Raw genomic sequence first — 144,179 nt, 5'->3', positions numbered from 1 at the left:
GCTTTTGTGTGTGTGCGCCCTCGCATCCTCCTCCTAACGACCACTTGCCCCTCGTCGCACGCTGTCGCCAGATGCCCCCCCACGGTGCGCCCCCGCACCCTCCTCCTGTTCTGGGAAGCCACTCCCTCCCGTGGACGCTTCTCCGCTCCCTCCTTTCTTCGGGCGGCCAGTTCGGCTCCTGCCTCGGTCGACGCTGGTCGCACCCTCATCGGCTTTAAATAAACGAAGTCTTAAAGTACCGTGTGCGTCTTTCGCTGCATTCAACACAGCGACCGGCCACGACAGTAATTAAATTATTTGTGTGTGGGAACCAGCATATTATGCTGTATTCTAAAATTGGTCGCACGAGGGATGTATAAGCAAGCAATTTTGTGTCGGGTGAGGCGAAATTGATGGAGCGCCTTAATGAGCAAAGCGCGGAAAAGGCTTTGGATGTTACGTATGCTATATGCTTGTCCCATTTTAAGTCTGAAGAAATGATTATGCCAAGGTACTTATATTTATCGACAAATGTTACTATGTTATCTCCAATTTTATACGGGAAAGTGAGTGTTCTTTTTTTCCTTGACACGGTCATCCCAACTGTTTTTTCTAGATTAAGTGTCATCTGCCATTCCTGGCACCACTTTGATATTACTTCGAGATCGGCGTTTAATGTGATCTGGTCTTCTTTACTGTTAATGTTTTTATATATTATGCAATCATCCGCAAACATGCGAACAGTCGCGTCAATACCACTTGTTATGTCATTTATATATATTAGGAATAGAATCGGCGCTAATACCGTGCCTTGCGGGACCCCTGAAGTAACTTTTACGCACTCGGATGAACATCCTTCAAACTGAACAAACTGTTTGCGGTCAGAAAGATATGCTGTTATCCAGTCAGTAGTCGTATTAGTACCGAGAACGTTTTCGATTTTGTAGATGAGTTTGGGATGGGACACGCGGTCAAAAGCCTTTGAAAAGTCGAGGAAAAGCATATCGATTTGTCCGCGCATGTCAATTGTCGATGCCAAGTCATGGTTTCCAATAGCTGCGTTGTTGTGGACAGACCCTTTCTGAAGCCATGCTGGTTATTGTTCAGTAATTCATTCTGTTCACAATAGGTTACAATGTGTTTAAGTATAATATGCTCTAGGATTTTGCTTACTGTACAGGTAAGGGAAATTGGGCGGTAGTTTGCAGGGTTATTAACGTCTCCAGTTTTATGAATTGGAATTACTTTTGCAACTTTCCATTCACTGGGTACATCGCCAGTATCCAAGGATTTATTGTAGAGAAGGAGAAGATATTTGGACATCCACTCTGCGTACCTTTTCAGGAACTGGTTGGGGATATTGTCGGGGCCACTAGATTTCTTTCCATCAATGTTTAACAGTAAAGACAATATGCCTGGTTCAGTTATCAACAATTCGCCTAAATGGCTGGTGCCATTTTTCCGGCTTGAAAATTGAGGCCTTATGCTATTATCCACCGTAAAAACGGATTTAAAGTAATGAGAGAACCTGTTCGCTTTTTGTAACGATTCTATTTCAGGTGTGTCACTCTGTCTGGGCTTGCGTGGGTTTAAGTAGCGCCAGAACTTACTAGGAGCTGATCGTAGGATAGTAGGATACAACTTAAATAAAAAGCAGCTCATAACGACGGGCCACGGTCCGCGACATCCTATATTATTAGTATAGCACTAGTACAGTCATATTACAAGAAAAGCTGGCGCGCGCGCGCGTGCGTGTGTGTATGTGTGTGCGTGTATGTGCGTTCGTGCGTTCGTGTGTGTGTGCGCGCGCGCGTGTGTGTGTGTGCGTGTACGTGTGTGTGCGTGTGTGTGTGTTTTTTATTTATTTTATTTATTCAATACTGCCGGCCTCCATTTGGTGGCCAAGGCAGGAGCGGTACAAGGATACATAGTACATCGCGACAAAACAAAGCAAGTAAAAATGCGAATAAAGAAGCAAGATCTAACACACAGGGTTTTATAGAAAGACAAAGAGCAAGATTAAATGCACTCGGTTACCTAAAAATACAAAAGAAAGCAAACAAAAGAGCATGAATGAATACACTGCGCTTAAAATGACGATATGACAGCAGATAAAAAAGACTTCTGAACTGTCAAACGGACCACGTCACACGGAAGCCCGTTCCATTCCAATATCGTTCTTGGAAAAAAAAAAAAAACTGATACGCTTTCGTTCGGCACCGTGGCACCATGATTGTCAAATTGTGTTTATTGCGCGTTGGTCGTGAAGTGTTGTATGCCATGTAGGTCTCAAAATGAATGTTTGTTAAGTTATTAACAATCCCTTGCAACATTTTTAGACGGTGCAACTTGCGGCGAGATTGAAGTGTCTGCAGTTCAGATTGCCTCAATAGATTAGTAACCGAAACGTGCCTTCCATATGCGTTGTAGATAAATCTAAGCGCCTTCCTTTGAACGCCTTCAATGCGCTGTACATCTACTTGAGTGTGCGGATCCCAAACCACATCTGCGCATTCCACTAATGGCCGTACGAGTGCAGTGTAAGCTGCTAATTTAGTTTTAGATGTGCAGTGCCTTAGACGATTTCTTAACAGCCAAAGCCTGTTGGACGCCTTTGAAACTATATGCCAGATGTGCGAACTCCAACTCAAGTTACTATTGAATACAGCCCCCAAGTATTTGTATTCGTTTACGGGAGAGACAGCTGCACCGTTAATTGTGTATGTGTAATTAAGAGCACACTTTTTACGCGTAAATGTCATTTTTGTGCGTGTGTGTGTCTGTACTCGCAGATGGTACAGAAAATCCCAGCGATGGCAAGAAAAACTTGACAGTACTATCTTTCGTCTATATACCGGGTGTCCCAGCTAAATGTAGCCAAACTTTAAAAAAAGGCGAAGTGTCCGAGTCCAGTGAAACCAACTGAGGGTTGTTCATAGTCGCGTGGCCCAGTCTTGAATATTTTTTCGCTCTTCAAAGTTAATTAATTAGGTAAGTTTAATTAGCTAACTTGGTAATTATTGACTTCAAGAACAAAGTGTCAAAGAAAAAGTTTTATATCGCCTGAAAAACCGCTAGTAGTGCTGTTTCCGTCAAGTTACGATTTACGTAGCTTCATTTATTGGCCTTAAAAGAAAGTTGTCACGTGACCAGCTGCTCGCTCACTTCTCTGCCCCAATGTGCACCCAAAGTCTCATCGAGGAGAGGACTTCAGAAAAAACGGATTTTATTCTTTAAGGAGCGTCTTGGGACGTTGAAGTGGCACAGTTGTCATGTGGAAGCCTTTTCTTATTGTGCGGGTTGTGGTTAAAGGCCGGTAAAAAAACTACTTTACGTAAATATTAATTTATTTTATTTTATTATTTTATTCAAAATACCCCAAAGGCCCTCGTTTGAGGATATTACAGGGGGGGGGGGAGTCAGTACAAAACATTGTTATAAGGTTGAAAATATTGCACTAAAATAAAAAAGGAATCACGAAATATTAATCATAAATAGGCATTCACAGAAAGGGTCACAACAATGCACATAACAGCAAAATTTGAGAATAAGTAACAGCACCGCTAGAAAAAGAAAAAAAAAATAAAAAAGACGACAGTGGAAAAAGTGCGCTGAAGTACAAAAACAAAAAATATAAAATAAAAAGAAGACAAGGCGGAAGAAAGAACACTGAAAAAAAATACCTTTTTAGTTGTTGAAACATGAGTGCATAAGATGTTGGAATTTATTTAGATCAGATTCTGTGGCAATTTCTGATGGCAAAGCATTCCATTCGGTTATTGTGCCTGGTAAAAAAGAATAGGCATAATGGAATGACTGGCAGTTAATGCGTTTTACTTTGTAAGGATGATCGCGACGTGGGAAGATAACAGCCGGTGGCTGAAAGAATTCATCATGAAGGGAAGGATGGTGATAAAGCTTGTGGAAGAGTGATAGACGGGAAATTTTTCGGCGCAGTGCTAATTTATCTAACTCGGCTTTAGTCTTCAATGAGGTGACGCTGGTGTAACATGAATAATCAGAAAAGATGAATCGCGCAGCACGGTTTTGCATGGCTTCGATGTTACTGATGATATAATTCTGATGAGGATCCCAAATGGCAGACGCGTATTCGAGTTTCGGACGGATTAATGTGGTGTACGCTAGTTTTTTTACATGTGTCGCGGCCTCTTTTAAATTATGTTTGAGAAGTCCGAGAGTACGGTTAGCGGAGGCAAGAGTGAGATTAATATGATGATTCCATGATAAGTCGGATTGAAGGTTTATGCCAAGATACTTGTAACTTGTAGTGAATTCTACACTATTGTTATCAACAAAGTAGGTGGTAGGAATACGTGGCTTGTTGGTGAAAGACATGAGCTTAGTTTTGGAAAGATTTAACGGCATTAATCAATTAGAACACCATGTGCTTATCGCTTCAAGATCAGACTGCAGTGGCTGGCTGTCAGTGTTACAGGTTATACATCGATAAAGCACACAATCGTCAGCAAATAGTCTGATTCTGGACGTCACACAATTGGGTAAGTCATTAATATAGATGAGGAAAAGTAAAGGTCCTAGTACACTGCCTTGTGGAACTCCAGACGTAACATCAGCGTAACATGAGTTAGAGTTGTTAACTGATGTGAACTGGATTCTAGATGAGAGAAAATCTGCTATCCATGCAATAACATTAAGGTGAATGTTCAGTTGGGAAAGTTTAAGCAACAACCTTTGGTGTGGAACGCGATCAAATGCTTTAGAAAAATCTAAAAATATTGCGTCAACTTGAAAACCAGCATCAATCAGTGCATGAATATCGTTAATAAAACCGGCAAGTTGGGTGTCGCATGAGTAGCCCTTGCGAAAACCGTGCTGATGATCGAAGATAATGTTATGATCTTCAAGGTAGTTGATAACCTGACTATGTATAATATGCTCGAGTAATTTACAAACTGTACTTGTTAAGGAGATGGGACCATAGTTAAGCGGAGAAGCACGATCACCTGATTTGAAAATGGGTATTACTCTTAGCTATGCGCCAGTCGTTAGGAATGGTGCCAGTTGATAGCGACTGGGAAAATAATGCGGTTAACATGGAACAAATGCTATGTGATGTATTCCTTAAAATTTTGTTATTGAAGCCCATATGATCAGCGCTAGAAGATGTTTTGAGATTGTTTAGTAGAGATAAAACACCAGGCTCACTGATGACTATCTCGTTCATAGTTAGTCCCACTAATGCGCTTAATGTAGGCAAGGAAGTAATGTCTTCATCTGTGAACACAGTTACAAACGCATCGTTAAGAAGTTGAGCGCACTCTGAATCAGGGATGGGAACACCAACAGAATCTGTAAGAGTGATGTCAGGTCGAATTACTGGGTTTACCACACGCCAAAAACGGCGAATATTATTTTTCAGCATGGAAGACAAGTCATGAGAAAAAAAGTTGCGCCGAGTAGATTTTAATAGTGCCTTATAATCCTTTTCACATGCTTTGTATTTGTCATGTGAACTCACAAGACCATTCATTTTTGCCTGTCTGTATAGTTTTTTCTTTTTGTTGTTCAGCCGCCGAAGACGGTTGGTAAACCAAGGAGAACTGCTATCACAGGTAATGGTTAACATGGGAATGAACTGGTCGATGAGATCATTGAGGGCAGTTTTAAAAAGGATCCAGTTCTGCTCTATAGAGCGAGAGCAGAAATCATGCAAAAATTTATCAGAAAACTTTAATAATTCTGCATTAATTGCATCAAAATTGCCTTTGCCGTAACATCTTATTTTCTTTTTAGTAGTTATCTTTTTACTAGCGCGAAATTTAATGTACCCAGTGATAACATCGTGGTCAGAGATGCGTTCCTCATGAGTTATGCCTGAAAATATATCAGGTTTGTTTGTAAGAACTAGGTCAAGTACATTGGAAGAGGCTTTAGTTGATCGTGTTGGTTGGTTAATGAGTTATGTTAATGAAAAATCAAGGCAAGTGCTGAGAAAAGAATGTGCTTCAGCATCTGCGTCCACTACGGAAAGCGTTGACCAATTAATTCTTGGAAAATTAAAATCTCCAAATATAATAACAGCGGAATTGGGAAAACGCGCACACATTTCACTGAGCACCCGATGATATTCATCTGAAAACGCACCAGACATGTCGGGCGGACGGTAGAAAACGCCGATGATGACACGAAATGCACCATCATTCAGAGAAACCCAAACACATTCAAGGAAAGAATCGATAACGATAGGTGTGGCAATGAATTCTTCCTTTATCGCGATGAGAACACCGCCCCCCCCCCCCCCCCCCCCACTTCGCAATTGTCTATCACAGCGAAAAAATTTGAAATTGCATGCACTGGTAAAGATGTTGACATCATGAATAGTGTCTTTCAGCCACGTCTCAGTGCCACTAAAGAAGCTTGACATGAATCGATGAAAGATGATAGTGCAATACCGTTAGCTACAACACTTCTAATGTTGGTGTACAAAAACAGCCATTCGTTATCATTACCACAATGTAATTTGGCAGGTGAGGGAGTCGATGAACTCAGGTTTACGGAAACGGAGGGAGGACGTCATTCGCCATCCTCGCGCCCTAATACAAGAATGGCTCGACTTTCGTTGGCGTTCCACATGTAAAGATCATCGTTAACGAAGAGCTTGTTGAAAACGAGTCGCACTTTATCCCCATCTTTCTTAATAGATTTTGAAAACTGGAGAAGCTTCCGTCGCTTTTCGCGAACGGCTTCGGAGTAATCGCGCGAGATGCTTAAATTCGTGTTTTTTAACTTATAGCCGCGGCTCATGACAGTGTCAACTTCCCTTTCATTAAAAAATTTGGCTATGATAGGCCGTTTTTTCTCGCAAGAAAAGCGGCCCACGCGATGCGCTCTGGAAACAGATTCAACAGAAAGCCCAAGTTTTTCTTTACAAAAGTCATTTACGAGACGTTCAGACTCCTCCCAAGTTTCCGACTTCTCTGGATCATCTATACCGTAAAAGAGAACATTGGATCGCCTAGAGCAATTTTCAAGGTCGTCAATTTTTTCCTGTACAATTGCGAGACCCTTGTCACTGTTCACCACGAACTCAGCAGATGGTGCGGTTGCAAATTTCTGCTCTAAATCGTGAACTCGCTTTGTAAGTTTTTCTACGTCAATTTTCAAGTCTGCGTGAATCTGAAGCACTTTGTTGACAGAGTCTTGAAGGACTGCATTGTTAGCTTCAAGGCGTAAGATGGAACCAGCCACAAGGTCCAGCTTTTCCTCTTGAGCCTTAGTCATGGGTCCCGGGTTTAGCTCGACATCGCCTCCCAAGACTAGCAGACACCATAAATAGGATACACAAGCGCGGAAACTTTTCAAAACATGAGGTGGCCACGACACCGCTGAAAGACAGACGTCATCGTCACGGTAAGAATAAGCGTCACAGTAACCAACCTGTAGAAACATCAGTGGTGAGCGTGGGATCGCAGTGGCGGTGCCGTGGCCCAGAGGGGCGTCGAAAGGCGCGCACTTTTGTACCGCCCGATCAGCAGATGTCTCAGTAAGCTGTTTCTCAAAGCGATCTACAGCTTCTCCATTGGCACTTTGTTCCTCATGTGAATAATTAAAAAAGTTAGTTATAAGCTTAACTAATTAGTCAACCTTGAAGAGCGAGAAAAATACTGCAGACTAGGTCACGCGACACTAAACAACCCTCATTTGGTTTCAGACGGCTAGGGCATCCCGTGTTTTTTAAAAGCTTGGTTACATTTAGCTGGGGCACCTGGTATACTCGCCACTGGCCGACCTCCTTGAGCATCCAATTTTCTCAATATTCGTACCAAAACTGTGGCACCTTAATCGCGCTGGCGTTGGTGGTGGTGTTGAAAAGCTTTGTAATGCTCAGAAGGAGAGTTTTGGGGTCAGAATACCCCGCTACATGGTCGGTATCCTTAGTCCGGCACACCGCACGACGAGGCCCCGTCTCGCGCCCGCTTTACTAGAGCCCTTTGGGACTCCGGTGTGGAGCAGTTGAGGAGGGCAGTGTCCCATGCCTCTCGGGTGGGGGTGGGGTGGGGGAAGGGGGAAGGTGAGGATTCTGAGTACATGCCCACACCATGTGAAAGATATCGCATATCTCACCACAGTGCGGGCAGCGCCCATCTGGGTTCGGATCGAAGTGTTTTGCTATGGCAGGAGAGAGAAGAGTACCTGTCTGCAGGCGCCTTAAAGTTCGCTCCTCCGTCTCACTCAGCCCCTTTGCAGGGGCCGGGAAAAGGCGGTGGTTGTCGCTATAATGCGTTATTTTTTCCCTGAATCGTAGCAGCGGCTGGTTAGTCTCCGAGCCAGAAGAGCTGGGATGAGGAGCCCGGGGAGTAAGCGCTCGGGCAGTCCCCGGGTCGGGTAGGCCCTGGTGGCCAGGAGCCCCAGAATATGTTTGTCTGAGTTGGATCGGTGGCAGCCCGTCATAGAATTTGGGAGGAAAGAGGCGATATTTCTCCTGCAAGATAGTGCTCAAGCCCGGCGAGAGTCTGTGATAACCATTCTGGATTTTGGATCTGCGGCAGCGAGAGCTATTGCGACCTTCTCCCCTCGCGTTGAACTTGGGGCCCAAAAAGATAGCCCATCGACATTCATTCCCCGGTGGACTACGGCAGCCATGTAGAATCCCGCGAGCGTGTCTACTAACGCTAAACAGCCATTGGATTGGAAAACTTTAATTGTATCGCCTTGATTAGCAAGTGTATTAGTTGATCTTGCTAGGTGGGCGTCCGTGGAGACTGACGGCTACCTATTCGGCTCTTGTCACGGCCTGTACTTGTGTTTCCTGGGCGGAGCTGAGCAACAAGGTCTTTTACGAGCCCGGGTGTGCGACCCTCTGAAGCGCGTTTGGTGGGCGATCTATCGGACAGTCCCAGAAGATGCGGTCTATGCTGGCTTCGCCGCCGCATTTGCTATACACGTGGCTTAGAACAGCGGGGTTAGGGTGAGTTTTAGCTTGGAGTTCTCTCCACAGTACCTCCTTTTATTTGATTAGGTTTTTATGTGGAGGTAGGAAGATTGGCTTTTCTGAGTGATCTCGAAATAGGTATTAAGGCCGTCTCTTGTCATTCCGACGTCCGAATTGACATTCATAGCTCGGCCGATAGATACTCGAGCTTTAACGTGGGCTGCCTCATTCCCCGGGATTCACGATTGTAGGTGATTGTTTGTTATAGGTGGGGCCGTTATGAGTGGGCTCGACTGTATTACTGTTGCTGGCAAACAATGTCAACATGATCACAAAAATTCTAGAAATTTATTTTTACTTTAAAAAATGCATGAATGGGGTTGTCGTTGGGCTCCCTTCCAGAAGGGGCAGAGGAGGAGGGAGGAAGGTAGTGACGGCCCTAGCTGTGCGACTAGTTTCCTTTTCAGTAATCCCACTGTTTCAAATCATCCATGAAGGATGCATATGGTACCACCTCCTGTCTGTCAGTCCTCCTGCCCGTCCGCTTGTCCGTCAGCCTGTCCGTCCGCCTGTACATCCGCCTGTCCGTCCGCCTGTCCGTCCGCCTGTCCGTCCGCCTGTCCGTCCGCCTGTCCGTCCGCCTGTCCGTCCGCTTAACGCTTGACCGTCCGCTTGTCCGTCCGCTTGTCCGTCCGCTTGTCCGTCCTCTTGTCCGTCCGCTTGTCCGTCCGCTTGTCCGTCCGCTTATCCGTTCGTCCGTCTCTGTGTCTGCAATAGACAGACGGAAAGAACGACACCTAATCTGGAAATTTAAGTTTATAGAAGCTCAAGCATTGTGGTCGCATTGCGTGCGTTTAGCTTGCATCACCGCAGACACAATTGCCTGTACGGAGTTAATTACAAGAGAAGGTCGATCAGGAGGTTCTGCGGAGCGCTAGGATGTCAACTCGATGTCCAGTGAAGCGAACAGCCGCTCGCCTTTTTTTCGGGTCATCGGTAGCTGCTGCGTAAGCAGAGCGGCTCCATCGATCCCGCGCAGCCCTATCCGGAATGCCGTGATAGCTCTTTGTTTTTAGGCTTATTTCTACCTCAGCTGCGGTGCTCGGTGAGGAGATTACAAGTATGAGAGATCATCGTGCAATGCTTTCTCGGTGCATTGAAAAGAGCATGTCAACGAAGTGACAGATAAACGAAAAAAGAAGAAAGCAGCACCAGGGAGATAGAGAGGAAGGAGGAAATTTTGATTAAAAAAACTTCTTTTCAGAGGTATATGCTGCTGAGCTCAGCTTTTTCTGCGATAATGTTCCCTTTCAGCCAGAGAATCGCTGGAACGAGACTATAACCGCACAACTTAATCCTACTGACCGCTGCCTTCGGCGGTGCTTTCGTTATGTGCTGTTTCATCAGCGATTAAGTCGAATAGCGTATCACTTTCATCGTTTAATTTTTAGCGGGTAAATTTTCCAAAATATTTCTTTTCGAGAGTTCAGGACAATGCTCCGATCGACACAGGACGCCGCTGAGCTGAATTCAGCTGCTTGAGAAACTTGCCATATCGTATTTCAGTGGGTCTTGGGACGCTCTGGGCAGCAGGAAAATGACCGTAGTAATGCACCAGACGCTTTAAGACCAGACGCTAGCTTCCTTCTTTCCGATTTTATGCGTAGTGCTGCAGTGAGCCAGTGGGTTTAATCAGGCATTCGCCGCAGCCGTCTTAAAAAGTGGGATCCGACCATCCCGCTTACCTTTCCACGTGGTATCCAACGTAGCCAAGCAATCCTCCTGCGTGTACACTGAAATTAGGCGTCGCTATAGTGTGGAGGCACTTACATGCGTTATCTCCATACTGCGCTTGTTGACACGACGCTGAACATGCGGACCATAGAATTAGGATACGCCCAGTGTATGCGCGGGTATAAGAGCGGCGCTGGCCGCTTCCTTGGCGTGTTCCCAGAGCTGCTTTTGCAGAGTCTTGTGCTGCCTTTGTCAAAAGTTTAGAGCACAGGGGGTTTGCTTCTGAGCACTTTTGTGGCGCTCCTGTATAATGGAAGTCCTACCCATCGGAGGGAGCAGGACCAAAAATCTTCTTACCTCCAGGAGATTTGGGACGCGGAGGACGCATTACGAGCAAAGCAATGTGGCCCAGAATCAGACTCCCTGGGCTCCAAACTTTTGACAAAGGGTGTACTTGCCGCTTGGTCGGAGACGTTGGAAAGCTCTCCAGGCATTGCGGGCGCGGCCCTTTGTTTCTTGGGCAACGCGGTTGTCGACTCGCCTTTGTGACCAGGCGCACTCCCCATGTGTTTGCATATATTCTCATCTATCTTCTGTCCACATCGTCACCCATCACAACCATCTTTTTATCATCTTCCTATCTCCAAATAAACAGTAGAAGGCCAGATGATCATCGCTCAGGGTTAACTTAGGGCACCAGAACTCTTCTTAAACAAGGTCCGAGTAAAGACCGTCCTGTCCGAGGACATCTCTCGAGATGGGACTGATGTGAGAGAGTAGTGGAAAAAAATTCAGGGGGCACTATGGCTCTCTAAAATGCTGCAAGGCGAAAGCGTTTCCTGGCGCACTGTTTGTTTTTTTTTTACTTTTTTCGTATTTTAGTCTGATTTTTTATTTTATTCTTGTATCTTCTCCTATTTTATTTATTTTATTTTATTTATGAAACCCGTGCATCCACTAGATACGCCTTTATTCATGCTCAAACCCTGAGCCTTCGTGGCGGAGTGGTAGCGTCTCCACTTCAAAATGTCAAAGGCCCTGGTTCGATTCCCAGCCTCGACACAGTTTCTTCTTTTAAGTAGTGACGCCGAAACGCGGACACATTTGCTAACATTCCTTGGTCACGACAGTATGAGGCATTAAAGGCTTCCACCTTAATACGCCAAAAGACCAAGCCATACCGGCACGTCCAACTGTGAGGTGCTCCAGGGGCAAGCAAGGCTGACCAGACATCGTCCACAAAGTCTGGTAATGTCAGGGACGGATTTATGGGTCGCTCTTGGAGGGGATCCTATTTGAAGCGTGTGTTTCTTGGACTTTTTTCGTCCAAAAAATGGGGTTCAGTACGAATTAACTATGCACAATTTCTCGATCCCCCTTCATGAATTGGACCATTCGTAATTCCGAGTTCACTAAAGACAGGAACAGGCAGAAACCTCCGCAAGCCCACATCTACGATGACTGCATTTACAAGCAAGAACCCCTCTGTGACCATCATTAGCCTCTGGCACAATGCGTTGAAGGACAAGATGCACCTGCTGACGTGGACGCTACGTGCAAGGAATGCCGCAGTCCTTAATACCCTTCCACAAACAGTACACAAACACCCTTCTCGGAAACAAACATGTTTATTCGCTCTAAATAAAGCCCCCCCTCTCTCTCTCTCGTTACTTTCCTCGGGAACTTAGTGACGCTTGCATTTTCGAAATACCGTCGCCTGATGCCGCTTAACTGGTTCGTCTAGAAATAGGGGGGGGGGGGGGGGGGAGAGAAACGTTTAATGCATAGTATGGTTGGGCGAGCCTTCATTCGAGGAGCCCATTTGGCTTTTGCCGCCGCTCTTGCCCGGTTCACCAGCAGGATGGTCTTCTGAATGTGAGCTGGACAGTGCCGCCTCCCAGTCCTCAGCTGTTGGGTTATTGATTCTTGGTATAACTGGCTTTTCTGGCATTCCCATACCATATAGAAACCCGGGACTGTCGATTTCTCCGTTCAGGAGTACAATGCACCTCATGGAAGGCAATACGTTGCTGGTTGTCCAGTCGGCGCACTGGCCTTTTAAGGCGGAAGCCTTTAATGCCTCATCGTTGTAAGCAGCAGTTGTCGACAGAAATGTCACGGTTTTCAGTTGGTACCAAAGAGCTAGCAGAAAGTTATCTAAACACGGATGATGGTACCACACAACCAGACTACCGGGGGACTCCTAATCCAAATTTAGACGCAGACATCACAGACGCAGAGGTCTGGTACGCAATTGGAAAACTGCGGACAACATCTGCGGCAGGACCAGACAAAGTAACAAATAAGACTTTCAGGAACTTAGACGCAACGTCGGTCGCGGCGGTTACAGACCTTATGAACAAATACTGGCATGCAGGCAACATACCACAAGAGTGGAAACACGCGAAAATCACTTTTATTCCTAAAGCGGGTAAGAAACTCAGCACTGAGAATCTACGCCCAATTTCATTAACATCATGCCTAGGTAAACTCATGGAGCATGTCATCCTCAACAGGCTCCAAAACTATGCGGAGGACATGAACCTCCTACCTGAAACAATGATAGGATTCAGGGCCCAACTATCTACCCAGGACATACTCTTGCAGCTTAACAAGGAAATAATTGAAGCTGACGAGGGAACCGAAACGAAAGCAATATTGGGTTTAGACCTTATTAAAGCTTTCGACAACGTCACCCAGAAAGCCATTCTGACAAACTTGTCAGAAATCAACCCCGGAGAAAGGACGTACAACTACATCCGATCCTTCCTCACTAACAGAACAGCAGTGATAACGGTCGGAACAATAGAGTCTGCCCCAATCACACTAGGAAGTAAAGGAACGACACAGGGCTCCGTCCTGTACCCTTTCCTTTTTAACCTCTCCCTCATCAAAATTCCCCCCAAACTGGCACAAATACCAGACCTACATCACACGTTCTATGCAGATGACATCACCCTTTGGGTAACCAAAGGATGCGAAGGCTACATAGAAGACACATTCCAAGCAGCAGTGGACATCATTGAGGCATGCGCATGGGAATCCGGCCTCACTTGTTCTGTGCAAAAATCTCAACTCTTCGTGATCCGTCGTAAACAAAGAGTTAGGCGTACCACGACTTCCCCACCGCACATAAACGTCTATGTTAATGGACGATCTGTCAAAGAGGTACAAACCATGAGAATACTGGGGTTGTATTTACAAACAAATGGGAAGAATACTGACACACTCACCAAGCTAAAACGCATGGTAGAAGCGACGGCGCGATTAATCCGCCGCATAGCTAATCGCAGACAAGGGGTGAGGGAAAGAGATTTATGCCGACTAGTGCAGGCCTTTGCGCTAAGCAGGATACTCTATGCCACCCCTTATCTCAAATTTGCGAAAGCATAAATGAACAAATTGGATAGCATGATACGGCAGGCCTATAAGGCTGCGTTAGGACTCCCACTAAATGCCTCAACCGAAAGGCTTGTGAGGTTAGGAATACACAACACCTACAATGAACTGAAAGAAGCCCATTTAATGGCTCAAACAGCGAGATTAGCCAATTCCAGAACTGGCAAGAGTATTCTTACCAGGCTGGGAATTAACTTTCAACCTACGAATAAAGATGCTAAAGTAGACTTACCCCGCGACTATAGGACGGCCCTACTAATAAAACCACTCCCCAAAAACATGCACCCCTTACACCATGAGGGTAGAAGACGAGCACGAGCCAAAGCCTTACATAACAAATACAGACAGTGCGCTGGAACACTTTATGTAGATGCGCCAGAATACAAACATACCAATGCCTTTGCAATTGTGGCTGTGAACGAGAATGGTGACCAAATCGTCTCGGCAACAATCAAAACGAAATCCTCTGAAACGGCAGAAGAGGCAGCTATAGCCCTCGCCCTAACGCATACCCAAGAGAGCATCATCCTCAGCGATTCCAAAATGGGTATCAATAATTTCGCAAAAGGGCAAATTACAAACACCTCCCTTAGAATCCTTAACGCAACCAAATTCTCACCAAATTATTGCGAATTGATATGGGTCCCAGCCCATTCGGGGAATCCGGGGAACGAGGCAGCCCACAATAAAGCCCGAGGTTTCGTCGACCGGGCAGTGGATGAGTCTGGCTCCCTGAATTTCACGAAGGACTCCATGATCACATATCATGATCTCACCAATCATTTTAAACTAGAGAGGAGAAGTTTCCCCCCTCCAGACAAAAGCCTGATTAAAGAACAAGAGGTTTTTATTTATTTATTTATTTTATTTATTTACAGAAGACTGCTGGCTTTATTGCAAAGCCTTAAGCAGGAGTGGGTGTAAAATACACTTTGACAAAAAGAAAAACCTCCTTGAGGCACACGCAACTCAGCACACAATACCGAAAAGAATGAACGACGAAAAGAAACAACATTACACAATATTAGACGAATCTCGCGTCAAAATGAGCACTGGGGGAAAGAAAAAAAAAGGAAATGTTGAATGCTGCAAAATTGTTACAAATTCCTAAGCGACGCCGTAAACGACTCCACAGTAGAAGCCTCTACAATATTCGCTTTGAGGACATTCCATTCCCGCACAGTACGGGGGAAGAAAGAATTCTTGTATGTTTCAGTGTGGCATGAGTATTCCTTCACTTTTAAAGAATGGTAGGATCGTGTCGAACGACCCGGGACGAGCTCAATGTACTTGCTGCTGTTAATTCCTAATTTGTTGTGAACAATCATGAACATATATTTAAGCCTCTCGCGGTATCTCCTGAGCTGCAAAGACTCCAAATTTGCTTTCTCAAGTAGCATGGTAGGGGACGTCTGCCAGCTGTATGACTTACAAATAAATCGCACTGACTTTCTTTGAATACTTTCGAGTGTTTTAATGTTTTCTTTTGTATAAGGGTCCCACACAACAGAGGCGTATTCTAAAACAGGTCGGATAAAAGTTTTGTAAGCTAGTAACCTAATTTCCGGCGTGGAGTACCGGAGAGATCTTCTTAAAAAGCCAAGTTTTTTCATAGCTTTATTTTTAATATTAGAAATGTGTTTGTTCCACCGTAGGTCAGAGCTAATCGTTAATCCCAAGTACTTGTAGCTGTCCACGGTAGACAGGGGATGGTTATTAATAGTATAGGCAAAACTTAATGGCTGCTTCTTCCGCGTGATAGACATTGAAACTGTTTTTTTAGTATTAATACTCATCTGCCACGTTGAGCACCAATCATGAATTTTAGCCAAGGCGTCATTAAGAAAAAGCTGGTCAGCAGGAGTTCGTATTTCATGATATAATACACAATCGTCGGCAAACAGCTTGATTTTGACAGGAATTTCTTTAACAATGTCATTTATAAAAATTAAAAAGAACAATGGCCCAAGTACTGAGCCTTGTGGGATACCGGAGCTTACTAAAGCTGGGCTCGAACATGCATTGCCGATTGATATGGACTGAGATCGAGACGATAGATATGCCTGTACCCACGCCAACAGTAGATCGTTTTTCAAGATAGTCTTTAGCTTTAGCAAGAACTTTCTGTGTGAGACGCGGTCAAATGCTTTTTCAAAATCTAAAAAAATGACATCAATTTGACACCGGTTATCAATGGCTGCGGCAAAATCCTGAATCGTCTCCAGAAGTTCAGGTTACGTGGCGTCGTCTACAGACGAGATCGATACGCACCCCATCACTCCTCGCGCACATTTATCCAGATCTTTACAACCCAAATTGTAAACACTGTGGCCAACGAGCCACCTACGATCACATCCTGTGGGACTGTGAAATAGAGCCACCTCCGGGTGATCTAGTTACTGCTCCTTCTCTCGAGCGGTGGGAGACCGTGCTGGCTAGCTCTGACCCCAGGACGCAAGTTTTGGCGGTGGAGTGGGCTGACAAAGTCGTCGAGGGCTGCGTACTCTCCACCACTTAACGCGACCTCTTACCAAGCTCTTTCCGGTGAATAAAATGTTTTACAATCAATAGTAACCATGCAACCACTTAAAGGGATCGTATAGTGATGCTCCAAGCAAAATAAATTTTTAAATAAAGAAATAAACAAAACCGAGCAGCAAATTGGTCACGTTGGGGAATCGGACCAGGGCCTCCGGATTGCGAGACGAGCACACTAACCACTCCGCCATGCCAGCTCTTCTTTTTTTTTTTTTTGCAAGCTCCATGGTTTGGAATGAACAAAGGCGTGTCTAGTGAATACGGTGTCTTCGTTCACTCCCGTCTTCCTCTCTCTCTCTGAGAGAGAAATAAAAAAAAAACAAAAATGAAAAAGAAACAAAAAGTGAAGAAATAAAAAAATAAGAAAAATAGAAAGATAAAAACATAAAAACATTTTAAAACAAAAAAAAATAAAGAAATCAGTGCAAACCAGTGCGCAAGGAAAGGCTTTCGCCTTGCAGCACTTTAGAGAGCCAAAGTTGTCCCTGAGTTGCTTTTTTTTGTTGTTCATTTCGATATTGAGGATGCGTTTTTTTTTTTTAACGCAAAATGCGCTTTCTAACAACTTCAAGCATTAATTCATCTCGGGCAGTAGTGAAGACTGCATTTTCTCTCCTAGATCCAGACCGGGAACTAAGAAGTAGAAGGAAGAGACGAGGACGAAGATGACGCGTACTGAGATCGTGCCGAGCTCCACGCGGGGTCATAACCGTCGCAGACAAAGAGGTCGAGCCATGGCCGTCTCTGCTCCTACGACGCCCGTCGCACTTCGGCCACTTCACCAGAGTTGCGTCCGACAGCGCAAGCAGGAAGAAAAGGGCTGGGGAACGGGGCCACACGACGACGACAGCTTCAAGGTGCGCCATCTTTTTGATTCCCTACGATTGCTACTACAGGACGAGACGACTGTGCCGGCAGCTGGCAAAATAGCCCGTACGGAAATCTGCCGGCAGTTTTTCCATATTGGTTGATTCCGGTTACATCACGGCACACAACCAATGAAACGACAGTGCTGGCATTATCTTCTTCCAGCTGTTTTGGTGGCAGAATACCCTGCACAGAAAACTTCCGGCAGCCGGCAAACAAACCTAACCACAAGAATCTCAGAATGCTGCCTAAAAGCGACACACTCCATGGGGAAACAACCGGTGGGTGCGTTGTCATGGACATCACTCGGAGGGCGGCTACTATGCAAGGAGGAGGATGTGTAGAGAGCGTAGGAATCAGTAACAGGAGTGTGGTTATCACGGGAGCCACCCGTCTAGTGGTTACCGTGAAAGGACGCGGGATAGTATGACGAGTCCAGTGGAATGTAGCACGGTCCGTATTGTAAAGCTGCTGCTAAACGCGCCAAATTAATTTGTCCTGTTTTCGTCTTCCGTTTATAAAAAACAAAAGAACAACTCCTCCTCTAGTAGGAGGGGGAAGGGGGGGGGGGGCTGTGCACGTCACGTGACTATAGCTGAAGTAAGTAGTTGAGAAGTCTAAGTATATACAGGGTGTTTCACCTAAGACTTTCTGCAATATTTAAAAATAAGCTATTTGAATTAGATGCGCGCTTTTTCTGCCATAGCATTGTCAGTGGTGTAGTACATCATAATGCAGCTAAAATGCTCTAACTAGCAGGCTTTTTAACCAATATTTAATAGTTAACTTTTAAACTATTACCGTTGGGCTCCTTAATTATTGAGAGGCATGCAGCCCACCGTAAGTAATGTCCATATCCGTTTTTAGAATTTCGAGAACGCGATTATCCTCGGCTCTGTGGCCCAACAAATTTTAACTATTTCGACGAGTTATTTTTTATTTATTTATTTATAGATACTGCGATCTTGTACAGATCATAGCAGGGTGGGACAAAACAAAATACAAGCATATAAACACACACAAATTCACAACATTTACAGGCACTTTTCAAACAGAAGTAAAGAATTTTGATTAACAGTCTCGCTATTAAGTTTGTTCCAATCAGTAATTGTCCTCGGAAAAAAAGAATATTTAAAGCAGTTATTTCGCGCGTTCAAAGGGGTGATTGTTAGTGCATGCCTTTGTCTCGTGTTGTAACCTGAGGAGTAAGAAAAATAATTAGAGGTATCAACTTTATAATGTCCTTTTATAAGCTGGAAAAAAAACTTTAATCGACAAACACGATTGCGCTCAACGACGGGGGGTAACCCACTTCGCCTCACGAGCTCACTTACAGATGCAAGGCCATATGAGTTAAAAACAAATCTAGCTACTTTATGCTGTATTCGCTCTAATTTCTGAATGTTTGTTAACGTGAAAGGGTCCCAAATTATTACGGCATATTCTAGTAACGGACGGATGAGGGAATTGTACGCCAATAGACGAACACTAGATGGGGATGACTTTAGGGAGCGCCTCAAGAAAAATAGTTTCCGCATTGAGTTTGCTACTACAGCGTCTATGTGTTTTGACCACGAAAGGTTGTTAGTAATCCATAGGCCCAAATATTTATACTCTGTCACTTCTAATAATGATATGCTGTTAGTACCGTACACAAAATGAAGAGGCATTTTCTTGTTTGTAATTTTCATGAAGACGGTTTTTTCAAAATTAATGCACATCTGCCATTTGTTGCACCACGCAACCACCTTCGCTAGGTCATTATTTAGACGCACCTGGTCGTCAACTGAAGACACCATTTGATACAGGACACAGTCATCCGCGTACAGCCTCACGCGAACTGAAAGATCTGCCACAATGTCATTAATAAACAACAGAAATAAGAGTGGTTCCAAAACAGATCCCTGGGGGACGCCAGACATAACCCGGACACTGCTAGAAGAAATATTGTTCAGAGTGACGAACTGACATCTGTTCGAGAGATAAGCTTTAATCCATGCAAGTATCCTGTCATTTTTAATGTAATAACTTAATTTATGAATTAGTTTGTTATGTGACACCTTATCCTTTACGGAAATCCATGAATATTGCGTCTGTTTGTTTTGCCTGGTTAATCGACTGAGCAAAGTCATGCACAGTTTCAACTAACTGTGTACTTGTGGAAAACCCACGCCTGAAGCCATGCTGAAAATCGGTAAGTACTTTGTGCTGTTCCAAGAAACCTAATATATGTTTATGAATTATATGTTCTAAAATTTTACATGATGTGGAAGTTAGAGATATGGGTCGGTAATTCTCGATGTGTGCTTTTTTTCCGGTTTTGTGCAGAGGTTTAATCGCGGCTGTCCTCCAGTCATCCGGTAAAGATCCGTCATGTAAAGATCTGTTGAATATTACTGTCAAGTACTTTGCGCACCACTCCGCATAGCGCTTCAAAAAAGTGTTTGGTATGTTATCGGGACCTGCTGATTTTTTGACATCAAGGTTCAAAAGCAAAAGCAGTTAGGTTCACTGGAGAGGTTGCTTTGCCTGCAAGCTTCTCAAACCGCATGTATTTTGGCGCGATGTAGGCGAAATTTGTTGGGCCACAGCGCCGAGGATAATCGCGTTCTCGAAATGCTAAAAACGGATATGGACATTACTTACGGTGGGCTGCATGCCTCTCAATAATTAAGGAGCCCAACGGTAATAGTTTAAAAGTTAACTATTAAATATTTGTTAACAAGCCTGCTAGTTAGCACGTCTTAGTTAAATTATGATGTACTACACCACTGACAATGCTATGCCAGAAAAAGCGCGCATCTAATTCAAATAGCTTATTTTTAAAAATTGCGGAAAGTCTTAGGTGAAACACCCTGTATAGTTGTGAGTTCGGTTCTGTCTTGTCTTCTCTTCTTTTTTTTTCTGTGAACGTCTATTTAGCGCAAAGCTTTTCAAAAAAGTGAGCCGCCGCGGTGGCTCAGCGGTTATGGTGCTCGGCTGCTGACCCGAAAGACGCCGGTTCGATCCTGGCCGTGGCGGCTGGAATTTCTTTGGAGGAGAAATTCTAGAGGCCCGTGTACTGTGCGATGTCAGTGCACGTTAAAGAACCCCAGGTGGTCGAAATTTCCGGAGCCCTCCACTGCGGTGTCTCTCATAGCCTTAGTCGCTTTGGGACGTTAAACCCCATAAACCAAACCAAACCAAACCAAACCAAACCAAACCAAAAAAGTGACTACAGTGAGTCAGTAAGACGACACTGCCGGCATTCTGTTTTTCGGCCGATTCGACACTGCTCACATTCTATTTCTCGGGCGATACTGCCGGCTGCCGACAACGTAGCCACTCCCTTGTTACTATAAGTCCAGGTAGCCTGGATGTTCAGTCATGTTTTTGGTTATGATTTGGTTTCAGGTGCTCAGGTTTACAGCGCAGCAATATTATTCCCACGGGCGCCCCACCTCGGCCGCTAGTGCAGTGTGCCGCGCGCGCGATTAGTCCGAGACAGGACGCTACGTGCGCGCGGCTGTGTACGTATACAGTTTACTGCCTTTTTTGTAAGAAATTGTGCGCAGTGGCCGCTCGCGCGCACTTTTTTTCGGACAATGCTTGGACATTGACGCGCGAACGGCGCGAACTTGATTACTTTTGTATTTTGTAAATAGTGTACAAGGCTCTCCCCTGTCCTTTCTTGCTGTCGCTCCCCTCTATACTTCTCCTCACTATCCTCTCCCTTTCCCTTTCGTTTCCGCCGGCTGCAGCTCGGGTGCTTAAGATATTAGATAGCAATTGCCGCGGCCGGCAACACCCTTTTGCTTAACCTTTTTATTTTTTAAAAATAAACCACTACCACCACCACCACGCCTGATTTCCCCCCGAGGTCATTCAATATAGCTACCAGGCGTGGAAGAGCTATTTCAGGCGGGCATTTATACCAGCTTCATCTGTAAGGTTTGCGCAGGCTTCGAAAAACAAAATGGACTTCCCAAACCCAACAATGGTTGTCCCCGCTCTAAAGGAACACACTCGAATGGAGACAGACTAAGTCGCTTACCCTTCCAGAGCTGTTGATCTTCCAACTTGCAACACTCCCCACAACATACAGCAATGTATATATTCTGAGTCTAAACCAAAAGTGGCAGATGCCCTACGGTGCCATTATGGTAGCGCCTTTTGATAGTCTGCCGTTGCTCTGTGGACGAAATACACGACGTGCTAGCCCGGCAACAACGGATTTCGAATCTGTACCATGCAGGTCGCTATTACATGACGCTGCCACATGCAGACGGCATTTATGCAGCGCTTTTAAATAGCAGCTAGTACTTAGAAGCGCACAAATATTTTCTTAAAATAGGCTTCAAGGCTTGTTGGAGAGTTGTTAATTTTATGTCTTTTTGCAAGCATTCCTGGCAATATTATGACGGTGCCGCACAGGAACAGTGCAGCATCCTGTCAAAGCTTTAATGGTACCCGCTCAACAGGTTCTTTGTATCCCAATCCGGCGCTCTTATGGGCCTAAAACAGGGAAACTAGTTGATTGTCACGCCACCTACTTTATTAGGTCAGCTGTTAGTCGTCGCTGCTTAAAACAGGGCTATGGTGGTGGAATACGGCTTGCAGAGCACCACCTTTAGCTGATATCACAGCTCACAGATGGCGCCTCTGTTTGCGAACTTCCATAAACAAGCCTCAGGTTATGCACGGATTTCGACATTACTGGCACACCTCTGACTTAGCCTCACCAACCACCCCGCCTTCTCCTCCCTCTTTGCACCGCCCTTCACAAATTAGAAGGCGGTCGAAGAACCAAACACTTTCTTGAGTGTCTCGAAGTATAGTGGACGACAGAGGCCGATAAACCTCAACACCCCCACACTTGCACATAGATATAGGGCGCAGTTATCGCTAGTTATCTTGTGGTGGTTTGAAGGTTGTCACATGACGTTGTTATCTTGTTCTAGTTCCTGCGAGGTCGTACATGTAGTCCTACACTAAATCCTACCCCTGTTCAACGCTTCTCCCAGATTCGCAAACAATTTAGTGAAAAGCTCTGTTCATGGCTTTCGAAACGCAAGCCTTCTTTTATAGCGTCTTTGTCCGCCTCCATTGATACAGCCGTAACATGGAGCACCTCAGGCTGCGCGCATGCGCGCAATGCGCCGCAGATTTCTTTGCGCTGTACACAGTTCCAAGCCGTCCAGGGCCTCAGGTCGGCTGCCATTTCAGCCCAGAGAATGAGTCAGCCGTGCGGACGGTCCCATTCCCGAATGTTCTCGTTGTAAACGAGAGTTGTCGGTTTTGTCTGTTACCAGCAACGAGGAGCCGGATGTATAGGGAAAGGTTCACGTCACTTCCGGCGCGTCGCTGATTGGGTCAGCGGTTCAAGACTCGTGGCAGCAAGGCCGGAAAATCGAGCAGCCTGCGACACTTCCTGCGACTGCGCGGCTTTAGTACCGTAACGGTTTCGCAACCTCCGCAATCCGCAAGTGCGAACGCACCTTAAAACTGCGACTTTTCCGCATGACGTGTCTGTTGCAGATGCCGTACGGAAGACACACAGCAGCAAGAGCGTTGACACGCCAGCTGAGGAAGAGGCACGACGCCGAATCACTGTGCTTCGACGCCGAAGACAACCTGGTGTTCAAGGCACCCTGCAGCTTCACAGTGAACACTGTGAGTGGAATTTTTTTTATTTTCTAGGTTTAACTGCGAGCGACGTGTACAGAATTAGGGGGGGGGGGGGGGGGCACACACTTACGTGCTTTGGAGACGAAAGCATTGTTTTTGATTTGTTTTTTTCCTTCCTTCCTACTGACACATCTACTCGAGCATGCAGTCGTAAGGCAACGCACACACTTAGGTTCACCTTTGAAATCAACGTGGAATTGTGGCCTATTGGTTGCTTGCCTGGCTCGCAATCTGATGGTTCAATTCCTTGCATCTTGGGAAGAATTTTTTTTTTTTGGTGATGACGTCATTGGGGGTTTTCTGTAGTACGGGTTTCGTTGCTAAAGGACCATGAGGCTTTGGCTTTAAAAAGATTAGCACTGGTGACCGATCACCGCGGAGCGACGGATGGCAACACGCGGAGCCACGTAGTTCACGTAACACGCCTCAAAGAAAATCCCAGCCTGTTCTCACTTCACAGTCTGGGGGGTAGTTCAGCACGCCGCTATCGCCAGCAAAGAATACTCATGCTTTATTATTTTTTCTGCAGTTTCGATCATCGTTCGCCTCTGGTAGTGTAGTCGTATTTTCCACCCGCCACTGCACAGTCAGCGTCTACGTACCGCAAAGCATGGAAGGAAAAAAGCTTAACAGAGTGAAGTTCCGCAGATGAACTTGAACTTAATTATAGCATGTTTGAGCCGCTGCGTCCATGGTCACGTGATCGAATCCCTGTGATCATTCACCGCACCGCAGGACTGGCAAGAACACTCGCCTGCTGCGCAATATTGCTGCCCGTTAAGAAAACCAAGGTTGTGTCCTCCTTTCTCACGTTGTTTCCATTGTCACCTTCAAAACTCTTTTTGAACGCACCAGTTGTGTAAACCAGCGCTGCATGTCATTAGATCACGCGCCGATCGATGAACAGTAAAACGCACCATGTTTACGCACCGCCAAAAACGTAGAGCCAATCTTGCCTAGAAAAATATTCTCCATTCCCCGCGTTTCTGCTTAAGCCTCTATCCTGCTATTTTGTTGCGAAAGCAACACTACGCGAGTCGCCGAGCCATTTCGCGGAGCTGGCGAAAGGCCATACTGCGCATGCGCGAGGTGCAGTGACGTCACACGGCGCACAGCTGGCGCGCCACCGCCGTTGCTGCGGTGCCGCCGCCGCGCTCGCCAGTTGCGCATGCGCAGTAGCGGCGCATAGCTAGCGTGCCGGGGCCGCCGTCGCTGCCGCGCGCTCTCCATCGCCTCTCTCTCTCTCCAAGTTGCTTTCGCAATCCTCCAGGTTTAACCAGTGCTAAACCACTGCCAATTTCTTTTAGCCGTTTCGATGCCATACACTGCATACAGAAGGGCAGGTGGAAATGGGAACATGTATTGGTACTGGAGAAGAATATCCGGGAAGCCTGGAAAATCAGACGCTTAAACAGACATTAATAGATTTGCGCAGGAAAAATGTAGGAAGCGCTGGAACTCTGGGCAGCATCGCTAAGATCACGCACTGATGGGAACGACGCGCAGACTCCAGAGCGCGGTAGACATGACGAAAGGAGAGGGAACGGCTTGAAAGTGCCGCGGAGCGATTTTTTTAATACCCCTAATTACTTCAACTGTACACTCGCGGACAGAATAACGCGGAACACGCTCAGTGGTCAAACTCTTCAGGCGCTTTACATAGCGAATATTACTGGGTGTTTGTTTGATACTCACACTGACAAAAATACCACTTGTGCGCTTCTACATGATGGCGGTAAACCCTTCTATCTTAATTCATCATCATCATCATCAGACTGACTACGCCCACTGCAGGGCAAAGGCCTCTCCCATGTCTCTCCAATTAACCCTGTCCTTTGTCAGTTGCACCCACCGTATCCCCCGCAAACTTGTTAATCTCATCCGCCCACCTAACTTTTTGCCGTCCCCTGCTACGCTTGCCTTCTCTTGGAATCCACTCCGTTACCCTTAAGGACCAGCGGTTATCTTGCCTTCGCATTACATGCCCTGCCCAAGCCGACTTCTTCCTCTTCATTTCGACTAGGATGTCACTAACCCGCGTTTGTTCCCTCACCCACTCCGCCCTCTTCCGATCTCTTAACGTTACACCTATCATTTTTCTTTCCATAGCTCACTGTGTTGTCCTTAGGCTGAACCCTCTTTGTTAGCCTCCACGTTTCTGCCCCATAGATGAGTACCATCATGAATAGCACCATCATGGTGAGTAAGATAATAAACAGCAGTTTATCAATATCCCTCAAGAGAAAAGTATACAGCAGTTGTATCTCACCGGTACTTCCCACTGTTCTACGCTAATGCTGTACTCGTGGTAGCCGACAGCTCGCCTACGGAGACTCCTGCCTGCGCTGCCAGGGGGCGAATGTTGCCTGTACATGTACGCGTGCGCAGTTGCGCAATGAGACAGGGCGTAAAAGGAAGCGCGCCTTTTTGTCTGCGTGTTTGCGTCCACGTCCAATCTGTGTTGCGTAATGACCTCACGCGCACCGGACAGCCTCTAGGTCGCTTCTGTGATGTTACGAAATCTGGTGTAGCTCGTCATTTGTGAATTTGCGGAGTGGGTTCACAAGCTGGGCGCTTGCAAAGCGCCTGTGTACTCTTACACGAAACCGGACAGCATCGGCGTTATTCTGCGAGTAAAGACATCCTATCTGAGACGCTTTTTCGCACGCTTATACTTCTATTTCTAGTCATTTTGCATGCATTTTACTGCGATAGTATTTGTTTCGTTTTATTTTCTGCCATGATCTGGCGTTACTATATATGTATTCGTAAAAAAAAAAAAAAACTGCAAAGGTCCAGTAGAAATTTACACATGGCTGCACTTGGGACCGTCGAGTTTGAAGGAACCTAAATCATGGAATAAAAAGAAACTGCTAGCAGATTTAGCTACTTGCATTCTTTTCTTTCAGGTTTCTCCAAGTGCATCAAATATTTCTTCTATCTGGCGATATGCAGGAAAGACCGTTATTACTTTCTACACGGGTCTCTGCCGAAATGACACTTAACTGCAGACACGGGTGTAACACTGCGTGAGAGAAGGAAGTGTGATCTACACACATCAAATATCGCATAAAATGTGACAGTCCTAGAGACAATGTTATTTCATACTGGCCTGCCATTACACTAATCATACTGCTCCCCTTTACTTTCGCTTATATTGTTAGCATAGCCTAGGTCAAGCACTAATTAACGAGGACAAATAACCTGCCAATAGTGTGTACGAGAGGTCGTGGGCAACTGCTTCTGCTAGGTGGTAATTCGACAAATGCCGAAGCATGTCCCGTGTTCTCCCATCTTGAGCCGACTAATCGTCAACGCGATAAGAGGGAGGCTGTATACTCCATGCGGCGGGAGCCAGAGCAACGGAAAACTACGTTGCAACGCCATCTACAGGCGGCATCTGGAATCGAGACAGCCAATGCGTGACCTTTATTATCAGCAGGCATGTCGCTTGGCTCGTTTCAATGTTTCGTGCTGTAGCTCACCAAAATTCCGCAGTTTTCGTAGCTCCGGCTCCCGCCGCGTGGAGTGTACCAGTATTTGTCCCCCATAGTACGTGCCCTGAATCAGCATGAAGCCGATATAGACCGGGCTCGTTGTAGTCTCACATTGCAGGTTACGTAACGGGCAATATTTTTTACTCTCACACTTACAGCTCCACACCCCGGCGAATAAGCGGCACCGAGAGATGATGTTTCCAGCCCCCACCCTCGCTAGCACCTACTTAACATATTAGTGCATTTATCACCTGGACCGCACAAACATAGATTTTCTCAAAATCTCCTGGAGAGGAAAAAGCGGAGTCACCTTCTGTGAAAATTTCTTCGCGCGTACTTCAACCACCGTGGGAATGACGGGAAGTGGACACTTCGTGAAATGAACGGCGGCGCAACAAGAAGAACACAACAAGAGAGGGGACACCACATGCGCGCACTACTACCAACTGTTTATTGCATGGAAAGGTGGCATATGGAAAGGTCCATGCAATAAACAGTTGGTAGTGTGCGCATGTGGTGTCCCCTCTCTTGTTGTGTTCTTCTTGTTGCGCCGCCGTTCATTTCATCATGCACCAACTCGCCCCTCAGGCCATTCTTCTGGACACTTCGTCTTTGGTGTAGCCTGCGTTGAGCCGAAAACATGGATTCTGGTGTGGTGTCGTGGCTGCGTAACGGTGCTTTCAACTCTGCGCATAGTACAATACTTCAACAGTGCGTTCTCTTCTTTTTAATTATATTTAACGCAAGCAGACTTTCGGTATTGGGTCCATATGCAAATAGCAAAAGGTCCCTGTAGAAGGTTTGCCTCGGGTAATAATGTCTCCGTTACGACTGAATCCACGATTTCTGCCGTACATTAGGGACTTTTAAAATAGCGGGGAGGTGGAGGGGCATCGATTAGGGTAATAGCGGAATAAAGGGGCGCCAGTGCGCAGGCGCATCAAATTAACTGCCCTCTGGTAATTGTCCCGCGCATGCCCTTTTCATTGTGCTCTGCTATTCCTCTATGCCCCTAATCTATTCTAAATGTCTCTATTACCTGAGCCAAATGCGAAGTGCGGACTTCCCGGCATTCCTGCGAACACATGTGAGATGAATGACCGCAACGCCTTTTCCCTCTGTACGCATATTTTGAGAAATATGGGCGTGGCCAAACGTGGGACGTTGCCTGGACCTGAGCTCTTTGATCACACGAGTTGGGAAAATCTTCTATTCACAGTGTCTGTCATAGCTCAAGCTCAGCTGGCGGATGCATCTTCTCCGGGCAACATGTTAACATGAGAGTTTTCGGTTACGACATACTAGGACGCCAACTCAGCCGCTATTTGCCCCAGCAAATAGCAAAGTCCCCCATATTGTCGCGCAACAATAGCTGTACAGCTGCGATTTTCAAAAACCCTGAGAATACGAGGTGGTCTTGTCGCGCAAAAATGGATTTACAGCTGCGATTTTTAAAAAAATACGAAAATTCCAGGTGGTCCTCATTGAAGCAGTGGGAGAGATTTGTTCCTCAGAGGTGGCGTTGCTCTCGGCGCAGGTGAACTCGAGTCCGAGGTTCTTCAAGTACATGGTGGAGACCGGGCAGCCCACGATTGAAGGCTGCAGCGGTTCACCGTACCGAAGAAACTCGCTCACGCCGCTGAAGCAACGACTTTTCCCCACGGAAGAGGACGAGCTGCTTGACGGCCTCGCCTGGCGACAAGTAAAGGTAACAATACCTTGATAGGGCACACTTGAGGGATGGGAAGAAAAAAGCATTGCCACGCATCTTATGAGGTTATCATAGAAGAAGACGCCGAAGCTTTGATCACACGGTTTCTCGTGTCTTCTAATCAACTTTTCTAATCCTTCATCTGGCATTTTCTTGTTTACGTGAAACCGAGCACTCCCTCACTCTTTCTTTCCAGTGGCCGCCATCATGAACTTAATTATCGGTCGTCAGACCAACCAAGAACCCAATTCACCACGCGCCCGTTCTGGAATTTCACGCCTGCTCGGTACTTTAGGTTAGGCATGTTGACTTGACACGTGTGGGGTACTGGCTTAATTCGAAGCTTAGTAGCGTGGTAATTAGTGGAATGAAAAAGAGACGCGCAAATTTTGGAGATACTAATTAGAGTGGCATATGCGTAAATTGCGGTGCGGAAAAGTTCGAAGACAAGATTGTGCAAAATTTGTTGCAATAATTGTGGTAAATGTGTGAATGTGAACAAAGAACATTGACTGTGTGCGAAAAGAAACGGCTTAAAGGAGCCGTTAAAGGTATCGTGTCATACCCTTGAGAGCGGAGTTTAAGTGTCCCCCTAATATTTTTCAGACCAGAAAACTTTTAGTATTTGGACACCTTTGTTCGGAAACAAGCGGTAAAAATGTCCAGGCAAAATTGTAAGGTTGTCCAGGCATCCTTCGTGTAAAATATAATTGGAAGACAATTTTTTTTCGTTAATATGAGATGTGTTCGATATGCTTTGCCTTCTGAGCTTCGACTTCATCGTTAAGCGATGGAATTAAAGATGCCTTTACCAAGTCGAAATTCGGAACATCCTTATTCAGTGGAACACATCAAATTTGGGTATAATGTCCGCCTTCAGCGGCGATCGATATATGCGCCTCGTGTGAGCTAGTCTCCTCATCCCATCGCGGAAAGGTCAGTCACGGCTCACATCAAGCACGTGGAAAAAATTCCCGCGCACGGTCCTGACCTATGGTAGAACAGTGCGCGTTAGTAGTTACATGTCCTCACCGCTGCCCGTACTTTCATTTACCATCTCCGACCCTCCCCGGCATGCTCAAATCCGCCTTTTTCACAAGAGGTGGCGCCATATGGGGAGACCTTGGCAATAAGGGCTCCCCAGGGCACGGCCGCCTCGATCACGCACGCGCGGCGGGGCTTGCTGGGCCGTCCCTATCAGCGCGCACACAATTGCAAATGTGTAATGGTAGAACCACTTCGATTCAGACAAAACATTATTTTGATAATCAGGGACTTTGACCTCATGGATCCTGTATTTCCAAGAACATATCGCAATGCTGCGTGCCATGCTACAAATCCAGCAAAAAAAAAAAGAAAGCTTGGCTTAAGCTTCCGCGAATTCCCAGCTGATGAAACTCTCCGGCACGCATGGCTGAAAGTTATATCGAGGAAAGATTGTACTCCGAATGAAAAGTCAGCCAGGAGTGTCGTCTGCTCTTTGCACTCCTTGGGCAGTGACTACTGTTCTGAATTCGCAGAGATCCGGCGTCTGAAGTGGACTGCTGTACCCAGTATTTTCCCTGGATACCCGAGCTATATGCAGCCGAAAATAGCAAAAAAAAAACGGCGAAAGTTGGAGCGGGAGCAACCACCTCGGGCAGTTCCTTAAACAAATGATGATTGCAGTCCAATGAACTGCATTAGTGAGAAAAATTGGAAAGCAACCGAGGGCCATGAAGAAAGCAGCCATCTGTTCCTGCCTGCTGTAAACAGCCAAACACTGAATTGTGTTGTTCAGGCTAAGCCTCAAGACTTTCAGAATAATCGCCCAGCTACATCAATAGTTGAATGTGCTACTCTAACAAGTGATGATATTGTTACGTGACGGCAAGCCGATGAAGACAGGACTACATGTTCTTGTTGTTGTGACTGAGAGAAGGACGAAGAGGAAATTGCACGGGCCTGCTACTGGCTCGAGCCAAGCCACCACCACTGCCACGTGCAGATAGAGGAGAGTTAAAAGATGAGAGGAAAGAGAAAAGGGAAAGAAAAGACGCGCGTCGCAGCAACAACTGCTCAAAAAGAAGCGGCCGAAGCCACGCTCGCCGAAGCGAGAACAGATACTGACCGATGGCGATGAAATGATTTAATGGCGGTGGGTTGGGTGGTTGGTTGGCTTCAAATAGAGTGACACATACCCACTACGGGGGAGTGGCCAAGACACAGGCGGTGAACTGCTAGAAATTTTAGCAGTTTAAGAGGAAAGGGAGTAGTGTCGTCTGCTCTTTGAACTCCTTGGGCAATGACTACCGTTCTGAATCTGCAAAGATCCGGCGTCTGAAGTGGACTGCTGATATTATTGTTTTCCGGGGAGCTCTCCGCTTCGGACAATATGCGGCCGCAGCGTCTGGGGCTTAGTAATAAAAAAATTACCGCGCGCTCGATCCAGGTGGCCTTGCCTAGGGGCTGCCATTTTGTTCACTAGACTCTCATGAGCATCTCGCGCTTGCAAGGTGGAAGCGTCGGCGGAACCGGTTTCCGACAGTCCAGAGAGGAGGCGTTTTTACAAATCCCTCGCCCGATTACAATCTATGCGGGAGACGCAGGCGCGAACTCGACCCACGAGGAGCTAGCTGCGCCTGCCATATGGTAAGCGTGTGTGTGCCCAGGGTTGCCGTTGGGAATTTTTCAAAAAGAGCCGGAACTGAAGCTAAAAGTAGCCAAAAGTAGCCACGCCACCTGATCTTGGCGCCAAATTTGTAGCCAAGTAGAAAAGAACCATTATTATAAGCCACTTTTATTAATGAACAATAAATAATATCATTTTGAATCAACACAAAAACACAGAGTAAATAAAGAGTACGGAATTTTGGGCCTCTTGCTCGGCCTTTTTCCATTCTTCTCGAAACGTGCGCTTTGCTCTTGCGTCTTATCCCATGGTAGACGCCGGTGTCGGCAAGCCGAAGGCACAAAAACAGGAGCTTTGTCGCCTTGCGGTACACAAGTGCTATTTCACTGGTACCGTGCTGCTCGTTCCTCTCAAGGTGTCATGCCGTTCACACGGCTGCACCTAAACGCATGGTTTCGGATGCATGATCCTAACGGAGAAAGTACTCTAGATGAGCGTTATTTTCTCCAGATGCCGCGCAACGTCCTTGGAAATAATTGTTCTTCTTTGTTCTTGCTTACTATTGTATATGCAATTGCAAAAAAAAAATGACTAGTAAATGCGCCAAAATAGAAGTTCAAAGTAGCCAGAAAGTAGCCAAGGAGCCAACGTGAAATTTTCACCGCCAGACGGGGTCGAAAAGTAGCCAATTTGGCGCAAAGTAGCCACCAACGGCAACCCTGTGTGTGCCTATCCTCCTAGGTGTGGGCTTGACAGCTGCCGCCATCTGCCGCACGCTCCTGTCTCTAGCATTAACTGCGCATGCGTAGGAGGAGCTGGCGGTCTCATTTTCAACCAGTGGAGGAGAGACGCGCATGCGCTGAGCGGCCCTGTGTAAAGGGCGGATTTCCCCTAACTCTATGGTAGTCTGGAATATTCCATGTCCTTACGCCTCATTGTCATAAAGCCCCCCCCCCCCCTCCCATTACTCATTCCCCTTTTCCACAACGTGGGAGGCCCGGCTAACCACGGACAAGCTGACGGACCAGATGGCGTCGGTGACCCTGCCGCAGGATGTAGTCAACGTTTGATGCTGTGTCATGACTAAATTGTTTCTCTCTGTTGTGTCCCCTTATTGCTTTTGTGTGTGTGCGCCCCCGCATCCTCCTCCTAACGACCACTCGCATCCTCCTCCTAACGACCACTTGCCCCTCGTCGCACGCTGTCGCCAGATGCCCCCCCACGGTGCGCCCCCGCACCCTCCTCGTGTTCTGGGAAGCCACTCCCTCCCGTGGAGGCTTCTCCGCTCCCTCCTTTCTTCGGGCGGCCAGTTCGGCTCCTGCCTCGGTCGACGCTGGTCGCACCCTCATCGGCTTTAAATAAACGAAGTCTTAAAGTACCGTGTGCGTCTTTCGCTGCATTCAACACAGCGACCGGACACGACAGTGGCGACGAGGATGGGATCTCTCTCGCTGCCGGCTTTTGTACCTTGCTTGTATTTTAAGAACGATATTTGGCGCTTGAAGCACTGGCGGCCAGCCCCAGCAGAAGAACGCCTGAACAAAGATGAAACTGACGAAGCTCGGGCTTGCTCCCAAAAACGCTGGCGCACGGAGCAGCAACATTTAAGTATTGATTTTGGTCATCCCCGCTGGTTGTCTGATTCTTCTTTTTAGACTATTAATATCAGTATGAAGGGAAGGGAAGGGGGGGAGGGGGAGGGCTTAGCGTCCAGAAGCTCTGTGAGCGATGGCGTAGGTAAGAGCTCCGTATTTATTTCCCCGGGGTTCTTCAACGTGTGCTGATATCGCACAGCCCATGGCCGCCTTTTGCCTTTCGCCTTCATCGAAATTCAACAGTCCCACTCACCGCGGAGGGATTCTGCGACCTGTAAGGACATCAGCCGAAGGCTTATTCACTATCCACCATGGCGAAGTTATCCTGTTTGTGTGCACGGGCTTGTGCGAATGTGTCAGTTGTGCTTAGCTACAAGTAACTAGTAATCCATTCAGCTATCCTTTCATCATCATCATCATCAACCTGACTACGCCCACTGCAGTGCAAATGCCTCTCCCATGTCTCTCTTGTCCCGTGCCAGCTTCGGCCGTCTCATCCCCGCAAACTTCTTAATCTCATCCGCCAACCTAACTTTCTGCCGCCCCCTGCTACGCTTGCCTTCGCTTTGAATCCAGTCCGTTACTAACCCTGAAGGTCACTAGTTATCTTGCATTCGCATTATATTCAAGCTCATTTCTTTTTGATTTGGACCAAGATATAATTAACTCGCGTTTGTTCCCTGACCCATTCTTCTCTCTTCCTTTCTCTCAACGTTGCACCTACCATTCTTCTTTATACATGTATACCTCGTTTCATTGTCGTTAGCTTAACTTTCCTTTCTATATTTTTCTATTCCTTCTTGCTACCCTTCTACCTCTCCCTCGCGTCCTACTTCTGCCAGCCGTAGATCAGGTGCTCGAATGACATAGCGGCATTTTCTGCGGCTGGCGAACATCCTTTATCTTTGTTATTATTAAGTGCTTCATAAAATGAGAACACTGCCGCAACTACCCGTATAGAAAAACGTCCGGCACAGCTGATGACGGCCCCAGCAGCGGAGCAGTGCTCGGGCGACCTTCTTTGTCGGCGGCAAACCGCGTCCCTTTGCGGAGGTCCTTTCGGATCCCTCTTGGGAAACAGCCAAAAATTTGATGGCGCGTGGTGTATACGCACGGCCCGTAAAGTGAAAGTGAGCCAGAGCAGCCGCTACGATGGCACCAGTGCCCAAAGCGCATTGCCGCTGGAGGAGACTACATCGAAACGCGGCGTGGGGGCTTCAGACAGCAAAAGACGTCATTCCAAGTTTTAATTTAAATACACAATCTTCTAGTTCAGTGATTTTCGGGGATGTGTTTTTCACTGTGTTTTGTTTCCAGTATCTTGCAATGCCTTTTTTCCCTTCCTGTTCTCTTAATACACTCTAAACAGGAATACGCCTGTGTGGGAGTGAAATGGAATAAGCTCTTCTTTAACACCCTTTTATAAAATAACACCTTTTTATAAAAAGATGTGCGCTAGAGGATAGTTAATACTTCCATTTCACTCCTTTCTGTTAACAGTGTAGGTTGTATGAAGCGACGCCTATCATGGTCCTATTTGGGGTGCTATCTGCAAATAAATAAATTAAAAAAAGTTTCAGCCTAACAGGCCTAACATCTTGAGCACACGCCGTATATGAAGTACATTCATCAGTTCCTGTTAACTTGAGGAGCGTTTTTAATGCATTTCTCAAAAAACAGTGCGTCTCAGTTTCTTTTATATAATTAACATCACGTTAAAGGATTGTTTATCGGTTTATTAGGGTTTAACGTCCCAAAGCGACTCAGGCTGTGAGGGACGCCGTGGTGAACGGCTCCGGAAATTTTTACCACCTAGGGTTCTTTAACGTGCACTGACATCGCTCAGTGCACGGGCCGCTAGAATTTCGCCTCCATCGGAATTAAGCCGCCGCGGCCGGGATCGAACCCGCGCCTTTCGGGTCAGCAGCCGAGTGCCGTAACCACTGAGCCACCGCGGCGGGTTTCACGTTAAAGGAGCCTTTGCAGTTGAATACTCTGTGCGAAATATGAACACCTTGTGTAACTGTGAGGTCATTGAAGCAAACTCGAATTACTACAGTGCGCGTAGAGAATTTCACAGCAGAATTTCAGAGCAGATCAACGCTAGGTTTAGTCTATAGACTGTCTATAGATAAAAGTCTACTAAAAGTGTATGGCCATAAATCTACAGATTGTTTATAGACTGTCTATGACGTTTGTATTGCCTATGGACTATTCTCTAGGATTTGTCTGTAAACAGGATTTGCCTATAGACTTTATAGACGAAAGTCTATGACACTCTATAGACTGTCTAAAACTTTTTTGTAATGGTAGTCTCTCCTAATGGCCTGCTTCTACAAAGGGCGCGCATCGACAGATACGAGCGCACAAAGATCACACCCGGAAGAAAGGCGAGAGTGATGCAAAGCTAGGCGGTCTTGCAAATAAAAGCAAAAACATAGCAAAGCAAATCGCCAGCTGTGCCTTCGCGTTCTGTTTTCGCAAAGAGCGCCCATACAGCTGCGTGGTGGCGTGAGCGAAGTATATCGGGAGATGTCGCGCCGCTGTTAGCGCAGTTTTTTCTTTCTGTTTGTTTGTTGTGTACTATGTGGTTTTGTCTCAACGGTACACATGCCGCCGGAGTGTTGTATTTCTTACGCCGAGCGAGTGGCTCTCTATACGAACTGGAGAGAGGACCCGCACAGCTCATTTTTTTTTTCCTTGTCTGTTTAAAGATAAAAGTGTCTCGCAGGGTGGCGGGAATTGTATAGAAGCGCGCGACACTGATTTCCGGGCTGAAAACGGCGACAGCTTGTTATCCGCCGCGGCGGCCTTAAGGCGCTCGTCTACCGAGCCGGAGTACCCGGGTTCGAACCCGACCGCGGCGGCCGCGTTTCGATGGAGGCGAAACGCAAGAGGCGCCCGTGTGCTGTGCGATGCCAGTTCACGTTTAAAGATCCCCAGGTGGTCGAAATTATTCCGGACACCTCCACTACGGCACCTCTTTCCCTTTTAAAACGAAAGCCTTTAATGCCTCATCGTTGTCGACAGAAGGACGAGGTGTCACGCTTTTTCTAGACAGACCAGAAAAAAAATATTTCTGCACGATGGGATTCGAGCCACCATCCTTCCGTTCCGCAGCCGAGCGGGCTAATGGCTACGTTACTTCCTGCCAACGCGTATGTAGTTCTCCTTGTCCAAAACTCCCTTGTTCCAAATAGTTTTCATCATCATCATCCTTGTGTAGGGCGCTGGAGAGTGTTTGCAGAAAGGCGTCAAATCAGACGGATGCCTCCCAAACGCCCTCCAGTGTATCCAGCATTTAAGATTCACGAACAATTGTGTACTTAATTAACATATTAGTCACACATCAGTGACAGAAGCAGCAACACCGCGCTTAAGGCTTTCGCCTCACCGCATTTTAGGTCAACAAAGTGCCCCCATAAATTTTCTTCTTTCACTCCTACCTTCCTTCCTTCCCTTAAGGCCCGGTTCAGGTGTCCACCGAGATATGTGAGACAGATACTGCTTCATTTCTGTCCCTCAAAAACCAATTTTACCAATTTGTAGTACGCCTGTATAAAGGCGAGAGAACAAAGTATAAATAGACGTAGATGTGCACTTAACCACAAGTACCACGGTAGGAGCGATATACACCTTCGGCGTCGACTATAATAGGCACCGAGGTACTGAAAATGAAAGTGAACCAGTGAATAAACACATCGCTGAACTCAAAAGCGCTGAATTTTTGTCCAGTTTGTTGTCGTGGGCACAAGAGAACACAGAGAAATAAGAGCGCAACCTTCAACTGGTGTGTGCTTGAACTGCCAATGCACTCGAACGAGTAAATAGACAAGGAGACAAACAAGAAGCCTAGATTATAAACAAGCAAACAAACATGTAGAAAAACACGGAAACAAGGGAACCAGCACATAGACAAACGTGCAAGCAAAAAGAAAACAAACCAGAAGTTACACGAGCAGAAAAACAAACATCGTTCACAGATGTGCTGGAGCATAGAAATGCGTTGATAAACAATGTATTTTTTTCACTTCGCGGGAAGCGGAAAGCGGGGTTATTTGGAAGAGATGTTGCAGCCGAGGAGAGAATATTGCTTATCTTTAGTCGGATAAAAGTCAAAAAGAAAGTTGCTCTTTACTTTCAAAGGAATTCCCTCCAGCGTGGTGTAGGGCGATTGCCATGCCCCTACCATTCTGACAATGCAGGGAGCGGCGATCAATGCAGGGAAAGAATGATCCCTGACAATGCAGGGAAGGGACTATCTCCCTTCATCTGCCACTCCCTGCATTGTGATGCTAGCATGGTCATGATAATTGGCCGACGCCATTGGCTGGAAGGGGGTCCTTTGACGGGGAAAAGCAGAGTTTCTTACTATTACCTAGAGGGAAAGATGGCGGCGCTGCACTTCAGCCACCATGGACGCCCAAAGCATCATGGGGCGGTGAGCTACTTGTTGCGGCACAGTAGTACTTTTTTGGGAACACGGAGTGGCTTTACTAAGATGTTTCATTCCGAAAACACTGTTTGTGTGTGCGCAGACGACTTTCGCGCGAGCGCAGTGTGCAAAAGCCATAGTAGTGAAAACGCGACGACACACGACGCCAATAAAAGGTTTCACTTTTCCGAAATGCCATTAAAAACCTCTTATAGGGTTTAAGCAACAAAATTTTTTTTTAAAACATATTTACTTTTAAAAGTGCGCCTGTTAGTTACGAAATATTAGTTTTTATAGTGTTCATTACTAGGCCAATAGGAGAGCTAGCCATCCCTTATTTTGGGCAAACTTTGCACTTAAATGCTTTTCTGCTCGTTTGTTGCAATCATTAGACAAGATTTTGAATGTTGGGACGTTTGTAGTTATCAAACAGCTTTATTTTTTTATTATTTTTTGGCCAAAAAGTTGCAGTTCCGCAACAAGTAGCTCACCGCCCCATGATGCTTTGAGCGCCCATGGTGGCTGAAGTGGTCTCCAGGGGTCGCCATGCAAACTCCCGTAGACGGGCTGCCAGCTTTCCCTCTAGGTAATAGTAAGAAACTCTATGGGGCAAAGAGCTTTTTTCTTGCCTTGTATCCGACTGCAGAGAAGTGGCACTGACGGTACGCTGCCACAAGGGAGACGAATCACGGAGGCCTGTCTTTCCATCGTTCTCATACTCGAAAGTAATGTAGCGGACCAACGCTTGTGCGATGCACAGCTAAGGTGGGCATCTCTAACGAAACTGAGAGGCGCCACATGGTCTCAGAGGCTATCGTTTACGCATCGCCAACTTCAGACGATATGAGAGGTGCCACAGCTGAACAGCTTTTCTTCGACCACTTCAGTTGCGCAACAAGTGCACTTATTCAAATTATTTTTTTTATTTTTTCGAACAGAATACAGCTGGGAAGAACAGAAAACTACTTTTTTTAAAAGTGGAGGCGTTATAAGGGCTCCTATGTCCAGGTCCTTGCCTCGTACGATGTTTGGTGCAGTCGGAATGCTTGTTTCATATGTTTGACTAAAATGCGCAAATCTCCTGAAGTTCTTAGCAGAGCCTGCTACAATGGCCTGCACAGAGGCAGAAATTTCTCTTGGATTTCGGCAGTTAGATTTAATGATTTTCGACAACCCCGTAAAACTTTCATGGAGGAGGGCAGCTTATTGCATAATTTATATGTTCGGAGTCGGCTCTGCGAAGAAACATACCCTGCGTGGCCCTTAATTATATGGTGTGCTGTGTAAAGTTCTCGATTGTGCTTGTCCGAGTATAACGACTCATTTAGTTCGAAACCACTAATCCACTAATCCTCAACCAGGAATCTTGTGGCGTCCCTGACCTTAGGGCGCAGAAATAAAATAAATATTGCCGCGACTGGGATTCGAACCCGCAGCGGTGCGAACAGATCAGATCAGCTTAATTAACCTCGATCAGAGCTTGCCGCCGCGGTGGCTCAGTGGTTATGGTGCTCGGCTGCTGACCCGAAATACGCGGGTTTCGATCCCGGCCGCGGCGACTGAATTTCGATGAAGGCGAAATTCTAGAGACCCGTGTACTGTGCGATGTCAGTGCACGTTAAAGAACCCCAGGTGGTCGAAATTTCCGGAGCCCTCCACTACGGCGTCCCTCATAGCCTTAGTTGCTTTGGGACGTTAAGCCTCAATAAACCAAGCATCTTTGGACATAGATGCTCTTGCGCCACAAAAATTCACTATCATCATCATCCTTTCGGTGGTGGATCTGTGTGGGAATACACCCGTGACAGCTGAGATGCTGTGCAATTCGCCGCGCAGGTCAGCGCGCATGTGTTATCGCATACCTTAACGTGAGTGGCGCTTCTTTAGATAAGGACCACCCGTTCCTTCGGTGTGATTATGTGTTTGTAATCGCGCCGTTTTCTCAGTCGCCCGAAGTGCAAAAGCAAACTGTTCATAATCGCATGTTCGTATGCTCTATCGGTGTTTATGTATACATACGTCAGAGTGGACGGTGGAAAGCAATAACGGTGCACAATACAGGGTGTTGTGTTCACGAAGGATGGCCACGCCGGGAAAATCGCGCATTTGAGCAAGGCAAGCTTAAGAAGGAATAAAACTGATATTCGGTATCCGACATCAGGACAGAAGGGGCGCTAACGCAACTTACCTACAGATGGCTTTCTCACGACGGTATACAGGCACCATCGAATCGCAGACGGTTTTTACAGAGCAAACCAGACCGGGTTGAGATTAGCGCATTAGATTACCGCGCAGGCTTTTGCAGTATAGTTGTATAGTGGACCAATATGGCGCCTTCTATGACGTATCAGTGCAAACCATCTATACCGTCTTAACTTCTGTCGATTCTATAATATATGTAGTGAGCTTTACGCTTCTAGCATCAGTTTAGATGCTAAAATTTAAGTGTCGTGGTACGTGTCAGCGTTTTTTTTTATATATTGCTATAGGTGCGTATATATATCGCCGCAGGAATTCAGAAAGGCTTCATGTGAATACTTCCCTCGATCTAAACTACGCGCTCTGATTTTCTCGTGCTCGCATATAAGCAAACAGCGCTCTTCTAGCTACATTGTTCGCCATCTGCCTGAAGATCCCGAGGCAAGTCGAAAACTGAGCGTCAGACCTGATGTTAATCACTTGGTTTCCGTTATTAGACGTCACGGTGAACCTCAAGCAGAAGAGGTCGCTTGCTGCCGCGGTATCGGTCGTATATACACCCTCGTGGTAACTGTAGCCCGTGACGCCACGTAAGGTCCCCACCCGAGGAAAACCATACGGAAGTTGTGTTCTCTGCGTAGTATGTTTCGTAAACGCAGAGTTACAAAAGCAAGCCCTACTTAACTGCAGATTTGTACCGAGCCCATATGGTGCGCGGGTTAGGTGCGATTGAATGTTCTATCTAGGTCGTATATTTCCCAGCTGTGACCACGAGCTTAACCAACTTTCTGCAATAGACCACGCGCGGACAGTTCTACGTAAAATTAACCCGTTTTTCGGATCCTCGTTAAATACAGGCCGAACAACGTTCTGTGCTTCTGCAGCCAAGGCTAGGCAGGAAAGGGAAGGAGACATGCCTTTGTCCCCAACAGCAGCTATCAACCCATTCCCCATGGCACACAGCAAAGGCTAACTTCTTTCCTTTCCTGCCTAGCCTTGGCTGCAGAAGCACAGAAAGTTAACCGGGAGCATATATGTGCACTTTTTGTTCTTTATTTTTGGTATAGAGGCGGCGGTTTTGTCAGAACGAACAACGGCTCGCTTACGAAAGTGAATTTGGAGGCAGAGTCCTAGCTCATAATGGAGTTTGGAAAGGGACGACCTGCGGTTCTACATTGCTTAGGCTTTGTAGGGAGAAGGGGGACTGAAAGGCATTGCAGCACCTTAGAATATATGGCCGTCCTCTCATACCGCGTCACATTGCCCGCGTTTGGCAATGTAAAGTTGCGAACTGCAAACTTTTTCGAGGCCAGGTCGTAAATCTGTTACGTAACGCAGCGTCCAGGTCTTTAATGAGTACTCGTTAGATTTCCATAAACACCGGAGCAGCACTTATTTTGCGTTATACAGGAAGTTAAATTGATCGAACAAAAGTTTATGTGGACAGCGAAAATTGGTAATATAGACGTCGGTGCACCAGGTTTTTGTCTCTTTCTTGTTTTCTGAAGCCGAAGCATTCGCCGCGTAATTGAAAATCGGGAGCAGCGCGAACTATCAAGTTACGCAACCCAAGGCAGCAGTACATGTGCACGGGCGAGCCTGAAACCCGCTATATCGCGACTGGGTTCGGCACAGATGGCGGACTCGCGTAGTCGCGCGTCGTCTGCCTCGATCGATGGCTGCTGTCCCGAAGCAAATACAAAAAAGAAATTTCGTCACGCCGGCGCTAGGATTAAACCGGCGAGGGCTCGCTGGAAACGTGTACGGGCAAAACTCGCGTAGGCCTGGAGAACTTGGCATCGTGCGCCGGTTCTAGTCGGCGCTCTAAACGCCGGCCACATCGGCCACAGAGCCCGCCAGTCAGATTGAAAGCCGCGATTGGTCCGATGCGAGGTGTCACGTGACCTGTGACGTTTACTCGTCGCGCCGCGGCGCCCCCTAGCGCGGCGGCGTCTGCTCGCGGGAGGAGGAGCGCACGGGAGGAGCAGAGTAGCAGACGAGTGGTTTGTTATGGCGACGTGCAGATGGCTGCCAGCGTTGCCGTGCCGCAGAACTTCGCGAACGACGCCGACGACGAGGACGTCGGCACGCAGGACGCGGCGGGTTGCCGAGGGACGCTGAGGAGCGTGGCTTACATTTTCTACCCGGTGCTTGTGGTGTTCTGGCTTCTGCGATGGCTGTGCAGCCAGGTGCTGGTGGTGTTCGCGTTCGTTTTGCGCGGCAGCCGCAGCGGCGTCCAACGCGAGAGCCATCTGACGGCGGCGGGCGACACCGAGGTCATGGCGGCCGCCAGTGGGGAGCCCGACGCCAATCTGCTCATTCGACAGAAGCAACACCACAAAAAGGCCTTCGACTTCATCTCCAAGGCGCTCAAATACGACGAGGAGAATGATGGTGAGTCCGGGGATCCCTTCGTTTCAGTTACGAGTGACCGTGCGTGGATTACGAAGCTCTCTAACTGCCATACGCTCGCCGACGTCTGCATCGGGGTTTAGGGCTAAATCCGCGCTCGGCAAAACACACGTTCATAGAAAAGCGTTCTATCAGCTGTCCGACCCCTCGCCTGCCTCTTCTCGCCCTTTCCGTTGCGTTTTTCAACCCGTGCGGCCTCACCTTTCCTGGTTGAACGAATTCACGTCATCGCGTTGCGTTCGAAACCGCGTCAAGGGAGTACGAAAACGTTAACTGTGACGGCATGCATAGTACTGCTCCGTTGTCCTGCTAGATGATGCTCACCGAACGAGAGCTTGGGACAGGCGTTGACAAGCCGTGTCAGGAGTTCAAAGTTCCCCGTTACAACGTCCTCTCTTTCCAACTTTTCGGAACGCCTTGCCACTCCTGTCTGCTCGGCAAAGCGTAACGCTTGTCTGCGGAGCTGCGAAAAGGAAAACTGTTTGCGCGAGCAACACAAAAAAGCGTCACGAGGGCGGTGCGTCCGTCCTTTACTGTCGGGAGGTCCTTTTTTTCTTTTTTGCGTGCACGCCTGTAGTGAATGCACCCGCGTCCTCGGCAGGGAAGTTTCCTGCCGCACCTATTCTTTCTCTCGCACTTTCCAGTTGTCTTTTTCACGTTTTTCGTGCCTCCCGTGTAGTTTTCTATCAATTTTTATCTTTTCGAGAAGGACGCGCCGTCTGATGGACGCAGCCAGGTAGCGTTTTCATCTTGGGGTGCGGACCAGCTGGAGGGGTTTTCTTCTGTTGTGCTTCGCAAGCGTGTGTGTTTGGGGCGAGCGCGTGAGCCATTTCGAAATCACTTTTTGGCTCGCTTCGGGCGTGTTCGGGCCTGCACTCTTTTTGTTCTCAGTGTATACACCCGTTCGCAAACGGTCTCAGCCGGTTTTTTGTTTCTTTGCACCTCAATTTAGACCGGCCGTTGTTCTTTCTCTTCTTTAAGCGCGTTCAAATATAGTTTAGAGGCGCCTGCTGTTTGCTCTTCTGTGTAAACGTTTTTTTCAACACCTGCCTCGGGCACGTGAACACGCGCTCGGTAATCTTTCTTCGAAGCCAAACGCACGCGGAGGGTCCGAAGAGGATGCTTAACGCGAACCCGGTGGCAACGTCCTTTGGAACATTGATTTATTGAGAACCCCGGCGGCTGTAGCAGACGAATTTTTTCTGTTGTGTCGCGACTTGTGGCGCCATCTATCGGCGGCCCCGTAAGCAGACGCCCGAGTTGCTGAAAGCTGTGCTTGTTATTGGTTTGTTGCGTTGTGCGTGTTCGTCGCTCGCGTAACCTTCGGTTCGGTTTGGTGAGTTTGCACGGCGCGCGTCTTCGAAGCCCCGCAGGTCGTGATTGTTGCTGTTGGTGTCTTTCTCGGTCGACTCGCTCGGTTTGAACGCGGCGAACCGCGTTGGACCTAGCTGCATGACCACGAAGTTTCCGCTGCTTCGGGCCGTGCGTTGTCTGGGCTAGGGGGGTGGTGGTTGGGAGCCAGGGTGGGCGTTTGTCGAGGAAAGGCTAGTACACACACGCACGCTTCACGCCTGGATTTTGCGCTATCGTGACCGCTGCGTCGGCCACGACCGCTCGGCGTTTTTTTCAGGGTCGTCTCGAGGAAGCTTCGAGCGGGACCGTTATGATCGCCTGCAGTCCCTCTCGGTTTCGGGACCGTTAGCGCTCCGTCGGCGATTGTGTTGCCCATTATACGCACACGTCTGGGTTTTCGAAGTGCTTTGTTTGTTGTGTATTCCGGTTGTAGCGAGCGATGGTGCTTGTTATAAGACTACAATCGCTTTGGGTTTCGTTGCAGACGATCTTGATGCGTGCTCAATCGAAACCTCGTGTAGGTCACAGGTCGTGCCTATAGCAGCGCAGAAACCGTGGTAGCCCCCGAGATATAATCTCGGCTTAGAGATTACTTTGCACTGATTAGAGCTAGATCGCCGCTGACCGCGATAAGGGATCTTTTTTGGAAGCTCCAGGGGTCCAGCGCCAATTACGGCTGTTTGCAACTTTAGGAACCGGAGGTCCGTGCCACATTTCAACGCGGCCAGTTGTGCGGTGATTATAACGATCGTCTAAGCGGAGAGGTTGTGACCTGCCCCGCGCACCGCTATACCCAAGAATGGGCGGCCCAGATTCGCGCCGCGGCGGTTTGTTCGGTGTTTGTATGTGTGTGTGTGTGTGTGTGTGTGTGTGTGTGTGACCTAACCGCTGCAGCCTAGTTTTGCCTGGTTTAAGCGTCGTTCGATCAATCACTCGCCGCTCCGCTCCGTTGCATGCAACTTTTGTTTTTCGGACTTTCGGAACCCCGCCGTTCCGAGAGAGCCGTTCGATGAGTATCGATAGATGGGCGCTCCAATTCTCATCGTGTGGAGCGGGTCTAGACATAATGGTCCGTCCGCCCATAATTAAGTGCACTGGAGTTAGACTCTCACCTGCCCCTTGGAAACCCTTCTGGGTATTATATTCGCCCGTATTGTAAGAACCTGATAGTGGATCCGGCTTGAACTTAGATTTGAGCTTGTACTGAGACTAACAATCGCCTACAGAGCTGATACATGTGCCGTGCAAGTCCGCCGCGCTATAGAGCATTCAGATGGTCCTCAAGAGTCCCTTCTGACGACGAATTGAATTTGGCACATATAGATAGGTTACGGCACTAACGACAGAGAACACAAGTCACCGAAAACTGAGATTTTCTAAGCTTGGACAGGCAACGATACTTTAATGCAGGTGTTTCTGTCACCGCCGACTCGTTTTGCAACCTGGTCGAGCCGGTTCCGGTGCAGATCTCTGAGGCTAGGCCACAACGCGATCCGCTTCGGAATGGGGATCACGGAGTCCTTTTCGGCGCACCGTCTTGATTTGGTCGGCGGGAAAGCGTTGCAGTAATTTCCGAAGCTTTCTCGCCCCAATCCTGCTGTCTTCCTCGATGCTTTTACGCTCCAGCTGATCCACGTGCTTGTTAAACAATGTTCATGCATGTCGGAACGACGGTGGAGGCGAAAAGCTTCGGAAATCGCGGCGAGATTTTCCCGCCGCCCAATTCAAACTACCATATTACTTCATAAAGTCAACGATAAAATTTCAATAAGGAAAGGGTGTCAGGCAGGGAGACACGATCTCGCCAGTGCTATTCGCCGCCTCTTTACTGTAGATATTTTGAGGTCTCAACTGGAAACAGTTGGGGGTAAGAGTTAATGGAGAATACCTAAGTAATCTGCGATTCGCTGGTGGCATTGCCTTGCTAAGGCACTCACGACATGAGCAGCAAAGCATGATCAATGAGTTAGACAGGCAGAGCAGAACAGTAAGTCTTAAAATTAGTATGAAGAAAAAGAGTAATGTTCAGCAGTCTCGTAAGAGAACAGCAGTTCAAAATTGATAGCGAGGTGCTGGAAGTAGTAAGAGAATATGTCTACTTAGGGCAGGTAGTGACCGCAGATCCGGATCATGAGAGGGAAATAACTAGAAGAATAAGAATGGGGTGGAGCGCATATGGCAGCTTCTCTCAGATCATGAGTTCACCAATATCAGTCAAGATAAAAGTATACAACAGCTCTGTTTTGCCGGTACTCACCTATGGGGCAGAAACGTGGAGGCTAAGAAAGAGGGTTCAGCTTAAGTTAAGGACAACGCAGCGAACTATGCAAAGAAAAATGACAGGTGTAACGTTGAGAGACCTCAAGCGGGCGGATTGGGTGAGGGGACGAACACGGGTGAATGACATCCTAGTCGAAATCAAGGGGAAGAAATGGGCTTGGGCAAGGCATGTAATGCGAACGGAAGATAACCACCGCTGGTCCTCAAGGGTAATGGAGTGGATTCCAAGAGAAGGCGGCGGAAAGTTAGGTGGGCGGATGAGCTTAAGAATGTGGGAATACAGTGTCCGCAACTGGCGAAGGACTGGACTAATTGGAGAGACATGGGAGAGACCTTTGCCCTGCAGTGGGCGCAGTCAGGCTGATGATGAATTCAAAGTGGCACGCAGAGAAAAGGACCCAGTGTTCACCATTTTGAAGCAGATTGCGCCATAGCCTTGCCTCCGTGATCTGCGCAGCCATTCTACTGCCGGCTAAACCAAAAACTTGCGCACGCAGTCTAATGCACACTTGCCTGTTATGTTACACATCATTTTCTTTCTTTACACCCCTCCAGTGCCGCCGCGATGGCTCATTGGTTATGCCGCTCGGCTGCTAACCCGAAAGACATGCGTTCGATCCAGGCCGCGGCGGTCCAATTTCGATGGGTGCGACGTCAGTGCATGTTCCAGAACCCTATGGGGTCGAAATTATCCGGGGCCCTCCACTACTGCTTCCCTCATAGCCCGAGTCGCTTCGGGACGTTAAACCAAACTTTATATCCTCTTCCCAGCCTCCCAGCCTCTTTTCGGGCCTCCGTGTCAGCGGACACCCGCTGACGACCTTTAAAGCGGGCCCTATATGTGCGATGTTGTGCGTTGTTCATTCTACAAACTATTAATTTCTGAAACTACGTCTTATTATTTCGTGTGGTCCTTTAGATGTGGAATAGTGCATTCGATGTGGTCGTTAGTACTTCTGGCGCTCCCAGTCCGTGACGTCATTGTGGGAACCCTAGGTGGTCGAGCTTCGGGTGTTGTAGTAGAGCCACTGAGCTTAATTATTACGAGGCTTGTAGCCCAGCGTAAGTAATATCCGTAGTCGTTTCTAGAATTTCGAAAACTCTGTTGCCCTCGGCGCTGTGGTCCTGTTAATTTTGTCCATTTCGACGAGTTACGTGTACTGGAGAGGTTTTAATAGGGGAGTAATTACTCATTGACACCCGCACGGGCGCAGCCATACGGCTACAAGGGAAAGCTATACAGCTTTCTCAGAAACTTCGCAGTTAAAGAAAAATTCTTCCTGGTCCGGGGTTCGAACCCGGCACCACTGCTTCACCGGAGCAGTCGCTCTACTAACTGAGCTAACCGGGACGGCAAGCTTATGGTAGGGCAAGAGCGAATTGATCAATAACTCGAAGTGGGAACTGTGTTGGTCAAATGTTTAGGGGAATCCCCCAAGGTGGAGTTGATTTGTAATAAGGGAGTAATTACTCATTGCTTACTCATTGCTTACTCATTGCTTACTCATTACTCATTGCATTGAGAGGTTGCTTTGCCTACAACCTTCTCGAAAGCGCATGTATTTTGGTGCGATGATGCAGCCAAAATTTGTCGGCCACAGCACCCAGGGTAACCGCGTTCTCTATAATTGCGGAGCCTAACAGTTAACTATTCATTATTGGTTAAACGCACTGCTCGTTGTTAGCACGTCATAGCTGTGTTGTTAGGTGCTACACCGCTGACATTGCTATGCCGAAAAAAGCGCTGTTGTAACTCAAAAAGCCTATTAAAAAAAAATTATGCAAAGTTTTAGGCGAGACACCCTGTATGTAAATTTATCGTTTTCCATCGAAAATCGTCGTCGTCAGCCTTTGCGCAAACGCTGAATGAGAACACCGAGCTGTAACGGCCACGAGACGGCCTGACCTCGCTTTACGAAACAGCAGCGAGAAGAAAAAAACCTCTACTAATATTATCCAACGGCGGTAGAACTTGTGCCACCTTATTAGAGCTTATTAGCGCACACGTGGTGGAATGGTCTCAGTATATGTAAGGGAGTAACGTCTATTGCATTGGCGAATTTCCCGCGTCTATGCCGTCGTTCTCGACGTACAATTTTACTCCGCAGTAACCATCCTATGTCGCCCTTTGCGCCCACCTGGATATTGAATATTGTAGAGGATATATATGCCAGACATCGTAGGAGCGCTGAGGTGTGACGCTGTTAACGATTTTCCTAATGAGTTAAGGTTAATGAGTTCAATTGATGCCAAAATTTGGAAAAAAAAAATGCCCCATTCATATGGCTTCGACCTGTACTTTCGTGATCGAAATTCGCTCTGTAAGGAACGTAGTAGCGAAACAAACCGTTCATGCGCCTGCAGGTTTCGATGTAGGTGAGCTTTTTTTTTTTTTGTGAGACTGTGTCAGCTGTTATCTAGTCTGAGTGCCTTGCTTTAAGCTTCAGGTATTAAGTCGCGCCGACTCATGGCTTTATGATTGGTTGGTACCACCGAAAACTGGCGGGCATTGTGTTTTTTGCGTATAGCCCCGCGCGGGCTTTTTGAATTTCGCGCGGACTCGCTGACTGTGGACATGTACAGTCTTTGTCAAAAGTAACCAGGCTGCATGGTTTGCTTCTAGCTCGTACAGTGGAGCCCTTACAACATCCCTGAAGCTGCAATGGTCGTTAAAGGTAAGGACTGGGGGTCTGCTTACCTTTCAACACCTTTCGATCCTTAGGAAAGCCACCAGGGCTCCACTATACAAGCTAGAAGCAAACCATGCAGCCTTGTTACTTTTGACAAAGACTGTACTACGACGGTCCGGGCGAGGCGCCAGCGACGACTGTTCCGCTTCTGGAGCATTTCTCTGCGCAAGGTCGATGCGATGGACGGATGGAATGCGCGTAATTTTGGGCTTTTCATTGTTTATGCTTTCTGGGACGTCTCCTGGTCGGCGCAATTTGGCTCCGCCCGTGGCGGCATCCGCGAATATAACGAATTTCTGGCGGCGAACGCGCCAGCGATTCTCTTGTACCCTTTCTGGAATTCAGCCAAGGATGGCGAACGTCGTGCTGTGCTCGGGAATCGATATCCCCCCCTCCCCTCTAGAGACACACACTTTTCCTTTCTGTGTTTGAGGACAACGAAGGAATGAGAATAAACAGAACTGAATTCTGCCGTATAATAACGTTCTTTCGCAAAGTGTCTGGGGCGTTCTATAGTGGCGGTGAAATCGCTCCGTTATTCGCGCCTCGAGGGCTCCTGTCGCTGTGTTGGGTATAAGTGGCCCGGCGACGGCTATTGTCTTCACTGGGTCGCTTATATGCGGCTTTTCAGCCGCTTTGTGAGGGGAAGGCGCGACGAATATGTGGAGATAAGACGCGATTACCGGATTTACGGGCGACAGTTGTAACGGTGCTGGCGGTGGTGTGGGTGTCAATCTCTGAGGCGTGAGACATAGGAAAATGGCAGCAAGAGATCCTCATCGCAGATGCAGAGTGGTCGGAAAAGTCGCACAGAAAGTAATAATTCAATAATTCGTAATATACACGGTAGTACGATGCGGTTTTCACATAAAGATGTGTATTTTTTTCTTTCATAACTTCACCGTGCTTGTCTATACTCTCGAATTACTGAATTCCGACTACTTCTGTTACTTTTGGATCACCCATGGATTTTGGGTAGGGATTTCGAGCTGGTCGTAGAGGAAAGACAACACGTTATGACGTTCTATGGGCAGTGTGAGTTGGCATCCGGTCTATGTTGATGTAAACAGGATGCGGTGATGGGGAATTGGTATGTTTTTTTTTTGAACAGTTTATTCCCAAAACCCTGAGAATAAGGAGCAGACGAAAAAGCTAAGTTTTTTGCTTGAGGGGGTCTGTGGCTTTATACGGATTCGAAACAAAAACAAGGTGGAAACAGAGGCAGTTCACGCAAAGCACTGAGTAACACACTTTCTGGAATAAAAACAAAAAATCGCGCTCTACGGCGGCAAAGGAAGGCTCAGGGAGAAAAATTGGTAGATGAACTGTGAAGAAACTAATCTGCTCTGTTTGCGAAATGTAACTTGAAAGCACTTGGGGGAAGACCGCATGGATCAGTTGGAGTGGTGTTGCAGTTATTTAAAAGATCAGATAGCAGGTATTTCAGGGTTTGTTTCCCGTATTTCGTGCGGGTGCGTGGAAGCGCCCATGCGCCGGTTGATCTGGTCAATACAAGTCTTGGCTTTAGTTTGGCACGGTACAAAAGAAACTTGTAGATTGCAGATGGAGAAAACCGAATGCAGTAGAGTAAACGATACTCAAAGAACACACTGGCACAGGTAAGCTTGTATACTCTGCAAAAAAAAAAAAATAAAAAAAATTGCTGTATGAGCAGTATAATTGACTCCCGCAATAAGTCTGACCGCTTTCTTTTGCAGCATTAACGGTCTGTTGAGGTTTGTTTCTGATGTAGTGCTCCACATGTAGTGAGAATAGGAAATATGCGGCTGAAATAATGAATGATACATTATCAATTCTCAACGCGGAGTGAAATTGTATCCACGTATTTCATACAGGGTGTTTCACCTAAGACTTTCTGCAATATTTAAAAATAACCTATTTGAATTAGATGCGCGCTTTTTCTGGCATAGTATTGTCAGTGGTGTAGTACATCATAATGCAGGTAAGACGTGCTAACTAGCAGGCTTGTTAACCAATATTTAATAGTTAACTTTTAAACTATTACCGTTGGGCTCCTTAATTATTGAGAGGCATGTAGCCCACCGTAAGTAATGTCCATATGCGTTTTTAGAATTTCGAGAACGCGATTATCCTCGGCGCTGTGGCCCAACAAATTTTGGCTATTTCGACGAGTTAGGTTCACTGGAGAGGTTGCTTTGCCTGCAAGCTTCTCAAACCGCATGTATTTTGGCGCGATGCAGGCGAAATTTGTTGGGCCACAGCGCCGAGGAGAATCGCGTTCTCGAAATTCTAAAAACCGATATGGACATTACTTACGGTGGGCTACATGCCTCTCAATAACTAAGGAGCCCAACGGTAATAGTTTAAAAGTTAACTATTAAATAGTGGTTAACAAGCCTGCTAGTTAGCACGTCTTAGCTGCATTATGATGTACTACACCACTGACAGTGCTATGCCAGAAAAAGCGCGCATCTAATTCAAATAGCTTATTTTTAAAAATTGCAGAAAGTCTTAGGTGAAACACCCTGTATACCTGCTGCATAGTGTTAACGCATGTAAGGCACACACGCGTTCGTCTATTCTTTTCAGCGTGTCCCCTCGTCGTGTTGGCGTTTTGCTGTTGATAACAACGGTGTTAATAGACATCTTTAGCATACCGGAGACGTATTTGCGGAGACTAGTCCCGCTCCCTTGTCTTTGCGCATGCGCAGGAGTCGTCCGGTAAACCGGTATATACGTCACCGCTAGTACATCTCCGGTAAGCTAAGAACGTCTAAATAACGGCTACGTTAATGCGTGGCACTGTAGCTGCCCTTCTGCGGTCATTGATCCCCTCCCCCCTGCCGAGGGTTGGCCGAGTCCATTTAGGCTGCTGTTCGATTACATTCGTCGAACCGCACGGCGAAGAAATTGACGCACGCGCAATATGGTATACGCATTTCCGCTAGGTTTTGAGCCTTTCCATTTTTTTAAGCATTTGCATGTTAATTACAAGCGCGGAATTCTGTGCATGCCAGCGCACCAATTCGGCGAACACACTGTCGTGGAGCAGTGAACAAACAAAACAAAGCACTCATCTGGTTGTAAGGCGATCATCGTTCAGTTTTGTGTTTTTTTTTTTGTATTCCCGCAACATATATTTGTGGCATTCGTTACCTGGATTTGTGCTCTCCAGCACACTAATTCCGCACTCGCCCCACTGGTGCACTGCATATACCGGGTGTTTCAGCGAACACTTTCAAAAATTCTCATAAGTAGAATTTTCTTGATAAAGATATGGCTTTTGCAGCATAGTATTACCAATGTTGGCGGACACCAGAAAACCGGTGAATCGTATTAGGTAGTAAACTGCATGGTTCACTAATTTTTAATAATTAACGTTTTTAACTATTACAGTTAGGCGCCTAGTTGCAATTAGATATTTGTAGCCGGTCGTTAGTAATAGGCATATCAGTTTTTAGAATTTCGAAAGTGCGATTATCCTCGGCGCTGTGGCTCGACAAAATTTGGCTTTTTCGACTAGTTACGTGCACTAAAGGGGATACTTTGCCTGCATGCTTTCGATAGCGCGTGTATTTTTCGCCCGATGCAGCCAAACTTTGTCGAGCCACAGCGGTGAGGGTAATTGCGTTTTCGAAATTCTAAAAACTGATATGGCTATTACTAACGACCGGCTACAAATATCTAATTGCAACTAGAAAAAGTTCATTATTAAAAATTAGTGAACCAGTTTACTACCTAATACGATTCACCGGTTTTCTGGTGTCCGCCAACATTGGTAATACTATGCTGCAAAAGCCATATCTTTACCAAGAAAATTCTACTTATGAGAATTTTTGAAAGTGTTCGCTGAAACACCCGGTAGTTGTCAGTGCACGTGGCCTTGGAAAAATGAGGGCGCCAGTCTTTTCTAACCCACCCAACAGGCCGCAGCACTCGCGTCGTCGGACCTTTGGCAGTTTCCCTAATGGCGTAGTCCAATCTTTGATCCATAGCAGTCTTGCGTCCTCCCCTAACTCAAACTTCGGCGGGCGATTTGGATTCAGATTCTGGATTCCAGTCGCGCTGGATCGGCCCCGCGCAGCCAGGTGCACGTCTTGTGTTCCATTCGGCGATCCCTATTTTCTGACACCGCGACGAATTTTGGGCGCTCTTAGCGCCTGCACCGGCGAAAATTTCAATGCACTGCGCTGTTAGTGCGGGCTTTCATTTCTATTCATTTACACAATAATGCAGGCCCTAGCAGGAGGAGCGATGCTATGCAACACAACTGCAAAGAACGCTGCAAGAAATTTGAAACACAAAGCCGATAAGTTTGATGGCGTCAGTCTTCTATTCCTTCAATGCAGTCAATGTCACGCAGTGTTCTCAAAGGTGAAGCATTCCATTCTATTTCGGTGCGAGGGAAGGAGTATTTAAATAGGTTTGTTCTGGCGGTTATTGGAGTTAGCGAATGAGAGTGGCGATGTGTTGTTGGCCTAACAATGTTGCAAGCAAGGAGGAGAAGCTCATTTCACACCCGGGCACGTCGTTATGTGTACACTGGCTCGATCGTTTTACGCATCCTGCGCTTAATTCGCTTACATCGGGCGCCAGGGCTTTCCGCCGCAGAGGGGTCCCCATATAAAAGCTGCAGGTCTGTTAACACAGAGCCAGCTCCGTTGCACAGCTGCGCTGTCGTCGTCGTGGCACAGAAACGTGCAGCTGCATTGCACTCGTTCGCAGTGGGGTCCAGAGTTATACCCGTGCGCAAGGGTTATAATTGGAAGTGTCACTCCGTTTCTGTACGGGTCGCTTTTCCCCCTAATGGAATGAGTGACCCGCTTTGCCCGGGTATCGTTTCGGGCGAGGGTGTATGCACGCAGTGCTCTTCGGGCGCCAGACGTGCTGGGGCATAACAAAAACAAACAAAAGGAAAGGGGCTACGCCTGATACGCCTCGTTGCTTCGTGCGCTGTGCACGTTTGTTAAAACGCCGTCGCTTGCTGTAAGTACGCGTATGTGTGCTCACGGTATATGGGCAGGTTTGACGAAGGGTTCACTGGCCCCGTTTGTACGTGCTCTTTAATTTTGAGTTATAATTGAGTTTACGAGGGGGGGAATGTTTATATTAGTTTTTTTTTTTTATGGTGCTTTAGTTTTAGGCTAGCGCGCGGTTGTTTCCCAGGCATTTGATGTACCGACTCGCGCGCGCTGGGAAATTGTCTCGTTAGAGGGGCGGTCACATTTATAGTGCCCGCCGTGAGCGAAAGCGAAATCTGTGTAGGGTTTGGATTTGTTTGCATTGTTTCCGGCTGTCGCTACGTCCACCGCTTATAATTGTTGTACCCTTTAAGCCTGCTGTACACGTTTCACTGGCCTACTATACATGGGACTGTTAAATTGTTACGTCCGTTTGACTCAAGTGTAACCGGCCGTGCCGCGTAGGCCTGTTATGGGTTTTTATTAACTTGTTATAATCGCCGCTCCGTCTGCCGGGAGAAATTTAGGTGGGCGGATGAGATTACGAAGTTTGTCGGGATACGGTGGGCGCAGCTGGCGAAGGACAGGGTTAACTGGAGAGACATGGGAGAGGGTTTTGCCCTGCAGCTGGCATAGTCGGGCTGATCATCATTATGGTTATGATAATTATGATATTCTTGTTACACGGTGTCGCACCAACAGTTTGTGTTCAGCGCCCTCTGTTTCAGTCGAAATGCAAGGTGTGCCGCTGCTTCGCGTCGAACGCGATCGCCGCGTAGAGCTTCCCTTGACTGGCACCAAACTCTTCTGGCGCCACCGTCGCCACTCGTTGGTTTGCACATGCGCAGTCGACCCGCAGGTTCTGCCTGAAAACCTCTTGAAAGCGAATTGTGTCAGGTGAAGTAATCGCAGTGTCTTAAAATCGCTGTCGTCGGATGGTTCAGAATTTTGGTATGGGCTTCTTGAATGATAAAGCTGAAAGAATCGCGACCAGAAATTTCCAGCGTGTGTCTTTCATATCTGGTTTCATCTGTATTTCGCAGTGTTCTTTCGTCTTTTAATGGTGTAGTATCATTGGATGGGGCAGATTTGTATTTTTGCGCGTATTTTGTTTGATAACATTGAAGCCCATACGGGTACACAAATTTTTATCGCTAACTTGGTAGTATAGAGAGCCCAGTCCTATACAACTGCCTTCGCGTGAGCCTATAGCCTCTGTTTTTTCTTTGCGGTTGCCATCACGGCCGGCTGTGCCAAAGTATCGCAAAACACATGTGTAACCCCTTCGTAGCCTACGTAACTTGTCTGGTGTCAGTAAGATGGCATACCGGACATTCGTTTCTCTTCGAATTCGCCTCATCCGCGTTATCGCCGCGTCACAGCTATTTAATGACCTGGTGAAATACGTTCAAAAGACGCCATCCTCTTTAACTGCACCCAACTGACCGCTGTGCAGACGCTAGAAAAATTTCCTGGGGCCCGATTGCATTAAGGCATTCCGAATTACCTTGTCTATGGCATCGTTTCCGTCGCACATCGTGAAATCTTTTCTGATCGCTTGCATGCGAATTGTTTCGTAATTCTAGTAATTTTAATTCCATTTTTCTGCTTACTCCTGCATACTACTGTACTTCCTACTCTTTTGTTACGTAACCCATCGTGCTTAGTTCAGCGCGCGGGAGCCGGCTGGGTATTTTAAATACCCTGCCAGGCCCGTCCGGCCCTGATTTCAGTCGCGCACTTCGCTAGAACTGTGTAGGCTCTGAAGTTGCAGTACGCCGCCTTTGAGACCCTGCTCTTACCATGTACAGAGGGCAAAGTACATGTCTAGAACGACCGAACTGTGTGTTCTGCAGCTCCCAAAGCCGCTGCGACCAGGAAGGTAAACAAATTACGATTACCTCCTGTGAGTTTAACAGCACATGCTTACGTCCAGACCATTTTTAACCATATGTTGTCACTAGATATCGCGTGTTCAACCCTAAACACAGCCAGAACGCGTTCTAGGCAACCATTTTGCCCTCTGTACACCGTGCGCGCAGTCAGGAAAAGCGGAACCGCTGTCCGTACGTCGTCCCAGTGGACAACAAACAGCTGTCGTGCCCTTCTCTGGCATCGCGAGCCGGCCCATCAGGTTACAAACAGTTCACGTGCCTGGCCACAGATGACGCGACAGTTCCTGTAAGGTTGAAAATGTTGACCCTTCAGGCGGCCATTTTTTTTAAACGTTCGTACTTGGATATGCTGTCAAGCGCTGCGATTGAACCACCAGGCGACTATTTTTCTTGATTGATTGATGATTGTATGTGCGACGTCTTCACCACTGGCAACTCTGCTTTCGAGCGTTCGTTTGACAGCGGGACAGCTGGCGAGCGAAATCGTCCCTTGTTTGCGTTGTGTGTCCGCTTAGCGCGAGCGCTCCATCCGTCCCGCGGCACTGCCCACTCGTCATCGTCTTCTATGTACGTAGCAAAAATCTGTGCTTTCGCACTGATTCGAATGTAGTCACCATTCCATGGAGTTTTTTGTCTGCTTGTTGTTGACAGCTAACGAGGCGCTACGGCCGCTGTTTTTATACCCTTCGCATGAGCATCGGCTGCGTAAGCGTAAGCATGAATGTTCAGTGCGTTGCCATCGAGTAAACTGTACTCCATCGAACAGGTTCCTGACATATCTGCTACAGAAGACCGTAGCCGGCGATAACTTTCCGTTATTTTTTGTCGCAGAAGTATAGGTCTCACAAGTGGAACCATTCAATTTTTTTTTGTACGTCGCGAAATGTTTTGCAGAACGCAAAATGGTGGTAACATCGGAGCGGAGAAATTGAAGTCAGCTTAGGTCGATATGTTTCCACTTGCTAATGATAGAACGGCCACTTTCGTTGAAAACGAAGCTTTCGTGGTTGGAATATCGCCACAATATGGCTATTTCCTTAGGAATAAAGGCTGCATTGGACGTCAGGCGAGTTTTTTTTTTTTGGTTTGTTGAATAGAACAGGTGAGCCTGAATATTGAAGTAATTTCCATGTCTTTGTTGACAGTGCGCTTCTGTCGCTTAACGAAGGGAACAACTGAAGTGCGAAAATAAAAAGAAAAAAACGCAGTAGTACGGGAGTAATTACTCATTAGGAAAGGAAAGCTGTACAGCTTTCCTTTGTACAGCTTGCCGTCCCGGTTAGCTCAGTTGGTAGAGGGACTGCTCCGGTCAAGCGGTGGTCCCGGGTTCGAACCACGGACCAGGACGAATTTTTCTGCGAAGATTCTGCGAAAGCTGTTTAGCTTTCCTTTATAGCCGTATGGCTGCGTTCAAATGGACGTCAATGAGTAATTACTCCCTTATTACAAATGTACCCCACCGTGGGGGGATTCCCCTAAACGTATGACCAAAATAAAGCAGTATTACATACACGCGTCTTCCTCGTAGTAAGCATCAGTTGCTGGCAGTCAAAGGAACTCGAAAAGCCCAGCTGTCGCGTTTCGTTCAGAACAAAAAGGTGGTCGGTGGCCTTTTAAATGACCCCGTAAGACTGCCGTCGTCTAATAAATCTCGGCTGGAGAACGCAAGATCGTGTTGCACTCTGTCGTAGGCGGCAGTGAAACCGGAACTAGACCGGAACGCGAGTAATTTCCGCCCTCGCTGTTTACGCCACGAAGGATGCACCGCCTTCGCGACGCGCCTTCTTCCCGTGACGTCATCGCGTGGACACACCTCGGAGTAGGTGGTGACGTCACAGTGGAGCAGCGTTTCGTGGTATACTCCCGACTTTGGCGGCGGAGCAAAACTTGCTTGCAGATTGAAGCGGGCAGGTGACGCGATCGTGAGAGCTGTAGCAAAGCCACTGGAGCTAAGAAAGAGCCGACGATAGCTGCATGTTTGTTTCAGGTGTACATTGTGTCTGCAGCACCGCGGTGCAGCGAAAGCAGTGTTGTTGGTGCTGACCCGAAAGACGTGGGTTCGATCCCTGCCGCGGCGGTTGAATTTCTTTGGAGGAGAAATTCCAGAGGCCCGTGTACTGTGCGATGTCAGTGCACGTTAAAGAACCCCAGGTGGTCGAAATTTCCGGAGCCCTCCACTACGGCGTCCCTCATAGCCTTAGTCGCTTTGGGACGTTAAACCCGGTAAGCCAAACCAGCAGCGTTGTTGGTGTTGGAGTCGGGTTCTCCGCACCCTGTGTTCCGACCTAGCGTGGCGCTCAGGGCGCTTGATTATATCTGTGGGAACTGCACTGTATTGAATTCATTATAATCGGTGCATTAGCGGAAGTTGTTTTGAAGGCTATATGTAGGTGAAGTGTGTGCGGAAAGTTCGCTATTGAGACGACCGCATGGCCGTGTCAATAGTTTGGGCGAGCATTCCATGGTTCACCGGCAGCGAAACCCGATGTCCAGGAAAAGTGGTGTCCCAAAACCCACGTGACCAGGCGAAGAATAATTTTTTTTTTCTGACGGTGCGGCGGCAATAGAACCAAGCACCTTCAGACTGCAAAGCGAGCACACCACAAAACTGCGGTGCTTAATTCTTGGCGAACAAAGGTATACCTAATGCATGCCTTGCCTTGCGGCGAATGAGTAGGTGTGTCGTTGGAAAGGAAGTAATCTTTTAAGGCGGAAGCCTCGTTGTAAGCAGAAGTTCTCGATATACATGTCACGCTTTTCAATTGGTCGAAACGGTCGTGACGTCACAGTGCGCGAATTTCAAAAGGGGCCTATTGCACTTTGGCTACTAACCGTGCAACCAATTAAAGGGATCGTATAGTGATGCTCCAAGTAAGTGGGACTGAGTTTAGTTAATTGCCTAATTGAACAAGTAGCCTAATTAACCTTTCTAATCAGGCCAGATAAATAAATAAATCCGAGAAGGAAATTGGCCGAGCTTGGGAATCGAACCAGGGTCTCCGAAGTGCGAGACGGGCACGCTAACCACTCGGCCATGCCAGCTCGATGGTTTCAAATAACATAGGCGCGTCTAGTGAATACGGTGTCTTCGTTCACTCCCATATTCCTTCTCACTACTTCTGGCTCTCACACTGACACGATCCAAGCGCTACAAACGCACACACAACAAGCCACTAGGCTCATCAAACGTGTGGCACACAGAAAATCGGGCCTACGGGAACCAAACACGCTTCGACTAACACAGGCTTGCATCACCAGTAGAATAACATATGCACTGCCGTATCTGCCCCTCTTAGCGAAAGATAGAGAACGCCTAGACGGCCTCATTCGGAGCAGTACGCGCCCAGCTTTACGCCTTCCCCCATGCACTTCCACAGAGCGCCTTCTTCGACTAGGAATACATAACACTTTCGAGGAACTCTGTGAGGCCACCAAAACGGCACAACTAGCCAGACTCACACGCACCCCTGCAGGACGAGCTCTGCTGCAGTCTCTTCGCATATCGCCTGTCGGCGTTATACCCGGCACTGACACCATCCCCACTCCCATAAGAGCTGCAGTTCAGATACCCCCCCCCTCCCTAAACACATGCACCCGGAGCGCTATCAAAAGCGCAGAGAGGCCCGGGCCTTAGCACTACAGAGAGCTTACGGAGAGGATCCCAATGTAGCATATACTGATGCCTCGCTCTACGCATCAGGCGCACAGGCAGCTATAGTGGCTGGCTGTTCGCAGTGACGGCCGCCCCATCACGGCAGGAACCATTCTTACCTCAACCATAACCACGGCAGAGGAAGCGGCTATCGCTCAAGCCATCTCCTCTTCAGCCGCTACCAAAATTATATCCGATTCGCAAACAGCAATCCTAAATTATAGCACTGGTCGTATCTCTCGGCAAGCCAGCAGCATACTCCGACGCTGGAATCCCTCCAGAACCGTAACGCTCATCTGGGCGCCAGCACATGCCGGACTACCCGGAAACGAGGAGGCGCATGCCCTCGCCCGAGATCTTACCCTCCGGGCGGGTGAGCACACCGCCTCCTCCGTCGAAGGCGGGTGCCTGTTAAATTTCAGTGACATCCTACAACACTATCGTTCCAACAGACAGATATACGCACCTCCTCACCCTTCGCTATCAACCACGCAATCAACTTTCTGGCGCAGGCTTCAAACTCGCACACTCCCATACCCGATAGTCATGCACGGACGCTTCCCTGACCTATTCTCCTCCTCCTGTCGACTATGTGGCAAACCAGGCGACTTTCTGCATGTTCTGCTCACCTGTTCCACTTACCCGCACCCCCCTCCCCCAGAGGTGGCACTCACTCACTGGGAACAGCTGATGTCCAGTTCAGCACTCCAAGACCAACGACTCGCCATCACCAGTGCCTCTAACAGGCTGTGGCCCTCCAGGGTCTGGCACACCATTTGTAAGGGAGGAACCCACTGTGTGGGCCACTCCCGCAGGCCATGAGGGGGGCTCTGCCCCCCACCTGTAATTTGTCATGGCCAATAAAGTTTACACCACCACCACCTCCCTTCCCGTTGCGGCGAGGTTCAGGTGTCCACCGAGGTATGCGAGACAGATACATTTCCTGTCCTCAAAAACCAATTTACCGACGAGCGAGGCAAAGGAACCGAATAGGCTATGGCGTTCGGTGGACTCCCTGGCAGCGTTGCAAGACGCTGTCGCGTTCCACACTCAGAGGCGAAGCTTAACATATAATCGCACATCAGTGACACAGGCAGCAACACCGCTCTAAAGGCTTTCGCCTCACCGCACTTTAGGTGAACAAAGCGCCCCCCTGAATTTTTAAGGAACCTCGGAACAGAGCTCGCTATGAGACAGTACTTTCACATTCAAAGCACGTATACAGTCTTAAATGCCCTCCGCAAATGTTTTACACTGGGGATCAAGCGCACTTCAATGGTCTTTTTTCTTACGTTACTGCACCCTTTGCTGGGTCAGTTCCTTCCGTGTTTTTTTTTTTTTTACACTCGCGTCTGCGTTACCGCGTTTGGCGGCAGGTGGCGTTGATAGGCGCAGTGTGAATGCACCTGCGGTGAATGTTAGAAAAAAAAAAAAAAACTCCTGGGGGTTGGCTGGCTTAAACGCAGGGCAGTGATTTGTATATACTCCACATCACTGAGCAAGCGCTGGTGTCTGACTACTTCTGTTCCGTCCCTTTTGTTGCGCTGTTAATTTAATGTCATGTACTACCCTTGTATCTGTATTAAAATTTGTATTCAAAAAGAGAACTTGTATTAAAAGAACGAGTTTCTGGGTAAAACCTGCAAGTTTGGTGGACTTGTTCGAGAAATGTAGAGAGAAATAAACGAGCGTGGTGGAAGCCGCCACCACCCCGTTTCTAAGGGCGCACTCTTAAATGGACATCTGCGACAAAGGTAGAAGTTTACGACAAAGGTAGAAGTTTGCGACAAAGGTATAAGTTTGCGTTGGCATGCCCGTCAGTGGCTACTCTACATCGCCATTCGCTTAAAAACTGTCGCAACCCTTTATTTTCGGTAAAGCCTTCGCGAGTTTCAATCGACTGGAGGGTTGTTTTTTAAATCCAACTTTCCCGCCTCTGAATGCGTCTTTTGGTGCCGGAGCAACGTCGGCATACGCAGAAAGGATCAACGAATCGATTTTTTTTGTTGCTCAAAACAATAATTGGACGGACCTGTCCTCAATCCGTCTGTATACGCATATACTACACTGTTCTGCGTGACGCGGCATGGACGTTGGTTCCGATCGGGCGAGGAACATTTCCTGGCCGAAACGTCCGACGTCCGTTTCCCTGTCGGGTGCCCTTTCGAGTCTGGGCCGAGTCGGCGCGGCCCTCGGAAGTTTGTTTCCCCGCAGGGTAACGCCCGACTTCCTCGCCAAGTTATATACCCTGGCGTAGCGCGTCCACTTCTGGACGAACGCGAAAGGGGAAAAATGACCGGGAAACGGTGACTATACAACTGGGCGCGCTGCCCCGACATAACAAAGCAAAAAAAGGTTTATGTTGAATGTATGAAAAAGGTGTGGTTTAAAATTGGCCGCTGCCCGCCGCCTCCGCTTTCGAATCTTTCCTGACGCGCGATTCCCTTTTCTGCAGCAACGGCGCGACGCGTTCATCTGCCCCTACATCCGCGTTGCCCCCCCCCCCCCCCCCCCCCCCCCCCCCCCCCCCCTGTGTGTTAGCCTACGTAGCCGCACCATTGTATTCCCGAACGACACCGTGTCTGGGATCCCCTCGCTTCGGATTTGTTTCTATCCGCGCGTTCGAAGAACAAAAGCGTACACAAACGAACACGATCCACTTATACGCGGCGCCAATGTTCTCATTGTTATATAAACGACCTCGCTCGCTCGCGTGTTTGTACAGCGGCGAAATGGCGTTCAGCGACCAACCCGCGCCCCCATCGAATCGCCTTGCTCTCATAGGGGGGAAAGCAGGGGGGGGGAGTGCAGTCGAGCGTAGTTTATGTGCGCGTACTCTGCTATACTAGTACAGACACGCGCGACGCTCCGCGGCCAACAGAGAGAGAGCCCCAGTGACCGCGTTTGCGTATTCCTGCCCCGGCTCCACGTGGCCCCAGGAGGAAAGGAATTGTTTGTCCGCGCTTGTGTCTGCGCGTACGTGTGCGCATATTGGATCTCCCCCCCCCCCCCCCCCCCTCCGAGTTCGACCCATCGCCTTCGGCGTCCCTGCGTTAGGAGTTCAGCAGGAGAGGCGAACGGCCGTGTATTTATGTGCTCGAGCTCTGTGCAGAGTCGTGACTAAAGGTGCACTGAAGAGGATTCTGAACTTGTCTTTTTGCCGCGGGAACTCGATCTACACGTTCCGAGCTTTCTTAGAAACCGCGATTTATTGCCCTCTGTGGCCGATTTCCCGAATTAAATCGAATTAACGTCCAGCTCCCGCCTTTATGTTTTGAATTCTCCGCGTACCGTGGGCGGAGTCGACCAACGCGTGGAGTGCCTTTCAGCCAGCTCCGTGGAGGCTTTGCTTTCGCTTTATTTTGTTTTTTAGGTTTCCATGAATAAATAGTTTCATTCGCAGATAGTATAGCCGCAAACTAAGCCCGAAGAAATAAAAATACGCGCGGACTATTTGCTACTACGGACTACTACGTTTTACTCCGCCGATGGCAGAGCGGCAAGCCGCCACGGGACTGGATGAAAGGCGCTCCACGCGTTGGTCGACTCCGCCCACCGTACGCGGGAGAATTAAAAAAAAAATGGCGGGAGCCGGACGTTAATTCGATTTAATTAGGGAAATCGGCCACACAGGGCAATGAATCGCAGTTTCTAAGAAAGCTAGGAACGTGTAGATTGAGTTCCCTTTGCAAAAAGACAAGTTCAGATTCCTCTTCAGTGCACCTTTAAGGGTACGACGCTCTGGGAAGGAGCTTCGGTGCGAGCGGCGGCTTAACGCTCCCGCGGTAGATCCTGCATGCGTGTGCGGCGCCGTTATGTGTTGGCCGGTTTGAATTTGGCGCTTAGGATTTATTGCGTGGCCGCAATGTGCGTTGTTCACAACAGCGCACGAAATTCACGGACAAAAGAGGGGAGAATCGGCAACACAATGAACGAGTACCAACTCGCCCAACTTGCTTCACTCCGCTTGGTGCGCTCTGCAGCGAGATCTCTGGCTCAAAAGCCGGATATGTTTCCTATACTGAACGAACTAGAGGGTGCCGGGAGCTGGTATGGGGTAAGGAAGGTGGTGCTGTGTGTGTATACTGGAGTGTGTGTGGGGGTGAAGACCACACACGGACACCAGAAATCGTGCTTGGCGCGGAGGCGGGAGCAGTGGTGTTTTCTTAGTTTTTTTTTATTTTGTTACGCAGGTTCACTGGCTCCGCCGTCTCTTGAGCCAGCCTTTAGGGGCGGCTTCCCCTCGTTTACTCCTCCGCTTCCTTTCCTATTTTTCTCATTCGTTTTCTTACTTTCTCGGGCCTACGCTTTTTCTTTTGTTCTTTCTGCGAAAATTGTTTCGTCGGGCCAGGAGCACGATATCGCAGCGTTGACCGTGAAATTTCGAGGCTATCGAAGAGGGGTTGCTGAGGGCAGGTTGTGCTGGTGGGGTCCCACGTCCTTGTTCGGTTGTGTCTGCCCGGGAGCCAGGCAGTCCGAGCAGAGCCCGGGACACGTTGTGTATGAGCAGAAGCCTGACCTCAAGGGGCAATGCGCTTTCCTATGTAATGGGCGAGACGGTTTGGCTGGTTAGGGGCCGAAGCAAGCTGCAACCATTACTGTTCCAAACGAAAGGGGAGGGAATAGTAGTCGGGGAGTCGCATTAACCGAGACAAAAGGATGACCAGACATGGGCCTGTATAGTCGCTTTCGGCGTTCTGTTTTCCGAGCTTCTCCAGATTTGGTTTCTAAACCATCGCGCGTTGTTGACGATGTGTACGCACCCTCACGAAGCGCGGCGCCGTGAAACAGAGCGCGTGCACGCCGATTGAAACACTTTCTGCGCGGGTGGCCGCCGTTAGAGGCGTTATTCGTGGGCGACGTTGCCATTCTGGGTTTCTTTGGGGCATGGGGGGTTCGGCGATCTTCTCTCTTAAGCATGACGATAGAGAGCTGGCTAATCTTAAAACCCGCGTGGAAAAGTTCCAATGGATAGTTGTTCTGCGAACCGTTGCGCTCAGTGTGTAGTCTGGGTTCCCTCCTTACTATAGGGGAGACCACAAGGTGACCTTGATAGCGTCACGGGATGTGTTGTGTTACAGTCAGGAACAGATCAGGTGTCTCCTCGCCAGTTACACCGGCCTCAGGCCCCAGAGCAAAGGGCGCTTCGTAACTGCGTGGTTAGAAGATGTTCCGTTGAGTAAGCGCGTGCCCCACTGAAATATAACAGAGGAGGTCGACGGCCCTTTCGGAATATGCGTGCGGCGATTTGACGGGTCGCCCTCTTTTATTGCCCACTCGTTTTGTCTTTCAGACTCCACCAGCTGCTGTGTGCTTGAAACCTCGTGACGTGGGTTTCCGAGGACCAGACGTCGTTGTACTCCTGAAGTTCGTTTAACAGTACCTTTTGCGTGGCTAGTTGGTGTGACATTGTGTTCACGAAAGTAATAACAGCGCTTTTTTTTTTTATGAAAGAGAGGGGTGGCATGTGCGTCAGCACCCCTTCTATCATCCCTACCAGAAAGTGAGCATAGATTGCTAAAAAATACGCGATTATGAGAAGTTTTCGTCCGTGTGTGTGTGTGTGTGCGCGTGTGTGTTTGCCATGTAAGAAATGCGCATGCGTTCACCTTCTTCGGGCTATATATATGCAACATGTGGCTTTCACTATACATAGTTGGAGTCAGCGCCCGTCTTTCTGTGTGGTTTGTGTACAATTTAGCGCTGTTTTTACTTTCCTTTTACTCCCCCCCACCCGGCGGTAGAAATTTGTCTAGTATCACTGGACAACGGAAACAGGTTAAGATGCGTTATAGGCACCCTGCACCCGCCAGGCACCGCCACCGTCGAGGCTGCGTTCAGCTCCCCCGCGCGGCCAGTTCCTCGTCCCTGTCATGAAGGCTCGCCCCGCGCCTGCGAAGGGATGGCGTCTGCTAGCGGCTGCCGCTGTTCGTAGAGGCGGGATTTTGACCTATTCAATCTTGAGGCTGAAAAATTCTTTCGAGGAGCGAACGTCAGGAAAAGAACGAAGCTTTTTGAAGCAGGCCATGAACACAATGTGAAAGAGGTGGTGTCCTGCGACGGGAGGGAAGTAGCAGCTCGGTGCATTGCGCACACAAGCATCACTGCGCCACCGAAAACGATCAAATTAACGCTAAGAAATATTTCTATATAATGCCTGTCAGCGCTGCACTCTCACTGAGTTTTTTTTTTTTTATGTACCAATCTTCCAGCAGATAGCTTGTTGCCGCGAGCTGCAGTTGCAAGGCAGGCAAACGTAAACCCGCTGCTGCCGTTACTGTGTTTTTCGAGCGGTGTGAAACGCTCTCCAAAACGAGCCGCCCGCAAGCCTGGGGTGTTCCTGCATTCCAAAAGGCTTACCCTAAACTTTCAAAGACGGCCAGGCGGCATAACATTGAAGGTAATTAGGAAACTCCAGTTTTTGAGCGAACGACGCCAACCTAACTTCATAACATTCTCTTTTGCCCCACCTTCGGTGTGCGCACTGAAAGTCATGCGGATAACGTCAAACTGTTTGATTTGGATTCTGCAATAAAGGAGTATCCCAGCTAATTCATGCAGGATTCTTGCCGAAAGCTTGTGCTCAAGAAGCGGAATTTCATTTCAAGATTTGTTTAATTTCGAGTGTCCTGAATATTCGACATTTAGATATATGTTTATTGTAGAAAATTATCACCCAGTCCTTCAGATGTGGAGCAAAGATTTATCAGGAACATGTTGCCATTGCCCCTTAAAAAGTGCCTTTAACTGTCGAAAAAGACGCTGGACGACAAGGCGCAGTGGAAGCGAGCAAGGATTCCGCGCATAACTGGAACTGAGGTAAACGATTCTTTACTGCGCAAAATTTGGGCTCCTTCAGGTGTGACTGCGGGTGAGTTTCAGCGTGGCTTTTTAAGCTTACATATTGTTGACAGCCAAGTCAGTGACCGGAAATCGTGGGTGCAAGAAGAGGGAAGGGTTCCCAGAGAGCCATTAGCATTCCTCCGCGTCTGCTGAATTTGCCATGACTCAAAGACCTGTCTAGGAGGTAATGCACGAGTCAAGCAAGCGTATTCCGCACGGGTTTGACCGTTGTTTGACCAGAAACCGCGCGCGCGAGTTGCCCGTCGCGAAGGGTGGGCCGTCTCCCAATGTCGCGCTGGAAATCCATAAAATCTTGTCCGAGGCGTATTTATATATGTATTATTGCATCCTACAACACAGCAATGTGTCCTGCTGTTGTTATGTGCCATTTTGTGCTCGAGAAGGAGGCGTACAACTGCTTCGCGACAGCGCGCCCAACCCAGCGGGAGCTGTCGGACTGCCCCCGCCTTCCTGACAGGGACGCGCGCGCCGCCGCCAGTGGCGCGCGCGTCGCGCTTGAGTTAGATGCGCAGGGTGCCTATAGCAGCCGCTCCCTTGTTTACCGTGGCGTCAGTAGTGGCAAGCGCATTGTTGACGTGCATCTCACAGGTGGTGAGACACCACTTGTGACGGTGCAACACGCACGCACAGTCGGAGACAAAAGTTTCTACACCCCGCGCGCCGCTAACGACGCCGATAGCTCAACTATTAGCCATCGGCTTGAGTCCACGCTTGTGAATGTGAAAGCCAAAATCCTCTTCCTTCATTGCCACCAGTGTGGTTTGCAGCCGGCGTCCAGTAATAGCGCTATCGGCTTTGTTACGGTCCGGAGACTTTTGTTCCCGACTGTACGCTGGGAAAAAAAATTTGCCCAGGCTTAGCTTGGTTAAGCCAAGAATGTATTGCATATTGCGCGGTCTTTTCGCGCGAGATATTGCTTGGCGGCACTCGATTTTCTCAGCAGCTTTTCCTCCGTGACGTATGGATGGATGGATGGATCGATGGATAGGAGCGCCCCCTTTGAAACGGGGCGGTGGCAACCGCCACCATGTCCAGCCTTTATTTTTATTCTTTCTTTTGTTTTTTGGTTTTTCTTTATATTTGTTTTTAATATTTTTCTGTTTTGTTTCTCCTTTTTTCTTTTTTTTACGTGGTTTGGTGACCAACCGCGTGACGTCGTCACGTGGTTTGGTGGCTGCCCGGCCGCGCCCAAGGGCTGAACTGAGTGATTGCAATATGCTACGCATAAAAAGGATTATTACAATGTCGTCGCCCGAGCGGCGAAAATCGCACCGCGCGCCTGGCACAGCGCCATGCTTTGCCAACATATCTCGGCCTTTTGTTATCAGCGAGCGCATAACCGCAGCGCTGAACGTTATCTGCGGCTCCGGAGACACGTCACTGGTGGTGATAACTTTGGGCTATGTACACGTGCTAGTGACGAAAGGTTTGATTTTCCTCCGTGCTTCGGAAATTCCATAATTTCTCGGCGCACAGCCGGAGCTTCCGAACGCAGCAAACGATATTTCAGTCATGTTTTCTGCACCGAAGTCATTATGTACCCTATACATTTCGAGAAAATTGATGACGCAGTTTGCACTGATGGTCTTGGGAGGTTATTGCTGGTACCTGCGCATATGGTTGTCTCGAATCTCTGTCGGCGTATAGCGCGCTTCTGTGCGTAGCCACAGTTGTGCGCTAATAGACTGTGTTGAGTAAAGGCGGGATTATTGCGATATGCACTCGCCCTACAGTGCGCAGGTCTGTTGTGTTCGTAGTCGCGCAACTTTTGCGTGCTGTACCGTGCTCCGTTAATTTTCCCTGCATTAGACGGTTGAAAGGAGCGTTTCCTTTCTTCCTTCGGTGTGTTGTGGCAAGCCGAGACCCGAGACTGCTTGTTACAAGTATCGGGTGTCGAATACCACAGCCCGGCGAACGCAGTGCGGACATTGCCGCGTGCGCGCGCATTCGGATTGGGTTCGTAAAACGACGCGGGCCGCGAGATCTATTGCGCTCGAGGACGACGTTATGTGCAGTGTGCATAGACTTCTCTCGATTACAGTGCTGCAAGGTGAAAAATACAAAAAAGAAACATATTTTTCGGTGGTTTCTTCCCTGGCGCCTGCTGCAGTGAAGGCTTCGCCATCTATCGTTACATTCGGCGTGAAATAAAATTTGCGAGGACACTTTGGCAACTAAAGTGTTCAGAGGCGAAAGCCGAGGACACTTTGGCAACTAAAGTGTTCAGAGGCGAAAGCCGAGGACACTTTGGCAACTAGTGTCCAGAGGCGCAAGCCGAGAACACTATGGCGTGACGACTTCCGGTGGATGTGACGTCACACCGTTCCCGTGGTTATATCGATACCCAAATTATACTTCTCCCGGGTATCTTAAGTGTTAATTACGTTTAATTACGCATTTTTCCATGGAATTTGACAGAAATCCGACATTTTCCCGACCATTTTGTGGCAGTTTTCACTATGCCGCGACGACTTCCGGTGGATGTGACGTCATACCGTTCCCGTGGCTATATCGACGTCTGTGCTATTTCGACGCAGTTTCAACATTTTCGCTTATTATTAATTAACTAATTAATCTACAGTCATCAAACTTGGCTTCTAGGTCCATATTTTCCTCCCCTCTCTGCGCCAGTCATTGGTGTTCTTCTATCTGTTTCAGTTCCAGAGTTAAACGCGTATGACACGCTTTGTTAACGGACGATAGTATGAGCCACTAAAGGCATTCGCCTTAAAAAAAAAACGAAAAAACTTTGTATTCGGCTCAATCTCTCCTTTCTCGCGTGCGTGAGCGCTTGCGTCCTCCTAGTTCGCCATATTGCCCCTTCGCTCCTATTCCAAGGACAATGTGCACCGGCGAGCTATGCGGGCGCACTTCGCACCTTCCGCGCGTTCCTTTCTTCGTCGTGTGTTCGACACCCACGGGCAGCGCCCCCGCTCGTTGCGCGTGGCAGACACACACAAAGGAGAGCCGACGCTTCTTTTGCAAGAACTTCGCAAGAGGTGAGAAATAATGCGCGCACTCTTGAGCAGCGCCGGTCGGCCTCTCTTTCATTTTGATCGCTCGCACCTTCTCGTTTGTTCTTCGCGGAATACAACCGTGGGATGCTTTCCGAGAGAAGGATGGAAAGAAGAGAATACAGAAAGTAACGCTGTCGCAATTATTGCTCTACCTTCCCGACGACCCTCGTTGAGGTGGTTATTTTTTTATTTTAATTCGCGCCGCCGACTGGCGACCGCGGGACGCTCCTCTCGGGACGGAACGTCCGCGCGCGTAGGCAGATGATGGGCTGCCCGAGAGTCATAGCGTCTCCCGAACGCGCTTGCTTGCTTGCTCGCTCGGTAGTCGAAGGTCCTCTGTGTGGGCAGGGGTGTGTGGGAGAGCCCTCGTCGAAGGGCGACTCTCTCCCTCTCCCCATCCTTCTTTACACTTGACGAGTCTCCTCCTCTCCCGACATTTTGCCTCGCTGTGTTGTGCGGTGGAGGCTAGTGGAGGTCGAGGTTTTTTTTTTTTAATTTTTTTTTGTCACTGTCTCCGCTCGGTCAAGGCGAACTGTGTTTTGAGTGGGGTCTTGGTTGACGTTTTGCTGCTCTTATCTTTGCGTCTTGTGTACAGTTGGGCTTTCCTCTGTCTGGGTTTGTGCCGCTCGCCACGCCTTTCACTTTCAGTTCGACTAATTTGAGAGCGTGTTTCGTGTTCTTGGGCTGAAGATTGCGGACTGTAAGCGCTCGGAGAAAGGAGAGGGTTACGGTGTGTTAACCACGAAAAGCCGTGTGCGATTAAGCGAGGCGGAACGTGCCTATAAAAAACGAGTAGCGGTCAGACTAATACAGTCTTGGTCAAAAGTTGTTAAGGCCACAGCGTTTGCGTGCAGCGAAATAAATTTCCCTAGAATGCTCCACGTAGAAAATGATTCCAAACCACAAGTCTAACAACAAAACAAACCAAGCTTCAAACCAAGCCTCAAACCAAGCCTCAAACCAAGCCTCAAACCAAGCTTCAAACCAAGCTTCAAACCAAGCTTCAAACCAAGCTTCAAACCAAGCTTCAAACCAAGCTTCAAACCAAGCTTCAAACCAAGCTTCAAACCAAGCTTCAAACCAAGCTTCACAGCAAGCTGCACAGCAAGCTTCTCTACTTTCGGAGGAAACCTTCTGTTAGCATTTGAAGGTAATGGCTCTAGCGAGGGGTTGAAACGAAAAGCTTTTGGCCCTAAGTCTTTTGACCAAGACTGTACCTACACTTTATTTTACTTTAAAAAAGGGGCGTACGTATCAGACAGAAAAACATAAACGATACAAATCGCAACGGAGCAGCTAAATTCATTTCAAGAAACTGCACTTCGCCATCGCGCTTAAGCAACTACGCTATGGTATCGTTAACGTTAGGTGTGTGTGTCCGAAGCTGCGTAAGGTAGCGGAGGGCTTTAAATTAATTTCTACCCACCGATAATTAACGCGCACTAGCGTCGCACAGCGGGCGCGCCCCTTTTGAGTTTATTTCACCTTTATCGGAATTTACTCGGCAGAGGTGATTTCACTTCCGTCGTACCGACTGTGTTAGCGGCTTCGCTCAGTACTTTAAGATCAGGCTTTTCCCAACGTTTCGTGTCCCATAGCACTAAACGTTTTTTTCTGTTTGTTTAGGCTATCTCACTCTCTGTGCTTGTGTGTGTGTGTGTGTGTGCGTGTGTCCGTGCGTGCGTGCGTGCGTGTGTGTGTGTTTAGAGATTCGCAGGCTGTAGTGGAGTATTTTTGTTTTCTCGTAATACGACGTCTGTCTCCCAGTTCCCTCTAAAGAGCGCGGCAATTTCTTCGAGGCACTGAAGAGTTCTCGCCTTAAACGGACGGGCCTAAGCGCCAGCTCCAGCTCAGTTTTATTTCGTCAGCTCTGCCGTAATTCGCGTTGGTTGGTTGGTTGGTTTATGGGGTTTAACGTCCCAAAGCGACTAAGACTATGAGAGACGCCGTAGTGGAGGGCTCCGGAAATTTAGACCACCTGGGGTTCTTTAACGTGCACTCACATCGCACAGTACACGGGCCTCTAGAATTTCTCCTCCAAAGAAATTCAACCGCCGCGGCCGGGATCGAACCCGCGTCTTTCGGGTCAGCAGCCGAGCACTATAACCGCTGAGCCACCGCGGCGGCTAATTCGCGTTGTTTCGCCCTATTCTTCACAGAATAGGGCGGCCACCAGGTTGGATCAGGCGACGCGCTGTGAATTCGCGTTGTTTCGCCCTATTCTTGACAGTGCGTCGCCTGATCGAACCTGGCCGCGTTTTTTCTTTCTCCAATGGATAGTATGAAACCATAAGTGTAGTGGTGTGGCGTCGCAAAACAAGAGGGAAAGGGTTTATGCCTTGCGCTAAACCTCCCCCTTCCCTACCTCGCCGATTAGCGTGGGTGGCGGTGTTCAAAGGATTATTTTCTTGTCGCGCTAATCGCCGCGCAAGACTGACGATGCTGCTGCCCCCCCCCCCCCCCCCCCCCCCCCCGCCCCCTCTTCCCCCTCATTGCTGCAGCAGTCGTCCACTTTTCCTCCAGCCTGCGGCTATCATTAGCGCCGTGCTCCGCGAAACCCTCCCCCCCCCCCCCCCACACACACACACACACACACACTTTTTTTTTGTTTTGCCAGTCTCAGCGTATATTTCCTCAGTCTCCGGTGCGCTGTAATTGGCCCGGCCGCCGCTACCTTGATCACACTCGCCGCTCATCTTCCACTTTGGGCGTGTTGCACAATGCGTTTTCGCTGGGCGTGTGCCGGGCAGGCGCCAGACAGAGATGGACGAAGAGGGGGGGGGGGGGGGGGGGGGCAATTAACGTGTGTTGGCTCTCTCCGCTCGCTCGACCGACTCAGACACCGCCGCCCTGCGACGTGTTGTGATAAGTGTGTAGAGTACGGGTACCGCGTGTTTCGTACTTTATCCGTATTTTTCTGCGCCACCTGGCGCGATTTTTGCGTAAACGCGAAGAGCACGGGCGGCTCGCTTCCCTCAAGAGGACAGGAGCCCTTCGCAGTACTGTGCAGGACATTCTCTACCCGAGTGGAAAACCAGACATGCAGAAGAGAGGCTTCACGCCTTCTTTTAACATTCCTGCCGGTCACTGATCTTGACTCTACATGGTGACAGCAGGGACGGTCTATGGTCTACTGTGATTTGATGTGTGCGTAGATGATGCCTTCTGGAGTGGACTATGTTAATCTGTGAGTGAATGTGTGCATGGATGGTGACTCTGCAATGGACTATGTTCTACTGTGACTGAATATGCGTATAGATGGTGGCTTCTGGAGTGGATAATGTTGTGCTGTGATTGAATGTGTGCATAGATGGTGACCGCGGGAGTGGAATATGTACTACTATAAGTGACTGTGCGCATAGCGGGGCAGATCTTACCTGTTTTAGGACATTATTTTATATAAGGGACGCTACGGTGGAGCAATTGCCTGCAGAATAAGCAAGGCTAATTTATAACTGTTGCATACAACAACTCAACTCACTCTGTTGGCGAAAATAAGCGAAGTACCACTCGTCTCGTGTGTAAAAACTGAAGGGGAACACTTGAGCGCCGCTGTGCCAGTAGCGCTATGTCATATGCGGAATTGGACATTCTCTACTTTTCATTCACAGATCCCAGGGAGTCCTCATACCTCTCTTATGGCGCAGTGGTGCAGCGGTTAAGCGGTGCGCCATTGCCCTGCGATGGCAGGTGCTTCCACCTGTGAGGCTGCTCACAATCATGGGGCTGTGTGGGATGACGTCACGAAGTCATGTGATCCAAGGTGGCCAGGTTGGCCACCCTATACCCCGGCTCATTTCCCCCCGGCAATGCTGGCGACGATGGATTTTCTTCGCAGCGTGAACCTTTCATGGTTATCGCGTTGAAATCTCGTCGAAGTGCGCTCCACCGCCTAGATGTCACTCCGTTGCCCCTTTCTTTCTCTGCCAGCGCTCTGTTCTTACAATTCAGAAATAGAGCTGTTTCCACGTTTATTACCCATCTGTTGTCCACAATCCCTGGTTCCCGAAGTTGAAGGTTTTCCGAGCTGACCGGCAGAAAGCTATTTGTCTGCGGGGAAGTAACATTGGTACTGTGCTCTACAAGGCCTTCACGTGCGCGCGACCTGTATATGTGTTATGTTTATATGTAAATAGTTTTATTGACAGTGTACCTCTCCCCATGTCCTTTCTACTATCCCCTCACCTCTTTCATCTCACGGCCCGAAAGACGCGGGTTCGATCCCGGCCGCGGCGGTTGAATTTCGTTGAAGGCGAAATTCTAGAGGCCCGTGTACTGTGCGATGTCAGTGCACGTTAAAGAGCCCCAGGTGGTCCAAATTTCCGGAGCCCTCCACTACGGCGTCTCTCATAGCCTGAGTCGCTTTGGGACGTTAAACCCCCCATAAACCAAACCAAACCATCTTTCATCTCACTTCTACACACTGCCTGCTATCCTTTATTTCCGCTACCCCGGCTCAGGTGCTTCCAGCAGCGATGGCAAGATGCCGGGTCTGGCAACAATCTTTTTCCTTCCATTTACCTCGTTTAATTAAAACCACTTACTACTACTAACGTTGGCCTATGATGCCGATGGGGGTTTGCTTACGTTTATTTCTCGTCTTTCGTAAAACCACTTCGGACACCGGATCCCGATCTACGGACAGAGTGGTTTTGTATTCGTGCATGCGTGCACCTCGGTAAGCCGTGCTCACTGGAATCCGCTTGCTCAGAGCTGTCCTCGAGTTAGCGAGGATGCGTGACTGGCCGCAACCGCTGCTGTCGTGCGCTGGGCTGCTGTCACGTTCAGCCAGTCACGAGGCGCGGCGGTTCTAACGGACGCATGGCTGTGAGCATCCGGCTCCCTGTTTTTGCAGTGCTGGCTATTGTTAGCTTCACCGCCCTCCACCCCCGTGTTTCGCTCAGCCTGCGTCGGTGGTGGTAGTGTCCGGGGCTCGACCGCAGTCACGTGGCTCTTCAGAGCGAACTGCCCAGCCTCGCGCTACGCTTAGCCGTCGTCGGGTATTGTACGTGGTCGCAGCAGCTATAGACTCCACAAGACTGCCCGGAACGACTCTCAGGATAACAGCCGTGAAATTTGTTCACGACCTTCAGTCGGACTTCAGTCGGACTTCAGTCTGACTTCGGTCTGACTTCAGTCGGACTTCGGTCTGACTTCGGTCTGACTTCGGTCTGACTTCGGTCTGACTTCGGTCTGACTTCGGTCTGACTTCGGTCTGACTTCGGTCTGACTTCGGTCTGACTTCAATCGGACTTGGGTCTGACTTCAATCGGACTTGGGTCTGACTTCAATCGGACTTGGGTCTGACTTCAATCGGACTTGGGTCTGACTTCAATCGGACTTGGGTCTGACTTCAATCGGACTTGGGTCTGACTTCAATCGGACTTGGGTCTGACTTCAATCGGACTTGGGTCTGACTTCAATCGGACTTGGGTCTGACTTCAATCAGACCAATCTTCATCGTCGACGCCATGAAGCACAAGTGATAAATTCGTTGACGTCGTATCACCGGAGATCATTCTCTCGAAACCAATCCAATTAACGCCGTCGACGACGTCACGAAACACGCCACTAATCTGGGGTTCGGCTGAAAGTGCAGGGCAAAAGCGATTACGTCCACATTCACGTGTTTCTCCGGCCAGAAGGCAGGCATATATAATCAGGATGCGAGGAACGGCAACGGCATAGAGCCAGTAAGCGTGGGGTTCAAAATGCAGCGATGGATATTCTCGTCACGTAATGGTTCAGGCGTAAACCCATCGCAGACATAACCATCACCAAAGTCGTTGTGCATTGCGTCATCATTTCGTCGATCGTTTCGCCAACCATCTGTAGCGCTGATCACTAGCCGTACACTCTGGCTGGGGCTTTCAGTTCGCAGGCAGCCAGTTGCGATGCAAGGGTGAAGGAAGCTCTTACGGCACGGCTGTTGAGGTCAGTAGAGTGTACGCGGGCCGTGACACGAGCCACGCTTAAACTTCGGACTTTACGTGGAAGACGTGGACAGGGCCGATTTTTGGCGGGAAGGTGTATCGCATAAGGTCCGATCTCATCGGCACTGACATGCTTAACGTGAAAGAACTGAGCTGAAAACGGAAGCATGAATTTCGAGCGACTCCTTCGACGCTGGAAGTCACGTTAAAGGAAGAAGGAACTGACCGGCCTGCGCAAGCCAAAATTAATGTGTACAGCTTCGCTCTCTAATCACCATCATGCGAGAGTTATGCGAACATAAAAGCTGTTCCGTCCCCGCCAGCTACGTACACTCAGGCGAATGAAACTCGTCGAAATAGAAATCTACAACGCAAGAGGGTATAGTTTCTGGCTGCGTGTATACGATGGTTCACCCTGCTTTGAAAAAAAAAAAAAAAGGAATTCTTAGCAAGGACGGATAGCTGTAGCAGGAACTGCTGCACGGTTGTCCAGTAAGCCACTTTGCGTTCGCTTCGTTTGTCATAAAAATAGCTTTTCTACGCTAGTATTGTGGTGCTGCCGCCGTGGTGGCTCAGTGGGAATGGTGCTCGGCTGCTTGCCCGAAAGTCGTGGGTTCGATCTCGGCCGCGGCGGTCGAATTTCGATGGAGGCGAAATTGTAGAGGCCCGTGCACTGTGCGATGTCAGTGCACGTTAAAGAACCCCAGGTGGTGGAAATTCCCGGAGCCCTCCACTACGGCGTCTCTCATAGCCTGAGTCGCTTTGGGACGTTGAACCCCCATAAACCAAACCAAACCAGTGTTGTGTTGCTGTCATGTTCCATGAGCTCCATAGCCTTGGCCTCCAAACGTTTTCGTCTTCTAGTTGTGCTGGTTTTCCGGTTCGTCATGTGTCAGTGGTTGACCTTGTTTGTCTGGCTTTTAGCGTCCACTGCGGTGCCGCGCTGTTCGCGTTATCGGTTGTTTATGGCGCAGCCTTCGAGATATCGGTCGCGACTATGTGCTTTGTGTTGTTTTTGGTTTCCTGATTAGGCGCGCGTGTACGCGCGATCTCCTCCTTAGATTTAGTCTCTCTCGTTTCCTTGTATGCGCGCGGGTCTGTCTTGGTGGTGTGTGTGTGTGTTTGGTTTTGCGGGGGACGCGGTGGCCGCGTGACACAGGCGTGCATCGTGGACTGCAGAAATTAGATTGAGGCCTCAAGAAGGGGAGAGGTTTCTATGTACGTATCACTAGCACGTCACGGGACCGTGAACAATTGTAGTTTTATAGAAGTGTAGAGAAGGGAGGAGAGTGAGTGAAATTGCACGGTAGGAGATACAGGCTATAGCATCAGCGACGACTCAGCCAAATGGAATGGATCAGGATCAGCATTCCGGGATTACTTTTTTTTTTTTAATTCCCACTTCTGCTCCCTCCTTCCTGACGCTTCCTGGGTATATATGCTCGTGATTTCGAAGAGTAGGAGTTGATGATGGCATCGTTGCAATGCTGGTAACTTTCCTCCAGTCTCTTGCCGGGTATAATGTTGCTAAGGTTAAATCTAAACTTAATTATCGAAGTTCTGACTGATTGTTCTTCCTTAGAAGACGGCTTCGAGAAGCGCCACCGGAGACCAAACTGTGAGCATATAACACATTTATACGATCAGTTCTCGAATGCGGAAGCATAATTTGGTTTCCCTATAAACAACAGCTCATTAACAAACTAGGAGTGCAGCGAAAGGCAATTAGATGTATCTTCAACAAATACAGCACCAGTGATTCGCCATCCCAACTACTAAAACAAGCATGTATTCTTACTTTAGAGAAACGCGCCAAACTAGCACGACTAAAATTATTGTTCCAATTAGTACACAACACATTAAACATAGATACTTCGTTATATATATCTGTAGTTGAATCCAGACCATCCCGGCATAAGCACCCATTAACCCTTAGAGAGTATGCATTCCGAACCGACTGTTTCAGGTATTCATTTTTCCCGCTTGACATAAAAGAATGGAGTAGTTTGAACCCCTCTGTCACTACTAACGCATCTTTGCAGAAATTTGTAACTCTGGTAGAAGAACAATTGCGGGATAATTAAAACATAATTAGACAAGTACAACAGACGACTCGTATCACTGCATGTAACAGCATCTGTATGAACACATTACTTACAGCGTACAAAGTTGCACCCTTTTCTGTGAAAAATGCTCTATCGTTTTGTTTTGTTTTCTGTTATCTGTATTTTGTTCACATACTCGGGTAATTATTTGCAACCAACAGTGTTTCATAATGTATTCCATCTCATTTGTATTCGATTTGTGCCTTCTTGCTATGTGCCCATCCTGTAAAAACCCCAATGGGATTGACAGTACCTGAAATAAATAAATAAATAAATAAATAAATAAATAAATAAATAAATAAATAAATAAATAAATAAATAAATAAATAATCTCACTTCTAGGCTTAATTTTCGTCTTGGGCCGACGCAGTAATTTCCTTTAATTTCGCCTCCATCGTTGGCACACCGGGCGGAGTCGACACTGTTCCTTTTGTTCTCGATGTTAGGTCTGCTGTGTGCATGCTTTCGACTGGCCCTTATGCTATATGACCATCACCCCTGTAAATTGGCTTTGTCGGCTTTTACCAAACGCAGCTAGGATTCTCCATCTGTTTGCATTGCATACCCCTTCCGCCCGCCACTTTTTGTTTCCATCGAAATGGAATATTTTTTTTTCGCCTCAGTAGTATATTCAGGTCTTAAGAAAGTTCGTTTGTTAGTATTCCAGGGCAGTTGAGTTTTCAGTGGGATGTTTTTTGTTTTTTTTCAGTTTCGTACGAAGTGTGGCAACTCACCAAAATAGCCGCATAGAGATGCCGCGACTTACCGAGTAAACATCCGAACGATCATGGAAGTATTTTTTTTTTTTAGAAAGTGCACGTTGTGCTTGAAATTGCGAAAAAAAATTGATATTGCTACTTTTGGTAAAATATGACCGCACAAAAATGGCGTACAACCTGCTACACCGCTTACTGTTTCGGGAATTATTATTTACTGTCTTCGTTATGTGTCCTTAAAAATCGGCTCATTTGCTAGATGGAAGATGCGAAATTCACCTCAAACAAATAATTAAGTACTAGGTGCTGTCCACCGTCGGAAAAAGCTGCGACTTCGCATTGCATGCACTTTTTTTACATAGGGTGTCAAAGTGGTATTGCATACGTCGCTGCGTTTTTCTTTTTTCTGTGTCGCTTGCTTTGACTTTTGTGCTATAGTTGTGCTTCGTTAAAGGGAAGCTGAAACGGTTTTTTGAGAATTAGAGGTTGTTCAAGAATTCGAATCTATCAAGCTTCTAGATAAAGCATGAAAAGTATTTTTGCACTAGCATTTAAAATGGTGTCATAATCATCGATTAAAACCGCGACGATGTTTGGGCTTCTTCTCACTACGCTGGAGGAGTGCGGGGAAACTCGGCAGTGACGTCATTGTTGCCGAAATTTCAGATGTCCGCTGCTTACGCCTGCATGCTGCTGTGCGTCGTCAGATGGCGCCAAACAATGCATCGTGAGCTTCACCTTCGATGGCGTCGGTTTTCTTCCATGCAATAACCGTTTCTTTGCTGGAAACGTAGTTCCGTCATACGTGACGTCATTATCGGGGCCTCTTCCCGTCGCTGTGCACTTCAGAGAAGCCTGATCGCCGACGACGACTTTATTCGGCGATTACGCCACCATTTTGAAATGCTAGAGCAAAACGATTTCGCAGGCTTTACGTGCACGTTTCGCACATTGGGCAACCTTAAACTCATGGAATTCTAAAACCGCTTCAGTAGCCCTTTAAAGTGCCTGCCGAGCGTGCAAATGTGCACTGTGCTCGGACTGGCAACTAGACCTCGCATGTTTCGAACAAATGGCGTACTTCAGCTCGGGGCTTTTTGTGAGCCCGTTGCGATGCAGGAGGCGTGTCGTCCCTCGTCAACGGCTCGGTTCCATATTGAAGGAATCATATTCTTAGCGGTAAGAAACAGACACAACACCAAGATACACACACACAGGACACCCGCTAGCGGGTGTCCTGTGTGTGTGTATCTTGGTGTTGTGTCTGTTTCTTACCGCTAAGAATATGATTCCTTCAAGCCGTTACCAACTAGCCCAACTTAATGTTTTAATCGGTTCCATATGTGTGCGGAATTGGTCGTTATTTGATTTGCATTCGTCCCACTCCTCCTGGCTCAGTGGTGCAGCGGTTAGCGATGCGCCGCTGCCGCCCCGCGATGGTAGGTGTCGCCACCGGCGGCGCTTTTGCGTCCAAGGTTGCTCTTCCCAAGCGACCAACTTTAACTTCCACCTGCCACGGTGGTCATTTTGCTAGCTATCCGGTGGACAGGTTCGGATGGCGCCGCGAGGTCACGTGACACCGATGGCCCTCCTATACTCCTCATAAATGCTGCGCTGCTTAGTTGTACACGGACAAAGAAACTGGACAAACGGTGAGGTTAAGCGCGTTTGTCCAGTTTCTTTGTCTGTGTACAACTAAGCAGCGCAGCATTTATGAGAGGGTGTTCCAACTAGCCCATACGCCTATACGGGCGTGAAAAGGGTGTAAAGTTTGCACCCTTTTCACTCCTCTCTGTTCAGAGTGTAGGTTGCAGAGCGGCGGGTTGCTCCGGCCGCTCCAGCTGCGAGGCTTCAAACGGTCGCCGACGTGGAGAATTTTAAGGCGGAAGCCTTTAATGCCTCATCGTTGTAAGCAGTAGTTGCCGACAGAAATGTCACGCTTTTCAGTTGGTCGAAACGGTCGTGACGTCACAGTGCGCGAATTTCAAACGGGGCCAATTGTACTTTGGCTACTAAACATGCATCCAATTAGAGGAATGGTATAGTGATGCTCCAAGTAAGTGGGACTGAGTTTAATAAATTAGCTAATTAACCAACTAGCCTAGTTAACCTTTCTAGTCAGACCAGATAAATAAATAAAACCGAGTAGAAAATTGGTCGAGTTTGGGAATCGAACCAGGGTCTCCGGAGTGCGAGACGAGCACGCTACCACTCCGTCATGCCAGCTCGATGGTTTGGAATGAACAAAGGCGCGTCTAGTGAATACGGTGTCTTCGTTCACTCCCATCTTCTTCCCTTCCCGTTACGGCGAGGTTCAGGTGTCCACCGAGATATGAGAGACAGGTACATTTCCTTTCCTCAAAAACCAATTTACGGACGAGCAAAGCGTAGAACCGAACGGGCGATGGCGTTCTGTGGATTCCCTGGCAGCGTTGCTAGACGCTGTCGCGTTCTACTCATAGAGGCGAAGCTTAACGTCTTAACCACACATCAGTGACACAAGCAGCACCACAGCGCTTAAGGCTTCTGCCTCACTGCACTTTAGGCCAACAAAGCGCCCCCCTGAATTTTTCTTATTCATCACGTTTCTCGGTTTCCTGGGTTCTGCTATTACCTCCCTTCGGCGGGAAGTTCAAGAGGAATTCAAGATGGCGGCCCCCATAGTAAATCGATATAGCAACCCAATTGGTGATTGATTGGGGACGTCATTAGCATATCGAATTGGTGTTTGGTGACGTCATTTATTTTGTGACGTCATAACTACTTACATGACTATGTTTAATTGCTTTTAACTCAGTAATTAATGAGGCGTCATAAAACGAATTAGATATTGGGAATCGCACCAAAATTAAATAATGAAGTTAATATTTAATTATGGTTATGCTTATATTTAGTTGCTTATAATTAACTAACCGATAACGTCGTAATCTAATGGATATTCGTAAAGGGCTGGATGAGTAGGACATGTTAGTCATCAATATTGTCAATTAGGTTAATATTTACTCATGGTTAGGCTTAATATGGCGGTCACGTCGTCAGCACTCGGCAGCTCACTATTTCATACCTCATGGCGTCCGGGCACCTAACGCCTAGGTAAGGAAAAATGGCCCTCCAAAGAGTAGAAAAAACTTTTCCGGCCCAAATTGGTCAAAAATATCCGACTTAGAGGCGGTAGGCACCCGCTCGCCGTAAGGTATGGAAAATTAGCCTAATCCCGAGGCAGTACATCACATGGACGATAGATGGCACTATCGAAAAGCTAACACTCGTTACTTCAACGTCCTCCAGACGGTGGCGACATTTTTTTTTTTCTGATGTAGGGGTACTAACCCTTCCGCGTTGGAAGTATTCTGTTCGCAAAAGTGCGACGCAATATATCGGCGAGTGCCGATTGCAGTGCTCGAATTTCAGAAGCCGGGACCGCGTGTGTCGGCTCCTGAGTCCGCTTTGAAAAGGAAGAGCTGCAGGAAAGTGTAGCCTCAGCCGCGGCCCTCGCGTTTCATGCATTCTCTTCGACTCGTGTGAGCACGCGGCGTCTTGTTTCGCCCGCGCGAAAGCATACCTCGGAAGGGAAACTCGTCGTGCCAAGTTAAAAACTGTCTCTCGCGCTGATTTCAGTGGTGTTTTACGCTTCCGCTTGCGACGTCTGAGTTGTTGCTGGAGGCATCCCGCCCGCTCGGGCATGTGGACTCCAATAAAGTGTAGAGGTAGTAGAACTGTTGGTTTTTGGGTTTTAAATGAACGCATGATGAAGTGGTGTCGCCCAATATCGGTTGATTACCTTGTTATCAAGCTTTTTTTTCTTTTTGAGAACGTCTACAGTGACATTAACAGGGCGCTTGTGTATCGCTGATGGCGGGAGATGTGCTGATTGCAGGATATGTTTGCAGAGTTTGAGCAGAGCCGACGCAGTTTTGCGTGTACGTAACATTAGTTTAGAAGTGATTATTATACTTCTCAGGCTGATATGTAACTTCTGGCGGTTAGGGATGACGCCCGAGGGCTGGGCGATGCCAGTGTACGTAAGGAACCCCAAGTGGTCTAAATTCAGTCCAGCAGCCCTCCACTAGGGCGTCTCTTGCAGCCGACAGTGTAGCTTCCGTTACACCACACGTGCATCCAGCAAGATGAACTGGCATGCAAACGAAAAAGTCGCAGATCTGTGAATTGCCTATAAAGTAGTTTTATGTTTTGACATCTTGACTGACTTGACATCTTTGGCGTCTGCGCTCCATATACACTTGCAGTCCTAAATTTGCGGAACGCAGCTTTGGCGAAGTAATTCAATTTCTTTCGATTACTCCCGCGACAAAATGTTAGCGATTTGTTCGTCGTGTCTTCCTTCCCAGTTCGTTGTGACATATATGGGATGCGGTTAGGGCGAGGTTACTTTTACCTTCTATAAGCGCCCGTACCAGCGAAGGTCTTTCTTCCGAAAAGGCCATTAGGGAATAGAATCGGTAACCGCGTTGCCTTGTGAGTGCTGTACCAGACGACTCTTTCTTTTCGGTGTTTTAAGAGCGCGTGTCTGTTAAGTTTGTTTCTTGTGCGTTTCTTGTGCACTCCTTACTGTGCCCTGTTGGCACCACCACTGTGATGCCTTTGGCGCTGTGGGTTTCTGGAAGAATCGGGCGCTCGGTTCTTGGTTCAGCGGGGCATTGGGTGCACTCTTAAACACGAATACGCCTATATGGGAGTATTTTTACTCCCACGCAGGCACTTCCCTTTAGGGGCAAGGTGGGCTGCCTCACGTTCCGGAGTAGATTTCGTTCACTAAGTATACAGAATGCTTACTCTTGGCAACGGAGATATGTTCCTACTGCATAGCATCGAAAGTTGATGCAGTTAGCAATGGGTGAAGGCTGTACGCTGTACCGGAGGTCTTCATGTCAGCAAATAGAAGAGGTTGAATCCTCGGTTAAAAATCTTCCTAACTGCAAGAACTTCGCATGTTTCGAAGAGGGAATTTGCCTGCCAACCGTAAGTGTTCCGTATATTTACGGGTGGAAATCTACCCCGGGGCTTGTGTAGTATAACCTGTCCTGTAATGGGTGTGCTTTAGAAGGCAGCTTGCTCATTTTTTTACTCCTTTTCTGTTTGGAGTGTAATTCATGCACTTCGAATTACGTATACGCTGCACATATCTATTCCGAGGGGACGGCAGAAAGAGGACGGCAGAGGGGACGGTGGCCGCAGCTGGCAAAGGACAGGGTTAATTGGAGAGACAGGCCTTTGCCCTGCAGTGAGTGTAGTCAGGCTGATGATGATGATGATCTATTCCGAGCCGCGTTGCAGAAACGGTGTTTTCTCATGGACGTATCTTTTTTTTTTTCGAGGGTGTATGTTTAAACGGTTGGAGAGTACATCAGGAATTTGCCGAGCACGGATCCGGATAGACCGTTGCACTCTTTACACTTAGCGTATGAATCTTCGCGTCCACTTCTTCAGGATCTGTGCATGCTGCTTCTTTATTTTTTTCGCCCGAATGGATCCGGGATTCCCGACCGAACGGGCCTGAAAAGACGGCGAGGCGCCCGTGTGGAATCCGACGCCCCGCGGCGCTCGCCACAATGGGCAGTCTCACTTCAAAAATCGTTCGTAGCCGCGTAAACAAGGTCAGGCGCATCGACAAAACGGATCATTCCTCCCCTTCTGGGCACAAACGGCCCAGGTAGTCGAAGAAAAATGTATATATAGTATATACACCTGACTCGAAAGGCGGCTTTTTGGGTGGTCACTGAACTCCTTCGTTGGCGCGCTTTTCTTCCGATGCCCCAATCAGAGCGCGCTTGTGAGCCGCTGCTCACTTGTGGAGGCGAGAAATCGATCACCCGCGTTTCCTTTTTTCCTTTAGACGCCTCCGGCCTGTCTGTCCTATACGTGCTCTCCTATGCATGCTCCTATACATGCTCTCTTATACAAGGTGAGCCGCATACAAAGAAATAATAATAAAAAAACGCGTGTGGCGTTGACCTTGGCATCCGCATTCGTTTTGTGATCAGAACTCGCGTTCCTGCACATGTATACCTCGGTTCTAAGCACGCTTCAGCTAGCAAGTAAACGAGTAAAACAAGACATAATTTCCAAGAGAGAATTGCAGGCTTAAGAATTGCGGGCCGAACGCCGTTTTCTTTCTAGGTCCACTGACACAAGCTGCCACACCGACCCGCTGTGTTATACTAGAGCGGCTCCCCCTTATAAAAATGTTCTATCCCTGCTGAAAAAAAGTTCTATGATGCAATAATCTCATAGATCATTCATCATAGAATATCATACAATCTGTATGATATATCATACAATTAGTATGATATCCTATGACATCTCTATGATGACTGTATGATTTTACAGAAATGTATGACATTTGAATGATAATTTTCTATGATTTGTATGATAAGTCTATGATATTTGTATGATAAACTGTATGAGTTTATTGCATCATAGAACTTTTTTCAGCAGGGTGGACAGTCTATAGACTTCTTATTGACTCTACTGACTTCCTATAGATATTGCTTTTTTTCTATTCATTGTCTATGGACTATCTATAGACAAAAGTCTACTAAAAGTGTATGGCCATAAGTCTATAGATTGTGTACAGACTGTCTATGGCATTTGTATTGCCTATAGACTGTTCTCTAGGATTTGTGTATAGGCAGTCTATAGATGTTATAGACAGAAGTCTATAGACATTATAGACAAACTTTTTTTGTAACGGCCCATTGACGCACCTCCGAGGGAGTCGCAGTAACGGTGTGGCTTCTAAACCGCATCCAAACGAATTTAAGGGGCCTCCGCGAGCTCGCTCCCGTTTAAAGCTGCTGCGGTTGTTTCCGGAGGCCCTACCCTTAACAGTCGCCGTAGCTGGCCTCACCGAGGGCATTCGAGGACACTTATAGAGGAGCCCAGTCTTTCTGAGGGCCGCCTCTGATCTGACGACACCGTTGGTTTGTGTGGCCAGCGTAATGCGAATACTTGGCGGTAATTGCTGGGGCACCGCCCTTACAAAAAGTTTTAGACAGTCTATAGAGTGTCTATAAAGTTTATAGACCGTCTATAGACAAATCCTAGAGAACAATCTATATGCAATACAAATGCCATAGACAGTCTATGGACAATCTATTGATTTATGGCCATACACTGTAAGTAGAAGACAGTCTATAGACTAAATAGACAAAAAGCAATATCTATAGGAAGTCAATAGTCAATAAGAAGTCTATAGGCTGTCTATAGACCATGTTTATACGGGCGAATTTCGAAATTTCTTTTATTGCTTATAAGTGGGGGCCATGACGCAGGGGAAGTAAGGGGGGAGGGGCCTTAACAACATAACTGATTAAGACATGTTCCACTATGATTCAGATACTTATTCACAGCATCTTTTTTTTTTCCCTTTCTTGAATTAGTTTCTGTCTGTTTTCCGGGTCTGCGACCTCAAAAACGAGCATAACAATGACTCTCAAGTTGCGTGCGCTGGAAAAGCAGGGAGTACTGAAGTTTCGCCGCTCGATGAGAGAAACTTAGTGTACTAAAGGAGTACTAACTATGGCCGCCGCGGTGGCTCAGCGGTTATGGTGCTCGGCTGCTGACCCGAAAGACGCGGGTTCGATCCCGGCCGCGGCGGCTAGAATTTCTTTGGCGGAGAAATTCTAGAGGCCCGTGTACTGTGCGATGTCAGTGCACGTTAAAGAACCTCAGGTGGTCGAAATTTCCGGAGCCCTGCACTACGGCGTCTCTCATAGCCTTAGTCGCTTTGGGACGTTAAACCCCATAAACCAAACCAGTACTAACTATGAGCTCCGGCGCGACTGTATACTTGATGGTTAACTGGTTCGTAACACGGATCTTCTTTCGTTCGATAGCTCCGCTCCAATTTTGACTCAGGGTTTCGGCAATGCGTTTCTAGTGAGTTTCGATCAATACGCGACGCGTTAACGTTCTCATTTTCCTGGCGAGGAGAGAGGGGGATGAAAGCGACGTCGCTTAAAACGCGCTTACGCGTGGATGTACAGGGTCGGTCAAAAGTTCCCAGGCCACATCGTGCGTCTTTGAGCAACATAGTTGCGCAGTTATGGCACCCTTGAAGCTCAAAATATCTGTAAACGGTAGACGTATCGTTCTAACCTCTGAAAACCTTGATAGCTTTCATCACCATCATCAGCCTGACTACCATTGCAGGGCAAAGGGCTCTCCCATGTCTCTCCAATTAACCCTGTCCTTCGCCAGTCGCGGCCACCGTATTCACGCAAATTTCTTAATCCCATCCGCCCACTTAACTTTCTGCCGCCCCCCTGCTACGCTTGCCTTCTTTTGGAATCCACTCCGTTGCCCTTAAGGGCCAGTGTTTGTCTTGGCTTCGCATTACATGCCCTGCCCAAGCCCATTTCTTCCTCTTGATTTCGACTAGGAGAACCTTAACCCGCGTTTGTTCCCTCACTCACTCCGCCCTCTTCCGATCTCTTAACGTTACACCTAGCGTCGTCCTTAACTTAATCTGAACCCTCTTCGTTAGCCTCCACGTTTCTGCCCCATAGGTGAGTACCGGTAGGATACAGCTGTTGTACACTTTTCCCTTGAGGGATATTGGCAAACTGCCATTCAGAGATTTACACAGCCGCAAAGGTTTTACCTTCAGCTCTTACACTTAGCGGCCGTCGGGGCTCACGAACGCGGTGTTTGGCATGATCTGAAGCTGCCACTGATTTGGAGCTGCCACGTTACACCTATCATTTATCGACACCTTAAGCGCCAGGAAGACCCTTTGCCCTGGGGACTTCTGACCGCCCCCGTGCGTGTCCCCTACCGTTTTGCCTTTTTGTTTGGTTTTTCACCCGCGAGCCGTTCTTGGTCTTCTCGGGACCACATCGCCTTTTGGGTGCTCAATGAGAGAGCGAGCCCCCATTCATCTCTCGTCGACGGCATAAAGGGATAGCGTGTATGTAGAGAGGGAGGGGTGAACAACGGGCCCTGTGTATGTGTATGTGTGTGCCACATAGAACACGCAGCGCCCCGACCTTCTCTGCTCAGCCCACGCCCCGCAGTATGGTACTTGTACAGCCTCGCGACGACCCACATTTTCGATGCGCGGCCGCCGCACGAGGGAGAGAGGACATCATCCATATAGGCGCGCACCGCCCGTCCGATCTCGTTTAGGGCTCCCTCTTTGGGCTTTGTTCGTCTGTTTTTTTTTCTATTTTTTGTTTCATCAGGTTTCTCGAATTTCGTTGTTTCCTTGGACGTTTCTGTGAGGTCGTCGTCTTCGTCGCATGCGCGCTCGTGTGGGACGATGAATCCTGCCCGCTCCGTTTCCTGGGTCAGGGTTGGGCCTTGTCTACTCCTTCGACGCTCTTGAGACGGCCGGCGGAGCGCTACGTGGTCCTTTGTTTTTTTTTTCTCGAGACGTATACGTAGAAACAAGTGGCGGGCACTTTCTCTAAAGCTCGTCGTTCGTCTCCGGATCCTTCTTTGCGCGCGTGTGGGTGTATAGTTGTTGGCAGTGAATAATGCGTTCCTGTGGTGGTACCACACCCTGTATATATAGTTGGCTTGCATATATAGCCCATATTCGGCTGCTTTTTCGTCTTCCTGTATATCCTGGGTTGCAGTGGTCTGTGGCTGTTCCACACCCTGCATATATAGTTGGCTTGCATAGCCGTTCCCAGCAAACCAAAAACCTCTCAGAGACGTCTATAGCTAGACGTCTCTGAGAGGTTTTTTGTTTGCTGGGCTGTATACGCTGGGTTGCACTGGTTTGTGCATCTTTGAGGTTTTGCCGCTGCGCGGCTATTTCGCGGCGTCGCCGCTAAGTCGGCGCGCGATTCCGCTGTGGTATATCTCGTTATGTGCGGCGGAGCTTCCAGTTTATCGTGCCGGAGATTACGCCGTATACTCTTGGCGCTGTCGCTGCTACCGCTGCTGTTTTGGTCACGCGGAAGTCGTCCCGTATAGTGTCTTGCCGCCCGTGGTGTGGAAACGGGCGGGGAGCTTCTTTGGCGGAGTGCTGCGGCTGCATTGAAAGTGCTCGTCGCACTTGGGAGCACGGCGGTGCGGTGCCGTGCATTCTGATTGCCCGCAGCACGCGTGGACCTTCCGATAAGGTTGGCTGTGGTTCGGTTTTGTTGGTCCGAGCTGGTGTACGTATATTTAGTACTAGGTAACAGAGGGTGCATAATAATGCGGGAGTGTACAGGGGAGTCCCGATAGAGACGTCCTCTTGCATAATGTAGTACGTAGAGAGACCGTGCTCCACTCCCGGAACTTCTTGCAAGTAGTGTGGGGCTTCCACGAGTGTGCCATTCTCACACAGCCCAACTTCGCGTTTGGAAGCCGCCGCCGCTTCGCGCCCCCAGCTTTTTCTTTTGTGTTCCTTTGGTCCTTGTTTTCTCTGTTATCTGATTATTTCGGTTAACCAGTTCGCCCGGAAAGTGCCTTGGCTGGTGTTCCGCAGGTGCTGTCGGTGCGGGGTTTTAAGTGGGTCGGAGCACGTTGCCTTAATGAGGGTGGTTGCAGTTTTGGACGCGGGCTCCCCCCTCCCCCTTTTGCGTGGTCGGCGGAATTCGCCGCGACAATGGCGGGGAGTGGGCGGCAACATTTCGGCGGTTTCGGGATCACAACACCGCGCCCGCTTTCCATAGTATGCGTTCATTATGGTTGGTGGCGCCGCTTGCTTGGAGGCCGCGACTGAAAGACTAATTCGTGTCGGGTACGTGCGCAACGCGCGGAACCTCGTCGGCGCCTTGATCCTACCAATGTATTTAGCCGGTACATTTTCGCCGCTTTGTCCGCAGAATTTTGTCCGTCCGTTCTGCGCCTCTATCATTGCCACTATCACTACTATCCACTACACTCACTATCCATCACTATTCACTACTATCATATATCCACTACCAACGCTATCACCATCACTAGCACGTCCGCCCAAGCGACTGCTGCAGGGGCAGGTACCACCAGTGTCCCCCTGTTATTAATAGAAGCTTATTCAAAAGGTAACTTGCTCGTGTACTAGTTAGTTAGCATGCAATAAGGGCGTCAATTGCAACAGCGTTGCTACAAACTGGCTCTGGTATCGTGCGGAGCGATTCACGAGGAGGAGAGCTGAGGTATATGTTATAAAAGACACCGTGCGGGAAGCAAGTTTTGTCGGTTTTTGAATGCGCAAAATATCCTCACGAGATTACTAAAACTTTGAAAACGCGCGGAGTGTCTTTGCCATGCGTTTTCTGCTGCGCTCGTAGCATTCATACTGGTGAACAGTGCAAAAAAGGCGGGACAACGACAAGACAAGCGCTGACTATCAACTGGGTTTATTGAAGGACGGAAGGGTGTATATACAAAAACATAACACAAAGAAGTGAGAAGAAGTAAGAAGTTCGTAGTATTTCCTGCGCGTGATTGTAGTTTCCGCGTTTTATCTCCTCTAGAGTGATAGTCTTAGTGTGCTTGGCTCATTGTGTACATAATGTCTCTGAATACGCTGAAACATTGAACAGCACGAAACTCATGCATTCCTGCAGTGGGGTGTCTAGGGGTAGCACGGATTAGAGCGCAATTTTTTTTTAGATGGACGCCTAAGTGACATCCTTGTGAGCTTCGCTGTAGAGCCTTTGGATTACCGTAGTCTCAGAACTGTCCATTGAGTCGATGCGTGCAAACCCTCATCTGGTCAAGGCCGTGGTCGTCGTTGAATGAAATATTGCGGGTCCTGCGAATAGCCAGCCGATTGCCCAGCTCAAAGGTGGCGCCACCTTCTTCTAGGTTCCCGAAACTGGCCTTGTAAGAGAGGCAGCTGTGCAGAGCATCCAGGTGTCAGTCACGCCTTGCCTTTGATAGTAGAAATTTTGATAGTAGAAACATTCGTTTGTTTCATATTAATTTGCCCCGACACTCGAAGATTTCCACCCCGTTCAAGTCCCCGAATATCTTTCACATCAACCTTGGACGCAAGAAAGACCCGAAATAAGCGTGTCGCCGCCCGTCTACGAGTCCGCAGCGCGAAATGGTTCAGGGTCAAGTCGGCGACCAGAGTGGGCACTTTCCAGTGTTCGACTTTCGCCGCGTGCTTGCGCGCGCGTATGTCTTGTGCGCGGGCGTTCTTTGATGGTCGCGTGGCGAATTGGCTTGATTCAAGGATTCTGGTCGCGTTTTCTCCGCGAATTCAACCTCGACCTAGTACCCCGTATCACTGCAGCGACCGCTTGCGTGCATCGCTACGGCTAAAACGGGTTACCTGTGACGCCGAGAAAGCTGTGCGGCTCATTTACTCGGACTTTTCTCACCGCGGCATGCAGTTTTCGAAAGTTCCGCGGTTGATAATTATTCGTGTACTACCTACCTTGCCTTCATCGATCGCTTTAATCGCGGAAATGAGCTCTGCGTTTACCGCTCGTGCGGGCCGGGAAATTCGTTTGGCGCTGAAGCACTTCTACAGCCTCATTCCCAGAGTTTCGAAAGTGTGTGTCTGTGTGAAGCTTCGGGGCATCTCAAATGCGCTCTGATAGGTGCATGTGGCAGGTGCACTTACAATTGAGGCAGTTATTTGCGCCTTTCCCTTCAAGTTTCCCTTCTTGGAGTTTCGACTCCGTTCATTTTGAGGAAAGGAAAAACGCATAACTGGCCCCCTGCAGATGCATGGGTCAGTGGACACCTCTATGTCCGTTCCGTACGCCTCCAAACAATCGTGCTTGGCAATTCTAAACCGCCAGCTATATATATATATATATATAGCGAAGTATACGCTTCGTTAAAGGAAACATATTTATTCAACTCGACGTTTCGATCGGAAGACCGACTCCTGAAGAAGATCGGTCTTCCGATCGAAACGTCGAGTTGAATAAATATGTTTCCTTTAACGAAGCGTATACTTCGCTATATATTCTAAGCAGTCTAGTACTTCACGCTTTCGCAACCTATATATATATATATATATATATATATATAATGCTTTTTCTGCTCTGTGTGTGTGAGCGCGCACTGTCGATCGATAGTACAAAGCTGCGCGGCACCAGCTCGAATGGCACGGTTTTATATATCCAGTTTTGCGGTTAGGTTCAGTCCCTGATTGTTGCTTGCTCAGCGGCGCCTTGTTGCCGGAGGGGGGGGGGGGGGGGGGGGGGGAGGGGGGCTGGCGGCGGTTGCATTACTGTAAACGCTGCGCTTTGCTTATCGCGAACGATCGACACATATAGCGCGCGCGCGCCAGCCCTGATATAGGAGCTGCACCCGACGACCGCAGCGCTTCGCAATTTGCATATCGATGAGGGAAGGAGGGGGTCGTCCTGCCGCGGGGATCTCACGGATCTTAACTTTTCGATTCGCCCGCTACGCGGCACGACGTCGTCTTGCTTCCTAGAGTCACTTGCTTCCTTGCGCGATGCCCGTGTAACTCACGGCTTGGCCGCTAGGGGGCGCTTCGGTTTCCAATTTTGCCCGAGAAGATCCTTATCTCGACCAACGCGACTATGATTTTTTTCGAGTCTAAATTGCTGAGTGCGCGTCGACCCCAAGCAGCGGGTTTCCTTAAGAGGGAAAGGTTGTTGAACCTGGGGCATATGCAGTGGTGACTGATCAAAGATGTGGTTCAGCTGTGCGGGTACGGCCATTTAACATACAGGCAGGCTCGCGACCATTTAACCTACAGGCAGGCTCGTGTTCTCTGCAACGAGAAGCATGTGGTTGTCCACGCACCAGTAATGAGGACTGCCTCAAAGGCATAGGCGGGACTGTGTATAGCACTTTTCATAGTAATGAGCATCCTTAGAGAAATATTCCTTCCTCAGTGCACTTAATTATGTGGTGCGTGAACCCCCAACTGTTACTGTCAGGGATGTCTTTGGGGAATGAATATGGCAGCTAAGCTGCAGAACACTCGGTTGATTTGCTCGACTCGTTTCACTTGCCATCAGTATAGCTAATGTGTGATGATCATGTAGTGAAGCATACTTCCATTACAGGGCTACATATCAGTGGCTGCAACTAATTAATCATGGAAGATCATGGAAGACAGTTGGGCTAGTTGGTGTGTATTTGTTAGTGACTGCATAATTAATTAATTAACTAATTAATTTGTCAACTGTTGAAAAGTATATGTGAAAAGAAGATACAAAGTGAGACTAGTTAATACATGCTTGTAATAAATTTACTTTACAAAAAGTGAATGTCAAGTAATATGGTAGAAAACAAGCATCCATAACTTTTTAATAGGATGTCTGTTTTTTTAGGATGAACAAAATATGGTTGTTCAGTTTTTGTTACATACTGGCTTCCCCCTGCACTACGTCTCTCTGTCTGTGGATAAAGATACGCCTTGAATTTGCTGATTTTGGTGGCCTTTTCTCATTTCGTGATTTACTTGTGACTTTAGTGATTGTATAAGGCCCTGAAGGCAGTGCTCTTCCCTGCAGATTTCAAGGAGCTGGCCATTGACTTGTACCGCAAGGGCATTGAAGAATTGCAAAAAGGCATTGCCATCGACTTCTCTCAAGGAAAAGGTGACTTCCCTAATTTCCTTTGTCACTTGAGAGGATATTACAATCGCTGCCCACCTGCATGGAAACAAAACACTATTTGCTGTCTGAATGCTTGAAGAGAAGCATTGTCTCATTTGCAGAGGAGGAGAAACATAACTTAATTTGCATGGCTCCCCTCTAAGGGTTGTCTAAAAACATCGGCACGAGATTTCCGTTCAGTGGTGCATAGTTAGTGTAAAGAAGTACAGTCTGAACATGTGTGAGATGGTGCAAGAATGGAGAAAAATAATTTGAGCTATTTGATGTAGTTTTGCCTTCCAACAGTCGTGGCAGTTAATCGTTGGGTAATATGCCCCAGACAGCGTTGTGGAAGAGAAAGAAAAAATTGTTAAATGCCTTTCATTTTGCATGAGTGTTGTTTCAGCTTCTTTCTGTAGTTGGTTCATAACAACTGTGTGGCTCAGTAAGCACTATCCGAGCTTGTCCCTGTAAATTGTGCAGCTGGGCATCTATCTAGGTTGGTGCAGGTGGTTCAGCTAGGCACCTTTGGATGTCTATATTTGATTGTGAATTTTAGATTTAATCAATGAAATATGACCGATAAGAATTTGACATTATCAGTATTTCAGAACAGTGTTTGTTACAGATTTCAGGTGAGTTGGGGTTCAGCCTCGGAGGACATTTACGTTTTGAGCTCATGTGAAAAGGACTTAGATACGTGAGGTACCTCCATTGAGTGGCAGCAGCAGGGAATATTTTATGGAATATCAATTTTTTTGGTCAAGATTTCAGGCACAGGAATGTTTTTTTCAAATGTGAGGGCATAACAAGGGTAGGGCAGGGGGGAATTAACTCAGTGTAATGGAGTGCCTCCTTCTTCCCTCTTGCTTTGTTGCCTACTCTGCAAATAAGCGCAGGCACTTTACCCTGTCTTGTTGCCAACTTGTTGCCAACTTGTCGCCAACTTGTTGCCAACTTGTCGCCAACTTGTCGCCAACTTGTCGCCAACTTGTCGCCAACTTGTCGCCAACTTGTTGCCAACTTGTTGCCAACTTGTTGCCAACTTGTCGCCAACTTGTCGCCAACTTGTCGCCAACTGGTGACCAACTTTCTGGTGCAGGTCCCACCTGGGAGCGGGCGCATAGGCTCACGGACAAGATGAGGACGAACCTGCAGATGGCCAGGGACCGGCTAGACTTCCTAGGTCGGTTGTCACCTCTTCTTCACTCTTGCCTCCTCCATCACCCCATTCCTTTGCTCTTTTTCATATTTCATACTCTGTTTCATACATGGCAAGTAGCACTGCCAAAGCTAAGCCTGCCTATTTGCAGTGGCTATGACCATGCACGGAAATTAGTTTGTCATACCTCTGAAGTATAGGCAAGCATCTTTCATTGTATTGTCACTCAAGCACCGTGACTCGCAATGGCCTGCGCTAAATTTTTACCTCTAGGCATGTTTTTGTCCTCCCCCTACTGAGACCTTCAGAAGAGCGACGTGCAGCTGAGCGATATGCCGTTATTGGCAATCCTGTTTGCTCAGACTCCATCTGCGCCTAAAAAGTAGTTCACCATCGGCAAAAATAATCATCAGAGGATTCAATAACTGAACTGCCAGACTGCCTTGAGCATGATTTGCAATACTGAGCATGTCGTTTTGTACTCTTCACGTTTTTGTCAAAACTGGCACTGAGGCTTTCAAGAAATATGGGTGATGTGCAGTGGGTTGTAGTGTTTTGTGGGCGCACTACTGGAGCAGCGTCCACAGTGTTGCATGCTAAATATGAAACAGAGTGTAGCTCTCCTCTTTCTTGCTCTTCTTCTTTGCCCTTGTCCGTTCTCTGCCTTGCTGTTTTCCTCACTCTCTTCCTAGCTCCATTCCTCGCACTCTTCTCCTCGCTGTTCTCGCACCAGTGATTAGCATGTTTTGGCCACCTTGGGGGCGTGGTGTGTAGCCGTGTAGACCAAGGACTCTTGCAATATCGCAGAACACTGTACTGACTAGGTTTCTTAAAAGTTCTCTTGTAGGCATCTTTTTTAGTTGGGTTAGCAACACTACACCAGGTTGTCCCCTCGTCATGTAGCCGGGAGCCGGTAGGCACGAATGGCCTTGAACAGTCGTTGCCTAGAAAACGTTTCAGCCAAGCTCCACCAGGTGGCGTCGCCGTCGGCGGCGCCGCGCCGCGGCTGTGCACGTAGTCGCTCGCTCCCGCCAGATGTGGGCTCTCTGCCGAGGTAGAGGGTTTCGCGGAGGTATATGCGCGCTTTGCCTCGGTGGAATCTTGTCGTTATGGGGAGCGCTAAAGAGAAGCAACGACGACAGGACCTAGCCAGAAAGAGACGACGCGCTCGAAAGGCAGCAGAAGAACGCGCTGCACGACTCGAAAGCGGCGCAGCTAACGCAACTGACGAGGCTTAGCCCGAGCTAAACCATGCCTAATTTTTGTTTGTCTGTGTGTCATCAAAAGGACGGTGGCCAAGAGGCACCTCCCACAAGTTTCTTTTGCTGCATCGGGTTCAGCTGCTTCAGCCTGCTGGCGTGTTTGTTCTGGGAGTGATTACCTGAAACTGTCGCTTGGGATTATGCCACCTGCTGGTAATTTGATGGGTTTACGCTCCAGCATGTTGGGCTGTTCTTAAAGCATGCTGTGTGCACAAGCAGTGCCAAGCACAGAGTGTCATGCACAGTGTGAACATTTCCAGCAATTCTGTTTCTTTGCAAACAGCACAGTGCTACTCGTTGCTACATCGCGTGGCTTAAAGTGCACTGAAGAGGAATCTGAACTCGTCTTTTTGCCACGGGAACTCAATCTACACGTTCCGAGCATTCTTAAAAACTGCGATTTATTGCCCTGTGTGGCTGATTTGCCTAATTAAATCGAATTAACGTCTGGCTCCCGCCTTTTTTTTTTAATTCTTCCTCGTACGGTGAGCGGAGTCGACCAACGCGTTTAGTGCCTTGCAGCCAGCTCCGTGGAGGCTTTGCTTTCGCTTTATTTTGTTTTTTGGGTTTCCTTGAATAAATAGTTTCATTCGCAGGTAATATAGCCGCAAAATAAGCCCGCAGAAATAAAAATACGCGTAGACTATTTGCTTCTGCGGATTACTACGTATTACTCCGCCGATGGCAGAGCGGCCAGCCGCCGCAGGACTGGCTGAAAGGCACTCCACGCGTTGGTCGACTCCGCCCACCGTACGAGGGAGAATTAAAATATAAGGCGGGAGCTGGACGTTAATTCTTTTTAATTAGGAAAATCAGCCACAAAGAGCAATAAATCGAAGTTTCTAAGAATGCTCGGAACGTGCAGATTGAGTTCCCGTGGCAAAAAGACGACTTCAGAATCCTCTTCTGTGCACCTTTAATGGGGCATGGCTTGTATGTAGTGCACTTAGGTCGCAAACTCTGCTGAAGTATCAAGAGGGTAATGAAAAATGTGCAAGGAAGACCAATTTAAATTTTCTCTAGAAGTGATGTGAACGCTTATTACGGCATGCTTACTTCAGGATATGTGGAAGTGATGGTGCCAATATCAGCATCGCGGGCTTAGAAGCGACATTGCTGAACTTTTGAGTAATGGATCCAGTGAAAGGGAATTTTGTAGCGCATGTAAAGTATTCTCATCCTTGGAGCCATCAACAGTGCCTTAGAGAAGGTTGTAAGGGATGATGGCAGTGTCAGGTTGAAAATTTTGACTGTAAATTTCTAGGTTATTGCTATTTTCAACGGTGTTGGATTGCCAGAAACCATCCTAACCTTTTGTGGTGTGGTTATGACTGTGCGCGAGACTTTTCACTTCTAATCTAGAGCTCATCTAGGCATCTAGAGCTTTTTAGAATGTGGACGATGCAGGCCGCATTTGAAATCTCTGCTACATAGTATGGTAGGGCCATTTTATGCCTAGAAAACAAAGTGCTATTCAAAAAGAAGAAAGAAAGTTGGGGGCTGTGAAGTTTCGTGGCGTACGCGGGAAGTGCGGTTGCGTGCTGTAACTTCCTTCTTTCGTGCGGTAGAATGCTTTACTGAAGAACATTGCAGCTGAGGTTTTGTTCTGGAAACTGGTTCAAGTGGTGCTGAAAATGCTTAATTGGGCGTGAATGCGTGTATTCAAAGAGTATGCTGATTTCGTGACTGTGGAAGTGTGTGGCGTGTGTGAATTTCTAAAGTTCTTGCGCCTGTTGTTTTTGGGAAATAGGGGGTTCCAAATATACATGAATTTCTTGATTTTTCTTGGTAGTAGAACATACCGCTTATGTGAAAGGATTAACCAACTGGTTTCATCTGGGAATGGGCTGCAAGGAAATTGGTCTATAGTTGCTTACTTTAAGCTAGCTAAGCAAAGAAGCTAAGTGTTAAACTCTTCCTGGTTATATAATGTGTTGTTTGTTCCCTTGTAGCAGTTGCAGCATCTTAAAGAGTTGGCATCCTACACTTACTGTTGCCACCCTTGCCAGCGTTTTCATGCAGATTGTTGCACAAGAGGTGTTTAAGGCTTTGCTTGCCTGTCTGTGGTTCAGAATCTTTTGCTATACCACTCTCCTGTGTTCAGCTGTTCAATATGCAGCAGCTCAACCATGTTAGCTATACCGCAATCATTGCTTTTAGTATTGTGTTTGTGGTGTGTGTGCATACTTTGTGCCTAGCATTGTAGTGGTAACGACACAGTGCAGATATGCTTTTTATTATTAGAAGTTGTGCCATTTTGCACGGCTTTGCCCTGTTGCATTTGTGGTAGCAGCAGCCAGAGCTCTTCAACCGGCCACAAAGCTTGCAGTAAGCTCAATGTTTCAATACTGTGCCTGCTGATTAGACCGAAATGTCGGGGTTAGTGGACTGTTGCTCCATCTGTTGCAATTAAATGAAATGCATGCATGGGTCGCCTAAGTGTTCACTCAAAAGAGGAAGGTGGGCGGGTGCACTGATATATTCGGGCAGTGGTTCTGCCAAGTGGCTCCGTAGATATGGCCAGAGTTTGAAGCGGAATTTTGCAGCTGATGTGGTTGACGAGAGCTCTGGCGGCGTAAGCATGCTGCCCGCATGTTGCATGTTTATCGGCCGTCATTGCATGTGCAGAGAGCATGGTGAAGATTGCGCACCTAGGCGACGACCTGCCCTGGCATGCGGGCGTGGCGCGGCCCCAGGGTGGCCAGAGGCGTCGGGCCTGGCAGAAGACTGCTCCCGGTCACGACGCCGCCTCCGCGAACCGGGACGGCCCGTCTTGGCTGAAGATGGCAGAAAACGGAGGAATTGCCGCCAACGGCCAGTCGCATGACAGGCACAAACGTTGCAAGTCACCCACGCTCACACCGCAGGCATCCTCTGGTGGTCAGTCTTGCGCCATCGTTACGCTCTGGCTTGCTCTCTAGACTAGAAGAGTGGCTTTTGTGTGCAAGTGCTTGTGGATGTGCTGGCTGCCACTGCAAGCTACTGCTGCCGGTCACGCAAAGTGCGCCCTCTGGTGGTCGTTTATTTCAGGCTGTGGACAACATCCAAATCCGTGCCATATATTGATACTGATATGGTATTTGAGCGTCTTAAATTTTCGTACTGTTCGGATAGGTTAGGGTCTGCTTAGAAAAGTGCTGTGCAGCCATGTAAAAGTGGTAAAATTCAAGCCAAGTGCACTTCTTGCACTCTTTATCGCCATGGCCTATTTTCATACTGACACAGATGATGCCAAAGGCACACGCACGATGAGCATGGCCTGGAAAATGTTTTATTGCTAAAGCAATACTACTTTCACTTTCAGCTCCTCGCGTGGCGAGGCCGCGGTAGCTACCATTGACCTTTAGCTTGACCTCTGCTATGACGTCATACCATCTGCCTCAAAAACCAGGGGCCCAACTTGTGCCGTCGCGAGGCGAGGCCGCGCTTGGTAGCTGTTGCCTAACTCCTGCGCCCGCCGTGCGCCTAGCGGTGTGATGTCACAGCTAGGATTGCATTGGATTGCATTGCATTGCATTGGATTGTATTGTTTAACCGATGCATCACCACAAGTCTAACCACAAGCACCACCACCAGCTGCACTACCAGCTGAACCATGGCGTAGCTACGGATATTGCTTTCGCAATTACCGGGCTTAACCAAGCTAAGCCACAGCGAATTTTTTGGTTAGTCATTTTGGAGTGCTGCGACAGTTTTAATGGCATCTCGTGGCCCGCACTATGTAGCTACCGTGTACATTTTCCTTGTGGCATCTAGTTTTTGAGTAGGGAGAGGGAAGCTTTGCTTTTCCTTGGGACATTTTTGCGCTGGAGGGGAAACTACGTGTGCGAGATGTCAGCATTTTAAACCCGTATGCATAGCTTGGGAGCTTATGAAAATGGCACACTTCTATGGAAGCTATTGACTGATCATGCTCGTGTAGAGTCGAAACTGCTTAATTGGACGTGCTTTAATTTGGAAATCCAGAGAATTCGAACAGCCAGTGCAGTCCTGACTAATGCCCATGTTAGTCTATGGCGTGGGACGCTTGCTAGTTAAAACGCTACTATACAGGTCTGTCACCGGTTAATTCGAACGAGATTCTGAAGGGTGGCCTTGTCCAGGAATGACCGGCTGGGCAAGCAGTCATCATAATGCGCCTTACTCAAACCCGAATCGTGTGCTGCAGAGTCACTTGCGCACCTGTGATGTGCGCTCAATGGAAGGGGTAATGAAAAACTGACTGTCCCTCTACAAGAATAGTTTAGCTTCCACTTTTCAAAACTACGTGCCAGTCTGCGGTGATGGCAGCTGTTGGCCGTTCATCAGTCACCTAACCCAACACAGGTGCACGAAGTTTTAAACATTTATTGGCGCTGCTGCACATTTCCCTCCCTTCCGTACGTGGGGATCTTCCATTACATCGAAACTGCACACTCGTTGCACGGTAAAGCTACCTCGCACACAATGTAGCCGCTTTTAGTTAAAGGTGCACTGAAGAGGAATCTGAACTTGTCTTTTTGCCACGGGAACTCGATCTACACGTTCCCAGCATTCTTAGAAACTGCGATTTACTGCCCTGTGTGACCGATTTCCCCAATTAAATCGAATTAACGTCCGGCACCCGCCTTTCTTTTTTTAATTCTGCCTCGTACGGTGAGCGGAGTTGACCAACGCGTGGAGCGCCTTTCACCCAGTCCCGTGGCGGCTTGCCGCTCTGCCATCGGCGGAGTAATACGTAGTAGTCCGTAGTAGCAAATAGTCCGTGCGTATTTTTATTTCTTCGGGCTTATTTTGCGGCTATATTAGCTGCGAATGAAACTATTTATTCATGGAAACCTAAAAAACAAAATAAAGCGAAAGCAAAGCCTCCACGGGACTGGGTGAAAGGCGCTCCACGCGTTGGTCGACTCCGCCCACCGTACGAGGCAGAATTAAAAAAAAAAGGTGGGAGCCGGACGTTAATTCGTTTTAATTGGGGAAATCGGCCACACAGGGCCATAAGTCACTGTTTCTAAGAATGCTAGGAACGTGTGGATCGAGTTCCCGCGGCAAAAAGATATGTTCAGAATCCTCTTCAGTGCACCTTTAAGAAGGCTCCATCGCTACCGCATCGCACTGGGATGAATGCCAAGGAGGCCCTTATGATTTTAAAGTTCGACATTCCTGCAGCTGTGCTCACTTCAAAAGCAGGCAACCTTTGTCCAGTGTTTCACCATATAAATTCGCCATGATGCAAGTGGTTCTTGTCAGTTTTTAAGTCCAAAATGCTCTTAGCTCCCGTTTTTGGCGTGCCGTTTGCGATCTTAGTGTCAGAACGGAGGGAGAACACGGAGACGAACCTAAGCAAACTTTGACTAAACATTTCTTGTCTGCCCCTCAGTGCCTGCGTGCTGTGATGTCGCTGGAACAGCACATGTGTCAGCAGTGTTTTCCTAATCCCGTATTAGGCACAAGCGCATTCCTCGTAGCAACACTGACGAAAGAAGCGAGAGCTGTGGGCGTATTACGTAACCCGCGCGCCCGCAGGTAGCCGGTCTCGTGAATGTCGTGCGGATCCATGGTGCCATCCTTTGACGTGGCACTGAACTATTTGTGAACAGTGAGGGCGGTAGAAGCTGTTCCTGTACATTGCACTCTGCCGCCCGAGTAACGCTGTGGATATATGGTCGTTTGGCCGGGATGAGACCTCGCAGCAAGGTTCAGTCTCTAGAATTTGCTAGGCTAGCATTTCATGCTTCCATCTACTTTTGATCATGAAAAAGCGCATTTTTTCTTAAGGTCATATGAACATATTTTTCCAAAATATGAATTAACGATTTTTTACTGTAGCTGCCGTTACAGTGCTGACAAGTTGTAAGGTGGAGTGTATCCCTCTCATGATCTATGACGTCTGTGTACCATGTCTTCTAATTCTAATTCTCTAGTTTTAATTCTGATTCTCTAGTTTTAATTCTGATTATCTAGGTTTAATTCTGATCATCTAGGTTTAATTCTGATTCTCTAGTTTTAATTCTAATTCTCTAGTTTTAATTCTAATTCTCTAGTTTTAATTCTAATTCTCTAGTTCTAAGTCTAGTTCTAATATAGGTCCTTGTTATCTTTGTGTTGCATCTTTACTGCACTTCTCAACGCATGGTCTCTGGGGACTGTATAATGGTAATTGTAATGTAGAGAACAGATGATCAATGGATGCCTAGAGAAAAGGAGAATGGGGGGGGGGGGGAGTAGAAAAAGTTATTTAATTCGAATAGTACGTCTGTTACCATGTACTTGTCAAATAGTCAGCAAATTCATTTGTAAATTCCCCTGTGTACATGCAAGTCTTTCTTGATAGTGTCGAACAGTTGTGTTATTGATGTTGGAATTTTCTTTCTTGTGCAACTTCAGTGACGATAAAAAGCCAGACACCTGCGTGTTCACGAGGCAGCATGGCTACGCACGGCGTCCCAGCACGAGCTCAAACCCTGCCGCGCAATGTGCCATCTGGTCCTCGGACAACGGCCAAGTCGCCGTCGCGGGTCGGCGGGCGGCCGGCAGGTAACGATGCAGCTCCAACGCCGACGCCAACGGCAGCCAGGCGGCGCTTGGGGGCGCAGCAGCCAAATGCTCAGCAGCAGCCCAAGGTGAGGAGACATTGTTGGTGCTTATTTTTGGAGAGTGAGCTTATTCATATCCTCCAATTCGGTGAGGGCTTACTGGGTGTTTCTTTCGAACTTCAGTATGTCTGTAAATATTGTTCAAGTCGAAGCCTTTTCATGTTTTGCTTAAAGTATATGTAGTGTTTATGTATGCAGTGTTTGTAGTATATCTGTAAGTGTATTGCTACGACGAAGAGGAAGTGGAAGTCGAAGTGGCCTCCCGCAAGTAAAGGTCGAACGAAGAAGAAGAGGTTGATGGTGCTTCCTGTTCGCGATGGTGCTTCCTGCTGCTCGCCGCTAGGAACTATTCACCTACCGCTTGTAAATAAATGTAAATAGTATTTCCCCGTAGCAGTGTATAGTGTATGTAGTACAGTCCAAACCCGTAATAACGAAATCGTCGGGGACAGCAAAAAAATAAATGAGACAGAAAAGATAGTAAACAGCCCGCAAAAAAAAAAAAATTATTGCCAAAAGCCGGTTAGCTTGGTTTGCCGAGCCTTGCCTTGCAGCAACTTCATAGTTCTACTTTCACATTGCAAGAAGTGATCCACTGCCACGTCGTCGTCGTGTGCGCCTAAAAATGACTGGATCGTGTCGAAGGCGGAAAACACATTCCTCGGGCTTACCTTTTCTTCATGTTTTGGACCTTGGTCCTCAGTGTCATTGGTTTCACACACGCTGCTGATGATAGCCTCATTGGTCATTTCTTCATGAACAACTACATCGTCATCAGCGCGAACGAAATGATCGACACTGCGACATCTTTTGAAACGCGAACGTGCGGACTGCTGCTTATACACACACATGCCACCACCATCGCACACAATGAACACACGTGCAATGCTTTGCAGGCCTAAAAGTGCAGCACCAATGATCAGTCTAGTGTCGCCCCCTGATGGTGTTGCTGCGAGGCTGCCTCCCCTGAACATTAAAACTTGCTTTAAAACTTGTTTACATGTATTCCTATATGGTGTAACCTCAGCTTTTACCCCCAGCTGACGACAGCAGTGACACTGCATCTTGCTTACGTCAGAGACCGATGTTAGTCTGTAGACCAGAATTCAGAGATGTTCTTGAGTACGGCTATTTTCCACTGACTTCTTCTGAGCTTCTGAAGCCCTATTTTGGACATGTGCGTTTAGTCCAAGTGATGGAATGGGGGAGGTTGGGGTGTCTTTCCCCCCTCTGTTATGGCTCTTCCTTTGACCAAGGGTTTGGACAGCTGGTCAGGTGTTTGGGGGGGGGGGGGGGGGGGGGAGGGGTTGCGTGGCAGTTTCTGCAGCCAGCACGCGTCTTTTATGTTCCCTTCTTACATTTAATAAACCGGTGCCACTACCTGTTCTAGGGCCGCCAGCAACCGCAGCCGTCACCGCTGTCTCGACCTGGTGCGCGGGGCGGTTCCTTCCGGGGTGGCAACACTGGGAACAGTCGGATGTCCACTCTCAAGGGTGTTGACTCGAGGCTAGCACACATGATCCTCGACGAGATTGTGGACGGAGGACCGACGGTTCTCTTCAGTGACATTGCCGGCCAGGAGGTCGCCAAGCAGGCCCTTAGCGAAATGGTCATCCTGCCCACCGACCGGCCAGAGGTGAGGTGGGGGTTTTGGGGGGGAAGGTTACCACATGTGTATGGTTGATAGTGTCATATGACCTGTTCAGTGTGCAGTCCTTACACATGGTTCACTTGGTGCTTGCAATGGTTTCTTAAGCACACCGGACAATCGCTGATCATCTAGTAAATAATGTTTGTTAATGTGCAGGGACTGTCCAGAAGTTGGAACATTGCTTTTAGGGAACCTCGGGTATGCTTCGTAAAACTTTCGTGTTGCAGGAATTTGCATACAGTGGAATCTTGGCGATAAGAACTCTGCTTGTGCGAATTTCGGTGTGATGTGCATCAAGATATTCCCTGGCCTAAGGGCATCGTGTGCAATGTACAGAAGGATGTTCCATAAGCTGTACCACGCCGGCATGGATGATACAAACGCGAGAACCGCAAGCAGCTGACAGCAGCATCAAAAGGGCGCCATTACAAGTTAGGAATTTTCATTGCGGCTGTGGTGGTGAGGCAAGCCTGGTCTCGTCGCCGTTACACTTACACACAACGACTGCACTACCTTTGATGGGCCTGTTCACCCTGTGAACTAGTCAGCCAACCAGCCCTGTGGCGGTGGCGTCATTTTCTCTTTCCACATTTCTCGCGTCCCCAAGCATGCTCGTCACTGTCGTTTTGCCCGCACATTGTGAGCTTGTGCCGTGGACGAACCAGTCCGCTTTGTTCGATCGCTAGCAAGGTGTGTGGAATTAGGTGCATTCACATCGGTTCTCAAGGCATTCATTGTAAGAAGAAACGTGAGATCTTAAAGAGAGTGGATGACAAGCTAAAAAATAAGCACACAGACCTCGCCAAGGAGCTAGGCCTAGCGCCCTCTGATCTTGTAAACAATTGTTGGTCAGGGTGACCAGATCATGCACAATGTGTAACACTTCAGAGTTAACACAAATGTGGTGAAGACTGTCCATCATGTCAAATTGGAGGAAGTCCTGACATTTAAAGAAGTTACTGCAGCTGGTGTCGGTGTTGATGGCAAAATTTTTCCCGAAAAGGCGATGGACAGGACACTTTTGCTCGACATGGACTGTTTGCAGGCCTCCAGTGGTCAGGCCAGGCATGCCCTTGCCTAAAGGCTGTCTGCAGCAAAGTGAAGAAGGTTGATGCCTCCTTTGTGGAGGATTAGGCAGATTGGATTTCAACGACGCTGCCAACGTTCACTGCGGGCTATGAAGCTTGCAACATTTTCATTGTGGAGGAGGTTGGGCTATTCTGTAACCTGCAGGTTGAAAAGAGCCCGTGTTTTAAAGACTGCACCAAACAGGGTGGGCAGGAAAACAAGCAGCAACTGAATTTTTCTGCTGCAGTGCTGATGCTCCGGAAAAGATGCCATTGAGCATCGTTGGCAGATCTCAGAAACCCCAATGCTTGAAGGTAGCGGGTCAGTCGCCTTGTATCTATCAGGCAAACAAAAAGGCGTGGATGTGATGATGTCGTCAGTGTTTTCGGAGCATCTGACGTATCTGGGCAGGGAGTTGTCCAGTCAAAAAACGGAAGATTTTGATTTCGGATCAGTGTCCTATGCACCCATAAGAGATGACGCTGCAAAGTGTGAAAGCCGGCAAATGCTACGAGTCATTTGCAGCATCTTGGTGCTGGCATTGTTTAAGAATGTGTGGAAATGTGGCAGATGAAGCTAGTTGGTGTGAGTATGACGTTTTACAAAGAGTTGCGACAACGTGGATGAAGAAAGGACAGACGGGGTTGAGCAAAAATGTTAAGATCGCTTCAGAAGTGCCTATCGAATATTGATCAAAAAGGATGCAAATCTCCAGATCAATCTTTCAGACTGGGCACATCATTGCAGTGCCTTGGCCGAATGTGTATCTTCCTGAAGCAGTTGGCAACAGCCGTAAGGGCAGTATTTTCAAATCCAATGTTGCTACCTCTTCGCAGCAGCCAGATTCGATCCACACTGATCACTAGGACCGGCTTGGCGTGCTGGTGACATTGTGACCGCTGATGAGGATCTCTCAACCTCTGGTCTGGAAACTGTCACAGACATTGTGAATGATGTGGCAACATCACAGCCTGAATTCGCAAGCAGCGATGACAACAGAGGAGTAGCTGCAACAGCTGCTATGATGCAACGATGAACGATGAACGTGAACGATGCATGCTTTCGGCATTCTGTGGCATGCCGTGGCGTCAGAAACTGTGTGTGGAAACACTTGTGCTTGGTTCTTTTCTGTGCAAAATTCTTTGCTAGCCGACCTGGCGGAGTTGAAGACGCAGACAGGCATCTGGGGCTTGCACGCATATAAATTGCTATATGTGGGCCTCTGGGTTTTGCTAATTTTTCGATGATATGAAAGTTCAGTTGGTGCAAATATTCTTGCCGGCCTTTGAGATTCATGTCATCAAGATTCTACTGTACTTGTTTTTGCAAGAACACCTTGTTCTATAGTTTGCCAGATGAAGTCGCTGGTCTATGTGCGCATCTGTCACTTCGAGAATACTGATTCGAGATAACCTGGTGTCACTGACCTTCGAGTGACCTCATGGCCACAAGCAGTTGTTGCTATAATGGAAGCTAATCTGTCTTCTGACTGGTGGTGTTTCTGTCATGCTAATCATGGCAAGATATGCTTCTTTTTAATGTTGTTGCCGAATTCTGTTGTCGTGCGTGCAAGGTAGCCAGTTCAAGGAGTAGGGACTTGCTTTTCAGTTTTGTTTGGAATGATGTAAAAGACACCAGTGAAAATACATCACCACACGGAATTTGCGTAGGGCAGGTTAATAATTTATAATTCTTTATTCTCATTTGCTTTGGTTTCAACACTGTAACGTACCCCAGTAACTACGGTGTTAAGGGCAAGTTGAGACTGTGTTGATCAAACGAGGTGTATTGTCCTTTTGTCTTGTAGGGTAGGCTGATGTAAGAGCTGAATTAAAATAAAGGAACCAGTTATCATAGTACTCATTTTGTGTCCTCGTGTGACCTCAACATAGGCTCAACTTTTCTCCGACATTGTAGCCACTGTTCAGGTGTCGAAAGAAATCTTTAAAGCAGAAACCAAGGTACAACTTGCTTACTGGGCTTAGGCAAAACCAACATTGTAATCCGTGCGTACCATCTTGTGCTTCAAACTTCTACCCATTAAAAGAAGCATTCAGCCAGAGCTCTTGGTGTCCTCTAAGCTTTTTCCCCTTGCTCCATTTCACGGTTGCATCAAATCTGGTGTTTTCCCCCTCAGCTGTTCACTGGCCTGCGAGCACCGCCCAAGGGCCTGCTCCTCTTTGGCCCCCCTGGCAATGGCAAGACCATGCTGGCCAAGGCAGTCGCCCACGAGTCCAACTCTACATTCCTCAACATCAGTGCTGCATCGCTGACATCAAAATACGTGAGTGCCTGCTAGAGGGAATGGGGGGGGGGGCCCATAATTAAGGTTTCTGGCATGCAAGCTTTGGTTGCAAGCCATTTGCTTGAAATCAAGTGCTGTTATGATTTTAGTTTCTGCGATTCATACTTTTTTGTGTATTGCACCTGATTCTACAGTTCTTCTCTATCTCATGTCATCTTTTATTCCCCCCCGTTCTTGTTCCTCTCCGTGAAGGTTGGTGAAGGTGAAAAGCTGGTGCGAGCACTGTTTGCGGTGGCACGCGAGCTGCAGCCAAGCATCATCTTTATTGGTGAGTGGGCACTGTTGTTGCATGCTCCTTTTCGCCTGCTATGTTTCTGCAGCGCCAGCTGTATGGGCAGTGTTCTGCTAAATCGTATTGGCGTCATCATCCGCCCTCTCCCCCTTTCCGTCGTTCTACCCTCTCCCTTGCCTTCTTCGTTCTCTCCCTTGCTGCACCTGTCATGCTGGATGGCATGCATCATGCAGTGACTGTGAATGGCTGTGTGTATTGCGAGCTTATGTGCAGATGTGTATCTGCCCTACCGTATTTATTCGAATCTGGGCCGATAAGGTCGGTTGGATTCGAGGATTTTGACTTTGTGTTCATAGAATACGACAATGCATAAAAATGACAAAGTAGCACACTGATGGCGATTCCCCCCCCCCCCCCCCCCCTCGAAATGCCAACAGGAGACTGCTCTGTAGCCATTGCTATTTGTAGCTGATTCTGATAAAAACCCACACAAGTATTGGCTGCCATTCTGACCTCGTTTTCTCTTCGTGCGGTGGCATGGGCATGTTCCGCGCACTGGAAGTTTTTCACACATGGTTGTTTTGCCGACATCATGGTACCAAGCAGACAGTGTCATTATATCGCTGCCTTGTAAAATGTAAAATGGATAATGACTAAGAACGACTCATCAGCAAAGAATGAAAAGCAGATAGCATGTCCGCTAATGTGCAAAGTCCACCAAGAAACTTCATAGCTGCGCAAATCGCTGCATAGTGCATAAAGGCTTTTATTGCTGATGCATTGTAAACATGTGATGCAGTTAAGCACTCCTTAAATTTGTGATCCTTCACGTCTTTTATCTCGTGCTGCCGGTGACTCCCCTGGCTTCACAATGGATTAGACTGACTAGCGCATTACTTCTGTGCACATTAGTTCTGAAATAGTAGATGGGGTTGGCAGTTTTAAGACTGCTCTCTTGACTGGCTTAGGCAAGCGAATATAAAGGTCATAAAGTGCTCACCAATTACAGGCCTATCTCCTGTACATGTTCTGTAATAGCCGAGCATTTTTTTTTGCACCATGTTTGTGTTCACTAAGTGCATTCTATGGTATGTGACTCAAGCAAACAAGGCTCTCTATGGCTGTGAACAAAACCTTGATTTATACCTTATTTTTGCGCTGTCAGACCTTCAAACGGATTGCAAACTTTGCATTGTGCCTGGTCCCTTGTGCAGATGAGGTTGACTCCCTGCTGAGCGAGAGGAAAGACAACGAGCACGAGGCAACGCGGAGGCTCAAGACAGAGTTCCTTGTGGAGTTTGATGGGGTGAGTGCGGACCATTGAGCTTCGCAAGCCTTTTTAAAGCAGAGTCATTAGGATTGTGCATGCAGCAACAAGTTCACATGGGGTGCAGGCTTAAAGTGGGACATTCACTGGCACTGTTGCTTCATGCAGGCCATGAAACCTTTGCATGGAGTATGGCGTGGAGTATTGGTGTTAGCAACTGCTATGGTTCCTTAAAAGGTTCAAAGGTGCCCAGAGCATAGGACTTTTAACTATAGCGTTATTCGTGATGTTCACTTCTTTTGGTCATGGACCGGCTGCATTGAATCAGTGGTTATGGTGCTTGGCTGCTGACCAAAAAGACGCTAGTTCGATCCCGGCCGCGGCGGTCGCATTCCGGTGAGGGCGAAATTCTAGAGGCCCGTGTACTGTGCGATGTCAGTGCACGTTAAAGTACCCCAGGTGGTCGAAATTTCCGGAGCCTTTCACTACGGCGTCTCTCATAGCCGAGTCGCTTTGGGACGTTAAACCCCCATGACCCCAAACCTTTGGTCATAGCCCTGGCCGTGAATCACTTATTGTTGAACCCCGAATTTGAAGGGCAAGGTTTAAAAAAAAAATGGACCTAAGAAAAGGTCACACACTGAAACGATCAGACATCTGGTGCAGCAGCTCTGCAAATGTAGTTGAATTTACTCTTGATGATTACTTTGACGCTCTTACTTATACTGAATGCTTTTACTCTGTTTCACACATGTGACAGGTGACAGAAGAGGATGCCGATGGCTGCCACCATGGGCATCCACTATACTTTTGTTTTGTAGAGGTCGCTGTGGAGGTCGCCCAGGAGGCGACTGTGGCCACGTTTATTTGAGGGCTGCCTGAGAATAGGTAGCGGTAGAGCAGCAGCGGCAGCATCCGGCCGAGGTCGAAGTCCAGAGCGTTCTCTGCGCGAGCCAGCGTTCTCCTCCGCGTGCCCACCGCTTTGTCTTCTTTCGCATGCCGATACGGTGGCGCTACAGTTTCATTTTTATTATAGTTCTGTTGCACTGCAAAAAAAACTCTTGAACACCAGGTTTACCTTCATTAACTTGAACTGGTATGGTCAAATGTTTAGGGGAAGCCGCCAAGGTGGAGTAGATTTGTAATAAGGGAGTAAGTACTCATCGACATCCACCTGAGTGCAGCCATATGGCTGCAAAGGAAAGCTGTACAGCTTTCTCAGAAACTTCGCAGTTAAAGGAAAATTCGTCCTTGTCCGGGGGTTCAAACCCGGGACCACTGCTTCACCGGAGCAGTCGCTCTGCCAATTGAGCTAGCCGGGACGGCAAGCTTATGGTAGGGCGAGAGTGAATTGATCAATAACTCGAAGTTATTGAACTTATTTGGTACCATATTCATTAAAGTTTTCTGCAGCGAACAAAGTGCTCTCTAGCCAAGTTATTTGGCACACATCGAGACATGGGAGTAAAATTCTTTAAGTATGAATGAACCTCTTAAAAGCTTGGTATTCCCCGTTAGCTAATGTCTTTCCTGGTAGTTGCGATGCACTTGTCTTCGTGCATTGCCACAGCATTTGAATGGAGCTACACATTCTGTCATTGTGAGAACTGTTGGGGTGACTTGGCTTGATGAGGTGCACTTTCTCAATGCAGCTTCACACGGGCAGTGAAGAGCGGGTGCTTGTGATGGGAGCAACGAACAGGCCTCAGGAGCTGGACGATGCAGCGTTGAGGTGAGCGGCAAATGGCAGAGCATAATGTGCGCTGCTTAGTCTGCCCTGCATAGCGAGATGCACTTTGTTAGTTGCACTGTATTGACGCTGTGTCTGTTTATAAAATCATCGTTAATACGCTTGCCAAGAAATGCTGGAGTAATGTGGCTCGCCGTGCATTTGTGTGCAGGCGCTTCACGAAGCGGGTGTACGTGACGCTGCCTGACGAAAACACCCGGCTGGTTCTCCTGGAGAAGCTGCTGAAGAAGCAGAACAGCCCACTGTCTCTGGACAAGCTCAAGTACCTGGCCAGGTACCCCCCACCGTGCCTGATCACCTTGTCATTTGGGTGTGGCATGTTAGCGATCGGTTGCATCACAGCATATTGTATTGGGATGTGTAGCTAGGGTTACAGTAGGCAGGAAGGCATAAGAAGTGGTCAGGGAGTAACGTTGTTCATCTTGGCAAAGTGTCGACTGCTGACCCATAACTTGAGAGGCGAAGAACCTGGGGAATAAGAATGGGGTGGAGGGCATTTCGCAGGCACTCACAGGTGAAAAGCAGTTTACCAATTTCTCTCAAGAGGAAAGTATTGTCACGTTGTAGTGACGGCAGTCCAGTGGTCAGGAAGACACCAACCAGTCTTGGGAATGAAGCTCTTTATATGGGCTGACTTGCGCCCGCAAAAGAACTGAATCACTCGGTGGCGGCGTAAGCAACAAACGTGCTCGTCGGTCGTCGAACTACGAATGCCCGCTGCTCGCGGCATCGTTCAGTTTAAAGCCGGCAAGTAAACTTCAAGATAACAGGTCGAGATCATCTAGAGTAATCTGGAAACACGTAGGTGCAGCTCTTCATGGCTGCGATTAATCGAGATTAGTCCCGTCGCTTCTCACGTCACGAACAAAAATGATAACAACCCTTTCCTGCGGCCTTGCGTGAACAAAGGACACTACAATGATACGTGGCAGTATTATCAGGTACTTGCCTTAAGGGAAGAAAAGTGGAGGCTAACGAAAAGGGTTAACTAAAAGGCTAATAGAAAAGGACAACATAGCAAGTTGTGCACATTAAAATGATAGCTGTAACATTAACAGGCCGGAAGAGAGCAGAGTGAGTGAGGGAACAGAGGGTTAATGACATCCTAGTTGAAATCAAGAAGGAATGGGCTTATATTTCACCATTGTGTTTCACCAAGGTTATGCAGATTGAGAACTCCTGCTATGGTTGATTACTAATGATTGCTTGATAAAAAAATTTTTGTGAGAAATTTATGAATTTCTCCGTAAACATGCTCTCACCAGCGTTTTGCTGGCTGTTTCTTTGAGCAGGAAAGAATGCTAATAATGGCATCAGAGTTTTGGTAGTGGTTTCAATTTGGAAGGGTGCCCACGACATTAGTGCACATAAGTCACCACACGGAAATCAGCTGTGGTCGCTAAATGATTTGAAGTTGCATTTTTTTTTTCATGTTTTGGTTTTTAGCAGCAGAAGGGTGGCATTCAAAAACTGGTAGAATAGCTTTTGTAAATTTTTTTTTGTCATTGTGGCTGTCGAGTGGGGTGGCGTACTAGTTCCAATTAAAATGATGCAAACAGCGACTTATTCTTTTTTTTTTTTTTTTTTTTAAGTACATACTGCAGACCATGGCTAGGTCCAAGCAGGAAGGGCAGGTGCACAAAAAGCAAAATTATAGCAACAAAAAATACAACAATACAGCAATGCAAGACAAAACAGAAAAAATACCTAATACGCAATATCAAAGATGGCTGAGGAACGCATCTGAATTTCAGGGTTGATTAGGTTCGGTTAGTGAGTTCCAGTCGGATATGGTGCGTGGGAAAAAGGAAAACTTGAACGAGTTAGTCCGGGCAAAATATGGTTTTAAAAGAGCTTCGTGATAGTGTCGTGTATTCCGTGTTGGCATTGGGGAAAGATAAGCAGAAGGGTCAAGTCTGAGTTTATTGTTAAGAAGTAAAGAAAGAAAATCTAAACGAAAATTTCGTCTTCTTACCTGTAGTTCTTCAATACCGTTAGCATGCATCAAGTCTGAGGGGGAGTCAGTGGGTAGATATTTTGAATATATGAATCTAATTGCTTTCCTTTGAATGTTCTCGAGCTTTCTTATGTTAGACTTAGTGTACGGGTCCCAAATTATGCAAGCATATTCAAGCTTGGGTCTAATTAGAGTATTGTAACCTAAGAGCTTAACGTTAGCGGGGGCGTTTCGAAGTTTATGCCTTATATAACAGAGCTTACGGAATGCGAGTGAACAGATGTTATCTATGTGAGAGTTCCAAGAAAGGTTATTAGTAAGTGTTACACCCAAGTACTTTACGGACGCTACTTGTTGCAATGGTGATGATTCTAATTTATATCCATATTGTAGAGCGTTTGTCTTGTTAGTTATGCGAAGAGAAACGCTTTTATCTGCGTTCAGTGTCATGTCCCAGCACTTGCACCACTGTACAATATTAGTAAGCGTATTTTGTAGGTCACTCTGATCGTTTTCAATGCTAACATCGCGAAATAAGACACAGTCATCAGCATATAATCGAATATGTACGCCAGGGCAAACTTCACGGATGATGTCGTTAATATATATTAGAAAGAGTAGTGGACCCAGTACGCTTCCCTGTGGCACACCTGATGTGACTGGGAGACAGCCAGACTGGTGCCGACCTATTGAAACATGTTGACTCCGGTTGGTTAAATAATCATTTATCCAGGAAATAAAAATAGGCGGAAGTCCAATAGTTTTTAGTTTTAGAATTAGGCTGTGGTGTGGAACTTTGTCAAAAGCTTTACTGAAATCTAGAAAGATCGCGTCAATCTGGCTGTTATTGTCAAGTGATGCCGCAAATGAATGGATAACTGAAAGTAGTTGAGTTACTGTGGAAAACCCTTTGCGAAAACCATGCTGGTAATCTGTCAGAATGTTGTTGCGATCTAAGAATTCATTAATGCTAGTTGCGACAATATGTTCCATTAATTTGCAGCAAGATGACGTTAAGGATATAGGTCGATAATTGGTCACCTGCAGGCGGTCGCCTTTTTTAAATACAGGTACGACTCGGGCTATCTTCCAGTCCTCAGGTACACACCCGGTTAACAATGACGCGCGAAATATAATAACCAAAAACCTGGCCAGAGATTCAGCATACCTCCGAAGAAAACCGTTAGGAATATCGTCGGGCCCTGGGGATGATTTAGTTTTCAGGTTTAGTAACATTGAAACGACACCATCATACGAGATGAAGTTAACTTCAGATGGATGTGCTGAAGTTGTGCTTGGTGCATCGTGCGGTTTTGGTTGAGAAAATACACTGTGAAAGTAATCGTTAAAATGGTGAGCAATGGCAGGCTGATTGGTAACCGTTGTACCGTTGATAGTCATTTCTGATATAGGGGCTTTTTTATCGCTAATGTGGCGCCAGAATTTACCCGGGTCGTTTTTTATGAAGTTCGGCAGAGTTGTTTTGAAATAATAATCTTTTGAACGGCGTACAGCAAGGGCGAGGCTTTCTCTTAAATGGTTGATTGTGCTCTGCTGTGCGCGATGCTTTTTTAGCCTTTTGATTCGGCGTCTGAGATGAATGATACTGCGTGTCATCCAAGGCGTCTGCTTGCGAATGTTTTTGTATTTTACAGGTATGAAATTTATAAGGCAATAGTGACACATTTTCTTAAACTGATTCCAGAGTGCGCAGGCGTCGGTTCCATCAAATTCGACAATGCATGTTTCAAGATGCTCAATAACTGAGGCGTCATCGGCACGTGTGAAGTCCATGATACGATGTGCGTTACATGTTTTTGTCTTGGCAAGCGGTTTTATGGGAATGAAAACACTAACAAGATGATGATCTGAAAGTCCTGGTGCGACAGACACGTTGCAATCATGGAAAATATGGGGAACAAATGCAAGATCCAACACTGAATTACTCATGCGAAATTCGCGGGTTGGCTCGCGAACCACTTGACACAAGTTGTGCGTGAACATAATGTCGAATACAATATCAACGTTTTTTTTGTACAATATCAACGTTTTTTTTATTCTTGTGGCGTGAAGTCCTCATGTACAGTCGGGGAGGAAAGTCTCCGGACCACGTGTTCCTTAAACGAAGCTTGTAGCTCTACTATCCGGCAGCGGCTGGAGACCGCACTTGTGGAGATGAAAGAACAAAAATAACTTTTACATCCACAAGTGTGGTCTCCAGCCGCCGACTAATAGCAGAGCTATCGGCTTCGTTGGAGGAACACGTGGTGCGGAGACTTTTGTCCCCGACTGTACCTCTTAGTGACCATGCTGAAAGTGATGTTGAAATTGCTGGGGAGAAGAAATTCAATTAAAAGTTACTTACCGTGCATAATTTTCGGTAATTGTGCACTTTTTTCATCTTTTATCATTCTGAGTAAAGAACAAGCAACCAAAATTTGATGTTCCTACATGTTCAGGAGTGAAGTATTCACTTAGTGAAGTCTCACCTCGTGCTTCCATTGATTTTCCTTTCAGTGACCCTTTAAGAACCCAATGCCCTCCTAATGCCCTCATTCCCTCCAGATGTGGTGGTGTCATTCCGTGCAAATGTAGAGGGCATTTTTTATGTTGTGCAGGATTACCTCCGGGTACTCGGGCAGCGATCTAACTGCCCTAGCAAAGGATGCCGCTCTGGGACCAATCAGAGGTATGTTTTGAGCGCTTTGTCTTGTCCTGTTTTGCTTTTTTTCTTGCCCATACAAGTTGAGTTGGAAGTAACCGGAACACCATTCTGCAACAGTTGCATTGGTGTCTGCAGTGCCAGAAGTTTGGCGCTACAGCGTGTATAGTTGGCAGTAAATGCTTGCCTCCCAAATTTCGCATGCCTCTGCATTCGCTTTGACCACAGTGCTCAAGAACATGAGATCGAACGTCACCGCAGAAGGCACTGCACGCTGAAGAACCCCACATAGTCTAAATTAATCCAGAGCCCTTTATTGCTGCGTTCTCGTAACCCCAAGGCTGCCTTCAAGGTGTTAAGCCCCGTAGTTTACAAGTTTTTTTTTTTGTTTTGATAGTCGCCGCGAAACGTTTTGACACATCCTCAAAAAGAGGGAGATGATATAACTTTGGCTGTACTAAATAGCTATCAGCACAGGTTCATTAAAGGTGCACCGAAGAGGAATCTGAACTCGTCTTTTTGCCGCGGGAACTCCATCTACACGTTCCTAGCATTCTTAAAAACGTCGACCTATTGCCCTGTTTGGCCGATTTGCCTAATTCAATCGGATTAACGTCCGGCTCGCGCCTTTTTCTTTTTTAATTCTCCCCGTACGGTGGGCGGAGTCGACCAACGCGTGGAGTGCCTTTCAGCCAGCTCCGTGGAGGCTTTGCTTTCGCTTTATTTTGTTTTTTAGATTTTTGTGAACAAATAATCTCATTTGCAGATAATATAGCCACAAAATAAGCCCGCAGAAATAAAAGTACATGCGGACTATTTGCTTCTACGGACTACAACGTACCGTATTTACACGATTGTAAGTCGACTCGAATGTAAGTCGACCCCCCCATGTCACAATTCTGAAAAAAAAAAAAAAAAACTTTTAAACTTGGCCTTTAGAACGCGACAGTACTATCTGTGGCCTCCGCTTATCACCAGCCGCTATCGGCTGCTGCACGCACACATTCCAAAACAAAAATGTATTAGTCACTGGGCTACTCGTCCACACTTGCGCTGCTGTCGTGATCGCTGCTGCAGTCCCACAGCTCGTCGTTCTAACATCCTCATGCAGTGAAATCCTGCACTTCGCAAACAGCCACATCATGACATCGCGTGGAACAGCTGAAAATTTTGCCTCGTTGTAGCTGCCACTCCTGTATCACTCAGTGCGAAGGTCGAACTTGCGGCCCGGCGCGCAGTTCGTTTCTTCGGCATAAAGAATGACAGACATCTTGAGTGTAGCCATGAACGAGCGCCGGTCGCTTATCAGACCTGGAGCACGAATGACGAAGCACTACATTAAAAACTTGTGAAACACGGCCGGCAGTAGTCGAATGCGTCAGAGCCAAAGAGAAACTAACGCGCGAGCGGTGTCGGCTCTTCCGTCGGCTACCGACACTCCCTGGCGCCGCTGCGGTTCGGAGGGGGGTGCCGCCACGGTTGGAACAGCAGCCCTTCCATCAATTACCGACGCTCCCTTGGGCGCCGAGTGCGTGGTTGAAAGTAAACAAAAAAAAAAGAGTAGAACGCGAATGCGTTATCGGTCCGCTGCCGCTTATCAGCATACGCAATCTGCGGCCTCGTGTGGGGAGGGGGTTGGTGCTGGTTTGCTGCTTATCAACGGCTACCATCGGCCGGCCGCCTCGCGCGGGGCGGGGCGGGGCGGGGATGCCGGTTCTGCGCGTTGAAATAGCAGCTGCTCAAGGCCAGCACCAAGAGCGATGCGACGGAGCAGCGCAGCAAAAAATGCAACTACGCTTATCTCGTTTGTCTCGCCTTTATTTATAGTGCGATGCTTTGGTTTCGATTGTAAGTCGACCCCCCCACTTCGGATTTTGAAATTTTGAAAAATGGGTCGACTTACAATCGTGTAAATACGGTATTACTCCGCCGATGGCAGAGCGTCAAGCCTCCACGGAGCTGGCTGAAAGGCACTCCACGCGTTGGTCGACTCCGCCCACTGTACGGGGAGAATTAAAAATAAAAAGGGCAGGAGCCGGACGTTAATCCGATTTAATTAGGGAAATCGATTGCACAATGCAATAAGTCGAAGTTTCTAAGAATGCTCGGAACGTGTTGATTGAGCTCCCGCGTCAAAAATATGAGTTCAGATTCCTCTTCACGGCGCCTTTAAGAAGCTGTGAATGAGCATTTACCGTATTTACTCGCATAATAAGCGCACTTTTTTTCCAGAAAATCCGGCTCAAAGTTCGGGGTGCGCCTATTACGCGGGGTAAAATTTCCGGAAATTTTTCGACTCGCAAAATTGCGCACACCGCGTAAACGCACTCGTGCACGCGCCGCACCCCGTTTTCGCGAAGAAAATGTAAAAAAAAAAAAAGGTCCGTGTAAGGGCCGCACCGAAACTTTCGGAATGCACGCGCCGAGGCCTCCGCGATCGGCTCCGGCTGCGCGCAAAGGGCGCTTGATCGGGGAGGCCACACACGCGCACAGGAGTTTCCAGACGCCGCCCAAGGCCAAGCTCATCATCATCATCAGAGCTTTCGCTATCTATATCGCCATCAGCATCTCCAGCTCGTTTTTTTTTTTTTTTTGCTGTCAAGTGCCGGGATTTGCGGTAGCGCGATAGTTATCGTGGTTTATGGCTTTGCCGCGGAGCGTTGATGCTTTAGCTCGACGGGCAAGCACCTTAACAGCTACACGGCTGGGAGTTTGCTCTCGAACGCGGCAAGCGTGCGGCAGGTCGGAAAATACGACGTGGCCGAGAAGTGCGGCAGTTGCGACTGCGGCGTCCTAAATTTTCGTACGCGACTCCAAGCGCCGAGGTTTTCGCGGGCCTAAGTCGGGAACGTTTCCGGCTGGAGATGAAGCTTTCCAAACAGACGTTTAAAGTGAGCATCCCTGAAAACTGTGTGCGGCTGTTCTACGCGATGTCGTTGTACGCGCTGTGGGTCCGCAGCAGCTGCAACGGCAGCAGCACTAGTAGGGACTAGTAGTCAGTGCAGCAAAAACTTCGTTAAAATAAAGATTGGGAAACGGGGGGTGGCGAGGCGTCGGCTTGCAATCGTATAAATACAGTATAGATCACAGTGCCAAGTTCGGGGTGCGCCTATTATGCGAGTGCGCCTATTACGCGAGTAAATACGGTATGTCACTAAACCTTCTATGGGTGCCGTGCCTGCGATTCTTTTGTCCAGTGTAACAAATTTTCTGTTGCCAGATCATGCAGTAGTTGGGCACTGGACTGAATGATTTAGGACTCCTTAATTCAGCATGGCTCTTATATTCTGTAGTCTTGGAAGTGCATTCAGTGCCTCATTACAGTGCTTAAACTGAGGGCAGCCTAGCGAACTGTGGAAAGTGGTGGGTGTAACATATATCATATCAAATGGGAATGCAAAAGAAACGAGGCTTTCCATAGAATACAGAGTCCGAGTGCGGAACAGTGGGAGGGTGTGCTCTCCAGCGGCAACCGGGTTCTCCAGAGAGAACTGGTCATCCATGCCCAGCGAGCAGCCAAGCTCAGCGGGGCCCTGGAATAGGGGCGCCGACCTCTGTCGACCGTAATAACTTGCAAAATAAAGCAAATAAAGTTTATTAAGCCGCCGCGGTGGCTCAGCGGCTATGGTGCTCGGCTGCTGACCCAAAAGACGCGGGTTCGATCCCGGCCGCGGCGGCTAGAATTTCTTTGGAGGAGAAATTCTAGAGGCCCGTGTACTGTGCGATGTCAGTGCACGTTAAAGAACCCCAGGTGGTCGAAAATTCCGGAGCCCTCCACTACGGCGTCTCTCATAGCCTGAGTCGCTTTGGGACGTTAAACCCCATAAACCAAACCATAAACCAAACCAAATAAAGTTTATCCTATCCTATACTAACATTGAGAGACGAGACGACAAGAGCAGATTTTTTCAGGGAACAAACGGGTGTTAATGATATCGTAGTCAAAATCTGGAAGAATTGGCCAGGGCATGTTATTCGAAATCAAAATGATGATGGCTGTTAAGGGTAACAGAGTGGATTCCATGCTGCAGAAAGTCAGGTGGGCAGATAAGGTTAGAAATTTTGGGGGATACGGTGGCTGGAGGTGGCACAGGACAGGGTTAATTAGACAAAGGAGAGGCCTGTCTCTTGCAGTGGAGATAGATAGGCTGATGATAACGGTGAAGATGAATGTCGCTGAAACTTTGCTCTTGTTTTTCTGCAGAACTGAACCCTGAGCAAGTGAGATGCGTGGATCCCAAGAAGGTATGCCCGCCGCACATTTGTGTTTTGGATGCCTTCGGGTTGTATTCGGGGTGTGAACCCGAAGAGGGTCATCTAGGCATGAAAACGGCTGGTCCGCTGTACCCCTGTTACATGAGTAACTTCAGCTGGCATGGAATGAACAACATTTGGCTCATAGAATACAGCTCTGTTGGACAGCGAAGACCCACGTTCTCGAAGGCTGTTTCGGATAATTGCATGAACCCTTTTGAAGCTGCCAATTTGCAGGAAAAAAAAGGGAAAAAGAAAAACGTGGGTTGTTGGAGCTTGAGTGCTGCAAACATGCAGCGTGCACCAAGGCCAGAACTTGTGTAGAAATTTCAACTAACAAAGAAAAATTAGAAAATGACTGCGCAGGTAACCCTAGTATGAAAAGATAAGGGTTATCTGCATTCGGTGACAGAATATGTGCTCCATAACTATAAAGAGGGAAGTGGACTTCTGACACAACAGCTTTAAAGGCCCCGTTCTCTGAAAAATTCGGTGTCGGCATTGTGAGTGAAAAATCATGAGCATGGAGGAGCCATGCGGGCCACCTAGTTAATGGGACTTTCTGGCACCAGCATTCTGGCACCGGTTAGTGAGCAAACTTCCCACAGTGACAGGGGGCAGTTAATACTATGATTGCTTGTTGATCTTGTTTGCAACCCCAATTATATTGGAGCTGCACCGAACACAGCCTTGACAGAGATGTCTAATAATGGTAGATAATGAAGAGCCAACTGCTGTTCAGGCCAGAGGCAGTGCGGTAGTCGAATAATTTTTTTTTTTTCAGTATTAGTAGCAGTAGTCCCGACCACCTGTGTTTGAGCTGTGAAGGGAAGTTGGGGATTTTAAATTTTTTTTTTTCCTTCTGAGTTCTATTCGCTCTCTTCTGTTTGGCAGACTCGCGGGTCGGGCTGTGATCTGAGCGTGAAGCGATTGCGGAGGTGCGAGATATGCTTCACTGAGAAAAAGGCAGGTGGACGAAAAAAAGAAATTTGGTGCCAGTCGCTTGAATGCTCACCTACTGTTGCTGCTACTGCTCTGAAGCTGACCATGCCTGGCTGCACACTTGAGAACTGCTTTCTGTTTGGCTTGAGGAAGCTACTACCATTAACCGAGTCTAACATAGGAGAGACCTGGATTTAACTTTGGAAAGCCACTCTTGCAGGTTGATGGTGTAACTGGGTTCTGCGTCAGGATATACATTTACGTTGTGTACGGTTACGGTGTATACGATTACGATGTGTACGGTTACGGTGTGCACAGTTATGGTGTGTACAGTTATACAGGGATGTACACAACAGGGATGTGCAAAACAGGGATACAGGGATGTACAAAACAGGGATGCAGGGATGTACAAAACTGGGACGCGGGGATGTTGGAAGACAGGGACGCGGAGATGTGGAAGACGGACGCGGGGGTGTGGAAGACAGGGACGCGGGGGTGTGGAAGACAGGGACGCGGGGATGTGGAAGACAGGGACGCGGGGGTGTGGAAGACAGGAACGCGGGGATGTGGAAGACAGGCACACGGGGATGTGGAAGACAGGGACGCGGGGATGTGGAAGACAGGGACGCGGGGGTGTGGAAGACAGGGACGCGGGGGTGTGGAAGACAGGGACGCAGGGATGTGGAAGACAGGAACGCGGGGATGTGGAAGACAGGAACGCGGGGATGTGGAAGACAGGGACGCGGGGATGTGGAAGACAGGAACGCGGGGATGTGGAAGACGGACGCGGGGATGTGGAAGACAGGGACGCGGGGATGTGGAAGACAGGGACGCGGGGATGTGGAAGACAGGGACGCGGGGATGTGGAAGACAGGGACGCGGGGATGTGGAAGGCAGGGACGCGGGGGTGTGGAAGGCAGGGACGCGGGGGTGTGGAAGGCAGGGACGCGGGGGTGTGGAAGGCAGGGACGCGGGGGTGTGGAAGGCAGGGACTCGGGGGTGTGGAAGGCAGGGACTCGGGGGTGTGGAAGGCAGGGACTCGGGGGTGTGGAAGGCAGGGACAGGGGGATGTACAAAACAACAGGGATGTACAATGCAACTGGTGTATTTAGGCAGACAGCTGCAGTCGAACCTCGTTACATCAATTGGGTGGAAAATTAGAGATTCAGTATGGCTGAAGTTCACAAAATAATATTGTCATATATGTGTGCAAGAGCAGTGCAGTGCACTTGGTAAACGGATGACAACTCGAGTGGGCGGAGACCTTCCGATGTGTTAGTGCCACTCTGAAAGGTTTCATATACTGCGAGAAACTGGAGCGACCCGCTTCTGCACAGCACCTTACATGATCTGTGCAGCCTTGCACAAAGCCGTTGGTTTGAGTAGCTTCCAGTTGGTCTGATTTGCTTCAGCCAAGGAAGGAGCTTGATGAGCATGACAAAACATGTAATCTTTGTCTCATTATGATGGTTGGTCATTAAATGCTGTGCCCCTTTCTTGGTTGAAACCTTTGTTCTCACATCTCAGGATGTGAGTGGCTGCAAGGCTTAGTGCTCTCTAAGAAATTCGAGGTCATAGTCTGCTAGTATAATGGCTTCAGTAGTGGCTTTGTACTATGTGCAGTGTACTGTTGACTGCATTTTGCTTTGCTTGACTGTGTGAGAGTGAAGGGCCCTCCATACATGCTTATGGCCTAGTCATGACATCAAGTCCCCTTAGTGATCCTCATAACTTGATGTCATGACATCTCGTCAAGAAACACTGTCCAACTGTAGATAGAACTCTAGAGCAAAGCAATGAATGCTCTTTAAGGAGGCCCCTCAACCTTTGGTGTGGACCTGTTGCCATGGCTTCATGGTCCGATGCCTTAGGTGCACCCGCCACAGCCATTTTTGTGCACACTAATGGGTGCAAAGCAGTTGACTGCAATGTCCTGGCTATAGCTTAGTGCCATCGGTTGGAGGCCCTTCTTTGAAGGGCTGAGCCATTTGCATTGTGCACATTAGCAGATTCAAAGCAATTGACTGCAGTGCCCGGGCTGTAGCTCAGTGCCACTAATTGGAAGGCCTCCTTTGAGGGGCTTTGGTAAGGGCCTTTCAGAAAACAAGACGAAGGACACAGGATTAAAAATACACATGCGCCACCCTAGTCTTTTCAGGCGTATTTGTCACTTTGTTTTTGACTGCCTTTGTCCGTCTGTGGCACTGCATCATCGCAAGAATTATGCATTGTTGTTGTGGTGCAAACAAATCTCCGTAAGAGTGAGGAAAAACGACATCTTATGAGCAAGAGATGAGAAATCTGCCAGGTGTTTTGAAAGAGAGGCTGTGTTTGTTGGGCGTCTGCTGTGCACACCTAATAACAGTGATAGCTGTGGGATGACGCTTCTGTGTGTTGCTGGGTGACAGAAACTGATGCGTACCCTGAAATGCTGGTCCGCTCTTGATCTGTCAGGTGTGTGAATAACCACTATAGTCTATGAAATATGCAGCCTGGTAACAAGCAAAGGTAGAAGGCATATGGTGATTAGTAACGTAGTCACCATCGAGAGTCGAAAACGAATAGTTTGCCTAGAATTATATGCACTGCCTGTAGTGAGCATTAATTAGGGTAAGTTTTGGTAACTTCGGGGCTTCCGCACCTTACAAGACTTAGGCTACCCAACTAACTTAACTTGATGCTTGTTACACCATAGCTCTTTCAACTTAGTGCTTATCATGAGGAAACGGGATTAGTCATGTTGTGAGGGAGCATCTGTGTTATGACATGGCACATAAATTGTTTTTCCTGCTTCACTGGTCATGTTTGGCAGCTTGGTTTTTCGCCTGCTCTCTAAGCTGGTTCTTCTCTTGCTTGCTTGTAATAGTGGCTGCATTTGTTTTCTTTTCTTCGTTGGTCAGATGCGAAACATCACCCTGGAGGATTTCATGACGTCACTGAAGAAAGTCCGCCGCAGCGTCCCGTTGCAAAGCCTGGAGTTCTACGACAGGTGGAATCAAGAGTTTGGGGATATAACTGTATGACACTGTTCATGCCGCGGCTTTTTTTGTTTTAGTTCGGTGACTTCTGTGACTGGTGCATGTATCTTTTTATTTGCCGACATGAAGCATTGTACATAGCTTCACAGTGTCTTTCGTTGCCTCTGGTCGCATGCTCATTCTCTCCTTTGCTGTTTGCCACTCTCATGGTAGAGCCTCTGTGTGTGAAATTTCGGTATCTTAGGACAAAGAGCCTTTATTGCGAAGTTTCTTTTTTTGGACTAGCCATTCATTTGTTATCAGTGGATGTCGTCTTGCATAGAGTCATGCCTTGTCGGTAGTTATTAGAGTGTATCTGCAGGAAAAATTAAGAAAAAATTGGAACTTTTTGGTTGTACATTGCCGCCTGCACCTTGTTATTGCAGCCAAAAAAATTAAAACGGGATGAATTGGAGTCTTCGTTTGTGTTCCTTGTTTGATGCTTGTAATGTTAATGCTGCAATTTCTTTTGTCTTCGTTGACTGAATGGCTCAACATGGAGATTGTCTGCAGTGACAGGAGGAACTGCAAGAGCATCAGGACAGATCGTTGTTCATATTGATTGTGCTTCAAAAATGCTGGATGGCCTGCAGTGTGGCAGTGTAGAGGGCGCCACTAAATGCTTTAGTAATGTTTGTTAAAGATGGGAGATGTAGCGTTAGTGGATAAAGTTATGATGAGTGAAGATGGCTAGGACATACTGCTGAGCTGCCCAGCACTGATGAGCCTGTGGCACAGTCTTGTGCTGAAGTTGGGGTGGTGATCCTGTGATGCCATCTGGTTGTGAAAAGTGCTGCCCCCTTGTGGTGAAGAGTCGAACCTGTGGCACCGTCATGTGTAAAGTTGCAGCAACAATCCTGTGGTCTGTGGTGCCGTCATCTGGTGAAAAGTTGCAAGAGCTCTGATTCGTCAACTGATGGAGTGTTGTGGCTTGAAGACATTGTACAAAGCAGAGGTTCTACTGCATATGCACATCATCATTGTTGTATATAGCACCAGTCCATAACTTCTCACCCGCGGACAATCTTCCTTTGAACGGATGATGTTTGCAACGACCACACTGGGCTCTTCCTTAGGGGCTGCCATCCCTACTTCCCTGTAGAATAAAAATAGGCCAATATAGGTACATAAAGGACACATACTATGACCTTGTTTCATAGTTTTTATCTAAGATAGTCACTGAGCCTATCTTGCTCAGTGCACTTTCCTGGCCTGGTTTTGGAGTATGTGCACTAGGCAATTTGATGCATTTTAAACACTTTTCAATTACAGTAGATCTGCCTCTGAATAAATGAATTTTTTTCGGCTAATATATATTTAGTGCTGTACGCAACAGGGGTCTCAACGCTTCAAAACTTAGCTGCTTGCCTATTTACAGTGCGGTACATTTACATTGTGTTTTATTGGAATAAGGTTATCAAAAACTGAAGCCTTAGCACATGTAGCAATTATATCGGTAGCCTTCGCTCGGCTAGGTTGATTCAGAATGAAAAGGGGCAATTGTCGTTGCTGAAGAATTTAGAAGTGTCATTATTGAGTGCAGGAAAGCTCTGAAGTTAGCTTCTGTGTAGATGTTGATGTGCGATGGTCCATTTGATTTGGTGTTGACAACACCAACACCAAATTTTGGTGTTGACAACACAGCATCTCCACAAGGCAGCAGTTCATTTGCACCATGCTCATGCGGTACAGAAGCAAATATGCATATTGCTGATGAGAACATAATGTAAAGTTCTTTCTAGCTTTCATAGCAGAAACTTTCAGGCTGATCTGATTTTTGTACAAGTTTGGGTGGATAGTGTGCGTATGGTTTCAGTGACAGGGTTTCAGGCATGGTCCTCCGGAAGTGCTTTCTTCGGGGCTAATGAAAGTGTGTTGCACTCAGACATTTTGTTTGAAGGGTGGCAAATGATTGCTTCATTGTAAGCCTAACGGGGACTGTAGGACTACTTTGCATAATCTCTTTGGATACAAAATGATGCTGAATGTAAAGAAAGGTGGTTGTACATGTTTGGCTGTGCGAGTGTTACATGCGTGTTTTAATGTAGATGGTATGTCCTCATATTGAATTTTTCAGTGCCAATGTATGTGGTTGCGTGTGTTGTGTTTTCTTCTTGTTTTTACAGCTTTGATGCATGCGAGCAGCCTTGATTGTGATACAGATTGTGTTTACGCTGCCTGGAGGTTAAGGATGTGCTAAAAACCTTTTGTAATTTATAGTCAATATAGTCAAGCCCGGATATATCGAATTCGAAGTGTATTGCAAGATATGGGGATCAGTGAGTAAATCTATTTATAGAATATGGAAACAGATAAGCATATCTATAACCTAGAAAGGACAGGGTTCATAGCAGAGACATGGGAGAGGCCTTTGCCATGCAGTGGGCATAGTCAGGCTGTTGATAAGCCAGAATATATTGCACCTATATTGTGACTCGCTTCTTGCAGGAGTGTGCCGCCCACCAGTGTCCTGAAAGAGCACTGCTTGCTAAATCTTGCTAGGCCTAACTTGCTTCACATGTAGCCACTGCAGACTGTTGTTGCCGGCACACTATACAATATAAAGTACAGTTGGTTTCCTCAATGTCTTTGGCAGCAAAGGACGGTATGCAAGGGCCACCATTAGGCTTTAGCTAGGTTGACTGCACCGCCAGGCTTTAGCTAGGTTGTCTTCACCTCTGGGCTTTAGCTAGGTTGTCTTCACCTCTGGGCTGTAGCTGGGTTGTCTTCACCGGCGGGCTGTAGCTGGGTTGTCTTCACCGGCGGGCTGTAGCTGGGTTGTCTTCACCGGCGGGCTGTAGCTGGGTTGTCTTCACCGGCGGGCTGTAGCTGGGTTGTCTTCACCGGCGGGCTGTAGCTGGGTTGTCTTCACCGGCGGGCTGTAGCTGGGTTGTCTTCACCACTGGGCTGTAGCTGGGTTGTCTTCACCGGCGGGCTGTAGCTGGGTTGTCTTCACCGGCGGGCTGTAGCTGGGTTGTCTTCACCACTGGGCTGTAGCTGGGTTGACTTCACCACTGGGCTGTAGCTGGGTTGTCTTCACCGGCGGGCTGTAGCTGGGTTGTCTTCACCGGCGGGCTGTAGCTGGGTTGTCTTCACCGCCGGGCTGTAGCTGGGTTGTCTTCACCGCCGGGCTGTAGCTGGGTTGTCTTCACCACCGGGCTGTAGCTGGGTTGTCTTCACTGCTCGGCTTTGCTAGGTTTTGCATCGTAAAAAATGAGGTTAAGAGATCCATGACCACCTCAAGCACACCCAACATGTTGCCAACGGGAGCCCAACGTTGCGCTACCGACCCATCTCCGCTTGCGGAAAGTGCTTGGACAGCGCCATCAAGAGTCGCTGCTTGCATGAATGTGGCTTATAGTTCGTTATATTGAATGACTGGCAAAATTGTAGTTCGGCGTACAGTGTGACTTTCCTATACTGTTACACGGGTTTTTCAGGGGTATAATCAGTGTGTTCAATATTACCAGTAATTCAACGTGTCTGGCTTTGATATATCTGGGCTTGACTGTAGGTCTAGCGTTTATTTAGGCTGTGCCATAAACTAGTAAAGATCTGTTGCTGATTCATTTCAGTTTTTGAGATTCTGATCAGTGTTACTGGTTGCTGCTAGTGAGGTTCAGAGCATTACTACAAGTACATGACAGATGCACTATTTTCACAAGTGTGCAAGTTTAAAATACCACCATTGAGGCCTGATTCTATAGCTTACTGTTGTTCCAATGTCTTCGATGCTTGTTTCTGTTCGTGCTCCAAATTTGAGATCAAATTTCTCACAAGTTGTGCGCTCGGCTTAACTTTATCTTTGGTCTCGCCCCTTATATGGGAAGTTGCAATAGAGAACTGTGATTTCTCGTTACCCACACCTAAAGGTGTGCCGTCCTAAGATCTAGCTGATATTTTTGTTGCCACCAAGGTGCTAACAGTCAGTTGGTTTGTAGGAGAAGTGCGTATTTTTAACGAGGGGTATTTTTAATGTATAAGAGCAGCATAATGAAAGGCACCGGAAACAAAGGAACATTAAAAGCATGGAAAGGTGCCTGAAGAGAATGTGCCTACAGGTTCCACCATTGTCATTTGCCATACGAGCCTTTGAACGGGAGAAGTCATTTGAGCAGTCATTAAGAGGCAACCCTCGTTTAACTTGCTGAGCATATATAAATAAATTATCCTCTGGATGGCTGCTTTATTGTTCACATTCGTGGTGGCATGGCTGGACTTGTTCTAGCTGTTTTGTAAATAAGCCTAAAGAATGATAGGCTGTTACCTGGAAGTGTCAAAAGTGCTTGCTTCGGCTCAGCATGGCAACAATAACCAGCTCGCATAATTTTGATGCTCCGCATCGCCCTTTGTGTCCAAGAAAATAGTCAGGTTCTCGCTTTCGACATGCTCGTGCCGTTCGAATTTGCTTAGCAGCAAACGAATTGTGCACTTGAAGCGGATGTACGACGCTTGCGCCACGTCCACTCTGCTCAGCGTTGCGAAAGATGCGGCGTTAAGCGGGTGCGACGCGTGCCGTCAGATGGAGTGGCGATCGGACGAAGGCCGCATGAGGGTGCGTACGCTGCAAAAAGAAACTATGCTTTGCAAAAAGAAACTATGCGCACTGCACATGCATTGTCTTCCTGTCGGCGTGGTTCGCTCTGTGTATATTGTACATTTTTTCTTTGGTTCACCTTGTGCTGTGAGCGTGTTGTTCTGCTGGTCCAGAATTGTTTGCGCTAATCTGCTTTGTAAAAAAAAAGCTACTGCTTCATTACCATTTATTTTAAATGGCTTGTTGATGTGTTAGGGTGCGAAAGGAATGTTTTTAAAATAAAGACTGTTCTTACCACTCTCAGTATCTTGCGTGCTTTCCGTTAGTTATGCAAGCACTATTGAAAAATTGTACGGGCATCCATTACTCTCGGAGATAGGCTAAAATTAGTCCTGATGTAATGGACTTCACCGAACACATTGAATAACTCTATTTCGCGATGAGCAATAATTCAATGTTTCATTGTGTAATGCCGGGGCGTTGAAAATATCAACTGAAAGTAAAGAACTTGCAGAATATCATTGCTAATAGCCCCTTCATTGCAGACAATTAAGATTAAATATGTGATTGCAACATAATAAATTTAGCTTAATCATGATAGAACTATTGCTCTACTCCCCCGGAGTCATCGCACTGCAGTGCCTCGGTGGTTAGGACGCACAGCTACTAAGCCGGAGTGCCCGGGTTCGAATCCGGTCGCGACGGCCCCGTTTAGATAGAGGCGAAACGCAATGCAAAAAGCCTCCGTGTGCTTTGCTGTTCTGTCGCAGCATGTTAAAGATCCCCAGGTCGTCTAGGGGTAGTGCAAACTTGGATTGTCCAACAGTGGAAGGCAACCCCCCAGCCCCGTGGCACGTGTGCGGCTGGGGGTGGTGGTGGTGGGGGGGGGGGGGTGGCGGGGGGTGCCGCTTTAGATGATGGCCGGGAGGTCTTGAGTCCCGGTGCCCTGTTCATCCAGTTGGACGAGCAGGAACTGGAGCTGAGGGTCTGAGCTGCGCATCAGTTTCCCAGATTTCCCTACTACCTATATTATGCCCCCCTACCTGGGAGAGTACGGGCATTCCCATATTATGTGCTCGAAGGTCCCCCTTGCCCCACAAGGATTACACCTATTGCTCCTGGCCTATGGGGAACATCTGGTTAGCCATAACCGGGTGCGGATACGTAAACTGTTAAGCAGCACTCCACGCACCTCTTTACTATTTCGCTACCACCTTCTTCGAGTCCTCCCCTCATGGCGCGGTTCAGGTGTCTCGCGAAATGCGATAGTTAGCACTCGCTTTTCATTTCCTGATAAACGATCATATAATTGTACAGCTGCATTCTAGCATGTGCCATTCAGAAAGACCCGCTCACGCTTTACTGCGTGTGGGGGCGGGACAGCTATTGCCAGTAAACAATGTTTATAATTCGTGCAAGGCCGTGGAATAGTAATTACGAATACTTGGTGGAGTATTAGATTCAATGATTATTTAATAGTAACAGGTGCCACCTACAAACGTCTGGAAGAGCCTGAAGAATGCAAAAATGCAAGACTTCATATAATTTGGACTAAACTGTTCATAACTGACAATTCCAACCTCCTGGAAATTGATTGGGACGCATTGGCTATTGGCGGTAAAGAAGTGCATAGCTGTGACCGGCTCCTGCATATTGCCACGTGCCTAACGCGCCGCGCGGCCTCCGCGCTGAGTCGAAGAAGACGACGAAGCGGCGGTGGGCTCTCGTGGCGCGCGGTTCTGTTCTGTGTCGTGGAAGCTGGCTCCATAATTAAAAGAAGGCTCCCAGTCTTGGGTTCTTCTCGACGTCTACCTTCACGGCTCCTCTGGTCGTGACACTGGTGGAGGTGCTGCCGATGCTCCCTACTCCTGAGGACGACTCGACACGCCCGCCTCTTGTGACCACCCCTGTCCATCGTGCCAGCCGGAGGATCCGAGGCTTGTCCCCCGAGGCCCTCCCTTTTGTCGGTGAGCCCTCGACTACCCCTACGCTCATGGCGACGCCAATACCCGCCCTGCCTCCGACTGTTCCTGCAGCCAGCCCTACCTATCTCACTCTTCAGACCCCACGAACGCCTAAGCCCTTTCACGGTGACCTGTTTGAAGATGCAGAAGATTGGTTGGCGCACTACGAACGGGTTGCGACCTTCAACTGCTGGGACGCCGCTACAAAGCTGCGTAACGTGTACTTTAGCCTTGAGGACTCTGCACGTACCTGGTTCGAAAACCGTGAGGCTACTTTCTCGACGTGGCAGGACTTTCGACGTCAGCTCCTGAGTACGTACGCCAACAGCGACCGCCGGGAGAGCGCGGAGCGTACCCTGTCCTCTAGAATTCAGCTTCCCAATGAGGGTGTTGCCATGTACGTCGAGGATGTGACGCGTCTTTGCCATCGCGCCGATCCGGCCATGCCTGAAGAAAAAAAAAAAATTACCGACGATTACGTTACTTCCTAATGCGAAATTTGAGCGCAGCAAAAAGCTGTTTCACCTTTTCGATAGATTGAGGCAAAGAAATCGAGCAACACATGTATGCGCTATCACAGAGTTTTTTTTTTATTTTTCACACGTATTCCTTTAACAAAGATTCCACTAACAGTTATTGACAGTCATGAATGAAGCTTCGTGGTCGAAGAAATAGACTGATATATGTTCGACTTGGTACACCAATGCTTGATTCTCAAAGACGAGATCTGTACAAGTGCCTCGCGAGGTTGTCACAGCCGTGGGACGCGTTACGAGCGAGAGGAACGGGATGTTCTCCCGCATAAGTGTTAGGAAATTGCTGTTTGTCTTTATGTCAACATTAAAGTCCCCCACTACTAACATCGGTGTGGATCGATGGACGGTTAATGCGAGTTGCAGGAAGTGCACGACGTCTTTCGTGAGTGCGGTAGGGGCGAAGTAGGCAGCTACTACCAGCAAGCCGTTGGGCAACTTTGCGGCGCACAGTTCGCCAAGTTCATGTGACGTGCCAAACATTTCGACTGGTATTGCAGAGAGACCTGTGCGCAAGTAGATAGCGACTCCCGCCGCTCTGTTGTGGTCTCTGCGAGCACCACAGCAGTATAGGAAATCTATGATTTCGAGAGGCTCTTCGGGATCCATCCAGGTTTCAGCAAAGCAAAGTACAGAGGAATGGCGCAGAATGTGATCGTGGTGTACGTCCTTGGCATGTGCGGCAAGGGAGCGTACGTTAAGAATGTGGTTGTGAATGATGAATCAAGTGCTGCCAGCGAATGACGCGTCCATTGGCTGTCTGCGTGTGTTACTGATGTGTGGTTAACATGTTAAGCTTCGCCTGTAAGAGTGGAACGCGACAGCGTCTTGCAATGCTGCCAGGGAGTCCACAGAACGCCATCGCCAATTCGGCTGTACGCCTTGCTCGACGGTAAATTTATTTTTTGAGGAAAGGAAATGTATCTCTCTCGCATATCTGGGTGGACACCTGCACCTCGCCGTAAGGGGAAGGGGGAAGATGGGAGTGAACGAAGACGCCGTATTAGCTAGACGCGCCTTTGTTCATTCCAAACCATTCAGCTGGCATTACGGAGTGGCTAGCGTGCTCGTATCGCACTCCGGAGACCCTGGTTCGATTCCCCAACTCGACCAATTTCGTTATCGGTTTTATAGATTTATGCGGTCTAACTAGAAAGGTTAATTAGGCTGTTTCATATTTACATTATTGTATTTCTATCCATCGTGTTCTGTCATTAACCTGTCAATTATTGGAACTGTCTAGGATGTTCGACACAACGTATATGAAACGAGCAACGTCTTACTGAGTGGGGAAGTGCGTGGTGGTGGTGGTGGGAACGCGGCTCGTACTTATCTGTTTTTTTTTTCAGCAGCGTCTCCTTCCGCGGACGCTGTTGTCGCTGCGGCGCGCGTCTTTCTTTCTTTTCTTTTCTTCTGACCTCTTCATTCTCCTGTATATTAATTAGGCTAATTGATTAATTAAGCAATTAACTAAACTCAGTCCAACTTAGTTGCAGCATCACTATACGATCCCTTTGATTGGTTGCATGGTTACTAGCCAAAGTACAATTGGCCCCATTTGAAATTCGCGCACTGTGACGTCACGAGCATTTTGACCAATTGAAAAGCATGACATTGGGGGCGGAGCTGGTTACGAGGCCGACGCCGACGCCGACGCCGACGACGACGCGAAACCCAGGAACGGACGCCAAAGAGCTGCGCTCTAAAAAGCTGCGGCACCTCATGCGCGGCGTGAAAGACCAGCTCTTTTCCGGCCTCGTGCGGAACCCGCCCAACACCGTCGCGGAGTTTCTGGCCGAGGCCGTTCACATGGAGAAATTGCTGCAGCAGAGATCGCAACAGTACGCCCGGCAACTGCGTCCGTCGTCGACACTGTCACCGTTGGACCGATTCGACCATGATCCCAGGACGAATCCGGACTCCCTTCGCGAACTCATCCGTTCAGTGGTCCGCGAGGAGCTGCAGCACCTTCAAGGAACCTTTGCCCCTCGCGTCGATTCCGTCACCAGCGTCATCCGCGAGGAAGTCCGGCAGGCCCTCAGAGCACCAGACGCTGCAGTTGTGCCGGCGCCGCAACCGACTCCATACGATCCCGCGCCGTACCCGACTCCGGTCCAGCCAGTCACGTACGCGGACGTCGTGCGCCGCGCGCCCCCATCTCCTGGGCCTTTGCCTTACACCGCACCATTGGTCGCGGTGCACTCTGCCCAGCCGACTCCTTACTGGGCGGATCGGCGCCAGGCACCGCGGAAGACTGACCTCTGGCGCACTCCGGATCAACGCCCGCTCTGCTACCACTGTGGTGAGGCCGGCCATCTCTACCGGCGGTGCCCCTATCGCGCAATGGGACTACGCGGTTTTTCTGTCGACAGCCCCCGTCCACGCCCTGGAGAGCGCCCTCAAGACATCGCCGAGTATGTCACCCGCCAGCGTAGTTCACCATCTCCTCCGCGCCGCGAGTCGCGATCGCCCTCTCCACGCCGGTCTTCGCCCTCTGGGTCCCGTTTCGCCTCAGGACAACGTGGTTCCTCGAGCCCTCGTCGGGAAAACTAGCTCCGGCGGCCTTTGGAGGCGAGGCCGCCGAACGCCGTTCCGACGCAAAGCTTCCACCGCCGCAGCAACTTAATCGCCCCGACGTCGGATGCCGCAACGCTGCGCAGTTTTCCCCGACGCGCCTTTCGACTCGCCGCGATGCCCTAACCCCAATCGCCGACCCGCTTCCGCCGCCGCACGTACCCAATCGCCCCGACGCCGAACGCCGCATCGCCGAAGAGTTTCCCTCAACCCGCCGCTTGAATCGACCCGACGACGCAACCCCAGTCGCTGACCAGTTTCCGCCGCCGCACCGACTGAGTCATCCACAACAGCCATCGACGGGCCGCGCTGAAGGAAGGGTCTCTTTGGATATCCCTGTTCTCGTCGACACAAAGGAGGTTAGCGCGTTGGTCGATACGGGCGCAGATTACTCTATCCTTAGCGGACGGCTTGCGACGGCCCTGAAAAAAGTGACGACACCCTGGGACGGTCCCGACATACGCACGGCAGGCGGACATCTTGTCGCACCACTCGGCATGTGTGCGGCCCGGGTTACGGTTCGAGGCTGCACATTCGTTGCCACGTTTCTCGTTCTCCGCGAATGTTCTCGCGATGTCATCCTTGGCATCGACTTTCTTCGCGAGCACGGTGCGATCATAGATCTCCCGAACCGCTTGGTGACGTTTTCTACCGCAATGGCCACAGAAGAACCAGCGCACCAGGGTTCTCGGTCCGCCCTGCGAGTCGCCGACGATAACGTTACGGTGCCACCACGTGCCAGCATTCTCACGAGAGTTACCTGCGACGAGCCACATAGGGGACTCCGGGTTGTCGAGCCTAATGTCTCCCTCGTACTCACTAAGGGGGTTGCGGTGGCACGGGGCCTTGGATCCTTTCATGAAGGTTGTACAGAGGTCCTTGTCACCAACTTCTGCAATGAACATCGACATCTGTTCCGTGGCACAGCCATCGCTTACGTCGACCATGTTCAGGAAGTGGCCGAATGCTTTGCTTGTGCGGAGGACACACCTGAAGCTGACGCCGAAGCGGTCACCAGCGTAGACATAAATCCTGGCCTTCCACCCACTGAAAAGAGGCAACTCCAGGACCTCTTGCGGGAGTTTGGTGCCTGTTTCACGTCGTCGTCCAAAGTGCGCCAAACGTCGATCGTTAAACACCGCATTATCACGCATGAAGGAGCCCGACCCATCCATCAGCAGCCCTATCGTGTGTCCCCTCGTGAGCGAGATGCTATTCAAACACAGGTCGAAGAGATGCTCACAGACGGCGTCATCCAACCGTCAAGCAGTCCGTGGTCGTCTCCTGTCGTCCTCGTGAAAAAGAAAGACGGGACACTACGGTTCTGCGTCGACTACAGGAAGCTGAACAGTGTGACCAAGAAAGACGTGTACCCGCTACCGCGTATCGACGACTCCCTCGACCGACTTCGTCAAGCCAAGTACTTCTCTTCGGTCGACCTCAGAAGTGGTTATTGGCAGATAGAAGTTGATGAGAGGGACCGTGAGAAAACCGCATTCATTACACCGGACGGGCTGTATGAATTTCGCGTCCTCCCATTCGGGCTCTGCTGTGCTCCTGCCACGTTCCAAAGAATGATGGACACCGTTCTCACCGGTTTGAAGTGGCAGACCTGTCTTGTTTATCTTGACGATGTCATCATTTTTTCCGCCACGTTCACGGAACATCTGCACCGCCTCAGGACTGTCCTCAAAGCCGTTCGATCCGCCAACCTCTCCCTCAAACCAGAAAAATGCCACTTTGGGTTCACCGAACTGAAGTTCCTCGGGCACGTCATTAGTGCTGACGGAATCCGCGCTGACCCAGAGAAGCTTGCTGCCGTTGCTGCCTTTCCGGTCCCCTCCCACAAAAAAGCAGTCCGACGTTTTCTGGGCCTGTGCTCCTATTATCGCCGCTTCATTAGAAACTTCGCCCAGCTCGCCAGCCCTCTGACTCTCCTAACCCGTGATGACACGTCATTTTCTTGGGGCAACGAACAACAGACTGCCTTCGACGAGTTACGACGCCTACTCCAATCACCGCCCATCCTGGCACATTTCGACGAAGATGCCGATACGGAGGTGCACACGGATGCGAGCAACGTCGGTCTTGGCGCCGTTCTAGTTCAGCGGCAAAACGGTGTCGACAAAGCCCGCGCGCTGTCGCGTGCTGAGTTGAACTACTCTACCACGGAAAAAGAATGTTTAGCGGTAGTCTGGGCCGCCGCCAAGTTCCGCCCATACCTCTATGGCAGACCGTTTCGTATCGTCACCGACCACCACTCGCTGTGCTGGCTGAAAAATTTAAAGGACCCTTGCGGCCTCCTAGCACGTTGGGCATTACGCCTGCAGGAATTCGATTTCACCGTCACCTACAAGTCAGGCCGGAAACACCGACGCTGATACCTTGTCACGCGCTCCCGTCGAACCTCCTCCGCAAGACACCACCGACGATGATAGCTTCCTTGGAGCGGTCAGCACATCTGAGCTCGTTTCCAGACAGCGTGCCGACGCCGAGCTCCGTCTGCTCATCGAACATCTCGAAGGTGGGTGCCCTGAGATACCACGAAACCTAGCTCGTGGACTATCGTCGTTCTGCCTGCGGAGAAAGGTGCTTTATAAAAAGAACTCTACTTCAAGTCCGACAACTTACCTGCTCGTCATACCGTCTGATCTGCGGGATGAAGTCCTCCTTGCCTGCCATGATGAACCGACTTCCGGCCACCTTGGAGTTACCCGCACCTTATCCCGAATCCGGCAGAACTATTACTGGCCCAACCTAACTTCAAGTGTCAAGCATTATGTCCGGACATGCCGGCAATGCCAGCGGCGAAAAAAACCCGCGCTCAAGCCTCCTGGACTGCTTCAGTGCATCGAGCCGCCACAAATACCATTCGATAAAGTCGGCATGGACCTTCTGGGGCCATTTCCTCTCTCGTCTTCCGGCCATAAGTGGATCGTGGTCGCCACAGACTACTTGACCCGCTACGCTGAAACGAAGGCCCTTGCGCGAGGTACTGCCGCCGAAGTTGCCCACTTCTTTATGCACGACATCGTGCTTAGACACGGCGCCCCATCGGCCATCATTACTGACCGAGGCAAGGCGTTTACAGCCCGACTTTTACGTGACATCTTAGCGCTTAGCCATACTGCTCATCGACCAACAACAGCGTATCATCCCCAAACCAATGGTCTAACGGAACGGCTCAACAAAACATTGGCGGACATGATCTCGATGTACGTCGACGTTGAACACAAAACCTGGGATGAGGTCTTGCCGTACGTCACCTTCGCATACAATACCGCGACGCAGGAAACCACCCAGTTCACCCCGTTCCGTCTCGTGTATGGCAGAGAGGTCCGCATGATGCTAGACGCCATGCTGCCGTACGGCGACGCAGAGCTTCCCCCTGAAGCTGGCCACTTCGTGGAGCAAGCAGAGCAGGCCCGTCAGCTGGCCCGCTTGCACATCAAGGACCAGCAATCCGCCGATGCCCGACACTATAACCTTCGGCATAGGGACGTGCACTACGAGCCGGGCGACCACGTGTGGGTGTGGACACCAGTGCGCCGCAAGGGATTGTGCGAAAAGCTTTTGAATAGGTATTTTGGCCCGTACAGAGTCCTGCGCCGCCTGAACAGCGCCAACTACGAAGTTGTCCCCCATGGAACTGTGGTCGCCGGCCCTCAGCGTCAACGGCCTGAAATCGTGCATGTAGTGCGCTTAAAGCCGTACTTTTCGCGTGACTGAGCGCTGTGTTCACGCTGTTTCGTACCTTTTCCCCTTACCCCACGTGTGAACTTGACTCTCCCTGCATGTCATCTAGCGCGCACTGTATAGTTCACCTCACCCCCAGTCTTTTTTTTTGTTCCTCCTCCCCTCACTGTACATACCCCATTCCACATCGAGACGATGTTCGCTTTCGCGGGGGGGAATAATGCCACGTGCCTAACGCGCCGCGCGGCCTCCGCGCTGAGTCGAAGAAGACGACGAAGCGGCGGTGGGCTCTCGTGGCGCGCGGTTCTGTTCTGTGTCGTGGAAGCTGGCTCCATAATTAAAAGAAGGCTCCCAGTCTTGGGTTCTTCTCGACGTCTACCTTCACGGCTCCTCTGGTCGTGACAATATAATGTTCATTCTGTCTCTGCCCCAAATTGTTAAAGAACCTACTAGAGTGCTAAGAAGTTCTGGTTTGGTTTGGTTTATGTGGTCTAACGTCCCAAAGCGACTCAGGCTATGAGAGATGCCGTAGTGGAGGGCTCCGGAAATTTCGCCCACCTGGGGTTCTTTAACGTGCACTACCATAGTGCAGTACTTTCCCAATTTTAACACCAATACTGATCGCACAACGTCTCGAAGATTCCACTTAGTATAGTAGACAGCCTTGAAATATACTGGCAATTTTTCATCTGCAGCATCAGTGCATTAATAGCCTGTGGCTAAATTTCACATACGCAATTGTGCATCGCGAAACAAACTTCGTTCTGTCAAGACATAAAAGAAATAAACGCAGAACTCCATGGGTAACTCCTTGGGTAACATGTTCAATATTTATAGTGTTAAAAGAATATTGCTTAGACAGAGAAATAGCAAAAGGAGTGCCCTAGATGTTCTTGTGCAGTCTCGTTATTTGAAGCTGGAAATTAGGAAGGCTGACTGACACATTTGGCGAACGTTTTGGCAAGCTTTTCTGGCAACTCGACCCCAAGTGTTCTGATGCTGTTTGACAGAACCGAACGACTACGCCAATAAATTGGCAATTGCTGGAGCAGTCATTGTGGATGAACACAAAATTCATTCAACTAATATTTCCAATCTGTTTTCATGCGAACAACTGCGGTAAGCATGCCCGAGGCAACGTACTTCCTAAGATTGTTATGACTGGCAGGCGTGCTAAACCTGCTTTTACAGGTCGACACGAAATAGTTCTGTTCAGAGCTTATATCTAATGTGTTTATAAAGCGATATATGCCGAGCAACTGTCCCTGCGCACATTATTTTTTGAGTCGGTAAAAACGGCCGCACTTCCTGCTGACTGGCTTAATGGTACGGTAAACCGTATTCATAAAGAAGGAAATAGAATGCTGATTTACAACTACAGAGCAATATATCTTTCAAGCGGTTTTTGCATGTTTATGGGGCACATTCTTAAAGGCATACTGAACCTTTTGCAACAGCTTCCGATAAGGCTTATCAATAGTAACGCAATTCTAGGAAATACTTAACGAAAGTAATAAATTCTCGGAGAAGTGTCAGGTTTTTTATTGATTGCTTCAAGGCTTATGACCGCGTCACACATTGCAAATCAATTCATAAATTAAAGCTAGTCCGCATTAATTGCAAGGTGCCAACAGGATGGATCAAAGTGCACCTGTCAAGCCTTTGCTTCTTGTGTCCTGATAACAATCAATCAATCTTTATTTCAGTGTGTACACGCAAACTGGCTGGGGATGGTGAGAATAAAGCAGTGAATGATACACCGCTTGACGGTGTATCAGTGAATTAGAGAGCCTTGAAGTAGTTTTCTGAATAACAAAAATCGAAAATGGTTCTTGAGCAAAGAGATGGCGTAACTGTCTCACATTCTCGGTGGGCACCCGAACGGCGCCGTAAGCGAAGGGAGGAAGGTTGGAGTTAAAAGAAAGAAAGAGGTGCCTTAGTGGAAGGCTGCGGAATATCTTCGGCCACTTGGAGCTCTTTAACGTGCACTGACATAACGTAGCACACGGGTGCCTTTGCGTTTAGCCTCCACTAAAATGCGGCCGCCTGCAGGGATCCGTCCTAGGACCGAGTTATTTCTTGCATATACATTAATGATACTTAAGAAAAACGAGCCAAAAAGACGGGGACAAAGGAGAGACGAGGCACACACAACGACTGGACTATCAGCTGTGCTTTATTGAAAAACAGCCAGTCTCCCAGGAGACCCAACAGAGCATGCGCAGCTCAACGGCACCGCAAAACCAGCACAAAAATACAGCGAACTCGTAAGATAGTCAAGCTGCAGTGTCAACGGGACAAGTAACCTAATTCTTTCTGCATCAACGTGAATAGGAGCCGTGCTAACACAGTTATCTCCATGATTGCTAATGTGAAATGCTTCGGTGGTGGTGGTGGTGAAAAACATAATACAATAAATATTTACAGAGAGGTGATTGGGGTAGGCCCTATTGGCCCTTTCCCCTAACAATACTAGGTGGAGCCCCTATTCCGGGGCCCCATTGGCAAGCAACGCCGCCCGCGTCCGGTGAACCAAGGCCTTTTGGGTCTTTAGGTCCTGACAGCCGAGCAGGGCCGCCTCCCAGTCCTCTCTGGTGGGGTTGGGGTTGGGGGGGATAGATGGGTTTGACTGACACGCCCAAACCATGTGGAAGGTGTCAGCCACCTCCCCACAGAACTGGCACGCGCCATCAAAGGATGTATTGAAATGTTTAAGCACCGCCGGGCACAGTACAGTGTTAGTAAGAATTTTGATGAGGAGGCGCTCGTCAGCGCGATCCAGACCCTTACAAGGGGCCGGGTAGCGCCGGTGCTCCTCCTTGTAGTAATCGGTGATTTGTTTGAATGTAATGGCCAGATTGTCTGATTGGGAGTACCCTTCCAAGGACAGGGAGATAGCCCGGGGAGAGAGTGCGCGGGCGGCCTGATCGGCCTGTTCGTTTCCCTGGAGTCCCTGGTGACCGGGGGCCCAAATCAGGTTGCGTGGAGTTGGATCTTCAGATCGACAGCTATATTCCAGTATGCGCCAGGCAAGCGGGGGAGCCCAGCCCAACTCGTAGTTCCGACAGGCCCCTCGCGAGTCGGTGATGATGTGTTTCGACTTGGGAGTAGTGAGAGCAAGAGCAATGGCAATCTCCTCCGCGTGTGTTGCGCTGTAGGCTTTGAAAGTGAGCCCGTTGACTGTGTTTGTGTTGTGTACGACTGCGGCCGTGTACCACACCCCGTGGTGTGGGCCGGCAACGTCCACGTAATACACATGTTGTTGGTTACCATAGTATCGCGCCAACGCTTCCGCGCGCGCCTGGCGACGACCGCTATGGTCTTCTCTGGACATGTTGCGGGGAAGGGGTCGGACCCGGAGGGCGCGTCTCCAGGGTGCTGGCACTCTCTCCCTTTCCTCAATATGGTAGTCATGTTTGATGTGTAGCCGGTCCAAGAGGCGGCGACCGGACGTGGTCTGTGCAAGACGCGTGTATTGGTTGACTAAGTGGGCCTCTCGAAGCTCCCGAAATGTGTTCACCACGCCCAAGGCCAGAAGTCGCTGGTTGGACGTGGTGACCGGGAGGTCGAGAGCCCGCTTGATGACTTTCCGGTGGATGACCTCCAGTTGGTCATCATCATGTTTGCGCAGGTGCAAGTAGGGGGTTGAGTAGAGGATTCTACTCGTTACGAAAGCATGGGCAAGCCGCAGTGCATCCTTGCTTCGTAATCCGCCCCGCTTGTTGGAGACCCGGCGGACCATGCGGCCCACCTGGTCTCCCACCGTGCGAAGTTTGGCTAGGGTGGTGTCGACTCTGCGTTGGTGGTGTATGAAGAGACCAAGGACGCGGATCTCCTTGGACTCCCGGATCGGTCCCGAGGGGAGACTGATGCAAAGCGGGGTTGTGTCCCGAGGGGAGGGACGTATGTGCACAAATTCTGATTTCGACGGGGCGCACTGGAGTCCGCAGTAGGCCGCGTAGTCGTCGACTAGGGTCGCCGCTGCTTGCAGGCAGGATTCCATGTGGCCCAGGTTACCTTGCGTGGCCCAGATTGTAATGTCATCCGCATAAAGAGCGTGATGTATCCCGGGCAAAGAGGACAATTTGGAGGGAAGATGAAGCATTGCCAAATTGAAGAGGAGGGGAGACAGGACCGCGCCTTGAGGTGTTCCCCTCGAGCCGATGGTGTATGGCCCGTGTTCCGCATCTTGTATGCGTATGTAGGCTTGACGGTCTGTAAGAAATTGTTTTATGTAGTTGAATGTTTTGTGGCCACAGTTGGTGTTACTGAGGTGGTCCAGGATTACTTCGTGTTTGACGTTGTCGAATGCGCCTTTAAGATCCAAGGCCAGGACCACCTTGTCGTTGTGGGGACATTCGACAGGATCTAAGATGTCGTGGTGAAGCTGCAGAAGTATATCCTGTGCAGACTTGTGAGGGCGAAAACCGAACATGGTGTCCGCGAAAGTGTGCTGTGTTTCTAGAAAATCGGAGAGTCTGTCGCGCACCATCGTCTCCATCAGCTTGCCGACACAAGACGTGAGGGAGATGGGGCGAAGGTTCTCCACATCAATAGGTTTGCCGGCTTTCGGAATAAAGGTCACGAGAGCCGATTTCCAATCGAGAGGGAGAGGAGTCTCTCCGTCCCAAATGCTATTGATGTATTTGAGGAGCGCGGCGTAGGCTGCGTCGGGAAGGTTGGCCAAGAGCTTGACCGTAACCTTGTCGCGCCCGGGTGCAGTGCCCCGCTTCATTTTGCTCAAGGCCGCCCGGAGGTCGTGGAGCTGGAACGGCTTGTCCAGCTCCGTGTTCTCTTCGCCTGCATACGAGTACGCCGCCTGCCGGGGGTCCTTAGTGGTGCACAGGTAGCGATCCCTGAGCGTGTGCGCTAGTTGTTTTGTTGTTCCTGTAAAGTTGTGCAAGGCCCTATGTAATTGGCGTTGGGTTTCCGTGCGTGTTTGTATTGGATCGATGAGAGCGCGGAACAGGCGCCACGTGTTGCGGCCAGACATCTGGCGAGCAGCCGCGTTGCACCGGTCCACCCAGTTAGTGTCGGCTAGCTGAGTAGCATATTCCGCTGCCTGTTGTGTGAGTTCCAGGATGCGGTTCTTTAGGCGTCTGTTATGTTTCTGTTTCTTCCATCGCTTCGTGAGGCTGCGACGGGCCTCCCAAAGGTGGAGAAGGTGGTTGTCCACGTCTGTTTGTGTTTCTGTAAGCTGTATCTGCTGTTCGTGTTGTGTAAGTGTAGAAGTGAGCGATCTGGACCAGGCGTCGTATCCCGACTGGAGGGGGTCTACAATAGGTAGAGAGGTGCGGAAAGTCGTCCAGTCAGGGATACGAGCTTGTTTTAGTGGGCGTTTCAGGGGACGCATGTAAATGGTTGTGTTGATTATACAGTGATCACTACCTAGAGTGTCCTCTGTATTCAGCCAGTCGGCATGTCGTATGTTGCGTGTAAATGTGAGGTCCGGGCAAGTATCTCGTTGAATGGAATTGCCGACACGTGTTGGGTTGGCGGGGTCAGTGTGCAGGGTGAGTCCAAGTGTGGAAAGAAGTTCCGCAAGCTTCCTCCCACGCCTGTCCTCCCGGGGGTATCCCCATAGCCTGCTCGGGGCGTTGAAATCGCCGACGATTAGGAGGGGATCCCTACCCGCCACCTGCATAGCTTGAGTGAAAATTTCATTGAACGTGACGTTGTTAAGTTTCGGTGGGCAGTAAATATTTAGAATGTGTACAGGTGGGTCAGACCGCTTTAGGGGCAGCACTGAAACCATCGTGTATGGGAAAGACGGTGTTGTGGGAAGTGTGACCTCCTGCGCAGTGTATCGCTTGTGAACAAGTATACATGTCTGCGGGTTGTGTTGAAATGTAGTGTAGTTTGTTAGTTTGGCACCGGCGCCGGGTTCCTGAAGGGCAACCACGGCGACGAGGAACTCAAAGGTCTCAAGATAGAGGCGGAGATGAGTCCGCTTCTTGTGGTCCTTGAGACCTCGGCAGTTCCACTGCGTTAGTGTAAGCGGCTGAGTTGTTCTTGCTCGCGACTTAGGGTTGGGGGCCATGGTCGGAGGCGGAGGGTGGGGTCACGTTGTTAAGACTACCCAGTCCGCTAGTGCCCGGCGCAGACGTGCAGGAGTCTTCCGAAAAGTCAAACTCATCGGGAATAGCTCTATTGAATTTTGAGGGGCGGTTAGCGTCCCTGATGGGTCCTACGCGTTTAAGGACGCGCGGATTATCTTTTATCCATTTTTGGATAATGTGCGTTACGGCTTGTGTCACCTGTGCGATGACACTCTCCACCTGACGCGCGATGGTGTCATGGATAATTTTGGGGAGGTCAGCCAATTGTGTTTCAATTGCGGTCACCCGGGTCTCCAGGGCCGCTGCGCGACTCTCCACAGGAGGAGAGATCTCCCTGTCTGTTATGTTTTCTGCCTCGTCGCTCGACGCGGGCGGAGTATGGAATTGGGATTTGAGCGAGTTAAGCTCGCTGGCTAGTTTTTCGTTTTGAGCTCGCAAGAGGGCGAGCTCGCGCTTGAGTTCCTGTGTCTCGGCGGTGCTGGTGGGGGAGGAGGGAGGAGGGGAAGGAGAGGAGGCGACCCTCGCCCAGCTGCCTACCTTGGGTTGGTTGCAGGCGGCGCCGCCAGATGAAGCGCTGAGAGCTGGGAACTCCGCTGCTCCGGGTGGTGGCGTTACTGTTGCTGTCTTGCCAGGGGGAGGCATCACGCCACGCCGTGGCGTCTTCTCGTTGTTTCGCTGCCGCCTTCCCCGTGTAGCGCCGGCATTGGCTCCCTTGGGTGGCGTCCTGGGACCTGGCTGCGGCAACTTGATGAATTTCGCGGTGCATTCGCGGGAGCTGGTGAGGTGCGGGCCCCCGCAGATTAAACAGATAGGATTGCAGACGTGGGGGGCCATCCCCTCAGTACCAAGCCCCACGTTTTGGCCACAAAGGCCGCATCTTTCCTTGACCGGGGTGGGACAGTTGTCCACCCGGTGCCCCAGTGTGCCGCAACGGTAGCACGCTGGCACTGTTTTTTTGTACTCCTTGACGGGAGTCAGTTCTGCGTTATAGTGGACGTAACGCGGAACAGTGCGTCCCTCGAAAGTCAGCACAGCTACGTTTGATTGTCCCAGCTTGCGCACATGAACTAGTTCACCACCGCGCCACTGCACATTATCTTTTAGTGACTCACTGGTTTCTAAGTTGTGAACAGATATCACACCGCGACACACATCACCGGTGAGCTTGAGGTGGCCGTGAAATGCGAGCGATCCTCTGCTGGTGTTAAGTTGAATGTCCGTGAGGAGCTTTTTAACCACTTCTGGGTTCTGCGTGCCACAGACGATGATGTTCTGTTCCCAATTTGGTGAAATGGTGATGGTGTTCATGTGCTGCCTGCCGATGAGTTGCGAAATGGCAGCGCCGAGCTCACCTTGCTGGAAGGCCGTCTTGAGGGAGACCGTACTGCGTGGCTGCAGCACGACCACGTAGTCGTCAGGGTCCATCCTGACCGTTGGCTTGGGAGTCCACTTCGAGACTGGTGAAGAAGTCTTCTGTGGAGGTGCAGAAGACGGAGCGCGAGCGTCTCCCGTTGCTGAATTGTTGAGAGGAGTCTTGGGTGTTGCCGCTCCTCGTGCGTTCTGCCGGCGGCGGCGCCGGCTCTCAACGACTTGGAAAAGGGCAGCTTGCTGCGCCGAAATGGTGCATGGGCCGTCCTCTGGCTGGCTTACAGGGACAGATGACCACGACAGAGTCGTGGGGTCGTATCCGCGTTGTTCAGGTAGAGCCATGTTGAGAGGTTGGCCGGCAGGCGTCTCCGCAGCCAGCGGCGGAGGAGCCGGAGCCGTTAGGCTTAGCTCGACCGCTACGTGGTGATGCGGAGGATTGCTCGAAATGGCCGAAAATTCAGCGTACCTGGGTGTGATCGGGTTCTCCAGGATCCTGCTGACTTCACGGTAGCAGTCGCACAGGTTTGATAGGCGTTACATCAGGTTACCGCGGTTCCAGCCGAGAAATCGACGGAGCCGAGAAATCGACGGAGCGGGTAGCACCCGCAATCGCGGCAATGGCGAGGCAAGTTGGCTCCGTCAGCCGGAGTCAGAGAGTTATGGTGCTCTCGTAGCCTTTCATTTATACACCGGCCGGTTTGGCCGATGTAAACTTTTTGGCTGGTTTTTCTTAAGTATAATGTACCAACTAACCCAGATTTCAACTCTTCTGCAAAACATTAATGATGTCAGCGATTGTATTGAGCATGGAGAGAAAATTCTTCTGTTAATTCGCGGTCGATTGCGAGACTTGGGGCATGAAAATAAATATATCTAAAACCAAATATTTTGGTGTATGCCATAAAAAAATGACCACTCAGTGGTTTCTGAGTTCATCCAAACAAACGTACGCGTACGTGAAAATGGGACCAACATATTTGTTACGTGACGGCAATCCGATGAAGACGGGACTACATGATGGATGGCGATGGATTGATTTTACGGCGGCGGGCCTAGCGCGAGCACTCCGTGTCACGCCACTGGCCACTTTGTCGCCTTCTAGTCCGCGACACTACCCGCGGGGCCGCCGAGCGATCGTCCCGATTGCGCTAACTAGAAAGAACGGCCTGACGATGAAACGCAGGACGTGACGTGTCAGGAGGAATGAACACAGAGGAGAAGACGCAGGGCTTGCCATCACGATGAAAAGAGATGAGCAGATGATCGGATGAGTGCTGGTCCTGGCAGCTGCAGGGCCACAGGTCACCGTGAGCCGACGGCTCATGGCGCCAAATGGCATGGGCAGGGGGGCTGTGTGCGCCCGTGTCTCGGGTCGGTTGGGTCGCTTGGGGTCTGGGCCGTAGGGTCAGTTCGTCGTGTCTGTGGTCGGGGCGGGGGACGGGGCTGGGACGAACGGTAAGGCCTATTGGGTTATATATATTCGGTTCAATCGGCTCGGTTATATATATATATATATATATATAGAGCACAGAAGGACAAACGTACTTGGTTGCTAGAGGTAAAATGCTAAATTGAAAAACGCTTTATATAGCTAAACATTTTTACCTAAATGATGTGTTTCTCAATTTCGCATGTGTGTGTGTGTGCGTGCGTGTGAAGCATGCCACGAAACCGGCTTTAGACAGACAGGCAAACATACATACATACATACATACATACATACATACATACATACATACATACATACATACATACATACATACATACATACATACATACATACTGACATACATACATACATACATACATACATACATACATACATACATACATACATACATACATACGTACGTACGTA

The 144,179-nt window shown here is 48.5% G+C and overlaps 1 protein-coding gene and 1 pseudogene across 3 annotated transcripts; both read left to right on the top strand.

Annotated features, from left to right (window-relative positions):
- The first annotated feature begins 41,093 nt into the window (after positions 1–41,093).
- spas (spastin) lies at positions 41,094–126,430 on the top strand. 3 transcript variants are annotated; one of them, XM_089559788.1, is made up of 15 exons: positions 41,094–41,540; positions 91,400–91,486; positions 92,586–92,669; positions 96,536–96,787; positions 100,277–100,512; positions 101,876–102,121; positions 105,342–105,488; positions 105,702–105,777; positions 106,956–107,047; positions 108,661–108,740; positions 108,910–109,032; positions 113,334–113,404; positions 117,582–117,622; positions 118,526–118,597; positions 121,474–126,430. In XM_089559788.1, the coding sequence occupies exons 1-15, from the start codon at positions 41,171–41,173 to the stop codon at positions 121,594–121,596; spliced, it is 2,100 nt and encodes a 699-aa protein (XP_089415914.1). In that variant the 5' UTR covers positions 41,094–41,170; the 3' UTR covers positions 121,597–126,430. The 3 variants fall into 3 exon arrangements, with proteins under 3 accessions (XP_089415914.1, XP_089415916.1, XP_089415915.1); XM_089559790.1 differs by lacking the exon at positions 96,536–96,787; XM_089559789.1 differs by lacking the exon at positions 118,526–118,597 and having other exon boundaries at positions 41,096–41,540.
- On the top strand, positions 60,458–65,367 carry LOC149328833 (uncharacterized; annotated as a pseudogene).
- Positions 126,431–144,179: the final 17,749 nt, after the last annotated feature.

The sequence above is a fragment of the Amblyomma mixtum genome, chromosome 9, assembly GCF_055824585.1.
Source record: "Amblyomma mixtum isolate Tamu chromosome 9, ASM5582458v1, whole genome shotgun sequence".
Lineage (NCBI taxonomy): Eukaryota > Metazoa > Arthropoda > Arachnida > Ixodida > Ixodidae > Amblyomma > Amblyomma mixtum.
This window is presented reverse-complemented; position numbering and strand designations above follow the sequence as displayed.

What these genes read in the sequence shown, in the direction of transcription:
- spas (XM_089559788.1), top strand. Translation starts at nt 41,171, where the DNA reads ATGGCTGCCAGCGTTGCCGTGCCGCAGAACTTCGCGAACGACGCCGAC. An exon ending in ATACGACGAGGAGAATGATG is followed by an intron (nt 41,541 to 91,399) that starts GTGAGTCCGGGG and finishes TCTTCCCTGCAG; the next exon opens with ATTTCAAGGAGCTGGCCATT. An exon ending in ATGCTCAGCAGCAGCCCAAG is followed by an intron (nt 100,513 to 101,875) that starts GTGAGGAGACAT and finishes TACCTGTTCTAG; the next exon opens with GGCCGCCAGCAACCGCAGCC.